General features: G+C 45.7%; 3 protein-coding genes and 1 long non-coding RNA gene across 9 annotated transcripts; 3 read left to right on the top strand and 1 right to left on the bottom strand.

The window, feature by feature from the left end:
* Positions 1-1712: 1712 nt before the first annotated feature.
* Positions 1713-74654, top strand: SEMA4A (semaphorin 4A). 2 transcript variants are annotated; one of them, XM_054992266.1, is made up of 16 exons: positions 1713-2073; positions 11596-11762; positions 40687-40855; positions 46351-46511; positions 50428-50490; positions 53283-53381; positions 55007-55118; positions 56628-56744; positions 56989-57125; positions 58566-58735; positions 60376-60526; positions 64679-64868; positions 66124-66239; positions 66464-66624; positions 69534-69652; positions 70434-74654. In XM_054992266.1, the coding sequence occupies exons 3-16, from the start codon at positions 40759-40761 to the stop codon at positions 71120-71122; spliced, it is 2382 nt and encodes a 793-aa protein (XP_054848241.1). In that variant the 5' UTR covers positions 1713-2073; positions 11596-11762; positions 40687-40758; the 3' UTR covers positions 71123-74654. The 2 variants fall into 2 exon arrangements, with proteins under 2 accessions (XP_054848241.1, XP_054848248.1); XM_054992273.1 differs by lacking the exons at positions 1713-2073; positions 11596-11762 and adding an exon at positions 25499-25758.
* LOC129338223 (uncharacterized) lies at positions 74652-78895 on the bottom strand. Its single transcript, XR_008597932.1, has 3 exons — positions 78664-78895; positions 76160-76865; positions 74652-75108 (listed from the first exon to the last, which is right to left on the bottom strand). It is a non-coding gene; the product is annotated as an uncharacterized LOC129338223 (long non-coding RNA).
* A 263-nt stretch (positions 78896-79158) lies between these two features.
* On the top strand, positions 79159-94320 carry SLC25A44 (solute carrier family 25 member 44). 3 transcript variants are annotated; one of them, XM_054992291.1, is made up of 5 exons: positions 79159-79306; positions 85360-85476; positions 88678-89311; positions 91773-91900; positions 93308-94320. In XM_054992291.1, exons 3-5 carry the CDS (start codon positions 88690-88692, stop codon positions 93497-93499), a joined length of 942 nt encoding a protein of 313 aa, XP_054848266.1. In that variant the 5' UTR covers positions 79159-79306; positions 85360-85476; positions 88678-88689; the 3' UTR covers positions 93500-94320. The 3 variants fall into 3 exon arrangements, with proteins under 3 accessions (XP_054848266.1, XP_054848274.1, XP_054848281.1); XM_054992299.1 differs by having other exon boundaries at positions 79159-79279; XM_054992306.1 differs by lacking the exon at positions 79159-79306 and adding an exon at positions 83601-83688.
* A 6339-nt stretch (positions 94321-100659) lies between these two features.
* PMF1 (polyamine modulated factor 1) lies at positions 100660-115840 on the top strand. Of its 3 annotated transcripts, XM_054988005.1 has the most exons (6): positions 100660-100818; positions 105765-105870; positions 108716-108816; positions 111379-111574; positions 113557-113649; positions 114745-114822. In XM_054988005.1, the coding sequence occupies exons 1-5, from the start codon at positions 100733-100735 to the stop codon at positions 113629-113631; spliced, it is 564 nt and encodes a 187-aa protein (XP_054843980.1). In that variant the 5' UTR covers positions 100660-100732; the 3' UTR covers positions 113632-113649; positions 114745-114822. The 3 variants fall into 3 exon arrangements, with proteins under 3 accessions (XP_054843980.1, XP_054842484.1, XP_054843287.1); XM_054986509.1 differs by lacking the exon at positions 113557-113649 and having other exon boundaries at positions 114745-115840; XM_054987312.1 differs by having other exon boundaries at positions 113557-114831.
* Positions 115841-118193: the final 2353 nt, after the last annotated feature.

The following is a 118193-nucleotide window of genomic DNA, read 5'->3' on the forward strand; positions in this document are numbered from 1 at the left end:
TCCTTCTCATTTGTATCTGATAAAGGGAGCAGATATAGGCAAGCTTCTGCCCTGACAAACTCTGGTCATCAAGGCTCTACTAACTGGACTCCAATTTTGTTCAACTAGTAGTACAGACTAACCTGGCTACACCTGAAACTAAATCACAGAGTTGTTGTGAAGATAAAATGGAGGAGGCAAGATCTACGTATGGTGCTTGGAGGAAGTGCAGGATAAAACTGCGTTCAATAAATACATTGGACTCCCCCACCCCACCCACGCACGGTGCAAAAGTGCACAGGCGGACCTTTCTCCAGTCTCCGAAGGCAGGGGAGGGCGTTGGGGTGAGTTTTCCTCCGGCTGTTCCATTGGGCTTCTCTCCTTCAGTTGCCAAACCAGAACGATAGTAACACGAGGAGGGGCGGGGGATAACAACCGTACAACCGATTGTGCAAAAGCAGACGAACGCTGCACCTTAGCATAACGCAAGCTGCCTGTTGCAAACTGGATGTGTTGACTAGCACAGGAGGGTGCCGCGGATGTTGTAGCAGATCTGCCGTTCGCACGCACAAATCCTCGGAGCCAGGCTCAGCTGCAGCATCTCGCCTTTGCCTCGCCAACGTCACGTGTGAATCAAGCGGCACTTCATCCGTCCAGGGGCGCAGCGCCCGTTGAGTGTTGCAACCCGCTCCGGTTCTATCAAAGGCAGCTTTATGATCAGCTGATAGCCAGCCCGCTTTGAGCCTCGTGAAGTTATTGCAACCGGCCCTCCCCCTTCCCGAAACCCGCTCCTTTTGTGGCTTAACAACAGGATTTGAGTCCAGTGGCACCTGAGAGACCAACAAGATTTTCAGAGGGGAAGCTTCACGCTGGCTTCTTCAGATACGAAATTAGGGTCAAGAAGGAATTGTTCCTCCAGGCCAAATTGGCCAGATATCCTGGAGGTTTTTGCCTTCCTCTGGGAACTGAGCAGCGGTCACTGGAAAGAGCGAGGGGGTAGCTTTGAATTTCCTGCAGTGCACGGGGGTTTGACTAGATGACCCTTGTGGGTACCTTCCCTATGTTCTACGTTTCTATATCAGATCAAGATGGGTCTGTAGAAAAGAGCAAGGATCCAGTAGCACCTGTGAGAGTAACACAATTTGTGGTAGGGTATGAGCTTTTATGAGGTACAGCTCACTTTTTCCCGCATGAGAAGTGGTACTACAAATTTTGTTAAGTCTTATATCCAGAGGAGTTAGCCGTGTTAGTCTGTAGTAGCAAAATCGAAGAGTCCAGTAGCACCTTTAAGGCTAACCAACTTTACTGTAGCATAAGCTTTCGAGAATCACAGTTCTCTTGCATCTGACGAAGAGAACTGTGATTCTCGAAAGCTTATGCTACAGTAAAGTTGGTTAGTCTTAAAGGTGCTACTGGACTCTTTTCGGTTAGTCTTATAGGCGCTACTGGACTCTTGCTCTTTTCTACTATATCAGCGCAGCTATTTGAAGAAGAGAGCTTTGACTCTCGAAAGCTTGTACCCTTGACAAATCGTATTGGTCCCTTAAGGTGCCGCGGGACTCAAATCCTTCGGCACTACTGCAGGCCAACAGGGCTACGTACTCCTGACACTGTTCGCGCTTCGGATCAGCCCCACTGTGGCCCAAAGCGCGGCCGCCTCGTAGCGGGATCACGTGGAGCTGGAAGACTCCCCCACTCCCTCCCTCTCTCCCTCGGTGCGAGAAAGTCCGGGAGTGTTTTGCTGGGGAAGTTGCGAAAGGCCTCGGAGGAGTTTTCCTTTCTTTCTGTTTTTTTGCTTGCAAAGTGCCAGGCAGGGCGCGCTTGGCAGGCGACCGGGCAGCCCCTGGAGCGACGCTAATTCTCTCAGGGAGGCTAAGCAGGGTGAGGCGAAAGAGGGAGAAAGAAAGAAAGGCGAGTTTGCAAGAGCCCTTCAGTCCCGGAGCCCCTTTGCAAGGGCGAGGGCGAGAAGAGGCGCGCGCCCCGGGCGGCTGGCTGCGGAGCTGCTCGCAAAAGCAGCGGCGCTTTCCGAAGAGCTTTGCAGATCTGCTGAGACCGGGGCGGCGGGGGGCAGACAGACCGAAGACCGGCCTCCAAGTGAGTCGCTTGCTCGGGAATTTGTGTCGTTGCAGTTTCAGTTGCCCCCTTCCCGCCTCTCCACCACGGCCATCTGGTTTGAGTAAGCGGGGGGTCTGCAGATGCAATGGGGACCTATGTCGTGCCTGAAACGAGCTAGCTCTCCGGGGTGGGGTGGGGGGCTCAGACGACCAAGCCGGTGTTTGCACTCGAGCACACCGATCCGATGTGCGAGCCTGTTGCACGGCATGTTTTGCAAATCTGTTGAGCAGCCGTCTGGGGAGGAGCAGCGGGATTTGAGTCCAGTGGCCCCTTTGGAGACCCACGCGATTTTCAGGGCATGAGCTTCCGAGAGTCAAAGCTCCCTTCGTCAGATACAGCTAGAATGTAAGTCCATCTGCCCTTATATCTTGGAGAGTGATTTCAGATGTCAAACGACAATAGCAGGCTATTGTCATTCCCCGGCTATTGTCATTTACCTGTTTTTGTCATTCCGAGCCTGAAATCACTTTGCTCTCCAAGATATAAGGACAGATGGACTCACATTCTAGCTGTATCTGAAGAAGAGAGCTGTGACTCATGAAAGCTCACACCGTATCACAAATTTTGTTAGTCTTACAGGTGCTACTGGACTCTTGCTCTTTGCTGATGTGCAGCGGTGTGCTAGCCTGCTGCAAGGCATGGTTCTACTGCAGACCAACACGGCTGCCTACCTGAAACCGTCTAGGGAGGTGGAAGCTTGCAGTGGCTAACTGGGAGGGCTGATGTTACTAACCAGAGACTTGCCAGGGTTCAAACCCTAGAAGGCCAGTGTGTGTGTACCTCAACTTGGCTGCTTGGAGGTACCATTCAAATAAATTATTGTATCCTAGTTGTTTTCCAAATGGGGACAAGCACATAAGGTTTTCCTGTTGTGGCTGTCAGTACAGTGCAGTGGCAACGTTCCTTCCAGTTAGTAGGTTTTCCCCATAGTTTCTGCCCTTCATGAACACCACGAAGTCTTTGCAGTTTTTAAAAATTGGCAGTTGACTGTTGATATCTCGTTGACATACTGTACGAAGATTATGTATAAAGGAGTCTCTGAATCCTCAACTTTTTTAAAAAAAAGCAAGGCTCCAGCGGCTTTCGTTACAGAGATATGTCTTTCCCCTTTTATCTCCTCAACAAAAAGCACTAAAGACTTTCCGCAGCCTCCCCCTTAAAGAAGTTAAAGCTAAGAACTCCAGAACCCTTTTAATACTATTATCATGATACAAAGATATTCTGTTGCTAAGTCCCCATCTGTGGTGGGAGAGATTGCTGGGGGACCAGCGACTCTAACTATAGCACACCGCTGACGTTCACCGCAGGGTACAATTTACCTCAACTGACAGCCCCAGTTGAATACATCCTGCCACACATCCTTCCAACCTGTCTTTGCAAGACCTCAGATAACAAGACGCTGTTCTTGCATCTGCCTCATATCCTGTCATGCCAGAGAGCATTTGAAGTGCCTGGTCAAAACATTTATCCTCCTCCTCTTCCTCATTATTATTATTTATTATGTATGTCATTTATAGTCTGCCTTTCTCACTGAGACTCAAGGCGGATTACACAGTACGAGCTTAGTATAATGAGTATCGAGTACATTTCCATACAGTGTCAAGGACATTTCCATAAACAATGCCATAGGGTAAATAGATACAAGTTTTAAAAGACATAGCGTTAGCAAGAATCCAATACAAAGTCGAAGAAAAATACTGGAACAGAACATAATCATTTCTAGGATTGACATTAGACAACATAAAGCACAGGTAGTACATAGGAGTACATATTTAAAGCAACAGATAATATGTAAGGCAACATAGTGGTGAAGTCTATGGTCCCTAACTCATTACCGAAGCATCTGAGACCCCATCCCTACAATACAGCCTTCCCATTCAAGTAAAAAGCCTTCTTGAATAATTTAGTTTTGCATCGTTTGCGGAAAGCCAGGAGAGTGGGGGCTCTCCTGACCTCCACAACATAGATTCTGAAGTGTGTAGGCTGATTAGGAGTGTAGGGAGACTTCCTGAAATGACCCCAAAGAACCATTATTTGCCTTGTTGGGGAAAGCTATATGTCATATTTGGCTACCCATAAATTTCCCCAGTGGGGTTGTTTCAGGTTGAGAAAACAGCCCACTCGTCTACTGATCCCATGTGCCTGAAAATCTAAATTTCAACATGAAACTTAGATGACATATCTGTGTGACAAGATTTGGGGTGGACTCAGAAATGGGTGTAGATAGGCCTTGTGTGTGCCATCAAGTCACTTCTGCCTTATAGCAACCCTACTATCAATAACAGAATGTCCTATCATTGACAGCCTTGCTCGGATCTTCCAAGTTGAAGGCCGTGGCTTCCTTTATTGGATCAAGCTGTCTCATGTTGTGTCTTCTTCTTTTCTTACTGCCTTCCACTTTTCGAGTCTTGTCTTCTCATGTTGTGACCAAAGTACAATAGTGTTGGTTTAGTCATTTTAGCTTCTAGGGAGGATTCAGGCTTGGTTAGATCTAGAACCCACTGATTTGTCTTTTTATCTGTAAAACTCTACTCCAACACCACACAACTCTTGTACCTGACAAAGGGAATTCTGACATACACTAGAAATCTAGTTGGGCCTGCCCACATGGCAGGCCCAAATCCTACAGGTGTAGTTTTACACCAGTAGACAAATGTTAACAACAACTACATTTGATTTATATACAGCCCTTCAGGACAACTTAATGCTACACTCAGAGTGGTTTACACAGTGTTGTCTGAAGCTTGCTCTTCAGTTGTCTTCCTGTCAGCTTTCTTCATTGCCCATCTTTAATATCCCTAGCCCAGGCTAGCCCAATCTCATCAGGTCTTGGAAGCTAAACAGGGTCAACCCTGTGTAGCACTTGGAAGTCCAGGTTTAGGAAGTCCAGGTACTAGGAAGTCCAGGTTTGCTGTTCAGAGGCAGGCAATGACAAACCACCTCCGAATGTCTCTTGCCTGAAGAACCCTGTGGGTTTGCCATCAGATTGCCAGCTTTCCCCCTCTTTTAAAAAAAAACAGCCCACATGGCAGGCCCAAATCCTGCAGGTGTAGTTCTATACCAGTAGACAAATGTTAACAACAACAACATTTGATTTATATACAGCCCTTCAGGACAACTTAATGCTACACTCAGAGTGGTTTACACAGTGTTATTATCCTCACAAAAATCTCTCTGTGAGGTGGGTGGGGCTGAGAGAGCTATGACTGACCCAAGGTCACCCAGCTGGCTTCATGTGGAGGAGTGGGGAATCAAACCCGGCTCTCCAGATTAGAGTTCTGTTGCTCTTAACCTCTGCGCCAAACTAGCTCTCCAGTTTGTGGTGGGCCACACCTCATTGCTTGAATTTCTGCATGTTAGGAAGCTGTTAACGGCTCAGGAGACCTCTCGGGCAGGAGCACCAACAAAAGGGTCAGCTGTATGAATATGCTTTAGGCTGCATCAGACCGTCCAGTACAGTCTTGCCTCTTCTCACTGCGAGTGGCTCTCCCAATACGTCTTCTCAGTATCTACTTCCTGGGACCCTTTTCATTATAGATGCCAAGGACTGAACTGCACAGGTCCTGCACCCAAAATGGATGTTCTGCCCCTGAGCTGCCTCTCTTTCAACAGCATCATGGATTTGGGTAGCATATATATCTTAAGCCAGTGTATTTAAACGAGTAGGATATGAAGTTAACCAAATTGATTGCAGGTTTCTCACTTCACCCGCTCCTGGGCCTTTTCCTGTCAAACTCAAAGATTTGTTTGTTCTGCCATTATCTTCTCAAGATAGTATCTTGGGTTTCATTTCCGGCTCTGTGTAAGAAGCCGCTTCCTAAACGGGTTTGCAGCCTACAGCGGGAGATGCTCACACATTGTCAGGGAGGAACTTTTATTTATTTCTGAAGTGGTGAGGGAAAACTCGGCTAGCTTGCAACCTTTTTTTATTGAGAGTGGGCTGTGCTTTTAACTTGGCCTATGAGTGAGCCGTATTAAGAGCAATGGAGGGGATGTTTGGCTTGGATCTGACCACCAGTGGCACGGCTTTGCTGGTGATCACTGCCGCAGGATCCTGAGGTGTTGTCATCACTGCTGGATCTTGGTTTAGCATGCTCTTAACCGCTAGTAATCCTACAGGGCAATAGCTCGCTGGGAATTTTCCCAGTACATCAAAGAGCCAGTCCACCCCTGATTTTAATCTTCCAATTAGCCATCCAAAATGCTTATCGACCCTTTAAAGAAAACTGCCTTGTTGGATCAGAACAAGGGCTCATTTGCTCCTTAGAAGGCCAACCTGATGCCTTTGACAGTACAAGTTCCATTTGGCTATTGTGGCTATTAACTGGACCACCTCTGCCCTCTGTAATATTTTTCTAGATCGTGTCAAAAATCCATCATCATCGAATAAAAAACGTGGACAGTAGAAAAACAGAGCTTTTTTTTTGTAAACGTAAGAGTAAGAGAACATTTTGTAATTATATTTGTTTGTATAGTTTTTCTCTTTGTTTTGTTACCTCTCTATTATTCTTTCTTTTATAAAAATTCTAATTAAAAAATCCATCATCATCCTGTTTACAGAAGCAACTGCCAATGGAAACTCACAAACAAAACGTGAAAGTCAATTGCCCTCCCTGTTTTTCCTCCAGCATCAGGTACTCAGCGGTGTACAGCGGTTGAATATGGAGGTTCTTTTTGCCCGTCATGGCTGTTCACTGTTGATGAGTCTGTCATGAACTGGTCTAACTCCAAGCCTTCCCTGTCAAAGCCACATGGCGGCCTTCATCGTGTCTTGTGACAGTGAGTTCCGTAAGTTATATAGTGTGTATGAGTCTTGAGCCTGTGGCTAGTCAGGTATATTCAGTTAGAGTTGCCAAGATTTTAGGAACTGTGTCTTTAATCAGAGACTTGGTGAATAGACATTCACAAATGATAATGCTAGGAAGAGCCACAGGAGCATGCTAGATCATTTTTTCCAGTCAGTTGACTTCCCCTTTACTCATCTACAACCCCTAAATATCAGGTGAGTGGGAGTGGGCTGCAGCTGCACTTGGCTAAGAGAAGTGCCCCGTGCACAATTCAGAAGTGTTCTCTTTGTTACTACTCCATATGCAGCTGTTTCACAATGTTGAAAAAAGTTTAATGTTGTTGTGACGCTCCTCTTCTTGTGGGCTGTCCGGAGAGGCGGCAGACACATATTCGAAATAAATATTAGTGCAGACTTGTGAAACATTCATTGACTCTCCAGAGTTGTCTTTCTAACAAAGGTATAATGAACCAAGAGCTGTAACAGTATTTTAGGGTGTACTGAGACAACTAAATGGGTCCCTTCAAAATGCATTTTTGCAATAAGCATGGAAATTCCTGATGGGACAAATATCTGAGATGTTGTTTAGGAACATACGATAAAGACTGTCAGATTGGCCTAAAGGGTTGTTTAGTCCACCATCCTTCTTCCCAAACTGGTTAACCAGATACCTCCAGGAAGCCCTCAAGTGGGTCATGACGACAATAGTCTCCTCTTCTAGTTGTCCCTAAGACACTGATATTTCAAGGTATACTGCTTCTGAAAATCGAGGTTCTTTTGGACAGTCATCATAATTAATAGCTGTTGATAGGTCTCCTGTATAATAAAGAGTGAAGTTTTCTTAGCATGATGTGCTCACCCGTATATTGCTGGTTTCCTCTCTAAAGTAACCAGCACGAGGTCTTCCTTGTGCTACGTTCCTGGTCTCCTGCCAAGATACTTTCTCTCTTTTCCATTCCGCTGCTGTCCCTTTGGTCCACCTTGGCGCTCCTTTCTTCCATTTTCAACTCCCTGCCAAGAAATCTGCAAGTCAAGGAAGGAACAATGGCATGTGGAGTACTGGCACCATCCACAAAGGGTGTTTGCCAAAACAAGGGTGGCCGGATCTCAGGGAGTGACCTAGAGTTTCGGGATGTTTGTGGCTTTTTCAGGGGGGAAGGTGAGGGGTAGTGTCTAGAGGGGCAGGCTATCTATTTTATTCGTTTCTTTGCTTATTTCAAGAGCTTTCACTTCACCCCCAAGGAACCAGGTTCAGCCAAGCCGATCTTCCAGTTGCTATCCTCCGCATCTACAAGCACCATTAGGCTCCACACTTGTTTCCCTAGGCCCCACCACCTGACCAACAAGACACCACCCCGTACCGCCCTTGAACCACCTCCTGGGAATTATGTGAGCCTTAAAGGATGTGGCGACTCTAGCCAAAACGGCCAGTTCTGTTGTTTTTCTTGTTCTGTAATTTTTCTTGGAGGAGGAAGAAGCAACTCTGCCATGCTCCGAGGCATCTTCCCCTCTTTATTTAGCTTATTCCAGCGTTTCACCTGCAGTGTGCGATTTCCCCACTCCCCCTTTCTGTGACAGTCCAAAATGAGGGCTGCTACAGGAGGGGAGAGGCAGGAAAAACCACACTCCGTTGTAACATCAACTTCCTCTATGTTAATCTAGTCTGTCTGACTGTCATCAATTCCCTTCCCAGTTTTCCTCCAAGGCTCTTTATCATCACGGGGCACATTCAGAGAATGTTGGATCTGTCGCACCCCTGCCCCGAGCAGTGCAAACCCACTAGGAGACGGTTGCTGTGTGACCTCATGACCAAGCAAGACTTCCGCTTCTCCATAATCCCAGTGGTCAGTCATATGATTAACTAATCAGCTGGACAAAGAAAGAACCTTGTGAACTGGGTGCCTCTGGAAGGGGATCGGAGCAGGAGTTTGCCAGTGCAGTTCTACATGGAGTTACACCCTTCTAATCCTGTTGAAATCCATTGTCTTAGAGGGTGCAGTCGCTTAGGATCTTACTGTGACTAGTAATCTTCCTGAGGAAGGGGACTTTAACCCTCCCCTTAAATATATGCTGGCCAGAGCACCTTCGGGGAAGGAAGGTGATATTGTCCGATTTTGGAAATTAAGCAGGGTTGGCTCTTGGATGGGGGGGGACCACCAAGGAAATCTGCAGAGGAAGGCAATGGCAAACCACCTCTGCTTCTCGCTTGCTTTGAAAGCCCCTTGCTGGGGTGACGGTATGTACATACGTAGGGCTCCTTGGAGAAAGAGCAAGTTAAAAATGTGGTAATAGTTCCATGACTAAGAAGCCCCATGGTGTGTCCGTCTGCATCTGTATTTCGATTATTGCAGAATCAAGAAAAGGCCACAGATGGGAGATAGCTTCCTCCCTCCCCCATTATGTGGTAAATAGAAGGAAAACCGCCACGTCCTTGTTTCTAGTAAGTGGGTCTTGCAGGGCTTTGCATTGGTACAGAAACCTACATAACCTGTTTGCCCAGCCTGAATGACAGAAATGACACTGTAAAAACCTACAAGAGCTGTTTGATCAGAAATGACAATGAGATGAGCATACATACAGGTGTTTGAGGATGAGGGTAGCAGTTGCAGACAACATTCAGGGAGGCACTCACTCTGGGGCTTTTGGAACAAGGCAAACTGTGATTTGCTTTCATGTGTAAATAGGGTTTGGTGGTGTGAGGGGGGTACCTCATGGGAATCTGTGTTTAGGAGCTCGTTGTAGCTCTTGGCAATGCCACATGGGTAATAGTGTCCCTTTTGGTCTTCTACCCAGTCTAATAATAAAGCACTATTCAATTAAATAATTGAATACTTCATGACAATAATAATAACATAATAATAATCTATTTCTATACCACCCTTCAGGACAACTTAACGTCCACTCAGAGCGGTCTACAAAGTGTGTTGTTATTATCTTCACAACAATCACCCTGTGAGGTGGATGAGGCTGAGAGAGCTCTGAGAAGCTGTGGCTGACCCAAGGTCACCCAGCTGGCTTCAAGTGGAGGAGTGGGGAATCAAACCTGGTTCTCCAGATTAGAATCCTGCTGCTCTTTACCACTACACCAAACTGGCTAGTATCCAGCATACTTCCAAAGAAAACCGACCCTCCGAGCTGTATTTCTCACTGAGGTGTTCTGCTTGTGATGAGTTACTCCACATCTGACAAGAGGTGGGGGTTCACAGAGTGGAATTTCTCTATTTAAAAAAAAAAAAAACCTTTCCATGCATAGAAAACTAGTGTGTCAGGGAAAAGGCTGCTCCTTTGACATCTAGATTTCCCTGTGTAGGGGGATGTATTTTTTTTTAACTCAAAGGAACATTCAGTTGTGAAAGTTAACTTGACCACCTCTGTGAGGTCAAAGCCTTTAAACCATTTGCGGTGGGAAGACTTGGTGTATTATTTGCATGCCCTTTCAGTTGTGTTTGAAGGAGGCAGGGTGGGTGTGCGGGCACATGGCTTTCCCACCTGTGGATGCCTCCTGCTGATCCTCACCCGCTTACCAGTTCCCTAGCACCTCAGATATGGATAGGAAGGGGTTTACATTACCTGATCTCTTCGCCCTGGCTCCTTCTCTCTGAGTCTGGAGGAAGGTCTCAGGCTGCTTTTAACCATTTTATCTTTTTTGAAAGATAGAATGGAGCATGTGGGAACTAAATCGTGCTCTTTCCTTTCCTTACCTGTAATACTCTGCTCTTTGGTTTTTTTCCCAACCTCTAGTCTAATACCGTGGCTGCAGTTGAATGTCATGATAAACTCCAGTTTGTAAATGAGGTTGTACTCTGGCAGGTTGTGACATTGGATTGGTCCGACAAACCAGGATTTGTTGGCTAACGACAAACATGGGTTTTAAACTAGAATTTATATCTGGTTTGTTAACCAGGGCCGATTCCAGACGACTAACCTTAAATCGCTCCATGCCGCCCTCTTCCGGATCGCGACGGGGAAAATGCGAAATATCGCGTTTCCTCGCGCGAGTTTTGCGCGACGACGCGCAAAACTCGCGCGAGGAAACGCGATATTTCGCATTTTCCCCGTCGCGATCCGGAAGAGGGCGGCATGGAGCGATTTAAGGTTAGTCGTCTGGAATCGGCCCAGTTTGTACAAATTGTGGTTTGCTGTGATGTCTGTGAGTGTCTGTGCATATGTCACATGGATTCTGTGTTATTGATATGTGCGAGTGTGTGACGAATCGCAGTTTTTTCTATAATTGGATTTTGCTGCTGCTGTATTTTACCAGTTTGTAAGATGCCATGAGAGTGAGAGAGGGAAGGCGAAAATAAAAACAATGTAGTAAGATGCACAATGCGGACACATGATTAAAATCATTATCTTGTATAAGGAGCCCTGAGGGTTTTTTCCGTGGTGGTGGTAGGGAGATTTCCCACCTCCTTTCCCTTTGTGAAGAATTTCAGTTTGGTTTCATGCTCTGAGCTGGCTTTACTGTCCTTCGATTTCTGACTGGGGGAAACGCTGTTTGCGCCACACTTATCATCCTGTCTGAGGAACTGTGATCAAAGGAAACGGCTGGAGACTGATTATTTGCATTGTTCCAGGCGTGTCGGAGGACGGGTCTGCTTTTATGAGATGCTCTTATTCACTGTGCTGGCAAACATCTGGCGGCCGGTGGATTTTGTTTGGAGGGCGGCAAGTGCGCAGAACTAACGTTTCCGTCTATATGTGTCTTTCCCCAGCGGTGGTGCGATGAGTCCTTTGTGGGGGAAGAAAACCCTTCCTCGCCGTTGTCTCTCTGCCCGACCCCCACATCTGGAATTGGGAATTGCTGGCAGGTCGTTTCTGCATGGCTGATGCTGGAGCTGTGAGCCGATCGCAGGGGCCAGAGCCTGGACCGCTGCTGGAGGTAAGCCGTCACTATGGCAACGCCAGGATGTTCCCTAGAAGAACCAGAGGGCTGTTGTGACACTGGGGTGTGCTTGACAGAGGGGGTTTCCTCCTTTCAGTTGTGAAGCGCAGGTCGGCTTTGTAGCACCCATCAGCTGGTAACCTCCGTTGAGCCGGACCTGAGCTGGGAGGGGTCTTGTGTCACCCCTCTGATACGATCATGCCGAGACAGCCAAGATCTAGGTCATGCTGAGCCACCAGGTAATTTTTTAAAAAAAAGATTTTGGGGGGAGGGGGAAATAATTAAAGGTGTGTGTGTGTGTGTGTATGCATCTGGCTTGATAGACGCTTTCTGTTTAAAGCATGAAAAGCAGTCAGAGAAGTGTTTCATTAAAAAAAACAAAAAAAACAACCACCACGGGTTTCGTGGCTGGGGAAACCCTTCAGAAATTTAAATCTAAAGGAGAGATGTGGTACCCAGTGGTTTTCTGCCTCACTGAATATTTGCAAACGAACCAGCTCCCTGCCAGTTAATTTATAAAGATTTGATGAGTAATTTAAATACACGTGCGTCTTGTGTTTGGCGGGGGGGGGGAGTTTCCTCACACGGTATGTTGAGTTGGAATCTGTATGCGAAACAAGGCGTTGGGAGATTTTCCCCTAAAACGTATGATATTTGGCGTGGTTTCTTGAGGGAACTGGCTGTGGGTTTCATGCTGAGGTGGCTGGAACGGGTGGGGTGGATGGAAGAGGAGGAGGAGAGTAGCAGACATAATTTAATAAAAGCTGGGCTCTGCCGTAGCTATTTGGATTTGGGAAATTAAATTGTACCGGGGTCCCCAGAGCACCACTGCCTTCGTTGGAGGGCTTCGATTCTGTAGACCTCTCGAGCCAAGTTGATCACGTCATGCCGAGTGGGTAGGTGGGGGTCGGGAGGATGGAGGATGAATGATTTTATGTGGACCTGAAGTGCTGTCACACCACACCCAGTTGCCAAAATGAAGCACATCTGGGGGTGCTCTTGTGAGCCAAGAGCTGCATCAGTGGTTAAAAATGAAGTCACCGTTTTTCGGTCGTGGGTTTTCTGTCTATTATCTGCAAGCCTTATAGGGGCAGATCTTGGGGGGGGGGAGGGACTAGCTCAAGGGGGACAGAATACAAATAACACTTTACAGGGATGGAGGGAAACCAGTGGGGCTTGGTTCTTGGGTTTGAGGGGAAGGGTTCTTGGACAAGAAATCTTGGGCAAGTACCGTTAACCAATATGGGGTGCAGTGCAGACGCCAACCCCCTCCCAGAATCCTCTGGGGGAGACTCATACTTTGCACAAAAAACACATCTGATTGCACCCCTTTCCCAGTCCCACCCAGTGTGCATCTGGCCCTCTGATCTTATGGTCCTCCAGAACCCTCTGTACCTTGAGAGATTTTAGGATGATTCAGGCAGCAGCTAATGAACCAGCCTTTGGGTGACAGTAGTGGCAGCTTTCAAAAGTGGTAGCTGTTGATACCTGGGAGAGTCCCCTTCCAGTCCTTTTTGGAGCTGCCATTTCTGCTCACCATCCTGTTGTGTGTGGCTTCCCCAGACACAGAGAAAAGGGAAGTCACAGCAAAAGGAACATTCTCTCCTGGCAGAAGCAAAAACACTGTCGGGGGAGTGGTCAGCAGATGTGGATTGGCAGTGCTAGAGTTGAGAAGGAGGGGAAAGGTGCCTGTAAGCAGCCATGAGCATTGCTGGCTACTACAGTTACCCTGAGGCTTCTGATCATGTGGAGGCTGACCAGGCAGAACTGAAAAGAGGGTTCTTAAGCCTTTGCCTAGAGGCTGGTTTGTTTCATCCCACCTCCTGCTCCCCAAAACGCTTGCCCATTCATTAAGGTTGTCTTTGGAACTCCTTCTCTGGGGACTCCATTGATTAGGCAGGGGGTGACCAGGGACCGAGCCTTTTGTGTGGCTGTGCCCTGCTTATGGAATGCCTTCCCTGGAGATGTTTGTCTGGTGCTCTCCCCCCCTCCCCCGGGCTGAGTTTTATGTGCCAGGTTAAAACTGCTTTTACTTGTATTTTCAATGAATGAGATGCTCGCTCTCGTTCTGGCTGTTTGGTGGAGATGCTGTTTTATTGGCTTTTCATTCCTGTGTTTTAATTGATAATTAACATTTTATTGCTGAAAACCACTTTGGAATTATTATACTGAAAGACAGGCTATCAGTTCTCTGAATAAATACACTCCTGTCTATGCAGGCTGAGAGCTCCCCTTCTCCTGTATAGGGAGATGCTACTATACAGTCTTTTTTTGCGGGGGGGGGGGGGGTACCAGTGAAGCTCTCTCTTCTGCAGGAAAGCTTTCCTTCCACCCTTGATGTGTGACTGGCCTAGTTAGTACCAATGCTTAACATATAATGAGTGTGAAGTGCTTTAAAATGCAACGTTGTTAGCCTTCCAACAGCCCTGTAAGGTAGGACAGTATTATTATACCAGAATTGTAGATGGAAGACTGGGGTATAGCAGCCTGGCTAAGGCGAGCTCTTGACAGTGGTTAGGTTCACAGCTATTTTCAAGCATCTCTGACCTGAAGGAATTGTGATTGAAGCTTTTCCTTGCACGCCTTTAAATATCTGCATGTCAGATTGCTGTCGGAGGTAGTGGAGCCCAGCCAGTTTTGATGGGGTGTGAGGATTGGGAGATGTCCCAAACAGAGGTGAGATTTGAATTGGCGACGCCCCGATTCAGGCTTTTATCTGCTGCCATACAGCAGCTGCCCTGCTGTACAACTTTGAATCCAAACTTGTTGGAACAGCCCCTCTGCTCGCTATAGAAAGCAAACTTCAAAATGTTCCCCAAACAGGAGCTTTGAACCGATAATCTCAGTCAGCCCAGAGAAAGATCAGGCCTTTAGTTTTCCTTTCCCGTGGCAGCAGTCCAGCCTTGAACAATGCCAACCAATTCAAAACTCTGCGCGGCCTTGTTTCTTGGCCAACGGTACACGGTGGCCTGTGAAGTCCAGCCTGGCCTAACCTAGTTTTGCCGGGTTGCTACAAGAAGCTTTCTGTCTTGGCTCTGGAGTGTACTCCGCCACCCCCACCCCCTTTACTCTGTGCTTCCTTCTCCAGACAATATGCTCAGCCATTCACATCCTTGACCAGGCCTCCTTCGAGCAGAGCAGGGAGCCGATATGGGGTTGGATTGGTGCCAAAACTTGATGCATTTGGCCTTTGTCCCAACTAGGAACACAGCACCAAAATAAAATAAAATCCAGTACTTTTTTGGCTTGTAAAGATCTGGAACCCCCTTTGAAAAGCTGTGTTTGAAAGCAGTTGTGAAGGGCTCTGGATTCAGATCAGAGCAGTGGAGTTGGGGAGGGGGGTGGGATTTAACCTTTCTCTCCTGGAGTATTTTCTTGATCGAAATCTCACCACAAGATTTTGTGAAATTTACAATATGATACAGATATGTGTTGTTTTCCTAGCGGGGGTATTAGCAGCTTGGGTGGGAATTTAGATCAAGAACAAAGCATAGGGGTGAAAGGAAAACACACACAGTCCTCTGATCACAATTGGAGGACCCCCCCCCCCCCCGCCGTTGTTCAGTTGTTTGAAACATGTCTCTCCTACCTCACCCCTGTTCTGGCCTTGAATCAGCATACTCTCTTACTGCCAAAAGTTGAACAGAGTTTCTGAAGTTAACTACCTCCAGGAGAGTTAGGCTACAGAGAGGAGAATGGGCTTTTTAGACACACGTCATGTGCCTGGATCCATAGGGAGTAGTACTGCATAAGATGACTTGAGATAAAGTGAAGATTTGCGGAGTCTGTTTTGTTTTTTTCCCTTCTGGCTGTCTCCTTGTTTACTTTCTTTTCCAATCCATTATATTCCTGTGGCTTATTAACCAAGGGTAAACCTACGGATCGCCCCACAAAGGGCATTAAGCAACTTCTGAGTGTCTGTGAAGGGAAGGAAGCTAAGAAAACATCGGTGGCAACAGAGGCCTGTAACAAAATAATAATAGGTTAGGTCGAAACCCACAAAATTCACATTGCGCCCCAAACTGAGATACAGACATTAATTTTTGGTGGATGGGAGGAGTTACCACTGAGTAAGCTCAAGCAAAGTCGTTCTTATGTAACAGAATTTGGCACGTGCTTCAAACTAGTCTTTATTCACCAGGGACACTCTCGACTTCCTGGCCACCTGTCCATAGGGTTGACAAGTATCTCCTAAGACAGATTCTGGGGTCCGTCTATACAATATGCTGTTCCCAGGTCTGTTTCCCTGTGTAGCCTAGGTCGTCTCCCACTAGGGTTCCCATTCCCCTGCCCAGGGCGGGGGAATCCCCCGATCCCACCCTTTCACCGCGTGCCCACTTACTTAGCTGGCGGATGGCGCAGCGTGCCCCCAGGTGGTGTGTGTGCTCTCACGCCGCAAGAGCTGGCTGTGGCAGTGGCGAAAGCGGGTGGCAGGAGTGGGCGGCAGCGAGAGCAGATCGCTCTCACTACCACTGCAGATCGCTCTCACTGCCACTGTGGCCCCTGTGTGCCAAACGAGAGCGGGCCGCCACGGTGAGGACAAGGAGCCCCCTTTGACCCAGGGGTGCTCTTTGACCCCTGCATGATGACATCACTCCTGGAAGTGACGCTATCATGTGAGCCGGGAGAGCGCATGTGTTCGAAGAAATAAACCAGAGTAAGTGCCAGCTCCCAATCCCCCGCTGGCAGAGTCCAGGGACCTGGACATCTCCCATCGAGGGACTCCAGGTCCCTGGTAACCCTACCTCCTACACACGTGCACTGTGACTTCCTTGTCGTTTAAGTTCTCAGGCACATGGGGACTTATTTGGATCAGTGTATGGGGAGAAAGGGCTGATGCCATTTTCCCAATCTGAAACAGTCCTGGGCAACACATGTGTGCTGATGGGCCCTGAGGCCGTTTCAGGTTGGAAAAACAGCACAGGGGAGAGGGAGGGAGTTAGGCCCTGAGCCCCTGATAGGCAGAGAGTAGACCTAAGGGCCAAGATAGTCGTGCAGGTTTTTAAAAAGTTGGGTCTGCCCGACTCATTTTTCTGCAGCCATACAGCAGTTAAAAACTAAGTGGCTGTTAAAAAATTAAAAAGGGCCCAAATGGCTCCAGAAGGCCTCCACAGGGGAAGGAGGGGCTCCCCCCTCCCCCATCAAGCCATTTCCCGTGTCACAGTAGCACAGGAGGAGTTTCTTTCCTTGTTTTTACTCCTCCACATGCACAACATACTCCACGTGGAGCAGAAAAAAACGGGGGGGGGGTAACCTCCCTCCCTTGCTATTTTGACAGAGGGAAATGGCTTGAGCGGGGAGGGAGGACCCCTCCCCCCATAGAGGCTTTCTGAGGCCATTTGGGGGTCTCCTTTATTTTTAACAGTTACTTTCCAAAGCTGTTGTGTAGCTGTAGGGAACTCAAGTTGGGTCTGGGGAAGCCAGAGATCTAACTCTTTAAAAACCTGCACGTCTAGCCCGGCCCTAAGAAAAGTTGCCTAACAGATCAGGAGCCAAGCATGGTGGGATGGGTGGAGCCTAACAGTGGCTGAGGGGATAAAGGAAAAGCCTGACTGTGCCTCAGGGCTTGGGAGAAGGAGGAGTCTTACAGACATGGGGAAGTGCTAATACAAAAGCTCTCCAGCCACTCTGAAAACAGCCTGCCCCTTCCATATAGGCCTCTCTCCCTGGGATTTTACTCCTTCCAGGGGGAGATTAAAAAAAAAAAACCTTCAGACTTCAGGTCCGGCCCTGAGGTATGCTAGCCATTCCTTATGCCTGATAAATTGCTCTCCCTTTTTTGTTCTGAGGATGCTTTTTAAATTGGCTGCTCATGTGAGTTGAGATTTGCCAGCTTTAACACCCAACCCTCAGAGATCCCTTGTAGCTAAATCTCCGAGTGGGTGTGTGAATGGATGCACCTCATCTCGGGTGCACGTCCAAATCAATTCCCTCCAATTCCAAGAAAAAGCCCGTCTGAATCAGGCCACGGGTCCCATTAGTCCAACATCATCCTGTTTCCAGCAGTGGCTAGCTAGATGCTTCCAGGAAGCCCACAGGCAAGTCATGAAGGTGACAGCGCTGCTCCTTTGCTTGCGCCTACTGTGTGGTATTCAGAGATCAACTGCCTCTGAACATGGAGGCACTACAATGAATAGACCTGTGCTTTGTGCGTCTGTCTCATTCCCTAGCAAGGCCTATCTGGTCCAGCATGTGACTTCTAAGAGGGGCCAGCCAGAGGGGAACCTTGAAGGGAGGACATGGAGGAAACGGGAAGATTTTGACGCTATTCTCTCCTGTGCCACTAGCTCTCTTTTCTCTGGGTTGCCAGATCACAAGGTTTGGAGCCAGCGTTCCTCACAGAAATGGGGCAAAATCTTAGGATGAAAAACCAGAAGCAAGGTGTGGAGATATTTCCTGTAGGGCTGGTATGCAGCCATCTTCCCTATTCTAACGTTTTAACCACCCCCTTTTTTCCTGGCCTATTCTTCTAGTCTCCATTCTTTCTGCCTCTTTCTATGGAAATGTGATAGAAAGGCAGGTACTAATAAAAGCATAATGTATTTCAAAGACTGAAAGCAATAATCCTTGAGGTCTCACCCAAAAAACCCACCGAATTGCAGTAGGCTCCACCCCTGCTCAGATAGATTCCAGCCTTGAGGGCCCCCCCCCCCGCCATAATGAGCTCCCATATGGACACACATGGGTGGAGGTGAACCCACAGGTACCTGATACAAACCCAACAGTGTCAAAAACTACACAGTGCAATTTGTAACATGTAGTGTTTGGGATTCCACAACTTGACTTGAACAGAAGGAGTCAGACATGGGGTGCCAGAGGAAGTTCATTTCCCAAGTGTGTGTCACCATCTTTTGGAGTGGAACCGTTACGTGGGAGGAGACGCCCATCTGTACATATTCAGCCCCCATGGGGCAGATAATGGGCGTCCCCTCCTGGGCTGATTCAGTTCAGAAAAATGCCATGGGGGAAAGACAAAGTCCCTTCTCCCCCCCACACCATGACCCAAATTAGGACCTTGCCATGTGGGAAATGTTTCTTCATACCTCACACCTGAAGTCTGACTGTTGGGATGAGTCAGATCAGGGGGACCTAGATAGTAAACTTCACAAATTGTAAAATGTAGTTTGGCCCACGGTTCCAGTCCGGTCAGGACCCACAGCTAAAGAAAAGCTAGAAGAAAATAAGAGACCTGATCCCAGATTTCCAGCATCTTGCCTAATTTGGCATCGAATCTCATAACCCACATCTCGATGCTTCTTGCACCTGGAGGAGGGTGCTTTGTCATATCTGAGAACGGAGCCTAGACTTGGTGTTGATCATACAATTGTGCTGAGCTGGCAGGTGTGTAACAAGGAGGAGCCAGTGATGCTCCTGCGAATGCCTGGTTTGCATATCTCTTTGGTTTCCTGTCCCACTGCTTCAGTCAAAATCTGCACCTGTTGATGATTCCAGCTGTTGCTTAAACTCCTTTGGATCCGAGAAGAGATTCATTGCCCTTCAACGTGCTGCCAGATGTTTCTTCTGGTAACCTGCTGGACAAGAGGCAGCTGCCAAAGTCCAACCCTCAGGGTGCTACAGAGGCTGTGTTTGCATTTGGGTTGGTCTCCAAAAAGGGCAGGAAAAAGTGTAACCGGGCTGCCAACCGTGAGCTGATCTTGCCAACTGGACTGGAGCGTCAGCCTTCTCTTTTGCTCTAGTAGTTTGAATTACTCGCTGTTACTTGCTCAGCTTTTGAGGAAGCGAAACTTCGTTTGGTAGAACTGCTAGGGGTCTTGCCAACTGAACCTGTGCTTCAGACTTCTCTTTCACACTTTGATGGTTTGGAAGGATTAACACCTGTTACTCGCTCAGCCTTTGAGGATGAGAAACTGTTCAATTGGTAGAACTGCTTGAGATCAGGCCGGAGTCATCTTGCCTTCCCTTGGGTTATCTCTAAGGACCAAGCCAGATGTGGTAACCCTACTGTGTTATTAAATGGAGCATGGGGAAGGGGGGAAACCTTAAAAGCAAAATATGCACACGAGGAAGGAGACCTTAATCCTCCGGTTTTTGCAGCTTCAGTCTTTGCAGCCAAGAACTGTACTCTCAGCCAGGGTCTTCTTATTGGAAGAAAAATCCCTTAAGAGTGTGCATCGAGGGGAGGCATGCCACGAGTTTGTGGAGAGAGAGGGGTTCAGTTTCCTTCATGTCCCTGCCCTTTTTAAAATCAGATCCCTGCTTATGCAAGTTTTCAGGGATGAAAACACAGACATCTTTGTGTTGTCTTAACAACCCTGTTCATTCTCAGCCCAAGGATCACTGCTCGTCCCTGCCTGCTGTATGGCAAGATGTATTGGAAAAAGCAGTTTTGGAGGTGAAAGAGAATCTGCCCTGGCATTTTGCACAGATTTTTAATCATTTTGTAAAAATTTACTTCATTTATACCCACCTTGTTCCCCAGTGAGAACCCAAAGCGGCTTACATCATTCTCCTCTCCACTGTTTTTTTTCCTCACAACAATCCTATGAGGTAGGTTAGGCTAAGAGTATGTGACTGGCCCTGGGTCACCCAGTAAGTTCCTGTGGCAGAGTGGGGAATCGAACCTGGGCCTCCCAGATCCTAGTCCATCACTCTAGCCACTGTACCTCACACGTGTGCACGAGAGTCAACATGCACCCACCCCCTTCAGAAATTTTTACCAGTGACCCATGGAAGGCACTGAACCTTGAAGAATTCCGGGGCACATATCTGCTCACTGATAGAGGCTGCATCCGTCCAGTGGGGATTCTGAGTTTCCCAGTCGTTGCTGCTGTAAACGCAGAGATTTACACTTGCAACAAAGCATCCACGTGGGAGTTTTGTGTGCATTTTCCTCGGTCAATCACATTTCCCCTGCATTTTCATGCTACTGGAGAGCTTTTGGGTTTTTTTAAAACGATAGGTAATTTCTGTTGCGCAATAGCAAAATCTATTCCTCCAAGATATTCTGCAACGAAACATTGTTTTCTAATGAACTCTGGGTATTCAGAGGAAAGAAAAAAGTAGATAAGAACAGAAGAAGAGCCCTGATGGAGCCCTCTCTCTCATAGTGGCCAACCACATATTCTGGAGGGCCAACAACATGACACAGAAACTTCCCCTGAAGGCTGACACTGGTATTCAGTGATTTATGCTGCAATCCTAAACAGAGTTACTCTGTCTAAACCCATTGAAATCAGATTCGTGTCTGAAGAAGGGAGCTCTGACTCTCGAAAGCTTACACTCTGAAAATCTTGCTGGGCTCTAAGGTGCCGCTGGACTCAAATCCTGCTGTTTTCTCTATCCAGTCTCTCCACCCAATGCATAATTTTATATTGTACTGACTCACACCGTGTAATCCGCCTTGAGTCTCAGTGAGAAAGGTGGACTATAAATCACATAAATAATTAAAAAAAATAAACATCTGTCATCCCCCCTCCTCCTCAGTGATCTCTTTTCTAAACTGAAAATTCCCATACTCTACAGCCTTTCTTCATAGGAAAGATTCTCTAACCCGTTAATCATCTTGTATTCAGTGATATTCTTAACATACTCCCCAAAGGCAAATATCGGGGCAGCATTTTGACAGGTGTAGGGACCAGAAAACAGGGAGAGAGGATTTCGAATTTCTCAACCCGTGCTGTTCTGAGCCTGAAAAAATCCCCACTTTGATTTCGCTTCTCCCTTTCGTGAATCAAACCCAAGATTATTTTCTATTGCCCAGCACTTAATTTTCCCTATATAACATGCACATTTTCAACATGACTTGTGCGTCAATAAATCAGCATTTCACATCATTCACTTGAATAACGTACATTGTACATATAAATGCCGTATAAATTTGGTATAAAACCCACACATTGTTCATACACAATGCAGACAAAAATCTACAAAATCAAGATGTGGAAAACTGAAAGCACTAACAAACACACATGAAGCAGGGAATAGTCTCACATTCCTAAAAATTAGGTTTGCTTGGTCAATAGAGGAGTCGAACTGTATGGATTTGGACCGTCTCTTCTTTTGCTACTTGTATCACCATAAAGCCTTTTTGTTCCCCAGAGAAGGGCTGTGCTGCTTTTAAAATCTGCATTTTCTCCAGAATATTTTGGTCTGTCTCTTTGTTGAGTATCTTCTTGTGGAATTTTGGGGAATATTTAATGTCAGTCACTGTGGCCTAATTTCAGTGATGGGAAGTTGATCCGATTTCCGGTAATCTTCGAGGGCGGGGGGGGGGATGTAGTCTTCTCACACTTTTTTTTTTACAGCAGCAAAGGAGGAGGTGCAGCCTGAGGCCTCCTTCTAAGGAGCTGGAACACCTAATGCTCCTTCCTTCCTTGTTCCCCAGGTGTCTTGAGACACTACAAGAATAAGTTGCGTATGCACAGTTAGGCCATCCTTCATGCAGGAGTTCAGGAATCCCTATCATGCATGCACTTTGAGGCTTCCTGGTGAACAAGAGGGCCTTAGCTGTACTGCCTCTTGGAAGGAGCAAGCAGAGGCGAGATGTTGGCAGAGCCTTGCTCCCCTCCACCGTGCTCCACCATCTCCCCCTACCTCATTATAGGATCAAACCTGTTCCTTTAATGTCCCCAATCCTTTTCATCCTAGGGCCTGGTGATCAGTTATATTTTAAATATGGCGACTGCCATTGGTTGACAGTCTTCATGATGTCACAGACAAGCTAAGCAACAGAGGAGACAGGGGTTTTAGTGACACAGGAGGCATGGGGTTTAGTGACGGAGAAGCCAGGGCTGGGATTGCTGCGGAGTGGGCAGAGCAGGCAGTGGACAAAGAAACAGGAGCCTGTGGAAAACAGTAGGTGGAGGATGGAGGGAAAGGGCAAAGGGAGGAAGTACTGAAGGAAGGATGGGCAGAGAAAGCAGCATGGCCCAGGAAAGGGAGCTGGGTGGGAAGGCCAGAGGAGGGAGCAGATAGCGGGCTGAGGGGAGGAAGGATCATAGGAGAGGAAGAGCAATGCACTTTACAATGCCGCTTCTGTTTTTGCCCTTGAAATAGCACTTGGAACAACTGTTTGTAGCCCTAATAAACATGTTCCATGAAACACGCCAGAAACATGGGTTCCCACTACTCTCACCACAGGGGCCGATTCTGTACGGCTTACCTGAAGCCGGGACATTGCGGAACATGCTGGAAAAAATGTGGAAGATCGTGTTTTCTCGCACGAGTTTTGTGCGACATTGTGCAAAACTCGCGCGAGAAAATGCGATCTTCCGTGTTTTTCCTGGCATGTTCTGCAACGTTCCGGCTTCAGGTAAGCCGTGCGGAATCGGCCAGGGTCTTCTCTCGAAAAGGTTTTCCAGAGAGATAAATGGGAGATGAGAGAGGCCAGAATAGCTGCTAGTGTTATGTTGTGGCTGAGAGTATGGGTCAGATCACCTAAAATTTGACTCCCTGGGCGTCTTTAGGCATGCCATTCCAAGGGGTGGATCCAGCGGTCTGTGGACTGGGTCTCTTTCCCTCAGCGTTCCTTCCTGACCCGGATAGAAATTACTTCCTGGTTGCGTGGACTGGCAGGCTGCAACAGGAAGGGGGTAAAATCATTCGTTTTTCCCTCTTCTGTCAATAAAACAGACAGAAAAGGTGATTTGTCCCTTTCCACTCCTCCCTGCAGCTGTGGAAATAAACTTTTCCAAGGTCATAAAGGACTGTGGGTAGGTGGGTGAGAGGGGGAAATGAAAAAGATACACAACTGTCAACATGTTTCCCTGACATGTTGCTGAATCTAGTCCCAAGTCTAATCTCCCCCACCATCTGCAAACTGGAAAATAATATTGGGCCTTCCTTGAAACACAGTTGTCAGATTTGCCTCCTAAGAGGACCAAATTGGACAGGTAGGTTCATAGAGGAGGAGGTGGTCCTTAAGATATGCTGGCCTCAAGCCATATAGGGTTTGAGGCCAGCATACCTTGAATTGAGCCTAGAAGCAACTTAGGAGCCAGTGTAGATGGGACAAGACTGGAGTGATACGGGTTTTTACATTTCAGGTGGGAGAGAAGGCTCCCACTTAATTGTAGCTCCCAAGAAACCTGTGACACCTAAGAGGTTTACACATTTATAGGGGTGTGAGCTTCTAGTAGACAAGAATCAGATGCTCTAGGACCTCTGATGAGTGGGGGGGGGGTTTGCCTTTAGTAGTGAATACTTATTATATACCAGCTAGCCTAGGGGTCCCCAATCTCACTGAGTGTATGGGCACTTCTGGAATTTTGAGAATGGAGTGCATGCTACCTCAAAATGGCTGCCATGGGAGAACAACCATAAAATGGCTGCTGTGCGACACTGGGACATTGCAAAACAGTGAGAGGTTGCATACCCCGCATCCTCCTACAGTGGAGCTGGCTTTCTGTAGATCTGGATTCTTCTGAAGCACCTCCTGCTTTAGTGAGGTGAAGGAAAGCCAGGACTGTCTCTTTGCCCTGGAGAAGAAGCATATGGGCTCCAGGAGACCTGTTTGGACAGCCCCACATTGGGGGTAACTGGCTTAGCTTTTCAGATCCCACAGGACTCTTGACTGGATTTTGCTACAACATGCAGATTTCATAGGGCTGCTGTTCTGGATTTTCACTCCTGGCAGATGCCTTTTCCCTCTGTTTGAGTTTGATCTTGGTCCCACTCTGTCAACATTCATCTGTGAGATGAATTGGGATTTTAAGGTAATTAATGGGGCAGAAGGAGCTATGACTTTGTCTATCCTTTTATTTACATACTAGGAAACAGCTTTACCTGTTGAATTCCTAGATGAAACTATCTGTGGTGAAAAGCCCAGGAACTGGGCCAGAAAAAATAAGCTGGCCAGCTGCCTGCCAGGATAAGTTTGAATTTATCTTCCTCTGTTGTTGGAGCCTGACAATCACTGTTGGATTTTGCTTTGTGGGAATCGACCAATTCTTTACTTTTGTATCATTTTGTGCCTATTTCCCCTGCCCCCTGCGTCTGCTTCTGGTAAAACTCACTCATTTTCCAGGATACTTTGCATGCCAGTCAAGTCAGTGTATCTGTTAATGTTTCGAAATGATGAACGTGGTGCTAATAAATAGCATATAAGTAGTGTATAAAAACTGTACAGTGTGTGGTATTATGTGAGCGGATGTACAAAGCCAACAGTAAGTGAGAAGCAGAAGGCCAAAATGACTGATTTAAAAAAAAAAAAAGGAACAGACATAAGAAGCTGTGAAATTGAGAACGCTTGCTGGTATCCACCACTTGGCCGTACAGGAAAGTTTTCTTCTGCTCCCTGAACAGTACTTAAATTTTGGACTTTGATGGACCTTGAGGGAGCTGCGAGACCTCCAGCTGCAAGGCCTATATCTCCCCCGAGCTGACAAAGTGAAGAAGTTCAGATTTACTGCTGCCTTCCCCGCCCCCCAGCAATGCAGTCATTTTAACCCACTCCTCCTAAAGCTTCTGGGAGCCACTGATGTGTGCAGCACCGAACGGGGTACTTCTGAAACAAAAGCCACCACCTCCAGCGGGCAGGTCCTGCCTTGCTGGGAGAAAAGTCTTCCGATGTGTTGGGACTCGCTGCTCCGTCTTTTTGCCAGGGAGGGAGAGGATGGGTGGACTTTCTGGTTTCATGACTCACAGCGAGTGACAACCCGCTCTGGCTGCTCCCTTCCCCTTGCTGTTGGGGAAGAACCATCTGGGCAGCTTCCAGTTTTAACTGGGCCTGGAGTTTTTTTGACACGGAAGCTGTCCACAGAGAAATAAAACAATTGTGAGTTCTGGAGCTGAGCTTGGAGTGGAAGAACTTCCTGACAAGATGCGGCTGAGAGAACTTCTGTGTGTCTTGCCTCCTTCCTCCAGAGGCATCTGGGAATTTGACTGGCATAGCTATAACTGAGACTTCCAACCAGCCACTGACTGCCTCCCTTGCCGCAAGATCCAGGGACGAAGAAATTCATAGTGTAGGCTCATCGGTGCCAAAATGACAATCCCTGTGAATTCAGGCTGGTCTTCACATCCCTCTGGAAAGGTGAGACCTTTAGGATTGATATCTGTGCTGCTAAACTGTTGGAGGGGAGGTGTCAGTTTTGGGGATTGAAGTAGCAAAGGAGAGCCCAGGTGCACCTGATCTTGGAAGCTAAGCAGGGTCATCCTTGGTTAGTAATTGGATGGGAGACCTCCAAGAAAGACCACGGTTGGTATGCAGAAGCAGGCAGTGTCAAACCACTTCTGTTGGCCTCTTGCCTTGAAACCCCGCCGGAGAGGTCGCCATAAGTCTGCTGCAACTTGAAGGCGCTTTCCACCACCACAGCAGAGAGGCAGTTTCCCTCCCTTCCAGCCCTTTGTTGTTTGGAAGTTGGCTCTCTGCCATGCTGTCCTTCGCCTGCAGGGTTGGGTTCTGCAAATCTGCTCTCACTAACTGTGACACTTTTTTCTGGTGCAAGTAGACTTCCCTGGAAAAAGCTTCTTGCACCCGTGGATGGCACTATCATAAATGGGATAAATGTGTGCAACCTAGATTCTGAGTTAACGAATTTTCGGCCAGAATTGCAGCACACTTAGTTAGCATCCAGTTCCTTTAGTTCATTTGTGTGTCCCCCCCCCCACTACTGATGCACATGTGCATATTGCACAAATTCTGCCAAAAAGGCACGTGCGCTCCTAACAGTGCTAAAGCACCGCATAAGAACCTTGATACAAAGGGACTTACATCACTGTTGCTTTTCGGCATGTATCATCAGTGCGCACGTGCACCTCAGTAAGGCAAAGGGGGAGAAGCTGTGAAGGAACCAAAGACCCACAGTATATTGCATATGCACAGCTCTTTGTGCCCTGACGATGGCCCAGGCTAGCTCAATCTCATCAGATCTCAGAAACGAAGCAGGGTTGGCCCTGGTTAGTACTTGGATGGGAAACCACCAAAGAAGAAGTCAAGGGTTGCTACACAGAGGCAGACAATGGCAAACCACCTTTGTTCCCTTGCCTTGAAAACCCTATGAGCGGTTACCATAAGTTGGCTCCAACTTGACAGCACTTTCTACCACCACAGCTCCCTGTATGAATTGGGCTGGAAGATGGAACATATCCAATGCATCAGCTCTACTTCGGAAATATGACGGAGTGATTTGGAACTGCAAAATCAAGTGGGAAATTGGGATATAGAAAATTTCAGGAGCATTTCTAGTTGTTATCAGGCAAGGAAAGGTAAAGAAGTGTATAGGAACCCCTTTGCTGTGTGCGCTCAAGGAAATGTGGGTGTTCTGATAGAGTAAGCACTCTTTGCAACTCCTTTTGTTCTGTCTCTCACCTTCTTGTGTGCTCCATGCAAAGTGGTAATGGTGGTTCCACGCCCTTTGCCATTCTTGGTTGCCACACTAATTGCCTCATTGTCTTTTGGAGCCAGCTTTGCCCCCTTGCCCATGGAGATCAAACCAGTTGGGCCAGGTGGGTGGAAACTGAAAATGGGCTTCCATCAACTCATTTACTGAGGAACAACAGCCAGTTGCAGTCATTCAAGTCCTACTGATATCCAGTCTTGACTACTGTAATGCTATCTATATGGGCCTGCCTTTGAAGACTACTTGGGAATCATGTTTGATGCAGAATGAAATTCTTAACTGTTGGATGGAGCATTCTGAACCAATTCTCTGTCATCTTCATTGGCTGCCATTTTGCTCCCAGGCTCAATTCAAAGTGCTAGGGGGGCACTCTGATATACTTGTCTTGCCACCACCTCCCTCAGTCCTACAGCCAGTCCTACTGCTGATCAAGAGGGCCACTGACATTTCAGCCCCGCACATTACGGGAAGAAAGGATCTCCAGGTGTCCATGGTGCATATTGCCCAAAAGCATCTTAAGGCTCAGGGCATACGTCTGAAACAAAAGTAAGATATGGTAATTAGAGTGTAGGCCTCGGATCCGGAAGACCCAGGTTTGAATCCCCGCTCTGCCATGGAAGCTTGCTTGCGCCAGTCATACCCTCTCAGTCTAACATATCTCACAGGGTTGTGGTGAAGATAAAACGGAGAAAAGAATGATGTAAGCCACCATGAGCCCCCGTTGGGGAGAAAGGTAGGGCATAAATGAAATAAATAAATACTTCCAGGCCTGTGTGACTTTATTCACCGTGGAATCGTGCCATGTGTGCTCACTGGAACTTGTCAGCAGAACCACGGGTTGTGTGCATGCTGTGGCCGATGTATGTGGTGGGGAACAGGCAGTGAAAACACGCCGTGGACGTCTCGTCAGGGAGCCGCAGCCGTCACGAGGGTTCCTGGGATTATCTCTGAGTGTCAGGGATGTGACTTTCCCAATTGCATTTTACATATTTATTACAGCGCCTGGTGTGAAGCAGCGTCTCAAATCTGCTGTGATGCCCACGCTAAAATAGTGTGCGCACAAGGAAGGGACCTTCTCGTTCTGTGGATTTACCCATTTTTGAGCTGATTGTTTCTTGTGAGCAATTAGAATGGGTTTGAGAGCTTTGAGAAGAAGTAATACATAAACACACAGGCTTGGATCCTGACTATTGTTACGATGGGCGCAAAAACCTCCATTGACAGAGCATGATTTTCCAGCCTCCCCCTCTTGTGAGAGCCTGAAATGCTCCCCCATCCTGTTCGGGGGCGGCGGGGAGGGGCGGCATTTTGGGTTTCTGCAGAAGTGGAGAGGTGAAGTGGAAACATTGCGGTCTGCAAGTGGAGAACATCAGAACTATTTGCCTTCCTCTATCTTTCTATCGTTTTTTGTCATTAGATGGACTAGACCACAAATGCCTGTTCGAGGTGACGTGTACAAGACCACAAGCTTGTTACCAGTTATCAAGCCACTGATTGCTGGGCCCAGGGCTTAATGTCACAGTTGCTTTTTGTGTAAAGTCACTCCCCCATGCTCTTGCGAAATGATTGTCTGTACGGTACGCCGTCTAAGGATGCAATTCTCAGCATGTTTAGTTGGAAGCGATTTCTGTTGCAAGAGCTGGGACTTGTGTCCCAGCAAAACCTTTTAAAGGTCAGCCTGTAAATCTTTATCTTCTTTTCTTTGTGACAAATTTTAGAAATACTACAAAAACTACTACAAAAACTTCAGTCAGTGTTAATGAACGTAAGGTCGTTAACTGTTCCAGATTAGTGTAGAATACAACTGTGATCTCATGCATATGGGAATCTCTTCCCCTCTTTTTCCTCTTTTACACTCTCTTCTTCATCACTGCCATTTAAAAGGGCCAGGTGCAAAAGCACTCTTTATCTGTCCCCCCCTCCCCACTACACCACATGCCACTTCTCGGCAGAGCCACATTTTCTGGCCATCTGTTCAGTAATTTTGTTATTATTGGACAGACGGTCAGAAAGCGTGCAAATTCTCTCTCCCATGCGTTCCTGTCCCCAGACACCTCTTCAGAGTTAGATATTCCAGGATTGCCAAATCCATTGCAGAGCACCAGTTCCTCAAAGCATGGGCACATCAATTTCCCATACTGGTGCTGTGATGTTGTAAAATAAAGGCATTCCCCTTTGGATAAGGCGTATCTGGCATTACAGGGGGGCACTGATTGTAGATTCTTTGCTGTTGTTTACATGGCATTTCCTCTTGTATTTTCTGTCTTTTAAATAATGCTTTCTTTTGCTTGCTTCTTTTGCCTGCTGAGGTTTTATAGCTGCTGCTAATGAACTTTGAACACACAACTTTGGAATCACAAGACAGGCTTGGTCTGAATTTGGCAGTGAGAGCAGGAGCTAGGAAAGCCAAGTGACCTTCCAGTGTTCTCCTTCGGCCGGCCCTCCAAAGTTAACTCTTAATGTAGCTCTGAGCCCACGCTCGGTGCCCTGTGTAACATAACAGGGTGCTGTGTGTAAAAGGTCAGAGAATCCCATATATGTTATTGATGGGTTCTGAACTGGCAGGAAAGAGATTTTTGGGTCATGTCACATAACTCAGTGAAAACTTGGACTTGGTAGATAGCAGTGTTGAGAAAGGACTGGAAATAAAACGGGCAGCTTCTTAATAGCCTACTGTACTTGGGATAGCATGCGCAGTTCTGCTCACCCCCACCTCATAGATCAAGAAAAGGTACAGAAGAAGGCAACCCAAACGATTAAGGTGTTTGAGGATGGTATGTACAAGCAAACCCTAAAAAGCCTGAGCTTCATGTAACTATCTGCAATCCTATGCAGAATTGCTCCAGTAAGGATATTGAGATCAGTGGTCTTAGACAGGTGTAACTGTTTCTGGGATTGCATTGTGGGCAGGGCATAGAGAAAGCAGATTTTTCTCCCTTCCTGGGATTCGGGTTTATGGGCACTGGATCGGAGAAAGGCAAAAAGAAAAACCTCTTTGGACAATACATAATTAACCTGATGGAATTCACTGCCTTGGGATATAACAATGGCTGCAAGTGTAGCTAGCATTAAAATAATTCTAGACAAATTTACAGAGGAGGGTAGACCTACTGGCAGCTATTAGCCCTGCTGGCTAAACGGAACCTCCACGTTAAGAGGAAGTATACCTTTGAATAAGAATTAACAGAAGACAGAAAACAGGGGAAGCCCATTACTGTTATGCCTGGCTTGGGCACTTCTTGGGACAGTCGGGCAGGGCGCAGTGGCAAACAGGATGGTAGACTTATACGGACCTTTGGTCTGAACTAGCAGGGCGCTTGGTTCTTAGAAGAGCAGATGGCACAAAGTTCCTAAACAGAAGATACTTGAACATTGGTGATGGTCAGGGCTTTTTTTCTGGGAAAAGAGGTGGTGGAACTCAGTGGGTTGCCCTCGGAGAAAATGATCACATGGCTGGTGGCCCCGCCCCCTGATCTCCAGACAGTGCGGAGGGCTATCTAAACTCCCCTCTTTCTGGAGATCAGGGGGCAGAGCCAACAGCCATGTGACCATTTTCAAGAGGTTCCGGAACTCCGTTCCACCGCGTTCCAGCTGAAAAAAAGCCCTGGTGATGGTGCACGGAAGTAGAAAGTCTTGAGGTTCGCCTGGTGCCTACCAGTGCTGTCTTTTAGGCATCAGGATAACACATTATTTTTTTTTACCTAGGCTTTTAACTAAGGTGATTTATTTTTTCAGCTGTTTTTATAGTCTGCTTCTGGACTGAGGTCAGTTTTAACAGAGTTTTGTTAGGGTGTTCAGTGGTTGTTTTTAATGGATTGTTTTTATATTTATTTTTTAAAATATTTCTACAAGGCCTTTCCTCTTGACTCAAGGCGGCTTGATATATTGTCAATTTGTGATGTTTTAATGACTTTTTAAAAGACCTTTTAAAAAACTTGTAAGCCGCCTCAAGTATGCCTCTGGAGAGGCGGTACGCAAATTTCCTAAATAAAGGGCCTGGTGTAATGTGTACAGTTCTGGAGGCCTCGTTTCAAAAAGGATGTGAACAAACTGGAATGGGTGCAGAGGAGAGCAACCTGGATGTTCAGGGGCCTGAAGACCAAGCCCTACAAGGAAAGATGGAGGGACCTGGGAATGTTCAGTTTGCGGAAGAGGATGTTGAGGGGAGACATGATTGCTCTCTTAAGAATTTAAAAGGCTATCGCTTGGTGGCGGGGGGGGGGGGAGCTGTTTCTATTGGTGGCAGAGGATAGGGCTTGAAACAATGGGTTTAAACCAGGGTTTTTTTTCTGGGAAAAGAGGTGGTGGAACTCAGTGGTGGAACTCAGGACTGCTCAGTGATGCCACTTTGGGTCAGCTGGAACAAGGGGGAGGGGAGTTTCTTAAAGTTTAAATCGCCCACTGTGAAAATGGTCACATGTCCGGTGGCCCTGCCTCCCCCCCACCCCGATCTCCAGACAGAGGGGAGTTTAGATTGCCCTCCACACCACTCAGGTGCGGAGGGAAATCTAAACTCCCCTCTGTCTGGAGATCAGGGGGCGGGGCCACTGGCCATGTGACCATTTTCAAGAGGTAACAGAACTCCGTTCCACCACGTTCCAGCTGAAAAAAAGCCCTGCTTAACAGTACAGATCAGCAATTTGGCCTCCCCAAAGGCAGGACTGCCTGTGAACAAATAACAATAACATTTGATGTATATACCACCCTTCAGGACCATTTTCAAGAGATGCCGGAACTCCGTTCCACCAAGTTCCGGCTGAAAAAAAGCCCTGGTTTAAACTATAGGAGGGAACATAGGGCTGGATGTAAGGAAAAACTTATTCATGTTAAGAGTAATTCAGCTTCCTGGGGATACGGTGGGTTCCCTTTCATAGGCAGTCTTCAAGGAGCATCTGGACAAATACTTGTTGGAGATGCTTTAGGCTGTTCCTGCTTTAGGCAGGGGATTGGACTACATGGACTGTAAAGGCCCTTGCAACTCTATGATTCTATGCAAAAGAGGCCAGGCAGCCTGTTCCAGCGGCCAGCAAAATAAGAGGCATGGAAATAACTGCTGCTGGTTTAAAATTTGTGAAGCTTTTCATTCGCTCTCCCAATTGCCCTGTGAGGTAGGCCACTGTTTATCTCTTTAAAAAAACAGATGTAGTGTTCAAAGTGAAAGAGAATAAGTTGGCTAGGCCTATAGAGAGAGTCCTTGACAGCCTTACAATACTATTAGAAATACTATTTTAAAGAAGACACGTCTCCGTGCCAGAGCGCTTGGGGAGAAAAGCTGAAAAATTAGCAAGGGAGTCAAAGCAGAACTGGCAGTGGTGTCATCACACTGGGGCGATGTTCTAGGATTCACCAAAACACTTATGTTTTGGGGGTTATCCTAATTACATGATGGTTGGCCACCAGTCTGGATTTTAAATATAGCTGCTCGTGGCTCCGGCCAGGCTGTAACCCGGCACAGATTTTATAATTCAGAGCAAACGGGGCGGGGGCGGGGGCGGGGGGTGTTTGGAATCCTAGGGGGTTCCAGCGCATGTCCATGTTTGCAAGGAATTTCAACAAAAGAGGACCTCCGCGGGAGAGAATCTCTCGCAGAGAAAGAGCAGAATTGTCACAGACGGAGCTCATGGGGGAGAGGGAAGGGTATGGCAGGAGGCAGGCAGGGAGCCAGTGATTTCTTTGGGAAGAACTGCTGGAGAGCCGGAGGAGAGAGAGCTTGATTAGATAAAAGCGAACAGAAGGAAACTGAATTCACACGCCAATTTTCTTTGCGGAGTAGATGATAGGATTTTATCTTCCCAGAACTGACTGTGATACGATGCAACCATCGTGGCCTATGGAGGCTAAACTCAGCCCATAGTCGACAAGCTCTGTTCACGGGTGCTTCAGAAGTCCGTAGAGCCTGTTTGCCAGCATTGGAGTATCTGAAGCAGGGAGGAGCTGGCTTTAGCCTTGCGTGGACTGCTGTCTTTTCCCGCCTTGAATCTCTGTGGTCCGCCCCTGGGCGTGGGGCTTATAAAGCAACATTTAAATGCATAAAACTCAGGATCTCTCAACAGTTAAGGCGTAGCTAATCTGGGTTAAATGATCCAGAAATGCAACTGTTGCGTAAGAACGTAAGGAGTGGCTTTTGCTAGATGAGAGCTGGGCTGGCATTATTTGAAATAATTCTCAGCTGCTCGGAGGTCTGTCTTAAATTGACCGCTGGTTCACTAGTGTCCTGTGATCTGCTTTCTCCATAAAGTACTTTCAGTTCTGGGTGGGGGAGTTGAGGGGACACTCAGAGACTTCTAGTCTGCCCCATCCAGAAAGATCAGCTCAATAACAGCAAGGGTGGAAATGCAGCCACGTTGCCGGGGGTGAGGGCTGCAACTAAAAATCCCAGGGGGATAATGGGGCCACTTAACTCTTTCTCCCTGTGCTGTTTTCCCACCAAAAAATGCTGCCACCACCTCAGCAACTTTTAAAGAAAAGGCGAGAAAAGATTAACACCATCCATTGTGCCTAGTGTGGGCAAAAGCGGTTCTGGTGTGGTGACTTTCAACAAGAAACACGTATAAGGGGAATAAAATAAATAACCCCTTTCCCCCAAATGCTGGTCTCCCCCTTAAAAATATGTCCCCAGCGGCTGCAATGTGTTACAAAGTCATTGGAAAAAAAGAATTGGGGAGTTATGCATGTAACATGTAAAGTTGTCCTAAAAGAAAAATGCATTATAACTCATATCAGCTAAACAACGGCAATATATATCATATACTGACCCACCCACCTACCCGTCCTGTTGGAATTTTCAGTTGCCTTTGCAAGGAATCCTCAGTAGCCCCTTTGACTTGGGAGACATGGAAGGATTCTCTTGTGTCATCCACTCTCTTGAGATGAAGGATTCTTTGTTGGCTGGGGAGATCTGGCCCAGCCTCATCGCCTTCTGGAGCCGGTTCTGTCCAGATTACGAAATCCAGGATGATCTTTAAAAGGGGGACACTTTTTTACTTGCTTCATTTATACCCAACCTCTCTCCCAAGTGGGGAGCTGAAGCAGCTTATATCATTCTCCTCTCCACAACAACCCTGCGAGGTAGGTTAGACCAAGAGAGTGTGGCTGGCCCAAGGTCACCCAGCAGATTGCCATGGCAGAGTGGGGATTCGAACTTGGGCTTCCCAGACCCTAGTGTGATACTAACTCCTATAACTACATTGGCTCTGGAGTTGCATAGCTGAGAGACGGCCCACTGGAAGTCATTTTGGATTTTCCAAAGAACCACGGATTTCGGAAGAGCCAGTCACTGTTCACGTGCGTCATCGGGTAGCCACGGCATGTATACCCCCGCCATCTTGTTCGGGTTACACTTTTCAGCATGTCTACTCTGGGGTTTCCTGAGATACATTGGAAGACGATTCCTGTACAGACTCGAGGCAGACGATCTGTCTTGTTTTATTGAAAGCATCCAGGATTGTTTACTGGCCTTCACTTCTGTGTTGGTATCTGCTCTGCAGCTTGGCAACGGTGGCGCCTGGCAGGTGTTGTTCATTGCTCAGTTTCGGTTGGCTGCACACCACTTCTTCCTGTGCGAAGCCTGGCGCTGACCGCTGGGGGTGTGTGCGTGTGTGGCCTCGCTTGTTAGCCTGCCAGGGTCTTGTCCGTTATTGAAATTAACCAGACAAATCACTCCCTCGCCTAGAAGAGCATGGCGGGCCTCTTGTTGCCGATTCTCAGATGGCGGAGCCCCGTGTTTTCTGGGGAGGAGCCGTGTGAGAGTGGATTCTTTGCATGCTTGACGTCCCCAGTTTCAGTAGCCTGCAGTCACAAGAAGCTTGTTGGTCAAAAGTGGTTCATGCTGGACCAGAAGGACAAATTCTTCGACCAGATAGCTTCAAAAAAAATTAAGAGACTGTGGTAGAGCATTTCAAGAAGCGTACTTTTTAAAGGCTTTCCAGGTTCAGTCCCCGGCAGTGGTGTTGGGTGGAAAATTTTCCAACACTGAATTTTTCCATGGAAAATTTTCTGCCTGCTTATGTAAATATAGTCTTTATCTATAGTTGCCAGGACTGTTGTGCTACAAATCTATCATGTTAGATGAGCAAAAGGTGGGATATGAAGCATAAAGACAAAACCCCAGTACTTGTACGTGGGCCAGGCTTGTACGTGGTACATTTCTTTTACTTTTGCTAACGTTACTTAAATTTTGCTAACTTTATTTAAATACTTAAATTATGTATTCAAATTTGAACTCAAAACTTCCCCACATCATCGGTCCCTGGCCTCTTCATTTAAAGGATCTTAGGACCTCGATACACGTTTATTTCATTCATACCCAGCCTTTCTTCCCAATGGGGACCCAAAACAGCTTACATCATTCTCCTTTTCTCCATTTTATCCTCAAAACAACTCTGCGAGGTAGGTTAGGCTGAGAGGATGTGACTGGCTCAAGGTCATCCGGCAAGCTTCCGTGGCAGTCAGGATTCAAACTTGGGTCTCCCAGATTCTAGTGTGGCACTCTAACCACTGCACTATACTGTCACCTACAACATCCCCATTTTGTGGGTGGACAATGTGAGGAAGTCATATCAGATGTGCTGTGGAAATTTTAGGCCAGCGCTTTACCTCTTGCAATCACAACATGCAGGATGAAAGAGCTCCCCCCCGTACTGTTTTTGCATTCTCAATCTGCCTTGTGGAGCCACTGTTGGGTTTTTCGCTAAGATTATGTGTCGTTGCGTTAAGTAACATGATTTCGCAGTGGGGTCAATAGCAGCTCTTCGGGTGACTTGAGGAGGCAAAAACAGTGTGTGAAGAGAGGCTGAAGCTGTTTCTCCCCACGCAGCATGTTTGTGAGCGGAAAAGGGCCGGAGGGCACCAAATCCCCATAGCAGGTCCTTGCATCCTCCACCAACAAACCCAAGGATTTTGCAATATGTAACGAGGCCTCCTGCTGCTGGGAAAGGCCTTTCGCATGCTGGGACCCTGCAAAATCTCTCAGCAGACAATACAAGAGAGCCCCGCTGGCCGGCCTCAGCATGTTCTAGAGATGAAGATTGGACCTGAACGGGCTCCATCTGTCACTTTGTACATTCGTAGGTGTTTGCCTCTCGCCTTCCCGCTTGGAGACTGGGTACTCGGGTCTGCGTCTTTCTGCTAACTCACCGGCAGGATTTCTGCTGTTGTCACCCTGTACAGCTGCCGGCTTCCCTGCAGCCTACTTCCAATTCATTGGAGTGCCTGTGCTCCGCAAACAGACAGCAGCTGATCTTTGCTGCCTCACTCCAGCGATGCCAGGAAATGGGATGACTCGCCTTTGGCTGGTCCTTATCACCCCCTCGCTTGCCTGTCAGCCGCTTGTCACCTGGCGGCTTCCGAGGCTGATCGCACCCGGAGGAGGGGGACGCGTGTCAAAGGCCCAGCTGAAAAGGTATCACCAGCTGGGGAGAAATGCTAATTTGCCTGGCTGCGTTCTCAGTATTTGCCTTTGTGATTTTCCTTTTTCTTGCGGAATTATTCAGAACTCTGGGATGTTATACGTGAGTTTAAAATACGTGTAGAATGGGTCAGAGAGAACCAGTCGAAACAGTGCTGCTTTTGAGATACCCTGATTTTTTTAAAAAAAGCATATACCTTCCTTATTAGTTTGTTGTAGCTGCAATGAGCTTTTGTGTGTTCTTCACTGCATTGTGTGTTCGATCATATGTCGCAAGTTAACTAGTATTGATCATCCTTTCTCCCCAGAGGATCTTGGAGCCCGTAACGCTGTGACAGTCGGAGGCCCCGAACACATCCCCTTAACAAACCTCTTTATCAAACTACAGGTCCCAGGTTTCTGGGGGAAGGAGGAGCTGTGACCCTTAAACTAGTCTAGAAGGGTTATAACTTGTAGTGCAGCTGTCCTTCAGTTTCTTTCTTCGCTCCATACATTCTCTGATGAGCGTTTCACTTGATTCCAGCCCACAATAAGGGGCGAACTGTACATTATGCAAGAGATCCATAACTGGATCGCCCAACTATCTTTTTAAAGTTAAAAAGTAACTAGAGCAGGAAAGAGGGTTGGATTGGAGCCCCGCAGGGAGAGGTTTAGCCCGTTCCCTCTCCTCTGTGCTACCTCATAGAGTGGTAGATGATAAAAATATATAATCTGAATGGCTTTCTACCCTCTCATCTGCAGTCCTGTTCCGGATTGGGCACCGTAGCAGCTTTTTCCTATGAGCCAGTTTGGTTTAGTAATTAGAATGTTCTAATCCCTTTTCCGCCATGGAAGCTCATGCGGAGACCTTGGGCCAATCACACGTTCTCAGCCTAGTCTACCTCCCAGGGTTGTTATGAGGATAAAATGGAGAAAGGGAGAATGTTGCAAGCCTCTTCGGTTCCCCGTCGGGAAGAGAAGCGGGGTGTAAATAAATGAATGTTAAAAATTACATTGGGAGGTGCAGTCACAGATCTCCTACATGAATGTGTCTTTCAGTCCTAATTGTAGAAATGCCGAGTTGACTTGAGACTATTCTGACGGCAACTTGAACAGACTGGTAAAAGCCTCAGACAATTTGAGATAACATTGGGACTTTTGGCAGGGATGTGTGGTAAGCAGCCGCAAGGGGGAGGGGGAAAATATTTCTATTGTGAGCTGCAGCGCTACTGCTGATCTGCATATCTCACTTGTCTGTCATTAACCTAATTGGAGTGTGATTTTAATGAACGTGGCGGGTGCCAAAGGGGAGCTGCCAGGCAGGTTGGTCTTAACTGTACGGTATAGGGATGAGTTGAGACGCATAAAAAATTGCTCTGGATCTTGGTGATATATATACACTACATTATTTTTTTAAAAACCCTCTGGAATTGCTGCTGGATCTTCCAGGTGGGGAACTAAATCAGATAAAGGAATTGTTTGTGTCACACTTTGGACACCCGAAGGCACACATTTTGGCTGAGGCCAGACTCCCTGTGGAGCATTCTGAAGGAAATTACCAAAGATTAACACCCGTTCGGTCCAAGGCATGAATCTAAGGATCAAACTAGATGATGCACGGGGGACACGTGAACGGTTTCTTACTTATTATTTTTTAAAACTAGAAAACAACCAAGGGAGGCCGCCAGTTGGAGCGGATGAATTTTGTGTGATTTCTTTTGTGTTTGTGTTAACCCTTTCCTCTCCTCCTCTTTGCCTGCCGTTGAGTCTATACTGGCAGAACACAAATCGCATCTCTTTACTCTCCATACTTGGTGTGACTTCAGTTGTGATAGCAAGATCAGAACATTGCAGTTCTGGGTTCATGGTTACATAATCCTCTATCGGGGTTAAAAACCTTATTCTTAGAGGGCCCTGTCTGATATTCTGGTGGGATGTAGTAGCTTAAAGGGAGGAGCTGTCCTTTGACAGGTCCCTGGCTCAGGTGTGGCCTGCGCCACAGACTCAGGTAGCCTTAGGCAAGCCCCTCTTATTTATTTATTTAGTATATTTCTATTCCACTTTTCTCCTCAACGGGGACCCGAAGCAGCTAAAATCCCAGAAGGAATGGAGGGAGAAGTTTCCGATTGCCAAATGGGGTCTTCTCTTTCCTCAGTAGCTGATCTTTCCCCTTGTTCTAAGCCATGACCTTCAGCGATCTGAAGACTTTGGAAGACTCACCTTTGGGCAAACCCAGGCCTTAAACACGTGGGTGCAGAGAGGGAAGTAAAGCTCAGTAAAATGCCTCTCACTGGCAGGAGCTTCCCCAGTTCCTCTTTCAGTCTTGATATGACCTTCTCACCCTCCCCGATCTGCCACACGGGTAGTAATACTGGGCTACCTTACCGAGCCATTGTAACTAAGAAAAAGTTATGTGGAAATGTGTAATGCTGTGAACATTGGAAGATGTCAAGTGTTGTGATTAGATAGAATGGTAACAAATAGAATCGTAACAAACGGACTGGTCTGCTAGCCTTGTTCCTTTTTACTTCACCAGTAAAATCCAGGCCTTGCTCTGAAATCCATTTTCTTGTGCTGCTTCCCAAACGCTTTGGACATCAACCAGTTCCCTTTCTCTCTCTCCCCTTCGTTGACTCCTGATTAGATAATATGATCTGTTTGCCCTGTTCCCAAAGTGGACACCGATCAATTTCGATGTTCCTCTGATACGTGGAGGTTACACGTGACGGCGCTCACCCAAATAGTTTCATACTGTTTACGTATCACAAGTTGCTCTTCAGGCTTTGTGGGAAAGCACCTTTTCTCCTGGTTGAGGGAGACCTTCCCAGCTCTGCTAGCAGAGATTCTTCCAAGGGGAGTGGGTGGGATTGAATCTCCTGGGGTCTGCGGGCAGAGTAGGGGTCCGACGCTGGTTATAGCTTCTCTCCTTCGGAATGTATGAATTTAAAAGCAGCTCTGCTGGATCAGACTGGTGGTCCATCTAAACCAACACCCTGTTGAACCTGGTGGACAACTAGATGCCCCTAGAAGCAGAACACAGAGACTATAATTTCTCCCCCCACCTTGTTGCTCCTAGCAGGGTATTCAGAGGGTTACTGCCTTGGAATATGGAGGCTCAGTTTGGCCATCTTGGCCAGCAGCCACCAACGGACCACAAATTTGTCTAGCCCTCTTCTAAAACCAACTAGGCTAATGACTGTTGCTGCTGCATCCTGTAGCAGTGAATTCCACAAGTAAATTACACTTTAAGTCAATGGAATTACTTCCATTAGTTTGTCCTGACTGTATTGCCATCAGCTTCATTGGGTGCTCACAAATATTTTGGGAAATGAATTAATCTCGATCCATTCCCTCCTCCCTGCCCCCTCATACTTTTATAAACTTCTGTTGTATCCATCTGACAGGCTGCAGTGGTTCTCCTGGGTCAGAGGTAGAGACATTTCTTTCCGGTCACCTGCTGTATAAAATCCTTTCGGTAAAGTTGTCAGGGTTTGAACTTGGGACCTTCTGTATGCAAAGCAGGAGCTCTGCCACTGTGCCATGGGCCCTCCCTCTTCAAGTTACAACTTGAGTTGTAGCCTTGGTCGACTAAGGACTGTGCTGTCTTCCCAGACTGGCAGTAGCTCTCCAGGGTCTCTGGCAGAGGTCTTCCTCATCCCATACTATCTGGTCCCTTTAAGTGGAGATGCTGGGGGTTGAACCTGAGACCTTCTACATGCCAGGCAGATGCTCCACCGCTGAGCCATGTCCTCACCTCTGTTCTACCTTGTAAGAGATGTCTTCTTCTGACAGAACCCAGCTGGGTCTCACTTTCTCTACCATTCTGATTGGACTTCATCTAACTTGGCCAAACAACCACCAGAAAATGGACTTGAGTTGGTCTTCGCCTTGCATCTGCAGTGGACCTCTCCCCAGTCCTGGCATTTGCAAAAAACCCACCCCTTCCTGAACAGATGTCTCTTGTGCTCCCACATCTCGGGGGAGCCCCAACTCCCAAACTGAGAGTTTCACTTTCAACTCTTTTCTTCCTTCCTGTTTTGTTAGAAGAACCACAGCAGTTAGTGCCATTAGCCCTGAAATCCCAGAAATGGCAAGTTAATGTCTTATTTGTCCAGTGCCTCTTCCAATTTGCTGTCCCCACTTCCGTCCCAGACAGTGACGTGTTGCAAGGCATGCATTGTCTTAACAAATGACTTCCCATTTTGTGCCCCGCCCATCCCCCCTTTTTTTACAGCTGCCAAGTTAGCACCCACAGGCCCCTTGGTCTTCCTCCGAGTTCCCAGCTGCCGTCCACCAACTACCAACTATGAAGCCCAGCCGGCCTTTCTGCTTTTTGGGGTGCCTTCTCGTATTCACAGCTGCCCTGGCTGCAGATCTGGTGCCAAGGGTGACCATCTGGACTGGTAAGTAACCCAAAGATGGATGGAAACTGGTGAATGGGGCGAGAGGCAAGATACAAAAGGGGTACCCTTGGTTGTCCTGTTCAGAGCAGAAATAGGTACTGGGTGCAGCACTCTGGCATCCTAAGAACCACAAGTTTATGTTCCCCAGGGCTGTGCAGATAGGTTTGAAATTGTCCTGCGTTACAGCATGCAACCAGAAGTGTGGCCGTTGTCCAGGGGGACTTAGGTTCCCACACAGCCTTGGACACTGCTGCTTACACACTTGCTGACAGATCCCACGATCCATCAGTAGAAGCTGCTGCCCTTTGCGGGTTCTTCCCACATCCCCTTCTCCCTGCCATTCCCTTCTGACTGCAGGGAAGTGGATTTCTGGGGCTGTGGAACCTTGCAGGCTAATAGCCGTACAGGTCAGGAGGCTGCTTAGAAGAGGGAGAAGGGATTGAAACTGTCCACCTCCTTTTTTTTCCTGCAAGCAGAGCTCCGCCTGATGGAAGAAGCCGGAAGGGTAATTCCCCCCCCCCTTTCTCCCCAAATTGCATGGCTTAGTTTGCACGGGTCCTGCAACCCTGGTAAAACCTGAGAGGGAGACGCAGGAAAAAACCCAGCTCCTCGCACTCACAGATAGCAGAATCCAATCCGATATATGATCAGTAAAACTGTGTTTTTTCAGGTTGGCAATATGAGAGCTCAGTCTGGGCAGTATCCTCGCTTTGCCCCTTATGCCTGGAATCCTAAGACCCTTCCAGAAGGCTGCCTCTCCTTCTCCAAATCCCTTCTTGAGCAAAACTCATCATTTGGCATGAAGCCTGCAACTCAACTGGGTTGACCCGTGTGCCGTACCCTCCAATCGCCCCCACCCCCAGTTGCCTCCAAAGTTGATATTGTGAACTTCTCGGGGGCAGGTGGCCTCGTTGACTTGTTTTGTATTGTGTAAAGTGCCCATCGCACATTGGCATTGGAGTCAACAGATGATAATACTTGCCCAATTTTGCCCATTTCTATTGTGGCTCCATTGTGATGTGCCAGATTCTTCAGGGCTCAATCAGGTTCTGCCTGTCGAGGCTCTCTCCTTTGGGGGTGAGAGCAAAGAGCTGGTATTTTTTTAAAAAAATCAAAACTTGGAAAGCCCCCCCCTCCCCCTGCCGGCACTGATTGCAAGAAATCAGCCCTGCGGTTAGCAAAGAGAATATTTTGCATTTATGTAACTTTAAAGTACACTTCACACGCATTAGTTCAATAATCTTTGTAAAGTGGATTTGCATTTATTATCCCTCTATTTCAGGCGGGGGCGGGGGGGGAGGATGGGAACTTTAGTGACTTCACACCAAAGACAAGACTCAAACCGGGGGCTTTCTGATTTGTAACTCAGTGTGTTAACCATTGAGCTGCTTAGTGGTTACTTACTTAATCATCTGGACTGGATGGTTTACAACAACCCTGTCAGGTAGGTCAATATAAATGCCCCCGTATTGTTGATGAGGGAGGAGAGGGCTGAGAAATAGTGGCTTGCCTGAGATCCTCTAGTGAGTTCATGGTCAAGAGCAGGGCTTTTTTTCTGGGAAAAGAGGTGGTGGAACTCAGTGGGTTGCCCTTGGAGAAAATGGTCACATGGCCGGTGGCCCCGCCCCCTGATCTCCAGACAGAGGGGAGTTTAGGCGGAGCCACCAGCCATGTGACCATTTTCAAGAGGTTCCGGAACTCCGTTCCACCACGTTCCGGCTGAAAAAAAGCCCTGGTCAAGAGGAACTTAATCCTATAGTTCACTGTGCTTGTATGCAGAGGCTTTCTTTCTCTCTGCCAACCCTCTTTTTTGGTTCTGCTACAGAGATCTCAAGTCTAGTGTTGCGTCCGTTGAATGGCACCATGCAAAGCCAGCTCATGGGCAAGGGGGGGGGCTGCCATTTTGTGTCAACCCAAAATAGAATCGGCATAGTAAAAGCTGCATCTTCCGCCGGTAATTATTCCAGCATCTGCTGACATGCAGAAAACAAACACCAGCTGCCACCTCTCCAAGCAGTTCAGCTGCCTATTGAGTCTTTCTCCCTAGTCCTCTGTGCAATCATTTCTACTTTAGAAATGCAAGAATCGTTGCTCAGCCGGCCCAAAAGGTCCATCTGGTCTTCTGTTCTGCCTTCAGAAATCCCACAAAGGGGGGGGGGCGTTGGGGCATGAATTCAACAATCCTCCCCTGCTGTTTTGTCTCCGACATCTGGTATTCAGAGATACGCTGCCTCTGAACCTGGAGGTTCCATTCGGCGATCTCAGCTCACAGCCTTTGATAAGAATGCCCCTGACCACAAAGGCGTTTCTGCACGAGTTAAAGTTCTGAGTAAAAGGAAGTCTGGAGCAGCAACTCATGCACAGATCCGCCCTGAGCCTGCTTGCGGGGAGGGCGGAATATAAATACGATAAAATAAAAAAAATAAACAGACATTTTCCGTGGAGGGCGGGTAGCATCGCTTGCATTGGGATCCAGTATGGCCTAATGTTAGGCATGCGGCAGAAATGAACCGTCTCCCTGGTGAAGGCTGATTGGAAGAAACCAGAGCACTGGATCATGCAGCAAACTCCTCTGGGATAAGTGCCTTGGAATATCAGAAGTATTAATTTATACATCATTCACATGCCCGGAAACTCAGTTTGGGAATCACTGGTTTACTATAACAAAGTCATGCAGTCTTTAGTGGAGAAACTAGAGGGAAACTGCCCGGGGATGTTCAGCAGATTTTTTTCTGACTTGATCTGGAGTTTTTCTCTCCGCTGTGTTCTCCTCCTCCTTAACTCTGGTTAAATTAGGGGAATTTCTGCGATTATTTCTGGAACTAGAACATGTCCAGTTTGCCACCGCTTTTAGTTCTTTTAGCTCCTTTGCATCTTTCCCCGCTACCTCTATGTTTCTGTTGCACAGATGTGCATTGATAAAACCCTGCAAAAAAAAGGCAGCTGAATATGATCATGTATAAATTGCACCAGAATACTTCCTGTGAGGACTTTTACAGGGTACTTGCGCTCCTGAGCGTTGCTAAAATGTCAGACAAAAAGAACAATAACATCAAGGTTTCTTTTTTGCAGTGTTTTATGAATGCACATGTGCATATTTATAGTGGAGAGAGGAAGTGCGTACAAACTGAAGTGATGAAGCACACATGCACCTCACTTTAGAGAAGTGGGTATTATTTCTGGGGCACTCGAGGATACCTGATGCCTCGGTCCTACTTTGGAATCAAGGCCAGGTAATTTGGAACTCCAAAATGCCGGGAGAAAAACAGATGACAAGAAATTTGGAAACACCCCGTTCTCTGGATCTGTGCCCTAACAACTAAACAAAGCTCGTGCTCCTGAATCCCACGAAGACATGTTATTATTCAGAGGTGGAAAGGCAAAGACAGCATTTAGGCTGACTTATCAAATGGTTTCCTTGATCGCAGGAGGCAGCGTGTTAATTATAGGAGATGGATTTCATCCAGGATATGTTTCTTTAAAAGTGGCTGTCAAGTTTAAAAGCATGCATTTTAATCAAGCTCTATTTCCTTCCCCCGGCCGGGCTATTAAGCCATTGAAGAATTCTTGGCCATGATCTAATTTTCTGTCCATCCTCCTCGCATTTGTTTCTTGCTTGGAGGATCAGAAGAGGCTCAGTTCCATTCTTTGGTTCTCCCTACAGCCCCGTTTCCTCATCAACAGCCCCAGCCTTGTAAGTCCCTTTCACTTTTAAGTCCCTTTGACTTGAATGGGATCAGAAGGGTGTGACTCTGCTTTAGGAAAGCACTGTAAGAAACATCAGGATGGGCTATGGGTTGGGTGTGTGTGTGTAAGTGAACATCATAAGAGTCCTGCTGGATCGGGCCAAAGGTCCATTGGTCCAGCATTCCAGCCGCCGCCAGTCAAAGATCTCCAAAAATGCTACTAGTAATACTGATTTATATAGTATTTATATGTATCAGTGCAAGAGCCAGCCAGGTCCTTGTTTTATTGGCAAACCTGTCTTTTATTTTAAAAACTTACAGGCTGCCTTTCCCAGTGCACTTTCTGATCGCTGCCAAAGACTCTGGCACAAAGTTTAAAACACAGCATAAGAAGCGTGTTAAAATCCATTCCACCACTCATAGCACAAAACGATAACTTCAGCCTAAGTCATAAATCTCCAGTCAGCCCAAAGCAGCTGGCAGTGGCACAGCTCAGCTGCCGGAAGACTGAACTGTGGTCTGGGAGGTTACTGGTTCGGATCTCATCTGAGGAGCACAACTCACCAGGTGACTTTAGGCATGCCACTCTTTCCAATCTTCAGGCCTCCTGTCTGGAATATGGGGGTAATAATATCGGCTGTTGTAAGCATCATGACAGTGGCACGGTTCAAATGTAATGCAAAACCATGGCTTGTTTTCACTGTGAGTTAGTTTTGGAAATCAGCAGGACTTTTTTTGAGCTGGAATACGGTGGAACGGAGTTCCGGAACCTCTTGAAAATGGTCACATGGCTGGTGGCCCCACCCCCTGATCTCCAGACATAGGAAAGTCTAGATTGCTCCCACAATCAACTCCCCTCTGGAGATCAGGGGGCAGGGCCATCCATGTGACCATTTTCTCCGATGGCAACCCACTGAGTTCAACCACCTCTTTTCCCAGGAAAAAAGCCCTGGAAATCAGGATTTGACTTGCAGGAGATCATTCAAACTTCGGACAAAGGATGGTATTGTTGCTGTCACTCTGGCTGGTCCATCTCGGTATTTGAGTCAGGGAACTAGCCGGAGTTAGTCTGGGTGCCTGAATTTGTGTGGTAGCCTAAATTTGTACATTGCACAAAACCATAGCCAGGACTGCAAGGTAATAAATCAATTTCAAGACATGCTTTCCATTACTGGTTGCATGGCCCCAAAGGCCCAAACTACAGGAGATGTTTTGCCATGTCCTCTTTTCCTAACCGAAAATGTCTCCACGGGCCAAATTCTCCTCCTTGAGTGGCTGCATGGGCAGGGTTCAGTACGCAGATAGCCCCTCACCCCTGGGACAAATAATGCCTCCCAGGGACATTTCAGGTCAGAAAAACAGGGTGGGAAGGGTGTCGTCCTTTCCTTCACCCACACCAATGATAGTCCAAATCAGAGCTTGCAGTACGTCAGAAATAAGTTGCCCGCATCTGCTGTCTGGCTTTAGGGGAACACATGAGTTGGGGTGGAAGAAACGTGACCTGATGTCAGAACGGTTTGTGCAGTTCAGGCTGAGCTACCCATAGTTAGTGGAGTGGCCTGTGTTGGGGCAGTCACAAACTAAAGCCAAGGCTTCACATTCTGCCTGAACCAATCCAGTGTGTGTGTGTTGGGGGGGCCTATACCAATCCTAAAATGGTTTTACTCACCTCTGATATGTGAACAGCAAACTAGCCTTCCCCATCTCTTCTGGATGACGACTGCAGATGGCAGGCAGTGCCATGCAGAAGTTTGTCGTCTTGATCTCAGTTGGCCCCTGGGGTCTGTTTGCTGTCTCTTTCCCACTCAGGAGACCCGAATCGGATCATCCCTTCTTTCACCCAAGACGGAGTTCTGAACTATGACATCTTCCTCCTGAGCCCAGATGGGGAGACTCTCTATGTGGGAGCCAGAGATGCTATTCTGTCCCTTGACATCAGAAACACTTCTCCCATCCAGCTGAAAGGTTTGGTGAGTGGAACTCGATGGAGTCTGGAATAGTTGGGCACATCAGAGAGGGGAGGGGGTGAGCCAGTGGAGGGTCTGGAATTGCATGACTTTTAAGCCCTTCATGACCTGGAGGAGAACCACATAGTTCAAGGACTGGTCCTCTCTGCATCTTCCACTGCACGCGTCTGTTCTTCCCACAAAGGTCTGTTTTCACTTCCTCTGTTATCTAAGGCACATTTTGCCAAGGTCTAGATTTGGGCTTTTTCAGTGGCTGCCCCAATACTCTAGAACGGCCTTGCCAAAGAGGTTGGGTGGCTCTTGCACTCTTGGGTTTCTAGCAAAGATGCAAAACAGAGCCTGTTCAGAGAGCCGCGGGAGCACCCCCTGCATGGGCAAGAGGGGAATACCCTGCTGGTTAGGACATAAATATAAAAGCAAATGCAGCACAAAACCATATAAAACCACATTAACAAAAAAAGCCCCCCCAACACACACACCAAAAGCAGAAGCTACTCATAAAAATTACACTTCTGGGAACATGGAAGAACTGAATAAAACAAGCGCACACAGACACACACAGAAATTTTGGCACTGAAGTCTCAGCACCTAAAAGTTGACAAAAGACTGCTCCAAGTGAACATCCGGTGGCATTGAGTTTCACCAGCCACCTGGCACAACCACAGAAGAGAAGTTGCATCTGGCCGATGCCTGCCTGACTTCTTCAGAAGGCGGGGTACTGGAGAACAGCCTCTCTCATCTGATGGGCAGGTTCTTATGGGTGGTGACAGTTCTTCTAGTACCAAAGCCTTAGAATTCAGAGCTCGGCGCCTGCACTTTGAGCTGTGCTCAGAAACCACATAGAAGCCAGGGAAGATCTCTGAGCGCACCATGTAATGTGTTCAAGCAATATATCCAGAATGTCACTGAAGCATGGGTAACTGTGCCTAAGAAATGAGGCATACAATTCAAAAGAGAAAGAAAGAACTATGTAAGAAGAGTTCTGTCGGATAAGGTCAAAGGACCAGCCCATTGAGCATCCTGTTTCTCGCCGTGACCCCTGCAAAGGCCTACAAGCAGGGCAGGGGTGGGGGGCAAAGCCTCCCTTCTTTTGATATCTCCCCACAACTGGCATTGAGAGGTAGACAGCCTCTGAATGTGGAGGTTTTCTTTTTAGCCTCCATGACAAATATCCATCGACTGACCCATTCTCCATGATTTTGTCTAATTCCCTTTCATTAAGACCACAGAAATAAACACAGATGGTAGAAATAAATTACCCCCCCCCCAAAAAAAACTGCCATTTGCTCCACAAGGTGAAAGATACAGGCACAGAGACAGGATATAAATTGGAGAGGGAAAGTGATTGAGATCAGGAGAACAGCAAGAAGAAGTAGTTAAACGCAAGAACTCCCCAGCCCCTTGTCACTTGTTAATTGGCCTCCTCCCATTGCAACATTTGAGAAAGAGAAAAATTGTCAGAGATCCAATCTCATATCTTCCCTCATCACCTGCAGTTTGGCCCTGAGATAGGTAATCTGTCGTGCTTCCACACCAGGGCACAGAAACACAGCAATGAGAGTGGTGGTAGCGGATGGGAAGCGCATCCACACACACACACACCAAACCGTTGTCTTGATCCATCCTCCTCCCTTGAGATGCTTAGAGCCAAACTACAAGTGACAAATGACATTTGAATGGCAAGTGAACAGACTCACGTGTATTCCTCCCTGTTCACTTGCGTGCCACTTGCACTCCACTTGATCACTGTGATCAAGTGGAGTGCAAGTGGAGCGCAAGTGAACAGGGAGGAATACACGTGAGTCTGTTCACTTGCCGTTCAAGTGTCATTCGTCACTTGTAGCTTGGCTCTTAGTCATGGTAGGTAAAAAGACAGGCCAAAATAGAGGATTGGTCTTTCCTTACTAGGGTTAATTGTAGCTGTTGTGGACAGGCAGTTTCCGCTGGGCAAGCAAACCAGGCGAGGAAGGGAAATTAAACCCCTCTTCCCCCTTTCCAATACCCTCCCCACTCCCAGCAGCTTTTTAGAGTCAATACATGCAAAGATCTGATCACAGACACAATGTGATCTTTGGGCCACAGTTTACAAAGATTTGAGATTGGTCTTCCAGAGATTTTCTCTTGCTTGCTGAGCAAAGGAATCCTGTTCCTTCAAAAGATATTGCAACTACAAAGTCTTGCTAGCTTACAGCTATGACCCATGTATAGGAATTGAGGGGTAGGGACAGGTTTGCCAGTGTGCAACATCATTTCTGGTGGGAAGGCAGATGTCATTGCGTTGAAGTGACACCCCAATGTAATGACATCACTTCTGGTTTTGTCCCGGAAGTGATGTTGCAGGACAGCCCGTGCACCCCTTTTCTCACAGCTTGTGAAGCAGGGGGAAATTGCTAAGAGGTCTCCTTTAATAGTGTGAGCCACTAACCGATCCTATTAAAAAGGAAGATTTTAGAACTTTGGGGTAGGTTCCAGGAAATGTGCTATGGAACATCGTGATTTCAGTTTGTCAGGGTTTTTTGTCTTTTTCTCGAGCTGTTCTCCTCATGTGATAGAGACCTTTGCCCATTATCTTGCTGGCCCAGAAATCTAGGCAACAACTCTGCTGTGCTTTGCCATCTCTCCGAGAAGAGGACAGATTTCATCTTCATCTGACAGTGCCTTTTGCTGAAGCTTTTCCCAGTTGCCCCCAGCAGACAGCCTGGCGTAGAATAGGGCCTAGGCCTGGCAAAGAGGAACAAGCTTTGCTCACATCCCCTTCCTAAATATAAACTCCCCAGATGAAGCCTGCTTAGGCCCGAGCAGTTTCACCCTTACAGACCTCTTCTCCTTTTTAGCTCTCGAAAGAACCCTGCAGGATTAGACTAGTGATATAATCCAGAATCAGTAGACAGCCAGTTACTGTGGAGGGAAACTAACTGATAATGGACAGGAAGTTGCTGACCTTGCAGGACTGCCCCTGAGGTGACTGCCTCTTCAGTACCGAGCTTGTCCTGCGAATGGACATCAGGTGGCATACACAGAATATGGTCAAAACCTGGACAACCAGACCGGGTATCACAGGGCCTGCTTGTCCCAGATGTCCAGCAGTTGTGATCATCTTCAGGACGTTGTTCTATGTGCCTCTGTTTACAGAGCTGAGGCAAGTGGGTCTTCTTTGTGGAGGTGCCTCGTCTGCGAAATTCTCGCTCGATGCGCATTTGTATTGCTCCTGATGATGCGACTTTTAGATTCCGAGTCAAGATGTTTATGTTTTTGTTTTTGTGGTTATTTTTGTGGCTTTCTCTCATTACCTGACATATATTTAATATGGGTGCTTTATATATTTGTTTTGCTGTATTTTTATTTATTGACTTTATTTATACCCCGCCTCTCTCCCTGATGAGGACCCAAAGCATTTTAAACCATTCTCCTCTCCTCAGTTTTATCCCCACAACCACCCTGTGAGGTAGGTTAGGCTGAGTGTGTGTGACTGGTCCAAGGTCATGCCCAAGCTTTCATGGCAGAGTGGAGGTTTGAATCCGGGTCCCCTAGAACTTTACCCAAACCACTGCACCAAAGTGTCTCTTTGTGGTAATGCCGTTTATTGCATTGTGTCTTACTTTGGAGCAAGAGCTGCCTCAAGAGCCCATTTGTTTTTTTATTGTGAGCTGTGAATAAATAAATAACGGTAGTCCTGACCTAGAAGAGGCAGTGCAGTATAATGGTTAGATTATCAGAAAAGGACCAGGGAAATCTCTTCCATCCTCTCCCACCCATCAGAAATATCAGTTGGGTGTTAAAAGCCAGCCATGCTCTCCGCCCGCATACCTTGGAGGGTTATTTGATGTAAAGTGGTAAGGGAAACATGCCCTTAGCTTATTGGCGGAAGAATTGGGTTACAAGTGTAATAACTGCTTATTTTCTCTATTTTCTGTAATAGCTACCATGGAAGGCCACGCCAGAGAAAAAGGAAGAATGTGATTTTAAGCAGAAAAGCCTTGAGGTATGTTGGAGGGGGTGAATGCAAAAAAAAAAGAGGCAGTACATGAGGTAAATTTACATGAGGTAAATAAGTTGAAATATGCCTCACGTTGTAATCAGGGCTTTTTTTCAGCAGGAACGCAGTGGAACGGAGTTCTGGCACCTCTTGAAAATGGTCACATGGCCGGTGGGCCCCGCCCACACCATGCAGTGGCGCAGGGAGCGGGGCCACCGGCCATGTGACTATTTTTGCCAAGGGCGATTTAAACTTTAAAAAACTCGCCCCTTGTTCCAGCTGACCCAAAGTGACATCATTGTGCGGTCCTGAGTTCTACCACCTCTTTTCCCAGAAAAAAAGCCCTGGTTGTAATACTGAGATTTTTTGCTCTGACCTCAAAACTTGACCTGCTGGACACCTGTCCTTTATATTGGACTGTTGCTCACAGAGGAAGGGCCCGGTTCACCACAATCGCTCCCCACAGAAATGCCCTTTCTTTAACCAGAGCATTCCCCAAACCAGAGTTACACAAAGGTAGGTCTCCCCCTTCCGAATGAGTAAAGCAATAGCACCATGACACACACCTGAGGATCTGGTGTCTGCACTGATTCAGGAGGGGCCACTTTTCTTCACAAGGAGATGGTGCGGTGAGTGAAACGGTATTTGTTGGCTTTCTGTTTGTCACACAGCTCTCAAATGCACCAAAAAAGAATAATGCAGCCGAACAAAGAAACTACTGTTGTTAGAAACATCCTGGGACCCTGTGAGGTGGGTGGGGCTGAGAGAGTTCTGAGAGACCCAAGGTCACCCAGCTGGCTTCAAGCGGAGGAGTGGGGAATCAAGCCTGGCTCTCCAGATTAGAGTCCTGCCGCTCTTAACCACTACACCAAACTGGGAAACCTACAGCCACTATGTAGGCAATCTTCAGCAACCTCCCCCAGTGAGGCCTTTGAAGCCCCTCCTCAAGTGGGTGTGTTTGAGGCCAGGAAAACGGGGGAAGGAATTAAACCCCTTTCCCACCCCTCACATCATAGCCCTGATCTAAAACGGGGCCTCCCACAACTTTACAAAGAAAAAATGTACCAGATATCTGATCTAGCAACTCTAAATGCCATTCCTGGTCCCTCCACTTTTAAAAGTTAGGCAGGGCCTTTTTTTTCTTTTGGTGCCTCTCCTGTTTATGGCAAACTCACCCCAGAGACAACTGTTGGGTACTTATTCTATTTTTCAGACATCAGATCAGCCTCCCCCCACTTAATATTTGACAAATGTGATGATTCTTTTGATTTTATTTGCCAGCGCCAGTTCCTATTTATAGGGGCATAGGGAGGTTTGTATTAGATGATGGTTTCAGATTTGCTGGCTGTGTTACTTTGAGCGATTTCGTAATTGGAATATAAAGCCACCTTGAAAACCTTAGGGTGGAAAGGGGAGGAAGTTTAAAAAAAAAAGAATTGTGGGAGGAAGGAGGGGAATAAAGAATTGAGTAACTTCCCCCTTCCCAAAAATCATGAGACTTCTGGGATTTTTTTAAAAAAAAACCTTCCTTGCTCTTATGACATTGACTGCTGATGTCTGCATGATACGAGGGACACAATATGGGTAGCGAGAGATGTGTTCTTTGTGATGTCCGTTTTGGCCCTCACTGTTCATGTTCGCACATTGACAAGCTTGAGAGGCCAGATGCCTTTGTTCACTACTGTGGGGAAAGTTGTGGCCAGTCTCCTGAGGTATTTTTAATAGGGTGGTCAAATGTCCTGTCCCTTTAACAGAGGCTTATTGTGTGGAAATGAATACTTGAAGCTTTCGTGGCACGGAGACATCATGTGGTAAATAACATTCCATAAAGCTTCCACTAAAGGGAAAGGGTGTTTCCTCCCACCCCCTCTAGGCCATTGGTGACTCTAATTTTTACTGTTAAAAAAAGGGGTTGGGGTGGAGAGATTTGGATTGGGGCCACATAACTGGGGGAAGTGATGTTTAAACCCTCCCACCTGATGCTGTTTTCCCAATAGAAATCATCTCTTTTTGAATTGTGTATTAGCCCTTGAAGGACAAAAAGACAGGTCTGGTACAGAAAACTGTCTTACTGCCACAGCCAATAGCAATTTGCAGTGGGGAGATCTCGACCTGGTAAATAGCACAGGAGGAGTGATTCCACACACGTTGGATAATGCACTTCCAATCCTCTTTATAGATCATTTGGAACGGATTTTTTTGTGTGCGGAACAAAAAATCCACCTCAAACGTTTGATAAAGTGCATTGAAAGTGCATTATCCAACGTGTGCAGAATCAGTCGAGGAAACACTCTTTCCCCCTAAGTTGTGGCAAAATCCTTTCTGTTCCGGAGAATACTTAAATTGTGAAGATTATGGAGCCCCTATAATCTGTTGCTAATTTAGCAGAATTTTAACTTTCAGAGACTCTGAGGAGGGAACAGAACCATGAAGAATTCCACCCCCCTTTAATGCCGCATTCCTCAAAGTGACAAAGGGACAAACTGTGATTTCCTTGGGATGTGAGCCAGGAAATTAGGGCTGTCCCTGATGAATGGGCACAGTTGGAAAGCTCAAAGTCACTTTTCATGTGAAGACGCCATAAGGATATCTATTTCAGATTATGTAACAGGCTTCCATTAATCCTTGACAAATTTCACAGACCTTTATAAACTTGCATAGTGAAGGATTTAAGGTGAACAAAAAAACCCCCTTATTTTGTTTGTTATTGTGGCTTTTAAAGAGCACTGCACTGGAAATCTTCTGGAATGTAAATTGGGGGAGAAACTGAAATCTGGTTTTATCCTCCTCTTCCGCAGACAGATTGTTTCAACTTTATTCGTGTCCTGGTACAGTTGAACGACTCGCACCTCTACACCTGTGGGACATATGCTTTTAGCCCTACCTGTGCTTACATTGTAAGTATCTGGGGGAGAGAGATGGGAGAAGTTTTGAAGGGTCAGATATCTAAGGAGGCAATGTTGAGTTAATTTAACTGTTATATTTGATTTAAAAGCATCCCCACTTGGTTGTCTCATAGGAGATAATGCATCTTCTGAGATGGTGCCTCCTGCAGTTTGTGTGGGCAGTTCATAAGAAGAGGCATTCTTCTTCATCACTCCAGAGAGAGTGACTCTTCTGGGATGCTTCAGTTTGCGTGGGCATTGCCTAAGAAGAGGCATTTTCCTTTCTCACACAAGAGATAATGCCTCTTCTGAGATGGTGCCTGCTGCAGTTTCTGTGGGTAGTTCTTAAGAAGAGGCATCCTTCTTTCTCACTCTTCTGGGGACACTACAATTTGCATGGGCATTGCCTAAAAAGAGGCATTTTCCTTTCTCACCCAGGATGGAATGCCTCTTCTGGGGTTGTGCCTGCTGTGGTTTGCGCGGGCATTGTCTAAAAGACAGCATTTGCCTTTCTTACCCAAGAGGGAATGCCTCTTCTGAGATGGTGCAATTCTAAAGGCAGTGGTTCAGATCTCATCATTGCTGCAGTGTCTCTTAGCTCCCCACCTGCAGCAAGGGGATGATCATATGAGCCATAAAGCTCACTGGGTGAACTTGTGCCAGTCACTATCTCTCAGCTTAACCTACTCTGCAGGGATGTTATGATCTATAAAAAATGTTTGTGTTTATTTTTATTTTATTCGACTTATACCCCGCCCTCCCTGCAAATGGAGTTAGGATTTTGCGGGGAGGACCATATGCATTGCTCTGATTGAGTTCCTTGGAGGAAGGATAGGATAAAAAATTGAATGAATGAATAAATTAAAGCACTTCATAATAATGATACTTGGCTTTATATACTGCTGTAAGAATGTTCATGGTGCTTTTCCTGTATTGCACCAACTCTGCAAAGTAGATCAGTGTTACCATCCTTGTATTGCATAGCTTCAACTAAGGCTACCTGTGGTGCCATCCTAAGTAGAGTTAGGCCTTTTTAAGTCCAGTGAAAGTCAGTGGGCTTAGAAGGGTGTCACTATGCTTAGGATTGTATTGCTGGTGACACAGAGGTGAAATTCGAATCTGGGACTTCCCCAGTTCATAGTTCCTGGCCTTTGTGAAGACCTGTACACTTTAATCTCAGTTTAAACTAATGTGCCCCCAAAAGGATCCTCAGATTTAGTCTCCGCTCAAAATCTTTTCTTCCTTGTGAAGATGTGACTACAGTTCTGAACAAATAAGCAGATGCGGTCACTGACCGGCCAAGAGATGCTTCTCTGCTTCTTGATGATCAGCATCCAGAAAGAATGCTGAATTGTTCCAAGGATCTGGGTTACCGGCCAGATAGGTGAAGTTAGGAGAAAGTGGCTAGCTCAAGGTCACTCCGCAAGCTTCCACATCTGAGTAAGGGATTCGAACCTGGATGTCCCAGATCCAAGTCTGATACGCTGCTGTAATAAGCCACTTTAGTTTCCCACTACGGAGAAAAGCGGGATATAAATCTCTAAATAAATTTGTAAAAGTGCTTGGGCTTTGCAGGTCAGCTGCCCATTTACTCTGCTCCTCCTCTTTCTTTGTGCTTTCTTTCCCTGCCTTTTAAGGAACTGGAAGATTTCAGCCTGGTTACTGGTGAAAACAAACAGCCCCTCTTCCAGAAAGGGAAGGGTCTCTGCCCCTACGATCCTAACTATGACAATACAGCCATTGTTGTTGGTGAGTCGTCTTCCCCCTCTAGCTGAATGTGGAAAAGGGGGAGCAGTTTTCATATTTCCTTGGGTGTGAGTGCAGCACAGTTGCAAAAGCCTTAGAGTGATGCGGAATGTGACAATAGGGATGTACCTATAAGACCCCATTTCTCACGGCAGGGGTCACTGAGCCCCACAGGGTGGATTGGAGAGTTAAAGCAGCCCAGCAGTAGGTCAGGTCAAGCGGCTCACTGGCAGCACTGGCAGCACTGTGGCAGTTACTTAAACGCTTGGGAAATTTCTCCAGAGAAGTGGCTTGAGGTGGCTTACAACATTGGACACCATCAAAACCATTAAAAATGAGCAAAATCCAGTGGGAATATTTTGAAAAACAGCGTAAAAACATTTTATCTCATCAAAGCAGCTCCTGGGCTAGAAGCACAAATATTTTAAAAGTCTTTAAAAATTAACTCCTGGGCAAAAAGAAATGTTTTGGCCAGGCACGTAAATGAGATCAGGATAAGTTCCGGATGAGCTTCAGGGGGGGACTTAGCAGCCTTGCTGGGCTTGCTCCTGTCTTCCCGTGCCCCCCACCCAAGCAGAGCAGCCCAACAGGAATTTCCAGGTGAGTTAAAGGGCTGGCCGTGTGGTCAAAGATCCAGCCCTGCCTGTTGTATGCAGGAATTCTGCAATAGACTGTTTTCTACTAATTGAAAAGCCAGAAGGCTGCTACTGCTGGCAAAAGAGACAACCGCAAGAACATAATTGCCCTGCAGAAGTTGGTTAAATGTCCTGAGCTCCCTGGAGGGAAAGGCAGGATAAAAATGTACCAAAGAAATAAATGAGACGATGTTCACTTCTGTAGCTACAAGATATAAAACAGCAGGATGGTGCACTACGTGGTGCTCACAGAGAGAGAGAGAGAGAGAGAGAGAGAGAGAGAGAGAGAGTGCGTGCGTGCGTGCGTGCGTGCGTGCGTGTGTAACACTTGGGACTATAGAACTTCTATAAAGCTTAACGTCTAGATCGCCTGGGGATGGAGCGGAAGCCCAAACGGAAGACAGCTTTAACAGCTCACACTAAAAATGTTAACACGGTTTCCTCTAGACGCACTGATAGAGACCGGTGCCAAATGTAGGGATTGTCCCTGGGAATTAGGAACAGTTTGAGTGTATTAATTAAATGCCTTTGGAGGAACCCTCCTGTGTTTCTGAGTGAATCGCAGTTCTGGGTATGGCGGCCTAATTGCAAGGAGGCAAGGCCAGAGCAGTGGTTCAGGCAGAGTTGCATCAGGCAGCCTCTTTTGGGGGGCGAGCACTATATTGGGACTGGTTGACTGATCCAGGAAACAGCCACTGCCCCTGATAATTTCAAGTGGGTAGCCATGCTGGTATGTAGAAGAGCAAGATTTGGGTCCAGTCGCACCTTAAAGACCAACTAGATTTCCAGGGTATGAGCTTTTGATAGTCAACTCTTACCCCTGATAAGGACAATCAGAGCATACAGAATAATCTTCTGTTCTCCTGCTACTCTGCAGACGGTGAACTTTACACAGGTACTATGAACAACTTCCAAGGCAACGAGCCCATCATCACTCGCACCCTGGGCGACAGAGTAGTTCTGAAGTCTGATTTCTTCTTTACCTGGCTGAACGGTAAGAGCACATTCCAAACTGGGGCATTATGGGGAAAGGGAAAGCTCTTCTGTTGCCCCTAATAAGCACCCAGCAATGTTCTACCAGCTGGTTTGGTCACCTAGGCAACTGATATCTCGGTACCCAGATAAGATAAATTTCCAAGGCAACCAGCATTCCCCCGAGGATTTACGCTGAGTGGGTCATGACCCATGGGGCAAAGGGCATCCCTCACATTTTCTGCTGTTACACTGTTCTCTTCTAGCTGATGCCGATTTCGTGGCCTCTTTCAATATCCCAAGCCCCCCAGATGACGACAAGGTCTATTTCTTCTTTTCGGAAACGGGCGAGTATGACTTCTTTGACAAAATGAAGGTTTCCAGAGTGGCTCGTGTATGTAAGGTGAGATATGCCAGAAGGACGTAACCCTTACTGTATTTTATTTGGTACGTTTTGCCAAGTCCTAACTGTGTAGCCATCTGAGGGAAGGTCGTTTGTGCTGCCTGTTCTGTTTTGGTTTGGGTGTGCTTCTTAATCATTTGGGTAGGGATGGTCCATGGTCCATCAGTTTGGGGCCACCAGCATCTGGAAGGTGGAGGCAACGGTGGTGGAGTAACATCTGAAATGCTCCCATCCACTATAATTTTTAGCAACTTCCCTGCTTTCCATCACACACTGACAGATGCTGGAGTATCTAATGAATCTTTGTGGCTGCATCCCTGCTTAGGAGCTGTTTAGTTTAAGGGGGGGAAAGCGACTGAAAAGGAGGTATGATAGAGGTTCTTAAAATTATGAAAAGAGCAGAAATGGAAAGAGATGGCCTTTCCCCTCCTTCCTCCTCACCGTCACAATTGGGGTCAACCCAATGAAGTAGATTCTGCATAATTGACTTGGGGAACCACTGCCACAAGGTGGGTGTTTGGAGAAACTTTTATTCTCTCTGTTTATCAATTTGAGGGCCCCTTTCTCTCCTTGTCTAAAAGGTTTATTTAGCAACAATCCTGATGCAGTCAATTAAATAACTGAACGCATCCAGGAAAGTATCAGCACTTGTATTTTATACCTTTCAATCAACATAGAAAAAAATTGTATACAGTTTATAAAATCTCATACAGTTCTGTAAAGAAATAACCAGTTCTTACAAACAATCAAATCACGGTACATGATGTTCTCAGCGGTGTAGATTGACAGGTCATAGCCAGGAATTAAAAGGAACACAGTAAGAATAACATTCTTGGATGGCACCATTAAATTCAAAACATAACTGGGAAAAGATACTCAAGGCCGGAGCTGAATATCTTCGGATGTAAACAATTTTTTACCATCAGCGTATAGTGAAAGCGAACTCGCTGTGCCCTTTTGTATGGCCTCGATGTTATAATGTTATAAAAACTATTGCAGGAACAGAAATGCAAAACAGGGTGGAAGAAGGATTTTCTCACAGCCTTTGGGCAACCCAGATCAATGAGTTTTAAATTGGAAGTAAGGGGGCTACCATAAAATTCCCTAACAGTGGGGTAGTGGCTGCTAGCCAAAATAGCTTCTTAAAAGAATCAAACATATTCATGGAAGACAGATGAAGACATGGTGATTAGCCATAGCTAAATGGAGCCTCCCTGTCTGGAGGCAGTTTATCTGTGAATTCCCGAGCAATAGGAAAGGCCTGCACTCCATGCCATCTTGAGTTTTGAGATGCGGCTTTTTCTAGCCTTCCCTTTTAACAGGAGATGCCCAAGACTGGTCTTGGGTCGCTGTGCATGCGAAGCAGGCGCTCTGCCACTGAGCTATCCCTGCAACAGCAGGGCAATTTGTAAACCATCCTGGCTTTATTGTCCTCTCCAGAATGACGTCGGAGGAGATAAAGTGCTTCAGAAGAAATGGACCACCTTTCTGAAAGCTCAGCTCAGCTGCTCCCACAAGGGCGAGTTTCCATACAACGTCATCCAGCACATTGTTGCTGTCCAACAGCAGGGAGGTGTCACCGTTTTCTATGGCATCTTCGCTTCTCAGTGGTAAGCCAGGGCTTGGTTTGTGTATGCTGGGCTACCAAGAGCCACCGTGGGGCCCCAGACAAAGATTCGCTTTGGATCCCTTCTTCATGCCTCCCAGAACTGACCCAAACATCCTTTGAAAACAGATGCTCTGAACAGGATAATTCGTTATGTCAATGTTCATTGCACTTTTTTTTCCGTGTTCCATTCCTCACCCTTTTTTTGTCCGCGTCCCTGCTTTCTGGGGCTAGATGGGAGGTGATGCAAAAATAAGGGCCTTTTTGGTCATGGCACCAAAATTATGCAATTATTTGTTCCCTTTTGCCAGCAGCTAAAGCTTTTTTGGTGTTCCCTCAACAATCTCTCCTTCCTTACCAGTGTTTAATTTGCTGTCCTCTGTTTTATATGTGTATCTTTATATCTTTTTAATGGGGTTTATTATGTATTTTATTATGCTATTTTAATTGTTAGTTTCCTTGATGGCCCTGATTCATCAGAAAGGTGGGATATAAATGTTGGAAATAAACAAATAATAATAGAAATTTTAGTTGTTGTAGATTTTCCGGGCTGCATGGCCGTGGTCTTAGCATTGTAGTTCCTAACGTTTCTCCAGCAGCTGTGACTGGCATCTTCAGAGGTGTAGCACCGAAAGACAGAGATCTCTCAGTGTCAATGTGTGGAGAAGACGTTAGCAGGTAATTTATATCTACTCAGGAAGATGGGTTTGGGCTGAGTCATCCTGTAAGAGTTTCCCAGGGTGTGGAATGCTAATGGCGGGAGGCTTCACTGTATCCTGAGGAGGTTCTTTTGCATATGGATTGGTGGTTGATATGCTAATCTTATCTGCAGGGCTATTGTAAGGTGTAGAGTATTGTAAGATGTAGAGTAACACCAGACCAACAAGATACTCTACATCTTACAATAGCCCTGCAGATAAGATTAGCATATCAACCACCAATCCATATGCAAAAGAGCCTCCTCAGGATACAGTGAAGCTTCCTCCCCACTAGCATTCCACACCTGGGAAACTTACAGGATGACTCAGCCCAAACCCACCTTCCTGAGTAGATATAAATTACTTGCTAACATCTTCACACATTGACACTGAGAGATCTCTGTCTTTCGGTACTACACCTCTGAAGACAGCAGTCACAGCTGCTGGAGAAATGTCAGGAACTACAATGCCAAGACCATGGCCATACTGCCCGGAAAATCTACAACAACTAATGTTCTCCGGCCGTGAAAGGCTTCGACAACAATAGAAATATTTCTATCCTACCCTTCTTCCAGAGAGCTCAGGGCAATGCATGTGCCCCCCCCCTTCCCACGCAATCTTCTCAAAAGCCCTGTGAGGTAGGTCAGAAGCTGGGCCAAGGTCACTTTCTTTTGCCTCCCCCTTAATGAATAACCACAGAATTTATTGCTCCACTCCAGAGAGATCTTGCCCAGCTCTCAGGGCAACCAGCCACCTTGGTAGGTAGTTCCTGGCAAACCTGTGTGCTGGGGAGGGGGCTTCCCTGAGGCTGAGCTCCCAAAATCTGTTTTGCTGGTGTGGGGTTGAGTCCCAGAAGTTGTGAAATCATAACAACAAACAGTATCTTTGGGCATGTGCAGAGTTCCTTTTGGATCAAAGCGATGCACGACTGGCTTGTACCTTGCAGGCGGAAGGGAAACCTGCGGAGCTCAGCAATCTGCGTCTTCAACTTTGACACTATCAAACAAGCCTTTGAAGGGAAATTCAAGGAGTTCAACAAGGATTGTTCCCAATGGATGACCTATAACGGGCCAAATATTGATCCCCGCCCTGGCAGTGTGAGTATTGTTTCCAGCCCAACGGTCAGGGCAGCGCCAGAGAATCGCTGCATGAGTTTTTCCCCAGAAAAAGAGTGCAAAAGTTGTGTGTGCACATGCCTAGTGACCTCAGGTGTACGAAAGTGCACTCACAAGGACGAGTAACCTGCTGTAAAAAATTAGTTGAGATTCTCAGGAAGTTGGATTCAGCAGGCATGTGACCTTCTTCCCTTTTCTCAAGGAGGAGCAAGGCGTTATGAAAGACCCCTCTGTCTTGTGAGATTTCACTGGGCTTGAGCCAGGGCTTACTATGGCTCAGCCTTGGCACCTGTTATATGCATTTCTTTATTTTATGAAAATATTTATATCCCACCTTTCCTTGTAGCTCAAGGCTGCTTACAAGTCATAATTAAAAGCCTCACAATTAAAAAAACAATCGCCAAATAACCCCCCCCCCCCAAAGAAACCTGCAATACCCCATTAAAAGCCCTGGCAGGTACAATGGCCTTGCAGCGCCTCCTAAAAATATCTAATGATGGCGCCTCCCTTTCCTCCTTAGGGAGCCCATTCCACAAGGTGAGAGCTGCGGTGGAGAAAGCATGGGCTCTGGCTGATGCCAACCAGGCCATCTTTATTGGGGGAACAGCCAGTAGGCGGTAGCTTGAAGACTGAAGTTTGTGCCCTATAGATTTGTGGGTCTTAGGCTGCGAAGGTTACAACCAGCATCTTGAATTGGACTTGGAAACAAACTGGCAGCTGTTATAGCTGTTTTAAGATGGACATGACTATGTTCCCACTGACAGTAATTGCGCTGTCAGACTCCAAACCAGCTGAGAGCTTAGTTATGGATCAGGGAGCAATGGCACCATACGCGTACTTTCAGACATCACCTTCACAACCCATAAGGACTAGAATCTTGACTAAGACATGCTTATAATTGTGTGGTTTTATAATTACTGATTAAAATCAGGGCAGATATGTAGGATTTGATTTAAACCGTTACGTTAAGCAGTCAATCAACTCCAGCCAGGTTGAATTTTCTTTTAAAAAAATTAGGCAGATTCAGGTGGCAGAACAGCTTTGCAAATGGATGCTGCTCTCCTATTCTCCTTATGTCGTGTATGGATGTAATTATATTCCAAAGTATGGGTTTCAAATCTCCTTAAGTCAGGGCTTTTTTTCAGCTGGAAGGTGGTGGAATGGAGTTCCGGAACCTCTTGAAAATGGTCACATGGCTGGTGGCCCCGCCCCCTGATCTCCAGACAGAGGGGAGCTTAGACTGCCCTCCGCGCCATGGCCCTGCTTTAAGTAATTGATGAGGCTCAGTCGGTTGAATGCATATACATTTTCAAAACATAACAGGACATCATCTTGCTTAATAGCTGTCAAAGCATTAGAAAGCAGATGTGGATCTTGTGGTGAAGAATTAAAAGTTTGAGAGATGGCTGAAAGGCACAAATTTAAGAGTTAATATCTACCAAAGAAATTGATATAGGGCCAAAGTGCATGTAAGTGCATTGGGAGAATCAGTCTCCCAGTGTGAGCTTTAACATGGGTTTAGACCCAGCGGCGGAGAGGCCTAGGCGGTGATGCCCATCACCTACTGCTGGGACTCCCAGCAGTACATTAGTGCCTCCCTCATTGCGCTTCCCGTGGCAGTCACGTGGATGGCTTAGCTGGAGGTGGCTTGTTCTTGTTCCACTGGATTCAGAGCCACGGAAGCTTGCTGGGCGACCTACACCCTCTCAGCCTAGCCTACCTCACATAAAGAGTAGAAGAGAACAATGTGAGCTCTTTTTGTCTGAAAGAAAGGTGGATTATAAATGAAGTAAGCAAATAAATAAATACTTTTATCATGTACTCCGGAATGGTTGCTGGAGCCAGGGGCATTGGGTGTATCTCCTCTTCTGGAGCACTGTCCCCCCACACAAGCATTGTATTTTAACACTTTTCTGACGTTCCCATTCAAAGAATGAGAGCTTTTCAAAATTTTCAGTTTGAAACAAAGATCAGTGTTGGCAGATGCCTTCCCCGCACCCCAAAAGTGGTCATGCTTCAAACACCACCTGTTTGACTCATTCAGTTCTGCCTGGCCAATAGTCCCCTGGTGGATTTTTTAAGATAACCGTTACCCTTACTTAAATAATTCCTCTTTAGCTACTACATTTGTGAGGCTTAAAAAAATTAAGGGGCAATTCAAGAAAGTTACTATTTTTTTTAATGTGGTAAAAGTTCCCAAAGTTAAAAAGTATAAATGGGCCAAGATTGAAGAGATATGGTCTTGTCTAGAGATGGGCACGAACCGTAAAAATGATGGGTTTTTGCATTTTGTGGTTTGTCGCGTTTCACGAACCACGAACTGGCATGAAATTGCCCAGTTCATGAACTGGTTCGTTTGGTTCATGAATACATCACTTTCAGGGCGGCAGAAGGTCTGAAGAAAGCCCCTCCCCCTTTGCCTAGGAAACTGAATGATTGGCGTCAGGCTGTCTGTAGTGACGAACCAAAAAATGAACCAAACGAACCAGGCTAAAAATTGTAGCGGTTCGTCGCAGGTTGTCAGAAATGCCCTCTGATGAACCACTGGTTCGTGAACCGAAAAAACAGCCCAGTTCATGACGAACTTTGGTTCATATTTTGGTTCGTGCCCATCTCTAGTCTTTACCCATCAGTACTGGCTCCCATTTTCTTTCCAAGCCCAGTTCAGCCCGGTATTGCTTGGGACCAGCATAACTGAAGGGCTGCCTACTTCCATACAAACCTACTGAACTGCTGTATCTTCCAAGAACCTGCTTTGGGTGCTCCCACTTTCTGAGATTATGTGATTGGCAACCCAGGAGAGGGCCCTCTGAGCTGTGGCACTTAAACTCTGGAACTCTCTTTCCCCTTCTTTTGCTGTCTTTTACCAGCAGGTGAAGATTGTTTTGTTCTGTCTGGCATTCCCTCAATGATCCTCCTTCTAGCCCTATGTTTTAATTACCATTCTACTTGCTTTTAATGTGTATTTTGGTTTTAATTGTGTTTAGTGTATGGTGGTTTTTTATTTTATTGTTTTTTATGATTTTTAAAAATTATATTGTCGAATTTAATTTAAATTTAAAAACTAAAAATAATTTTTAATTTTAATTATTTTAATTAATTTTTTAAAAAATTTAAAAATTATTTTTAAATTTTTTTATTTTTAAAAATTATTTTTAAAAATTATTTTTACACATTTTGTTTTAACTGTTAGCCACCTTGGTGGCCCTGCTTGGGCAGAAAGGCAGCGTACAAATTTTGGTACTAAATAAAAACAGTTGTTTTCATTCAGTTCATGTGTTTCTGACACTAACAGCTCACAGATACTAAAATACACATAGATACTTGGGCTTGAGGAGAGGAAAGTTCTGTTGTTGGTGAGGAAAACTGTTCAGTTTTTTGATACCTCAGCTCAATCTTTGTCAGACGCATCTGATGAAGAGAGCTGTGGTTCTCGAAAGCTTATGCTACAGTAAAGTTGGTTAGCCTTAAAGGTGCTACTGGACTCTTGACTGTTTTGCTACTACAGACTAACACGGCTAACTCCTCTGGATCTCTGCTCAATCTGTGGCAGTCCCACCTAGCAAGGATGGCTGGCTACAACGATTCCGTACTGTCAACAGAATATTCCAGCAACTTGCAGATGTAATCTTTTTCCTGTCGTAAAATTTGGATTACCTTTGCACAGGAGTTGGCCAGCTCCTTGAAGTGCGGAGTCAACACAACACTCTTGTGTTAATGCTCCTGGTCACATCTAGGGCTCCAACACCAGCTCCTTGAAGTGCAGAGTCAACACAACACCCTTGTGTTAATGCTCCTGGTCACATCTAGGGCTCCAACACCAGCTCCTTGAAGTGCAGAGTCAACACAACACCCTTGTGTTAATGCTCCTGGTCACATCTAGGGCTCCAACACCAGCTCCTTGAAGTGCAGAGTCAACACAACACCCTTGTGTTAATGCTCCTGGTCACATCTAGGGCTCCAACACCAGCTCCTTGAAGTGCAGAGTCAACACAACACCCTTGTGTTAATGCTCCTGGTCACATCTAGGGCTCCAACACCAGCTCCTTGAAGTGCAGAGTCAACACAACACCCTTGTGTTAATGCTGCTGGTCACATCTAGGGCGTCCAACGCTGTGTGTCTCCTTCCTGCAGTGTTCGGTTGGGCCTTCCGCAGACAGAGCCCTGACCTTCATTAAAGAACACTTCCTAATGGACAAGAAGATCTTACCGGACAACAATCAACCTCTGTTGGTGAAGCAGAATGTCCAGTACACTCGGATTACAGTACACCAGACCTCAAATATTGTCGGGGATCCGTACACTGTGATGTTCTTGGGGACAGGTATGGCTTTTACTGGCATGGTAGAATTCAATCAAATATTTCAATATTTGTCTCAGTGGGTAGGGATCTGCAGATCTGTCCTCTCATAGGCGGTGCCTTCCACAAGCACAAGGAGCCTTCCCCTGAGATGATGTTCTTTGAGGGAAGGCTCTTTGTGCCTGTAGAAGCACTGTTGTTAGGATGGATCCAGACTTCCTCCTAGCTAAATAGCAAGAATGAGGGCTGTTACATTTAATTAGGTAATGGGTCAGATTCATCAGTTTCAGACCCTGTCACCTAGCAAGACATAACTTGATGAGATACAGGGAAGACCCATGACTGGATGTTCCCAGCATGTCTAAAAGCAGATAGCAGCTGCACACGGCTCCGATTCCAGCTAGGGGCTCTGGCACTGGAAAAGGAGCCTTCCACCACAACACAATTTTGACAGTGGAAATGGACTACCATGCATGCAAGTAACGTATGTCTGCTGAGTTAGACCTTTGGTCTGTCAAGGTCATTCACACCTGCTCTCCCTAGCAGCAGCTGTCCAGGGTTGTAGGTTGCAGTCTCTCACATCACCAGCTGCCTGGAATCCTTCTAGCTGGAGATGCTGAGGACTGAACCTGTGGCCTTCTGCATGCAAAGATTTTTCCATACCTGTACTCATAAGATTGCAGCTTTTTGTAGTTTCAATCAGTGGAAGTGTATGTAGGTAAGAAGGGTTAAAACTCCTCACTTTGGATTCAGCCTCCAGTCTGAATTGCTGTCCATCTTGGAAAAAAGAACGCCAGTAAAACTCCGGGATCCCCCAGCCTGGTCTAATTACACCTTCAGAGCCTGTTTATAGGTTTTACATTCCTGACGTCTAAAGTCAGTTGTGCCTATGCCGAGCTCTGCTTGCTGCAGATTTTGAAAGCTCCACCAAAGCCAGGTAGAAAAACCTGGAGAGGATGGTAGGCAAACCTGGTGGGGAAGCAAGAGCGCCTTGCCCACCTTCCACCTTCCACCTGGCTGCTTATCTCTGCTGGTTTTCCTTACGAACAGAGATCCAGGAGCTGTTTCTAGGCCTGCCCTGCTCCTCCCCACCATCACCTTGAATTCCTTTTCCCTTCCAGCCAGGATCTGATGCCATGAGCCTGATGGGGGGGAAAGCGTAGGGTTTGGAGTGGCTGTGTAGGGCCTAAAGCATGGGAAGGGGAGAAGATGGGGATTGGGCAGAGCTGGGTTTAAACCTTTTTAAAGTACCTCCCTATCTCCGATTTGCTTTCCCCAGATAATGGTTTCCTTCACAAAGTAGTGGTTACTGCCAGGGGAACTCACATCATCGAAGAGATCCAGTTGTTTGAGGAGCCAGAACCTGTTCGGAACTTGCTGCTCTCCCCTGAAAAGGCACGTTACTTCTTGTCTGTCTATCAGTCATCTTAGAAAGGATCTCCAAAGCCTGTGGGCGCTTCTGTATTTTGAGAACAGGGAGGTGGGTGCCGCAACAAAATGGCTGCTGAGGTGGGGCAGAAAAAGGAAGTCCTTTTGCCCAAGCTGAACCAGCTGCATATCGTCTTCATTGGGGGTTCCCAAATAAAAATAATTTTTTTTTTTGCCTTGTGTATTCTTAGGGCACCCTTTATGTGGGATATTCTAAAGGTGTTCTGCAAGTACCACTGGCCAACTGCAGCATGTACAGAAGCTGTGCAGAGTGTGTGCTGGCACGGGATCCCTACTGTGCCTGGAACAGACATCGCCACGAGTGCGCACAATTCCAAGATATGGAGGACCTGTGAGTATTTGCAGGATTGATCCAACTCTGGGGTCCCATCTACACATGCAGCTGAATGAGTAGGTAGACTCAGGCTGTGGTAGAACAGACTGTAGTGCTTCAGATCACTTTTTTATTTAAAATATTTATATGCCACCTTCCCACCCAAATAGGGTCCCCTAAGGGAGCAAACACTAGACATCAAAACATTTAAACATTAAAATAACATTTAAAATGTATCTTACTATAGAAAAGGTGAGCCGTGTTTCTGACGACACAACTCTTAAACTGGTGCAGGGGCAGTCGTGGCAAGCCTCTATGACCTTAGAAGGGTTCACAGCAGGTAGACTCCACTCTCCCCAGCTCTAATAGGGCCGGGGCCGGCGGAAAGCATACCCACCTGGCCTGTGCTCTCTCAAAGCCTGGATCGGAGGGACAGAAGGGGAGGGGGGTACAGCTGGCCTGCGCTCCCCCAAAGCCTGGATTGGGGGGTGGGAGGGGAGGGGAGGCGTGTGGCTGGCCTGCACTCCCCCCCAAGCCAGGATTGGGGGGTGGGAGGGGGGCACACGGCTGGCCTGCACTCCTCCCCTAAGCCTGGATCGGGGAGGGGGGCGGGAGGAGAGGGGAGGTGTGCAGCTGGCCTGTGCTCCTTACAGCCTAGATTGGGGGGGGTGGAGGGGAGGGGGGCACGTGGCTGGTCTGCTCCTAAAGCCTGGATTGAGGGGGGGTGCACGGTTGCCTTGCGCTCCCTCGAAAATCTGGACTGGGGTAATGGTGGGGGGCTTGAGGTGGTAGGCAATCCCACTTGCCAGTGCTCCCCCCCCCCTGCCTCAAATGCACCAGCCTGATTTTTGCCCGTTTGAGGCCAAATTGGGCCAGTGCAGAGTGCAGGAATGCTGCCAGGGTGGCGCAGAGGGCCCTGGAGTGCTCCTACTCTCTGCACCGTCTGGTTTCCGCCCACTTGAGGCCAAATTGGGGCAGTGTGGGGCATGGGAACACAGCCAGGATGGCACAATGGGCCCTGGAGTGCTCCTGCGCTCTGCACCGGCCTGATTTCTACCCGTTTGAGGCCGAAATTGGCCCGCTGCAGAGCACAGGAACACTCTTTGGGCAGTGCATGCCCTTACAAGGCCCCTACTAGAGCCCGTTGTATTGTTAAATGCAATGTGCTTTGTTGCTAGTATATAAATATAATAAGAACATACAGACATACAAGAACACATCCAGGGAGGAGACCCACTTGCTTGGGGGTACACTAAACAAAACAAAAAAAGTCTTTACCTCCTGGCAGAAGACAACGACAGAGGGAGACAGGCAGATTTCCGTGGAGAGGGATTTCCAAAGTTTTGGCACCACGACCAAGGACCTTAGGTTTTCCCCCTTCTAGCCTCAGATGGTTGGGGCAACCGAAACAAAGCCTCTGGAAATGATGGAATGGGCGGGTAGGTTCTTATGGGAGAAAGCAGCCCTTAAGGTCGTTCTTTATAGAGCCCAGCCCATTTTTAAAAAGTTTTCTGCAAGTAAAAAACTAGCACAGGCAGGAGTGATTGGACTAGAACCTTCTTCCCTGCTAAACTAGATTTTTTTTTTAATTTGCAGGGACTTTTATTTGGAAAGCATATAAAGTATATTCTCCCACCTGGGAACTGAAATGATACACACCATTTACTGCTTCATGTGTAAGCCAGGGAAATCACACCAGACAGAAATACAACAATCCTGTTGGTTTCCATTCTTGAGGATTGTAACAACCACTAGGGAATTCCCAGGGGAATAATTTTAAAGGGATCAGCAAGATTTTAATCCCGTAGCATCTTATAGACCAACAAAGTTTTCAGGGTATAAGCTTTTTAGAGTCAAGTTCTTTTTGTCAGATACAAGTATGGATGAAGATCCCTGAGCCCTTATATCCCCAGCAGAAAGTGAGTTTCAAAGAAGGGAGTCAGGATGCGAAGGTATAATGCAAAATGTAATCTTGATTGAAGCAGGGGAGGAAATGCAGAAAATTAGCCTCAGTAGTGAGATAAGAATCCTGTATTCCCAATTCAGCTCAGGGAGGGCAGAGTCCATTTTTCTGAATTTGTGAATTGACCTCAAGTTCAGCAGTCTTGCATTGTAATCTGCCCTTGAACGGATGAGACAACTTCATGGAGGATGGGTCTATTAGTAGGTGGTAGCCACAGATTCCAGAGTGGTAGCCATGTGAGTCTGTTGGCAGCAGAAACGGCCACGGGCAGCACCTAACAGATACAGTGTGGCGCCAGCTTGCGTGGACTAGTGCTTACCTCTATTTGGCAGAGATACACAAGGACAGAGAAAAACAGTTTTTTAAACAGCACAGTTAACAGTAGGTCTGCTGAACCCAAAAGTATCAAGGAGGGGCTGCAGCTTAGTGGGTAGAACACACATTCTGTATACAGAAGGCCTCTGGTTCGATCTCTGTCTTGAGTAAGACCCTTCTTTAACAAAGAGGTGCTTCTGCTAGGGCTAAGTGAACAAACGGTCCAGCTCAGGATAGGGCAGTATCCATATATGAGATCAGAACAGCATCAATGTGAGCAACATGGCGACAAACACTATCTTTCTGGCTGTGCAATGCTAATAGTAGGGCGAAAGAAAGCCCATTAGTCATGATAGCGTAAATGGAACAGCCATGTTCAAAGGCAGTGTATCGCTTCCAGGATGTATGAAGCTGCCTTAAACTGAACCAGATCCTCGGTACATCAAGGTCAGCCTTGTCTACTCACGCTGGCAGCAGCTCTCTAGGGTTTAGGGATCCTCTGCCACTGAGCCCCTGCTCCCTGGACTTCACTTCCGGGCCACATTTTGTAAGCTTTCCTGGAGGTATCTGGCCAGCTGCTGTTGGAAACAAAATGTGACATATCTGCTGCGATCCCTCAAGTCAGTTGTTACATCCTCTCCACTTTCAGGAGTAACTGGCTGCAGGATATCAAGGATGGGAATCCCGGTCTCGGATGCCAAAACAAGAGCAAACTCATGCGAACTTTGCTAAGGTCTATGAATGACGTTGACGACGGAGTTGTAAAAAGTTGAGTGCAGACCTTTCAGTATTTCATGGATTGTCAAAAAGGTGGTTGGGTGGAATCAGCCACTTGAAGTGGTGGGGTTGGATCCATTCTGTTAATAACAGCGCTTTCCTTTGGTGTAAGGAACTTTAAACTGGGACAAAACTGGCAATTTAAAAAATGGAACAATGAAGGATTCTGTTGGTTGTTGTGGATTTTCCGGGCTGTCTAGCCGTGGTCTTGGCATTGTAGTTCCTGATGTTTCGCCAGCAGCTGTGGCTGGCATCTTCAGAGGTGTAGCACCAAAAGACAGAGATCACTCTGTGACTGAAGATGCCAGTCACAGGTGCTGGCGAAACATCAGGAACTACAATGCCAAGACCACGGCTAGACAGCCCGGAAAATCCACAACAACCAACAGAATCCTTCATTGTTGCCAAATGTATGTGTGCAGAAATCCATGCCTTCCTACCCGTACTTCCCCTCAAACTTGTGTATGATAGTTCAGAAAAGACAGGACTTGAAGTATGTTTGAGCAAACTTTCAGAACTAAAAGAAATCTGCAAGGTGGATGACCCACATAAGTGTTGTGTGGAAGCCCCCAAAACGGACCTCCACAGTTTTAATGGAAATGCGGAGCGAGAGCTCTGTGTGGAAGCAGTTTCCTTGTTTTCCCACTCCTCCTTCAGAAAGTAGACCAGGTTGTTAGCAATGCCGTAATCCAGGGAGAGATCCAACTGAGACTTTGGCATGTTGCTCCCTCCACTCCTTGGAATTACAGCTGTGTGTTGTGTCTAATTTCAGCTTTGACCTCTTCGTTGAACTCCATGGTACGGCTGACCTGCCCTCATGCTTCCGCCCTGGCGAACTATACGTGGAACTATCCGACAGATGAGAAGGCGGAAGGGCTGGTCATAAAAGATGACAAGGCCCTGGTTGTCATTGTGCAGAAGGCCTCATTGGGCACATACGAGTGTGTGTCCAGCGAGAACGGGTACCAGCAGGTGGTGGCCAGCTACCGTGTGCTCACCCCAAAGCACCCCGACATCCTGGGGAGCAGCAACAAAGATGGCATTGCCGAGGAGGGTTTGCCGCACCAGGCCATGCCAGCTGGCAAGCGGCGTTCTTACTGGGTCCAGTTTGTGACTGTGACTGTGCTCCTTTCAATGACCTTGGCTATAGCGGTGGCTTTCGCTTTCTTTACTTATCACGACCGGCTGAAGGCCAAGAACAAAGTTCAGGGGTCCAACACCCCCGAAAGCAGCAAAGCAGCCGGGCAACCGAAAGGACCCCTGAATAGCAGCCCGAGCCCTCCACAAGGCAACGAGTACCAGATGCAGGGCCCTCAACCAGACACAGCCACCGGTCCCAAACCCTGCTGTGTGCAGCTGGAGGGAGCTTTTCAAGTGATCGATGTCGACAACAACCGCTTGAACTCCACCTCGGTGAACGAGGACGACTCCAAAAGGGCTGTGGCCGTGGGAGGAGTCTAGCTTGACCTAGCTTGCCCCCTGCTGGCTGTTGCTGGGAGAGACCCTTCAAGATACATCTCGAGCTCACAGGCAATCTGAAAAGAATTCTTGGCCTAGCCAATTCTATGGCAGCATTTGAAAATACCATCAGAAAACAAGGAGTTACTTCTGAATTCAGTCTTTCTGGTCTTGTCTGTGTGATGCCTCGTGCACCTGGAAACTGGCGCCAAGCAGCTGGCAGAATCCGTAACATTCACGGGTCTTTGGGGTCCCCCCTGCATCCACACTTTCTCCATAGATACGGTACCGGACCCGACATCTTCACCGCGACGTCTCCATGCAGTCGCTTGTAGCCGAATTCATAAACCTCCATGTGAAATGTTTACAGAGATCAGGGACAAACGGATCCTTCCCTGCCTTTGATCTCCTAGGCCCTGTCTGGTTTGGAGGGGTTTGGGGAGCAAGGTCGAGGCTGTGGGCTGCTTTGCTGGCTCAGCTCGATGGTCTGGATGTTTTGTGACAAAACATCTGAACCAAGGCCTGGGATTTGCGGAGTGTTCCCTCCCCCCACCAAAGGAAAGGGAGCTTACAAAGTGATAGATTTAAAGGGGGAGGCGGTCAATTTTGGAGTGAGATATAAGCACAGCCTTCCTGTATAAGAGAACAGCACAGCCGTGGCATTTGCTGCATGGGCAGGGATCAGAGGCCGTCTTACCTTGAGGCAGATTTGGGGCACTATCAAGGGGGTCGAGTGGGAGACAAACTTTCTGACTCTAGGAGTGCCAGCCCCACTCCAAGGGTGCTCCATGTATTACAGTGTCCTTTATGGTTCCTGGTCTGGGAGCTCCATGTATGATGGTGCCTGGCTGATGGAGCTGGCCCAAATATGGACCAATAAGGTCTTGGGCCTTTTGTGGGATATGAGGTATTGTGAAAGGGCGGGGTTCCAGACAGCAGCACCTGTGCCTGCTGGCCCCGTTGCAAAGGAAAATGTGGACGGAAAGTCGAGACGTGTCAGCAAGAGAATGCTTACGCCTCTTCATGAATCTGACTACCCCCTTTAAGAACACCCTAAAGGTCTGCTTGACCTAAAGACTGGTTTACAGTGTGTGTTTCGTGCAAAAAAAAAAATGAAAAAAGTTAAAACTTCTGTAATCCAAATTCAGCACCAAGGAAAAAAAATCCAAATTCTTCTACAGTAGCATATTTTTCTCTTATTTTTGCACAATGTATTCTGACATTTTTACTATTTTTGCATAAATTATTGTGGTTTTGCTACTTGGAGGGGAAAGGGGCTAAGCAGGACTCAGAACGTTCTCTGTACTCCAAACCACTGGAAATCTTGTTCAGATGCCTTCCTTTGGGCTTCTGAGATTTTACATCTCTTCATTCTCATTAAGGACTAGAAAGCTGAGTTGTTTTGAAGGAAAGTTGAGATGGACAAGAAGAGCAGTTTGATACTCGGTGCCATTTCCCCACAGCACTGTTAGAGAATCTTAGCACATACAACACCCTAGTTGAGACCTGGTGTGGTAGAGTGACTAGTGTCAGAGTAGGAAGACCTGGGTTAGTTACTTTTAAAGAAAACGTATATGCTGTCTCTCCGGAGACCTACTTGTGGTGATGTTCAGTATTATATTTTTCATGTAGATGGGGAACTCGGGTGGGATTTGGACCAAGGCTGCAGAGTTTATGGCAGAAACTGGATTTGACCCCATGTCTGGAAATTAGAACGCTCTGTTTGTTCATCCTGGCCACCTTAACATGGGACCAAGGGAGTGTATGGGAAGGAATTTGTACAGCCAAGTGAAGGACATTCTGAGTTTTTGATAACAGCTGAGGCAGCAGCCTTATCTTTTTACCCGGCATGCTCTTCTCATAGTCTGTTCCAACCATACACTGAACAGCTTGAAGGAAAAGTTGTTCCACCAAGGTGGAGGCTGCCCCTTTTCATCTTCCTTCAGAGGAAAGCTGAATGTTTAGAAATTTTCTTTCCCCACCTCTTCCCATATTTACTGCTGTATTTCTCCAAATAATTATATACTTGTATAGCACTGCTGACCCCTAGTGAGCAAAACAGCAAACTACAACTTCTAATTACTTCCTTAGAGCTGCAGTCTCTCTCTCTTGGCACTTTCCCAGTTGGGGACCTTGACTGTTGGAAACACACAAGTTGGACCTGCTCTGTCGGATGGAGCTGGTTACACCAAGACTGTATTTATTGTTCAAATTGCATTTTTTTTTACTGGTTCCAAGGACATGTTAATCTGAATCAGACACTCTGAAAGCCCAGAAAGTCCACGAGCATAAAAATGCTCTGGACTCAGTAAACTGGATGTAATGTACTAGAAAATCCTGAGCCCGTTTCATGAGCCACTGCACAGGGGGCAGGGGGGACTGCAGTTTTGCATTTGCGTGTCTGTTTGATTGACACAGCTTCAGGGACTGGCATCATGGGGCGGCTGTCGAGGGTCCGAGACCCACCACACCAAGCAGTGGGGTCCGCAGGAAAGCATCTTCCCATGGGGTCCTGGAAAGAGCTGCAGCAGCCAGTTCTGGTTTCTTGACTAGCGTTCTGCTGCAATCACATTTATATGTTAGCTTTGTAGGTGTATACTCAAAACAACTTTGCACCCAGAACTTTGTGTGAAAACAGACTGATGGTTGAAGGGGGGGGGGACCCCCACTGCTGAGTCTTAAGGAAACAGCAGCTATCAGTATCTCTTGCAGCTTGTGTGGGTTTGTGTGCATGCATGTTTGTTTGTATGAGAGAAATGTTCTTAACTGTGATTTAAAATGGCCACTTATTCCAAGAAGGGGGGGGGGCAGCCCAACCACCCCAGCCGGTTATCATTTGCGACCAAGATTCTATAATTGGAATTCAATGGGTTGCAAGAACGGAATACAAATCCTAGGAAATTGTTTAATTTGTATCAAACAAGTAATGAGCGATAACTTTACTTGGTCTGTGGCTTTGTTTGGGAGGGAGGAGGGACAAGAATAACCTTGTTCCAGTGGGAAGTCGTCTGTACTTTACTCTTCATCTAAATGTTTTTCCATGCCCTTGTTGGGGGAAAGACACTTCCCTGTGACCCAGGAGGTGCTGTCTACCAACTGAAACAGGTACAGATGTTTGGACAATCCAATTTAAGTTTTAATATTTGGCCATTTTCCTTGAGTTGATTAAAGGTTTTAGCGCCCCCCCCCCCCCCCCAGCAAAGTAAATTTCATCGAGGACATCATGAGCCTGTAATCTGTAGTCTGGGAGACAAGTTTAAGCAAGTTGCAGATCATGAGAGAGGGTTTATTTCCCATGGATTGCCCCCCCCCCCCGACTTATCTGTCCCATCTCTTGAACTAGAAACAACCACCTTCAGCTCTCTGGGAAGGGGAATGTCTTCAGCTTTGTTTTCCCTTTATTGGAAATAAATAATACACCAATTTGGTGTTTTGACCTTTTAGTTTCTCGTTGTGTTTATAATTTTTTAAAAAGATGTAAATCTTTGTTGCATTTATACATGCTATTTTTATTAAAAATGTGATATTACTACAATATTTTGATAGTTGCATTTAATAATAATAATATTTGATTTATATATCACCCTTCAGGACGACTTAACACCCATTCAGAGCAGTTTACAAAGTATGTCATTATTATACCCACAACAACAAACACCCTGTGAGGTGGGTGGAGCTGAGCTGCTAAAAGCTGTGATTGACCCAAGGTCACCCAGCTGACTTCCAAGTGGAGGAGTGGGGAATCAAATCCAGTTCTCCAGATTAGAGTCCCACGCTCTTAACCACTACACCAAACTGGCTCTCTGAATTTAAGCAGACGACTGCTGGGCCAGGTTTTCAACTTTTCCTTCTTCTGTTCTTTAAAGGGTAGGAAACGGAGGCAGTTCCCATGTTCCATCTTTTCCACATGGAGGTCTTATACCCAGAGTCAGCCATCTTCTCAGTCCAGAGCTATAACCTGAATTGGGCCAGCGGGTAAATCACCGCACCTGGAGTAACGAGTAAAGAATTTTTTAAAAATTAATTGGTGACCACAACTTCCATTTAATGGGCATAGAACGGGCAATTAAAATAGTGGTTGCACATGTTGCTCCCCCCCCCCCCCCAGGTTAGTGTTCCACTCATCCCTTTCTGCCTTCCAAATTCCCCCAAGCTCAAGAGTAGATTTTTTTCAAGATTACTGCCACATCAGGTTGCCAGGTTGTATGCATAACAAACTACACGTGGGACATGGCTTGGTTATAACAAAGATAATATCACATCATCTACAAATGTGCACAGTGCAACGGCAATTACTTGAAGAAATGAACTATTCACCCCGCCCCATGATACAAAGCTATCCACCAACTATGTGTTAAATATAGAATGCATCTGAGCTGTTGTGACCACAGACAGACAATGCACAGAAGTTTCAAGACATCAAGTAGGTGGGCTAGCTGACACAGGCTGACATCTGGAGAAAAGCTGCCTCCAAAAGAAAGAATGCAGCACAGCCTGAGGTGTGACCACCCAACAACGATCATTACTGTTTTTCTCAGGACTTTTTAAAACACAGTGGGCCACTATGAGCATGGCAGGAGTCAGTGATGATGCTGAAGCACCACTTGGGCTTGGTATGTGTATCCTAGAACACTCGGTTGTCACAACTCCTTTGAACATATCCACACCTCTGCTTAGAAGCTGTTTAGTAGGCACTCCCTCACAGCAAGAGATCTGAGAAGGGCTTGGGATTCTCAGCAACCTCACCAAGCTACAATTCTATGGGGGCAGGGGAGGCGGTAACACTTAAGATGGTATCAGACTTTAGTGACAGGATCTCCTGAGACTCCATACAAGAAACTTAAGAGGGTAGCAAGCTGCAAACACCATCAAGGGCTCAGTTTTACTTCCAGATGAACTGAAGCATATATCTTTACAATACTTTTGCAGCCAAAAGTTAACTTAGTTGTTTGTCTTCCCCAGCCAATTTATTTATGAGATGGATTTCTGACCATGTGAACCCGTATCCTCCTTTACGCTTAGGGCCAATAATTTCTTTACCTTTTGGAAACGCAACATCCTTAGCTGAAATTGTTTTTAGTCTTTATGATTTCGTGTTCCATTTCCACACAACTTTCAATATTCTTCCAAACATGTTTTGTGGTACAGTATGTCTGCACCAAGTGCCCAAGTAATCTGATTCCAGATCGGGCACATGAGAGTAGCTGTCATCTTGAAAATAAATAGCTGCAGTTACAAAATTCTTTGCTCTTTCTGATCCACTTACTCGAAACATATAATGTACACCATGATGACTTTGTTGTCCACAGCCTATACATTTTACATGTATTGGTGGCATAGCCGAAGATGGAGGTGCTTGTGGTGGAACTGTTGACCTTGTTTTACATGATATTCCAGCAGAGGCAGTATTATTGCAGGCCAAATCTTCATGATTGCTTGCTTCTTTACCTCGTTTCCAGCTATTTTAATCGGATTTTTCTCAAAGTGCATGATTTGTAGCACAGGTTAGTCACATGATAAAGTCATCATCATCTACCAAATAATTAAGTCTTTTTAAAACCACATCATCTCTAATGCCAGCAGCTTCCCATATTCGTTTTCTATCATTTATACTTGTGGAGTTTGCAGTCCGGCAAATAATGTAATTTTCCAAATCGTAGGACACTTTAATTTCTTCCCGATGAACAAATGCAAGGCGAGTTCCAAGTCCTTGTTCACCATCCATTTTTTCCAAGTGGTCCTCTACCTGAAAAAGAAAATTATGTAATAAAATACATTTAATATCAGGTAATTAGAATTTCACATTTCTGTTTATGACCATTTTAATTTAATAACATGAAACCTGTCTACTGTCAAATTTAACATGTGTATGAATTTAAGAAGCATATAATTGAATACCTTGACCCCAAAAACATACATTTAGCCACCAGAATGATGTTTGTGTTCCAGGAGCCACTATAGGTGCGGTTAAAACTTGGTGGTAGCCGTTTTAAAAAATGGCATCTAGAAAATCTGTTCCAGGCCTTGGTGATGTCTACCCTAGCTTTTCTAGTTTTCTTACATAGTTGGTAGTTTTGTTGGTTAGACAAATTGGAACAGAATTTTTATGGGAATTCAATATAAGGCCAGGAGGGACTATCTGATGAAATAAACGTTGACTTATTCGTAAATAAATTTTGTGAGTCTTTAAGGTGTCACTGGACTCTAGTTACGTTATCTTTTCAGAATTACTCCTAAGTTTCCAACACATGCCATATGAAGCCGCCTTCTACTCAATCAGACCATTGGCTCATCAAGGTAAGTATGGTCTCCTCTGACTGGCAGTGAGGCACAGATCTTTCACATCAGCTACACCTTATCCCTTTAAACTGCAGATGCAGGGAACTGAACCTGGGACCTTCTGCATGCCAAGCAGATGCTCTACTGCTGGGCCACAGCTCCTTCTCAAAGGCGGGTCTTTCCCAGTAGACATATTCTCTCATATTGTAGCTTATTTCAGGAGACGTGCTTTACAGAAATTTTACAAAATTACAGACAGGTAATCAGTTGGTGATCTCATCACAGGTGTAACACTCCTATTGCACTCACACCCACCCACCAACCTGCAGGAGGCCAAGAAAAGCCAAACAAGCAAGCGTAACCATGACATTTCTGTCCAACAATACACTCTCTTTACTAATTTCAACTTTTATTTTTCCTACCTCTTAGCAAACATATAAATAAAATTAGTAGAGGGTGCAGCAGTTTAAAATTCCCTCTTAAATGCTGGGTATTATGGCAGTTTTGCTTGTAGAAAACTAAAGCATTCACTCAAACTCTATGAACATGCAAGTTAGTACAATCTTATATATTACATTATAAGCAATACATCGATATCTGAAGAAGAGAGCTTGGGCTCTCAAAAGCTCACACCCTGAAAATCCTGTTGGTCTCTAAGGTGCCGCTGGACCCAACATGGCCACCTTCCAGAAACTATATTCATAGCAACATAAGCTTAACGAGGCAATTTATTTCTGAAGATCATTTAATTATGAGAAGGGTGATGGAGATACTGAAAAATCCACTGTCAGCTAGGGCAACTCTTGAGTGAGCAAAACTGGACTCAAATCCTACTATAAGTGATACAGTTTATGTTACCAAGGCAACAAAATAAGTGTAGGTTAGACAGGAAAAAAGTATTGCAAACATTTCCCTAAGACATACACACACCATGTCCTCCCTCCCCAAAGCGACAACATTTCTGGCAATCCTCCATCATTAGGCTGGGTTAGGAAATGCTGAAATCTCGCCGACCATAAAATCCTCACAGTCCTTTGTCAGAACTCTGTGGCTAAATTTTGGTAGCCTTTAAAGTACCACAAATCGTCTGTTTTAGTCAACAGTTATTCGTACACACACACCCATTAAGCCAAGGCACACCACAGAGTGGAGCCTCTCTACCCAGAGGCTACAGACAACTCAATACCAAACAAAAGGAGAATGGTGGACATGGGGGGAGCTTCCTAGAAATGAAGGAGCCCCAAATGGGGGGGGGGACCACTTACACGCCTTCCAAACGCCTTGAGAAAGCTGGCAGGGCCTCTCCACTTAAGGTCAAGGTCAGAAAACGAGGCAATTCACATACAGCCAGAGCTTAACGGACGAACAAAACCGCCAGCGAGAGGGAAAACAACGCTTGATAGATGGGACGTTAGAGCGCGGCCGCTCTAGGCGTTTGCCTCCTCTCCATTACTACGCGTAGGGAAAGGCGCACGCTAGACTAGAACAAGGGCTGCATTGGCTTCTTCCTTCCTCCTCGCGCTTCCAACGCACGCCTTTCTATGCGCGCGCAGCTTTGTTTATTCCTTCCTACCCGCCAGCCTCCATCTTAGTTCCTGTCCCGGAAGCGCGCGCAGTCGAGCGAATGGAAGCGGGTGAGGGCTCTGGCTGCCAGTATGTAAGATGGAGGCGGAGGTGCTGAGTCGCGGGCGGCGATTGGTTGAGGAAGATGGCCAGGAGGCTCCGCCCCCTTCACCGAGGGCTTCGCTCGGACCGTGTGAGAGGAAGCGAGAGAGAGGGAAGGAGAGCCGGGCCTGGCCTGGCTGCGGGGCGCCCTGGGGCAGAGGCCCCGGCTTAGGGCCTAGAAGGAGAGCGGAGCCTCAGGGGCTCGGAGAGGAGAAGGTAAAGGCGCCCAACCGCCTCTTGAAGGTCAGCGAGGGGGGAGGGGCAGGTTACTGGGCAGGGGGGATGTATTTGAAATGGGGCAGGGGCTCAGGCAGAGGAATGAATAGTGCGGGGGGGAGGGGCCTCTTCTGGGAAATGGCAGGTTATTGGGGGAGGTGCACTTGTAATAGGGGAAGGGCCCACTTTAAAGGGAGTGGTCAACACCCCCCCCTCCAAGAGTGGGGATGTATTGTCATTTGTCAGGGCAAGTAAAATGTAGGTTAGGGGCAAGTTCAAACTACCCTAATGTATGTGGGGGTCAGGTTACTGGGGGAAGGGTAAATTGAAATATGGAACTTGTGGGAAGCTTTCAGGTAGGTAGCTATGTTTGTCTGCAGTAGAACAGCAGGATTTGGGTCCAGTGTCACCTTACAGACCACCAAGATCGTCAGAGTATACACTTTCCATAGTCAAAGCTCCCTTCTTTGGATACTCAGAGTTTGTCTAGGGCAAGGTTGCATTTGTAGAAGGTTTGGGGGCTGCCTGGAGCAAAGCGGGGTGAGATAGTTAATGGAGGGTATGTAAACCCCAATGATTACAGTGCCTTGTCATGTTGAGCCTGTATTGGGAGAGGGTGGATTTGCTAAAAATTTTAGAGGCAAAAGAGGAGTGTTAGAGGGGTGCACAGTGTGGGGAACTTATGGAAATTGGTAAGTTCGTTGTCTTCCCAAGCAGGAGAGGTGAGATTTGGTGAGTGTATTAAAGGAAGGGGATGGGATATACAGGGTGGTAGGAGACAGATGCTGGGGAACTTCTCTAGGGCCAGATAGTGGGACGAAAGATATTTTCTGGGAACAAAGTGGCGGTTTCAGGATTGGGGTGGGTATTGAGTAGTTTGAAGTAATGTTTTTGAGAATAGATTCCTAAGGATGGTTTGTCAGAAGTGCCATTGGGGGTGGTAGGCTCGATTTGGGAGGTAAAATACCTATTGTTATGTTAGACACTAGTAACTGGATTCACAAATATTTATGCCATTGTCAGACATGAACTTTCCACAGCTCTTTCTTTGAACTCTGTGGTTTAAACTTGTTACTCATTTGTACATCATGCAACCATGTGCTTGGCCTCTAGTTTACTGCATGGTTACATATCCCAGTGTTTGTCCTCTTAGGACCTTTAGTGTTGTCTGAGACCAGCATTCTGGCCTACTGGTTAATAGAAATGCAAAAGGTGAAGAGGGCAGGTCTATCTGCCTAACTCGTCACCCACTGCCCGTGTATGGAAGCCCGCCACATGCACAGTCTGTGACTGCAAAAATATATTGTGTGCAATTCACTTGGTAGGCCACTTAAAAATGTTGGTGGGCTGCATTGCCTTGTGAAGGGATCACAGGTTGCACAGGCCTGGACAAGTGCATCTGGGGTGAGGAAGGAGTTGTAATGCCGTCAGTCTGCTTGGATGTGATTCTAGTTTTGCTTGTATGGTGACTTTAGGTAAATTACTGACTCCTTGGGCTAGTTTTCCCCTTAAGATGGTCCATGTGATCAAAAAGCAGGGCCCTTTTTCAGTTGGAATACAGTGGAACGGAGTTCTGGCAACTCTTGAAAATGGTCACATGGCTGGTGGCCCCACCCCCTGATCTCCACACAGGGGGGAGTTTAGACTGCCCTCCGCACCGCTGGAGCAGCACAGAGGGCAATCTAAACTCCCCTCTGTCTGGAAATCAGGGGGCGAGGCCACCAGCCATGTGACCATTTTCGCCAAAGGTGATTTAAACTTTAAAAAACTCCCCCCTTGTTCTAGCTGACCCAAAGTGACGTCATTGTGCGGTCCTGGGAGTGTGCGCGCACTTTGCGCATGTGGTACCAGGATCACTACCTCCCGCCAAGAGTTGCCCCCTGTGCTGGCAACCCACTGAGTTCCACCACCTCTTTTCCCAGAAATAAAGCCCTGTCAAAAAGTCAAGCAGCTATGGAGTCTGGTTACTTCGTCTCCTGAGCTTAAGTTGTATATGGGAGCTTCTCGGTTCCTCCTGTTTGCTTCTTTCTGTCAAAGAAGCAGGTTAGATTTTGTTTATCCAAGTGCATATTTCTGCTTGTGGAATCCTGTCTTAAGGACATTTTGCAAAGTGTTCCACTGGTAGTCCTTCTGGAGTTTGTGCTTTGATAGTAATCAAACATCCTGGATTCTCTGATCCTACATTTAAGCTTATAGCAGAGTTCTGCTGGCTTTGTTTTTCTTTTAATTTTGTGTGTATGTGAATTATATTTTTCCACCTTTCAGGTTATGACCTTGCTGTTGGGTGGGATTCAGTTTTTCCCCATTGCAAACTAGGAGAGTAAAATGTGTGACTGAATAATAGACAGCCTGGGCCTGCACCTACTTGTAGCATTGGATTTATGTTGGAAGTTGGGCAAAAATTTCTGCGACTTGGCTATCCTGTCCCCCTGTAAGCAGTCTGGAGATGAGTTCAGAATTAAAATTAGAAATGCATGTTTGTATTCCAGCTTGTTTGACCTCCTTCTGTCCCTCTGGAGATCTGTGTAGAGTGTGGTAGACCCTTGCTGTGCCCTACTCTGGATGTGACCCAACTCCTCATTCTTGGACCTTTCCCCTCATCCAGAGCACAAAAGCTCCAGCTTTATTGGCCAAAGAAGCACGTTCTGCCAGAACTACAAGTCCTTGTAAACATGGGCTCAGTTAAGGCACTAAAAGGGGACAAAACGTGTCTGTCTTTTTGCATTTCTTGGTCTGTTCTTTTAATATATAGTGTGCAACAGAGTAAATAAAATATCCCAAACCAGTGCAAACAGAAGTACAAAACACATGAAACAGAACTGAAAAATGATAAACTCTGATGAGCAAAGAGTAGAGAAAATGAATAGAGGGAAACTTATTCCTTAGAATACTAGAACTTGAGATCGCCAAATGAAACTGGTGAAGAGTAGGTTCAGAACAGACTAAATACTACTTCATATACACCCCTGTAAGGTAGGTTAGGCTGAAGAGTGTGTGACTAGCCCAAAATGGTTAGAGTTCTTTTCGTTTGGCTTGCTTAAGTGTTTGACCTTTAGGTGACTAATGGCAAAGGTGCACATAATGTCAGGTCAGTAAAACTGGCTGTGCAACAAGTAGCTTTTATGGAGTTATTTGCAAGCCCACTAAAAATCAGTTTTGTATTACTTTAAAAACTAACCAATCTGTAGTGTACGCCTTCACTGCTTCAAGTACGTGAAGTGGTCTCTCCGTTGACAGAAATATATAGATAGATAGAACAGAAGAGGAGGCCAAAAAGCCCAGCAGCCGAAGAGTTGAAAACATTGCAGGCGGAGAACAAATGGAAGCAAGGCCTAGTAAGTCAATGGAGTAAACAGTGCAATCAAATACAAGATAAATAGCTTGCAGTGAACTAGCAGCTCCCAGTCTCTGTGGAGTCCAAGTCTGATAGCATCATCTCTGCAAATGAACTCCCAACTTTGGGGCTTTACATTGGAGTTCCTTTTTGAAACTTCTTTGCTCATTTAAGGCACCTTAGAAGTCTTTCCAAGGAGATCGAAATGCTTCCCCTTGTTTCCATTTGTAGTGTACACCTGATTTGCATTCATCATTACTCTTGTGTACTGTCAGTCTGGTGTGGCCTTTGTTAATGACGGTGGGGTTTGTTGCAGTGGCTACATCCAGTCTTGCTAGCACATGATAGCATGTCTTTATGTATTTATGTTATTGTCCACCTTTCTCACTGAGACTCAAGATGGATTATGTAATGTAAGTCAGTGCAATCAACAGGATGAAGAGACCTCTAATAAACAGTGTAATGGGTCTTGGATTGCAGAAATCTGAAACCAAGGCATGTATTTAACATGACATTGTAAACAGTGCAAGAAAAGGTATTACGTAAGTAGAAATATAATGCAGTGAGAGCAAGATAAAACATACAGCAAGAGATAATGCATATTAGTAGTATAGTTCAAAGTCCCATTCTCTTGATTGAAATGCCTTCCTGGGTCATTCTGTTATAATGCAGCCCTCTTTCCTTTATAAAAATGTCCTCCTGAACAGTTTGGCTTGCATAGTTTGTGGAAAGCCAAAAGTGTTGGAGCCTTCCTGACTCCCTCAGGCAGGCCGTTCCGTATATCATGTTAGAGAACGTTCAACATAACAACAAAGAAGATTTATTTATGTATAGTTGGTTTTGAAAGAGCAGAACAGCAGTCCAGATCTCCAGACAGTCACAGGAGAAATCTGGCTGAGGCACTTTACTTAAGCTAGTTATGGTTTCAGGTTGTGATTTAAATTCCTTTTAATGCTTACAGTTACAAGTGGGCTTTCACGGCCTAACCTCAGGTTGGATCTTCTCACACACAGAATTCCACCTTCCCTTTTCCAAGAGTCAGACTAAGTGGTGCGAGGTCTGCTCATCACCAGAGGTAGGCCTCATGACTGGTGCTCTGTCCTCCCCCAGAAGTAGCGCTAAACCCCTCTGCCACACTCCCAGACGGAGCTACCCTTGTTCTGCTGCTGCGTTTCCTGCCAACATTCCATTCCTTCCCCCCCCCCGAAAGGTGCTGGGGCAGCACTCCCATAGACTCATGGAAGAGACAACAGAGTGGCTGTTTTACCTTTCAAGGGCAGGACAGCCTCTTGTCCATCACAATCATTTTAGAGGAAGTGCATGTGGGTGAGTCCTGTGTAGTTGGGCTGTTGGTGTTGGGTCCTGCTGTGATGGGCTCACTCAAATAGATAGGGGAACAGAATAGAACAGACACTCTAGTATGTTGCAGAAGATAGTTCTCATATGCGTACAACAGCAGCATCCAGTGGCCAGGCCATAGCAGTGAAGTGGGGAAAGCATCTTGGGGGCCAGTCATTTTTTTAAAGACACCATCTGGAACATTTAGTCTTGCTCTGGGGCTGGACGTGTGAGCAGTTTTTGGTCTCAACAATTTTTTTGCCCCCTGCCTGAAGCATCTTAGAGAGCTGCTTTCAGTCAGAACAGATCATAAAAATACCGAAGTACCACAGGACAGACTGATGGCCTGATTTGTACATTGTCATGAAATAGTGCGTGCTTTGCATTGCAGAAAGCCCTCAGGTTCATTCTTGGGTAATAGGGCTGAAAAGACTCTTCTCTGCCCAAGTCCTCGGAAAATATCTGCCAGTCAGAATAAACAGCAGTGAGCCGGGAGGAAGAATGGGCTGACTTACTGTAAACCAGCTTCCTATGGCCCATGTACTTCCTTGAGTAGAAGTGTGGCGCCAGTGGAGAGCTGAGGGTGGTGATGATGTGGGATGCAGGGAGGATCAAGCAGGCTGGTGTGAAGGACCGTCTTCCCCCATGCAAATCTGCCCAGTCACTAAGATAATCTGAGGAGACTCCTGCTTTGTTGTGAGGTGGCTCATGACCAAAGATGGGGGTTTCTCTGTGGTGGTGCCGTGCATACCAAACTCTCTCTCTCCATATGTTCCTCTGCCAGATGCCTTGTGTATTGGGCTTTAGATAGCAAGTGAAGACCTCCAGAGCTTTCCGATTTGTTTTCATGGAGCTGTTGGGTGGGGGAAAGATTGTATACTGTTGCTTTTTAAATTAATCTAATAAATTAGTAATGTCATTGCTTTTTATATTAATATTAACTTCTCTGTACTAGCCAACTTGGAAGTTCTGTGAACTGAAAAGCTTCTAGGATACAAATATTTTGAATAAATGTCACTGTGTGTAGATTTCAGAAAAATTATGTCACTGAAAACAAAGGGTTGGATCCGGATTAAATTTTCCAGTGGCAGAATTTCTTCCCTCCCCTCCCCTACGTGCTGATCTCTTGTGCAATGCTGCTCTTGGGGGATAGGGAACCCTGAGGAAGGCCTTGAGGGGGGCTTGCAGGACAAAGGAGAATTGGTGGAAATTGGCAGTTTGGATCCAGTGCAAAGTTTTTAGTGCTCAGGATTGTGAAACAAGACCTTGAATTACATGTAGAGGCTTTGGGGGAGGGGGAGTGGAACATTTAGTCGCTAGAGAATCTGCGGTGGGGTGAGATGCCGGCTGCCATCTTCTGCCTTCCAAATGCTCCCCATCTAATATAAACTATTCTCTTGTTTTGCAGAAAGTTTGGGATATTGAAAAAAGAGGATTGAAGACTTTGCAGTAGGTGCTGAGGATGAACGTTGCAACGATCACTTGGCTGCTCGCAAATTCTTTCATGCTACATAATCAGTGAAAGGTACCCTCAATCTTTGCAGAATTCTGTCTTCACCCAGGGTTTTTGGCTGCTGGTTACTGGCTCATTTCCAGCATCACAAAACCACAGTTTGCGCAGACCACTGTTTAGAGTGCAGGCTTCCGTTTGAACTTCAAAACATACCTCAGGCAGCGGTACATGGCCTAGAACTGCCTGTCTGCTCTTTTTCACCATTTGCTTGGTACTCTAGACTTCTGGAAACATGGCAAGGGCGTGTCTGCCTTTTGCGTATTGATCATCATTCTACGTTGTAGTTATGCTGCTTCAATCCTGTTTTGGTGCAGTGTCTGAACTGAGGCAGTGTAGTCCTTTCCTGGAAATTCAGAAACGTGGGATTTATATCAAGAGAATACCGTTATTGGTATTGTATTGACATTTAGATTATAGAAAGACGCAAGAGAAGAAAGGGTTGGATTCAGATTAAATTGGCAGTTGCCACTGATTCCTCCCCTTCCTGCTGCAGACCCCCCAGTCTTGAAACTTCAGACATTCCTGTTGCAGACCCCACCCCCCACCCCTTGTCATCCTCAGAGTCCTGTATCTTTTAGGAGCTGCATTCCATGGAGATGAATGGGAAAGGGGAGGCAGGAAAGTTCCATTCTGCCACTGGAAAAATTTAGTCTGCCTCCAACCCATTATTCCTTAGCAATGATTTACTTTCTTTTAAGCATAGAACTGATACAACACTTACATAGGATAAGAAACCTAAGGTAAACAAAAAGCAGTATAGTAATTCAAAGGAATTCAGAGATTGATTTTAATAGGAGCATGTCTTATTGCAGGATCCTATACCAACTGGTTATTGTTGGTCCAGGGAGGAGCCAGCAGTGGGGGATATATTTTTGTTGGTCAGCTTTTGCTTTGGCCTTACGTAGACACCATATTCTCCAGAGCTGTGTAGAGGTCAGTGTTAATATGTAGATAGAGGGTAAAGAAATACTTTCAATATGGTGTTGATAGTACATCTTTTGAACTTAAGATATAAGGTAATGCTGTATTCAGCCAAGTGGAGGATGGCCCAGATGCATAACTGTGGCATAACTGTAACTTGTATGCAAATTTACAGTGCCCCCCCTCTTTTTCTTGATGATCTATGTGAAAAAGTCTTCCTTTCAGGTATGTAGGGTATTATCCTACACAGTTGGAACCAAATCAGTAAATCCTTTTAACTCTGCACTTAGATTTCCTGTCTCCTGGTATTTGATCTGAATTCCTATCACTAACTAATCATAGTCTGGCTAACTTTAAAATTAAACTTGACTAGAGTAAACATTAAATTATTTACAGTGCTATCCTAAGAACATTTTCCTGGGAGAAAGACCCATTGAATAGACCTGAAAAAGATAGTGAGTAGACCTGCATTAGGATGGCAATATTAGTTCCTGATTTCTCTTGACCCGTCTGAACGTCATCTTTCCCCTGCGATTGTTTTTCCTTTGTGAGGGGATGGACTTTTGACGTCTCAAACAAGTATGGGGGAACAAAGCCTGGATTTTGATCCACTCTGTGAATAGTAATTGTGGAAAGGCCCGGATGTTGCAGGATACGCAGTAACCCTGTACTTGCTGCTTCAGTTATGTCTTCAACTTCCTTTGTCATGTTGAAATATCAGGAAGGGTTCTGCAACAGCTCTTGAACTGGAAACAAGAGATGAGACGGTGTAGCCAGGGAACAGTTTCTCCGGATTCAGCGTCTTTTGCACGGCGATCCTGTCTCCTGGGTCAGAGATGATTGACAGAAAGCCATCGTTTGCTGCAATGTGAAACAATATTGGGGGGGGTGTCCTTGGTTTCCTGCACTCCCTCTTCTCCTGGCACGTGGTCCGCTACTCTGGTGTCTTTCTTGACTTGCAACATCATGGTCTGCCCTTACATCCAAAAACTTCTTTGTGGAATCCTAGTTTCCAGGTTCCACGCTAACTGTAGTTTGCTGATTCTGGTATAACTGTCAACTACTATTTGTCATAATTGACCACATACAAGCATAGTGCAGGTTTTCTTTGCAATCATTGTGAAAATAGCTTCCAGTCAGTAGCCCTGTTGATCTGCAGTAGAAGAGCAAGATTCGGTTCCACTAGCACCTTAAAGACCAATGAGATTTCCAGGTTATGAGCTTTCGAGAGCCAAATCTCGCTTCTTCAGATACATTTAAAGGTAAAAAGAACTGAAAGCAGTATTTGTAAGCAGCTGGAATCTGCTTCAGATAGTGTATTCAGCATGTGTCACCTATCCAGGCAGAGTTGTGTATACTGGAGCTGATAAACAAAAATTGTGTGCTGCCATCTGTGCAAATGAGATAAATACAGCAAATTTGTGCAGGTGGCTCTCATTTTGCATAGAAGGAGGGAGTAAACTCAAAGCAAGGTGGTGACGCACTGCCCCTCATACCATCACTTCTTCAGCTTCTGTGATTCAGAAGGCATTGTCCCAGATCCTTTAAAAGCTTTCTTAGACGTGCGGTCTAGAAATTAGTGTTGCAGTTTTGGATCAATTAATCGCTTACATGAATCTCTTAAAAATGCATTGATTGTTTTAAAAGGTCCCCCAGAGTCACCTATCCCAATATATTCTTGGGCAGCAACTTCACTTGAGTAGACCAAGGTCTACTGAGAGTCCCATCTTGCAGACAGATTAAATCAACCTGCTCCAGGGTTTCCTCAGTGGTGACTCCTGTGCAGTGGAAGAACCATCTTGTGCAAGTCAAGGAGGCCTTCATATTATTACCATTTCAACAGCTGTATGAGACCAAATTTGTTATGATGGGCCTTCTAGTGAATAACGGTTTTTCTAATCACCTGAAATCGCTGGTAGTGAGTACCATCTGAGAAGTGGCATTATGCCGTCATGTGCAGGAGAAGATGCCTATTCTGTGATTGTGCTTTTCAGATTGTGTGAGTGAGTGAGTGAGTGAGTGAGTGAGTGAGTGAGTGAGTGAGTGAGTGAGTGAGTGAGTGAGTGAGTGAGTGAAAACTAAAAAAACTAGCCCAAAGGCTGCTGTCCCATGGAGACATGGAGGAGGGAAAGCAGACAAGCATAACTAGATTACGGTTTGGAAACTCAAGTGATACTTTGCATCTGTGGAGTTATGACTAGGCTAAAAGGATTCAGTTTTGCAGGTAGGTATGGCCAGGTGGACCTGACTCTGAAATGAGCAGGAACTCACTCCCTTCTGCCTCATTTCCAGGAGGCCTCAGCAATGGAGGACAAGCGGAACATCCAGATAATCGAGTGGGAGCACCTGGACAAGAAAAAGTTCTATGTCTTTGGCGTCTGCATGACTATGATGATCCGGGTCAGCGTGTACCCCTTCACGCTCATCCGGACACGACTGCAGGTCCAGAAGGGGAAGAGCCATTACAATGGGACGTTTGACGCCTTTGTCAAGATCCTGCGGGCGGAAGGAGCAGCTGGGCTGTATCGGGGCTTCTTGGTCAACACCTTCACCCTTATCTCGGGACAGTGCTATGTGACGACGTACGAGCTGACCCGCAAATACGTTTCCATGTATAACAACAACAACACCGTCAAGTCAGTGGTGGCCGGTGGCTCAGCTTCCCTTGTGGCCCAGAGCATCACGGTGCCCATAGATGTGGTCTCTCAGCACCTGATGATGCAGCGGAAAGGTGAGACCATGGGCCGGTTCAAGGTGAAGGCCTATGAAGGCAAGCACTTTCCGGTCTTCGGCCAGACTCGGGACATCATTTCGCAGATCTTCAAGGCCGATGGGCTGAAGGGGTTCTACAGGGGCTACGTGGCCTCCCTTCTCACTTACATTCCCAACAGTGCCGCCTGGTGGCCGTTCTACCATTTTTATGCAGGTAGGTGAAACCAGAATCCCTCAAACGAAGGACACAATCTATTTAATTACTTTTATAAGGACCAACCCAATGACACATCAACAGTATTCAAGCTTTTGAGTTCTCCCAAATGCTGTGTCAGGCCAGGTGTTACAAAATGTAAAAAGGAAAAAAGCAGATTTTTTTCCTTACAAAGACCTCCTCATGTTATTGTCTGGAGGGTTTGCTGGCAGGCCAGTAAGAATTGGGTTTGAAGTCACTGCTGGCTGGGGCCATAAAAGGAAGAAGTAACAGAATGTTTAAACTCCATAGCAACAGTTCCCCTCAAGAGTTTCTAATCTCCTCCCCCTTCCCTTATCCAGTGAGACTCCAGTTTCTTTTGGAAGAAAGGTGAACCCCAAACCAGCCTCCCCCTCTTCATGAAGACAGTGGCCTGTTTGTTGTCCTCTGTGCCTTGGTGACCTCCAGGTTAGGCTGTAGTCATGTGTTTTTCGTGGGGCTGCCCATCCAGAGATCTCATTTGTTGCAGGATGCTGCTGCCTGACTTACTCGCTAGACATCCGAAACCAAAACAACTGCATAGGCTGCCAGGGTGTTTCTGAGTTAAGTTCAAGGTGTGGGTTTTTTTATCCCATATAGCTCTAAACAGCCTAGGTCAGGGATGGCTAAGGGAATGCCTCCTCCACTATCAACCTTCCTAAATTTAAGATTTTCCAATGGAGCCCTGCTGCAGGTTCCATCTGCGGAATCCAGACTGGCCTTTTCAAAGAGAAGTGCTATTTGACTTGATGCCCTCTCTTGCAGCAGTGGTTTTTTTTTTTCATGATCTCATAGTGTACCAGAAGCAGGTCAAGACACTGCAGTTCCCTTTGTTATAGGCCTGTTTCCTGCGGCTTTCGTTCATGTATTGAAAACTGAGTGGGCATTTTTTTGTGTGATTTTTGTAAATGCTACATTTGGAGTAGCAGCTCAGAAGCCCTTTAGGAATCTTGTCAACAAGGCTCTTTTTTATTTCCTCGTGTTCTTCTGGTTCTTTCATTGTTGGATCATCATTATTTCATTCTCTGCTCACAGCTTGTTGTGGCTCGAGCCTCCTTTTCTGAGATGCATATCGGTTGTATATTTTTATCCTACCCTTTCTCCAAGGAACTGGCATCCCCCCCTTCTCCTCCTCTTTATCCTCAGTACAACCCTGTGAGGTGGATTCAGCTGGAAGATGGTGACTGGCCCAGGGTCACTCAACAAGCTGCGAGGGGATTTGAACTCAGTTCTCTCCAGCCCTGGTTTGACTACTGCACCACATTGGCTGGTATTCATGCATGCACACACTGAGTAGCTGTGCTAACCACGGAGAGCTCAGATCTCAGTACCTTAGTCTCAGGGCTCCTTGCTATCTCTGCTATGGCCAGAGCTAACTCAAGAGGTTTTGCTGCGCTGGGCAGCCCCTGACTCCCCCGCTGCCTGTCATGACCTAGATGTGCATGGGGCTGTGATTACTGCTAGAATCTGCCACCTGGCCCAGCTGCTTTCCTCCCTCCCTCCCTCCCTCTGGCAAGGGTGGTGGTGAAAGGCAGGCTGGGTGAGCATATCCTGGCCTTCAGTGCTGTTGCTGGTGCATCTGGGTGATGGTGCCTGGGGCTGCTACTTGCTGCAGCTGATCCAGCCCCAACTGGGACCTACCCTGAGCCTCTTTTGGTGCCTCTGCCTTGGTACCCTAGGCAATCAGCGAGGCCTACCTAAGGGACTAGATGGCTCTGGCTATAACAGACAGACTAGCTCTCTTTTGGGAGATGAGGAAAGGTGTATCTGCAACAAAGTACAGGTAGTTGTGTTGATAAATCAGGAAAATTCCGTGCAAGGGTTGTTAAAACTTTCTTCATTAGGACCACCATCCCCAAATCACAGTGTGATCTAGCACGGCGCTACTTTGACAACACAAGTGACAGTGTTAAATTGTCCTTTGTCCCGTTAATGAGGCAGACTGAGTAAAATACCACCCTCTGGTGGCTGACTGTATTCTTCCAGGATGCTTCCCAATATAGTAAAAACCATGCAGGATCAACTATGCTGTTGAGTTCCCCAGAATGCTTATTCAGGCAGCCTGTTAAACAGGAAAAGATGACAAGAGGGGAAACTGAAAAATATTGTGCTGGACATAGAGGAGGCCCTGGTCAATTTTTTTTTCAAATCTCAAGATGCAGAAGAGACTATTTGCAGATTTACAAAGGGGAAAAGATCTGGAGTTGCAGCAAGGCATGGAGGGACAATGGCTGATAACTACTGATAGATCTCTCTTCTCTACAATGCTAATACCTCCTTACCAAATCAGACCCAAGCCTATCTAAGTTGTTAGTTGGAAGCTTCTAGAAGCCCCCAAGCAGGGCATGAAGATAGTCCTTCCGTGGCCTTTGTCCCCCAGCGTCTGCTCCTACTGGGGGCTTCTTGCTGGCATCTGTAACTTGGCACTCTCTCCTGTTCCCAGAACAGCTTTCGAGCCTCACGCCCACAGACTGCCCGCACCTGCTCCTCCAAGCCATATCTGGGCCAATGGCAGCTGCCACGGCTTCCACCCTCACCAACCCTATGGACGTCATCCGGGCTCGTGTGCAGGTAAGAATCAGTGCGGCTTGATGGCTCCGCTGCTTGAGTCTTTATCTTGGGCTGAAGGTCCATGGTGGATTTTATCTTTGTGGGTTTGTACATAATTAACTTAATTCATACCTTTTTCAGAGACATGGGACGTAGCTAAACAGGCTCACCTGTTTAACCTCAGATCACCACACTGGTTTCCTACCACCTTCTGTGCTTGATTCTTCTGGTCCTATTTTTTTGAGCAGAGGTGGTCTCTCTTCCACAGTAAAGAATCTGCTTTGTATGCTGGTGGTCTCTGGTTAAAGGGATCTCAGCAGGCCTTGGAATGACATATACCGAAAGCGGCTTCATATATTACTGAGAAAGGGGCCACAGTTTAGCAGCAGAGCATATGTGCTTGCTGAAGAAAGTCCTCTGTTCCGTTCCTGGGGGCCTTAAATGTTTAGGAGTGGCAGGGCTGTGGAAGACCAGGAGAGCCAGTGTTGAAGCCGACTGCTAATTGTATCTATTAGCACTGTGACTCAATGACAGCTTTACATACAGTCTATTCCTTTATGCTGGTATATTTCTCTGCATAATTTTCATTCCTGTGGTAGTACCATCAATCTAGAAAATCTCTCATTCCTTTAAATAGCTCTGTCCCTCCTCTCTCCCTGCGGCTTTTGTCTAGATTTAATCTGAACTGTGAAGAATCATCTTTTTGTAGTACTTTTTAATGGGATGGGAGGATGAAGGCAGTCTGTCATGCATATTTGGCCCACTTGTGGGGCAGGGAGTCCAGAAATTGGCTCAATCTCCCTCTGCTGTATTTGACACACACCAGCTCCGCCCCTAAGCTCAAGAGAGAGAACAGGACTGCCACTACAACTAAGCTGTGAGGTGTTCCAGTGCAGTATGTCTCCACGCTCATTAAAACGCCTTCCTGCTATGCTGTGGTTCGGGGGCGCTCCAAGCATCTCAGAAGCACAGCAGACCATGGAAGAGCTGCAGCTGTTCTGCTGAGCTTGGAGCTCTGAGGTGCTCCAAGTTCTTGTGATGTCAGACTCAAGAATCTGCCCCTCTTCCCACAGAGGCGTGGCCAGTGTCTTCTGACTTAAAATTACATTGACTACCAAGGCCAGTTGAGTACTTTATAGGAGGACATGATCTTGAATGAGTGCTAAACGCAATTACTTTTTGCTGTCCATCGTCTTGGAAGAAAGGCAGCCTTAAAACAAGGTAAAATAAACATCTATGCATATCTATATAGAACTGATTCTGACCTTGGAACATGGTATATTTGGTTATCATGATGCAGAATTAACATGCAACGTCTTGTGTACTGGATATCCACAGCTCTTCTGACCCTGTGCTTCTAGGACTTTTGGCTTTCCATGTTTCTTCTAACCAAACCTCTCTGACTGTGTGGTTTTCTTCCCTCCCAAGGTGGAAGGCAAAAGCTCCATTATTCTCACTTTCAAGCAGCTGATAGCTGAGGAAGGCCCCTGGGGCTTGATGAAAGGCCTCTCAGCCCGTATCATCTCGGCCACCCCTTCCACCATTGTCATTGTGGTTGGGTACGAGACACTGAAGAAACTGAGCCTCCGTCCAGAGCTGGTGGACTCCAGGCATTGGTAGCAGAACTGGAGACCTCCCCACACCCTGGAATCTCTTGGACCATGGTCACGGTTGGCAGTTCACCAAAAATAAGAGAGTACAGTGGCTGGAGAACTCTTCCGTACATCATCATGGAACTGTGGAGTATTCAATGCAAGTGTTTGTATCAAGTAAACTTTCCTTAGCCCTGTATTGGTCCGCTGCATCCCTTTGGGCTGATCCCAGCATTCTGCAATGGAAGAACCTACCGTAAAACTCTCGGACATCTCACTCATATGTGAGCGAAACACAGCCCACCTCCTGGTCTTACTTTCTGTTCCTAAATTAAAAGACTTTAACGGTTGAAGCAAAGTACCAGTGTCTTCTCGGAATGGATGTTGATCCTTTTGCCAAATTTCCACACTGGGAAAGTTAACTTGCTAGAGTCCATGGCTAGGAAGGCTACCAGTTGCAGCAGTGTTTGCTGTAGATAGAAAAATATTTAATTGATAAAAGACCCATCCCCCTACCTCCCCCAAATCTTCTAATATTTGAAGTTTTCAAGACTGGGGGGGAAAGCACCAAGTGTTATTTTTTTAAGACACTGCTTTGATATCCGGACAAGATTTGTACATATTTTTCTCCTTTTGTATATTCTTGGAAACTATCTTGCCAATCTTCCATTATTGAAGCAGTTGCGCTTTTTTTTTTTTGATGTGTCAAGATGATTTTAAAGAAAGGCCCCTTTTTAGTCCATAGCAGTTATGATGCAAAATTGTATTTCTGTGTGTGTATCTTCTGAGAGGAGGGTGTATAGTGCACCAGTTATTCAGTGGCCTTTGCAGTGGGAGTATAAAGGGGGGGGGAAAGATCCACATTCTAAAATGATTTGCCTTCTATACCGCCCGCCCCCCCCCACCCCCCCAAGCACAAAGAATTCCGGTGATTCTCTCCCCTTGGTGGGCATCATCCGAAAGACAGGGTGTAGTTTTGCTGAAATGGATTGTAAAATATTTGTCTTTATGTTCCTTATATAAGGTATGTCTGCCTTGATTATTGAATGGGTGCTTTGTTTAACATATAGAAGTGCGTTGTGGGTGGAGAAAATATTCCCACCCCGGTTGGAGGTGGACAGGGCTTATCTCTGGCATATCTCTGACTCTGTCTTGGAAAGGATTAGTCTGAGTTACCATTTCCATTTCCTATCAGCCCGTGAAATCGAGTTGTTTGATCGAGTCCTTTCCAGTGTTCGTTCTACCCTGTCCTTCCTCATCTGAATACTGTCACTCTCCAGTCCCGCTTTTGGTGCTGGTTGTGCTCCTCTTTGTCCACAGTGGATTGTTTTACTCTTCCCCTAACCTAAGTTGCAAGGTGTGCAGGGGGAGGGACAAATGGAGGTCATTTTTGCATGATGGGAACGAATTGATTCACTTGATCGTGTGGTATGGACAGGTGTCATTGACAGTAACACCAGACTGGTGGTGGTCTCTGCACTTTGGTGGTTCTAGCTGCTGTAAGGATTAACAAATTCACTTGTGTCAGTTTACGTGAGTGCCATAATTGAGAGCTAAGTGAAGAACTCCAGCTCTGCCTAGGAGTTCTTGGACACTGTTGTCTAAGTGGTCCCTGTGCAGATATATACAGCATTTAAAACCCAATTCCTTTACAGTGGGCATGGGTGAATCTAGCTGTATGCCCCCCTCCTCTTGAGGAGGTCTCCCCTTTAGCACCCTGTATACAGCCCCTCTTAATTGATTGAACACGTATAGTGGGAGACCAGGCACAAGCGTGCTGGCCCATGAGCACGGTGCTTGCATGCAGAGGCAGTGTCAACAATACACTCTCTCTTCATTATTGGGAGCACTGCTTTCCAAACGTTGCCAGTCATATGGGGAGAGCATACATGCAGATACTGCCTCTGCACATTCACAAGCCAGCAATCACATAGTGATGGGGCCAGCACGCTTGTGCCCCCTCTGTCTATGGCAGGGTGGTGCATACAGGGCTTTTGCCTTCCCCTCTCGCTTATTTCATTGTTAACTGAATCAGAAAGTGCTTTGAGGTTGGGGGGGGGAGTGCATTGTCCCAGCAGAGAGCTGGGGATAGAACTAGACAAACGCCTCTTTGCCCCTACTAATTCCAGCCTGTGAACTCATCTGTGTGTTGATCCCCTTTCGCACCATCAAAAGCAAGCCAAAGTTGCATCACTCAGTTATGTATCCGGTGCAGCTGGCCTTATTCTTTCTCCAGCTGGTCAGCCTGTGTCTAGGTTGCACTCCGGATTGCGGTTGGAGGGCTTGTAAGATCAGGCTCTTCTGTATCCACAAAACTTCCCTATACAGAGAACGCTGCTTGAATTTGATTTTTGACGAATGTTTTGTCTTTGGCTTGTTTCTTTTCTTTGCTAAAAGGAGCAATTGCAGTCTTTGCTTCTGCCTGGGTTAAACCACTTTCCCTCCCTATTGTTCAATTCCATAAATCCACTAATGTCTTGTTTTTATTTTGCATAGGGCTGGAATTTTTTGTCGGAGGCTTTTTTTTAAAAGAAAACCTGGATTGTAATTTGCGTTAATAGCCTTTTCTCAATAATGTGACAGACTTTTAACAGTGCAGTCCTAAACTGAGTTAACACCCTTCTAAATCCATTGAAGGCAGTAGGAGTAGAAGGGTGTAAGTCTGCTTAAGACAGCGCTGTAAAACCACATTCGGGTTTGGATCTTCTCCCTGGAAAGCAATGGAGGGGCTCGTTACTGCAGTCAGTTCATTGGACATACCGATTCTTGTGAAAACCCTCGTAGCCTTACCAATGGATAAATTTTATGTAGGGTAGCTGATCCTTCAGGCTTGTTAAGTGATGAGTAATTCATAACAGTGGTGTCTTTCCTTCCTGATGAGGTCCTTCTATGTCATCTTCAACCCCATGGACAAAAAAAAAATCGCTCTTGATGATTAAACTAGGGGGCTGAAATTTCATTCCATTCTTTGTCTAACCCTACTTGACAAGTGTGCAGCAATATGCTCTGAATTAATTTTTTTGCTTCCCTGCGCTGGTACACAAAGAATCTGCACGGAGCTCCGTCAAACTTATCTCAAGCAACGGTTGTGACTTGATTTACCTTAAAAGTGTTCTGAGAACGAGGGTGAGGGAAGGGTGAGTAAGGCCACCCTTCCAGATCCATGCGAACTGAGAATTTCTGCCCATCCAGGTCTATCCGAACAGGAATGAATTCCAAACCGTCTATACTTGGTGCCTGCTGTTTCAATACGGAGTTTGAATGTATTTGTGTACATTAAAAAAAGTTTCGATTTTGCACTGTAAGGTGTCTTTGAAGTGTAATTAAAGTTTTTATTATTTATTTAATTGACCCTTTTCCTGATGGATCTTCTTTTGCACAATGGGGGTTGGAGACAGAGGGCCCCTGCTGAGCTCTGTGCCCTGCAGATTTAACTGATACCCTGAGGCTGCAATCTTATGCACACTTTCTTAAGAGTAAGCCCATGGAGCACGGTGGGACTGACTTCTGAGTAGATGTACTGAGGGTCATGATGTCAAATCAGTGGTGCTTCGAATTGTGTTCCTTGGAGGCTACTCAGGGAGAAGATCCGAAAGAAGAGAGAAGATTCCTGAAAGGCAGCTAGACTACCCACTGGCCATTTTCCTCTGTCATCAGCATTTTGAGGGTCTCTACTTGCCTTGTCAAAAAATAATTTACTTCATTTATAACCCACCTTTCTCCCCATTGGGGCCCAAAAGCAGCTTACATTGTTCTTATCCATTCTATCCCCAGAGCAACCCTGCGAGGTAGGTGAGATTCATGTGTCACTGGTCCGAGATCACCCAGCAAGTTTCCTTGGCAGAACAGAGGTTTGAACCTGGGTCTCTTAGATCCTAGTCCAACACGCTAACCACTATACCACACTTGGCTCTCATCCTACTCTTCCTTCTAGGAGCACCCTTCTTCAATTTTATTTATTTAATAACTTGTATATCCCCAACAATGCAGACTGACAGTGGCTACTATCTTCACAACAGCCCTGTGAGATAAAACTTTTCTTTCACCTTTCTTTCCTGGTTTTCTCCCATTCATGAAATTTGAGGCTGATTAAGACCCAGATAGAGTCATTGGCCCAAGGTCACCCAATGCGCTTCATGGAACCAGCACTGAGGTCAAATGGGTCTAACCACCACCATTAGTAATGCACATCGTAGAACACGTTGCAGACTCCTCTTCAGTGGCCCAGCTATTGTGACAAATCACACACATTGTTTTGTAATGCTTAGCAGCCCTCCCACCCTCTGGGTTATAAGAATTCCTGTTTTCCACTCTTCGAATCTGGCAAAGGGAGTTTTGATTGTCAAAAGTTCATACCCTGGAAATCTAGCTGGGCTTTAAAGTGCTGCTGAACCTGAATCTATCCCTATTGGGTGTGTCCATATTTCAGTTAGTGACTGAAGCTGCAAGTGGCTTGCTTTAGGTCAACTAATAAGTCTGAACTGGGCATCTCCCAGATTGCTACTTGTACTCTAAGCAGTTAAAGCTACACCAAACAAATAGACTAGTTTTATTTTTAAATGTGAGTTATTTTCTGAATTTTGCATTCAGCATCAACCCTTCTGTGTTTAAGCTGGAAATGTATCCCAAGATGGTTATTTGCAGGACTGGTCTAATAAACCTCATGAGAGCCTTGTATGAAGAATATGTGTCCAAAATGTGCTTCCAATCCTCTCCAATGCTCAGGACTTACTGCTCAGTGTTGAAGCACTTGCTTTAACTGGAAATACTGGGGATTGAACCTGGGACTTTGTGCATGTAAAAGATATCTCACGTAAAAGGTGCTGGGAAAGATCCTTCTCTAAGATGGTGGAGAGCCTCTGCCAGTTTGAGTGGACAATACTGAGCTGGATGAACCAACAGTCTAATTTGGTAAAAGGCAATAGTCAAAAAGGCTAACAAGACGAGGATGACATGGGAAAAATCCACAGCCCTCAACTCCATCTACTGACATTTGTGGAGGCCATCGAAGAGTATGTATTCCAGCTGTGTAATATACAGGCGATGGATCAAAGGTTATGGAAATCTGTCTGAAATTTCCTAATAGAGAATTGATTGAGCCTCTAGTCTATCCAGCTCCATCTGTGCAACGACAGATGTTCTTCTGTAGGCCAGCTGTGTATAAAAGAAGGGCTATGGATGTATCTCAGAAATCTGTAATTACTGAATATGTATTTCAGTACCTTGAAAATCTCAATTTTTTAAAAAACACTAAAGCACTAACCCTCATGATTAAGATATTTACTTACTTACTTTACTTTATTTATACCCCGCCTTTCTCCCCAGTGTGGACCCAAAGTGGCTTACATAATTTTCCTCTCCCATTTTATCCCCTCAACAACTCATAGTTTAGGTTGAGTGTGTATGACTGGTGAAAGATCACCCAGCAATTTTCCACAGCAGATTGGGGATTCAAACCTGGTTCTCCCACATCCTAGTCTGACCCTCCTAACGCTCCACCACCATGCTGGCTCTCCAGCATGCTTGAAAATGTGGGGAGAATGCTATCTGAAACCTTAGCAGAGTGGGTGCTGGCAAAAATTGGCATACGACAGCTTTGAAGGTTGATGATGCCTTTGACTGAGGCAGGCTCTTGATCCATCCCTAGAGCATAGAGGACATCCTTTATCAGATCCAGAGGAGTCAGCTGTGTTAGTCTGTAGTTGCAAAATAGTAAACAGTCCAGTAGCACCTTTAAGACTAACCAACTTTATGGTAGCATAAGCTTTCGAGAAGCACAGTTCTCTTCGTCAGATGCAAGTTGATTCATCTTAAAGGAGCTACTGGACTTGTTACTTTTTAATCCTTTAACAGGAGATTGGTGCTGATCCTGAGACCTTCCATAGGGAAGGCAGGAGTTCGGTCACTGAGCTGTGGTCCCTTTCCACTAACATTTGCAGTTCCCATAGGTTGATAGACTGTAGCTTATAACTGCCTGCTGTGAATGGCAGTGGATCTCCAGGAACTCCTGCAGGAAAAGGTCCTTCCAGCTTTGTTGACTGCAAACTGAGATCTTTTAAGAGAAAGGGTTATGGCTCAGTGGCAGGGCATCTGCTTTGCATTTAGAAGGTCTCCGTTTCCATCCCTGACCTTTCCAGCTAAAAAGCATAGGTAGTAGATGATGTGGAAGATCTCAGAACAGACACTACTGACCTTGATAGACCAAGGCTGTGGCTTAGAAAAAGGCACCATAAAGTGGAAATATCAGAGATTGAGTATGGGGTCTTCTATATGCAGATGAAAGGTTTCTTGGCCATGCTACTTGTGGGAACTTCTGCTGTAAGAGAACATTTGAAAAGGATCTCACTCTTTTTGTTCTATCCAGTACAAATAAAATTACACAATTATGGCCCATGTTATTTATTACATTTGTATCCCATTGTTGTTCTGTGGTGTGAGTGAAAGCAGGATACATAAAGTTTGCATGAGATCTTCTGCTGATCAATGCAAAATAAAATTCAGAAATGAATGTTAAACGTTCGTTATATCTTTACATAATCTGTAAAGCTGTCAAGGCATAGAGGAAGGGCATACAGTGAATCACGCACATTTGCAGAGATATAGAACAGTTGGGGAGGCTCTGATATAAAGGACAGGTTAAACTTTGTTTTCCAAGAATTCTTAGTGACTGATTGTTTAAGTTCCTGCTTTGACTGCTGATCTGTTGACCATTACATTTTTCTGGTGATTTTTTACAAATTTAATTCATCGCTTTCGTTGTTTAATTTTTGAATTAGGGAATTTAAATTTTTGCCTCCGTGCTGCTTTAGAAATGGAAAACGGGACAAAAAGGTTTAAAATATATTTGCACATGTGGCGAAACAGACTGATCCCCAGAACGGTCTGCTACAAATAAATCTGGAACCGCAAGGCGACCATGGGAACTTCTGCCGCCAAATGCAAGCTTAGAAATAGATCGGACACTTTTCATTGGACGACAAGCTAGAGAGTCGCGTCCAATGAGGTGAAAGCAAAGTTCTACGCTTGCTCTCATCTCGGACCTCTTTGGCCAATGACGTGTTGGGGGCGGGGAGGAGGCAGTTGGTTAACGAAAACTCAACCAATCAGAAGGGAACAGGAGCTTTCGATAGTACAACGCGAGCGGGCGGAAGTTCTACGAATTTGAACACAACTTTGGCGGTTCAAAATGGCGGCGGAGGGTTGTGAGGAGGTGAAGCCCGTAGAAGGGAAAGAGGATGGCGCCGGCGCCGCGCTTCCTTCGATGACAACTCGGGAGGAACCCGGCAGAGAGCAACTTTTCGACCTCATTGTTAATACTTTCTTACAAAAAATGGAGGAAGCCGGCAAGTAAGAGCGGCGGCGGCGGCTTCGCGTGAATTTGTGCGCCCCACGGAGCTCTGGGGAGGAAGCCTCGCGAGAGTTGAGGGGGAAATGGCGCGAGAGACTCGCTAAATTCAACTTTGGTTTGGGTGGAAGCGGGTTCCTAAGAATATTGCTGCAGCAGTAAGGTCTAAAACCCTTTTTTAAGGCACTTGTGATTCTCAGGACGTTTTTAGGATTCTTCTGTGGAATCCCAACATAAGTACCGTCTGTTCATAGTCTTTTGAGTTAAGATGAGTGACCCTTATAATAATAATTACTGCACTTATATACTGCTCTTCTAGACTAGTTCGTGCCCCACTCAGAGCAGAGAACAAAGTCAGTATTATCAATATTGTTATGAGCTCATGGCAGTAGTGGGATTCAAACCAGCCGAGTGCTGATTTGCATCCCAACCACTATGTTATAGCATCTTGCATCCCAACCACTATGTTATAGCATCCTACTGGCTCATTCTTGTGGCTGGATTGTTTATTCCAAGGGTAGAATTTGTATATGTAGTATTTTTTTAGGACAGCAGAATACACAAGAAAGTGCAATTTGCTGATTTCAAACCTGATTTTATTTTGAAGCCCTGACAGTCATCCTTTCCCATCCCACCCCCTTTCTGTTATCACGGGATTCATTTGTAATGCTGGAAGTGGATCTTTTATTTTTGTACATTTTTAGTATCAGCTATTTTATGTTAAATATACTGTCCAGCAGAATAAAGATGCCTGCCTAGTTACAGTTAAGCATTACAAAAACCACACCCAATGACACTCAATGGCATGGCAAAACACTGAACTCTGAAAAAGCTGTAATTCCTGACATTATGCTATATTGTGATAGTTTGCATAACAATAAAAATGTAAAAGAAGAAGTTGCATGAGAATCACCTTATACAGAGTTCCACTCGCTCCTACAAAGCTTCAGTCAAAGATGTGTTTTGAAGAAAACGTCAGTGATGTACCAGGCATGTCATCTATAAAACAGCTGCATTATAGTCATAGTGGTAGGTGGGGGGGGGCAATGTATATGTACAGGAAGTTTGGGGGCGGGGTAATCATGGTTGTTCATGGAGTTTCCTGACTCCTTTGTTGATTTCTATTATTTGTTTATTTTGTTGAAGAAATTTTAATGCTAGCTTTCCTGGGTCTTGCACAAGGCGGCTTAAGAGACTAATTCTAGGTATTGGGTCAGAACTTTTTGTAATAAAACAGGAGCCCAATGGAGTCTGATAAAATTTACACAAGCATAAGCCGAGCACTGGTTCATTGAAGCTTAAAATGAGGAGTCCTGTTTCATTCTGCTACAGACTACAGCAGCTAAGAGACTGGACTTGCTCTTTCATGAAGCCGTTGGGTTGTCAGTGAAAGGACCAAGTGTAGATATTTCAAATAAGTGATACCTGGAAGGATGACTAGACTTTTTTCCCCGTGTGTGCTGCCCTGTAAAAACACAGGGTTATCTTAAATTAGTATGTGAGGTAATTAAAAAAGAAGACATATATATATAAATAGAAAGAGCAGCTTGTGAGTTAAAACCAATAAGAAAAATAGAGGAGCCAGCAGAGGTAAAACAAGGCATGGTGAGTAACTCTTTACAAAAGATTTGAGGAAAACAAGTAGCTCTTGTGTCCTGTTGTTTTTACTATCATAGTTGCTTTTATTCTCAAGTTCATTTTTGTACTGTTTTGATTTGAGGGCAATTTCAGGGTTTATAAGCAGGCCTCTTACAGGATGTATACTACCTTGTGAATTGTCTTGGTGGAAAGGCAGCATGTTTTTTAAAAAGCTCGCTACAATTTTTTAAAACTTTTTGTATTTTTCTGCAAACCTGGGTCATTAATCTCTCCAAGTCTGTTGAAAAATCTCTCTTCTCTCTACATGGCCCAATCAACAGATATAAGTATTCAGGTGAGTTCATGCTGAGAATTAGATATATTGATAATAAACTTGAGGATGATACTGCCATTTGGCTTTTTGAAAACTGGGCTGCTAATCAGGCCTCATTTGGCTATAAACAAAACAAATTAAATAGGTAGGCAAGATTTATTTATTTAACTATTTATAGCCTGCCATTCTCACTGAGGCTCGAGCTGGATTATGCACTGTAAATCAATTCAATCAATAACTAGGACATCTGGTAAACAACACAATAGGTTGTGGATTGCAGACATTTTGAAAACAAGCAGAAGTCTAATACAAAGGTGATCCAAGAGGTGATTAAAATAAATGAGTTTGTTCTTAGGAGCCTGTGCTTGATTCAGCTGCACCTTGCAACTGAGCCATGTACAAATAGCTTCCTGTCTAGCAGAGGCGCAGAGTTCTGGACAACAGGGATTGGAAATAGCACATGAGCCAGTTATGTGGCTATGAGTTCAAAGCTGCAATTCACACTTACTCAAGAGTAAACCTTGCTTTACACAGTGGAACTTACTTGTGCATAAACATCTGTTGGGCTGTGTTCAGTTTTGGGTGCCACAGTTTAAGAAGGATATTGACAAGCTGAAATGTGACCAAAGGAGGGCAGCAAAGATGGTGATGGGTCTGGACTGCAAGTCCTATGAGGAACAGTTGAAAGAACTGGGTATGTTTAGCTGGAGAGGAGGCAACTGAGAGGAGATATGATAGCCCTCTTTGAAGGGCTGTCACATAGATGATGGAGCAGAGTTATTTTCGACAATATAGAGAGTTATTTTCTGTTGCTCCAGCAGGTTGGAACAGAAACAGTGGGTTAAAATTAAAGCAAAAGAGGTTTTGGCTAAACATTTGGAAGAACTTCCTGACAGAGCGGTTCCTCAGTGGAACAGGCTTCCTTGGGAGGTGGTGGGTTCTCCTTCCTTGGAGGTATTTAAGAAGAGGCTAGATGGCCACCTGACTGCACTGCTGATTCTGTGACTCAGTATAAATAAATGCAGATCAGGAGAGAGAGGGCATGAAAGGATTAGCTGGTGTTAGGCTCTCATGGGCCTTTCTTTTATACCCAGGGTAATGCCGATTGCCACTTTGGGGTCAGGAAGGAATTTTCGTCCAGGCCAGATTGGTCAGGTATCCTGGAGGTTTTTTGTCTTCCTCTGGTCATAGAGCAGGGGTCACTGGGTGGGTGAAGGGGGAGGTAGCTGTGAATTTCCTGCATTGCGCAGGGGGGTTGGACTAAATTACCCTTGAGGATGCATCTGAGAAGCTCACAAACAGCCAATGGTCCTTTCCCTGCTATCATTCCCCGCCCCCAGCACTTGGTACACACAGATAAGTTATTGCTGTAAACAGTGGGGGACTGTAGACTTCACTACTATTGCTATTATCTTCCTGGGTAGTCCCTATTTTGTTTAATATATCAGTCGTGGAATTTGCCTGTGCTCTGTTCCAACATCGTTAAATCTTTCAAACTTCCTCTCTTTTTTTAAATCTTGCAAAATTACATGTATATTTAAATATCTTTGTTATTGATTGGACTGATTCACACTGTGTAATCCACCTTGAATCTTAGTGAGAAAGGCTGACTATAAATAACGTAAATAAATAAATAATGGCTGAAAGACATTGGTAGACTTGTTTTCCATGAGGTCTGTGTTGTAGGGAGGGGGTCTCAGATGCTTCATTAATGAGTTAGGGACATAGACTTCACCATTATGTTGCCATACATATTATCTGTTGCTTTAAATATGTACTCCTATGTACTACCTGTGCTTTAAGTTTTCTAATGTCAATCATAGAAGTGATTATGTTCTGTTTCAGTATTTTCTTCTACTTTGTATTGGATTCTTGCTAATGCTATGTCTTCTTAAACTTGTATCTATTTACCCTATGGCATTGTTTATGTAAATGTACTTGATACGGATTGTACTAATCTCATATAGGGGTGTGCGCTTCGGGAATCCGATTCGGGTAAAATATCTGAATTGGACCCAATCCAGAAAGCTTTGGGATTTCCGAATCAAGGCCAGCATACTGGCCCCAATTCAGAAATTCCAAAGCAAAGCTTCCTGAAACATTCGTAATGCTTCGGGAAGCTTCGGGTCAAGTAGTTTAAATGCCCGTTTCCCTGCCACTGTGAGCAGCAGGGAAAGGGGCATTTAAACCTCTGAATCAGCTGCTTGTCAGGGGCTTCCCCAACGAGCGACTGAGTGCCGGCGCTGCTGTCGAGGCCAGAGAACTCCTCAACCCCGTCAGCAGCGGGCGAAGGAGGCGGTAGAGATGCAGGCATAAGCCCGCATGTCCCCACCGGGCGCTTCGTTCTCCCATCGGTGTCGGGGCCGAGTAAACCCGAAGCAGGAAATCCGAATATTTTCAGCGTGCACACCCCTAATCTCATACTATGTAATCTGCTTTGTGAGAAAGGCAGACTATAAATGACATACATACATACATACATACATACATACATACATACATACATACATACATACATACATACATACATACATACATACATACATACATACATACATACATACATACATACATACATCATAAAATATGTCCAGTCCCTTTTTAAGCAATTTAAACTAGCAACCCTCTCTGAGTCCTATGAAACTGAATTTCATAAGTTAATTGTATGCTGTGTGCGCTACAGAATTGCATTCTATCTTGGCTTTTGTCCCTAAAACAATATGCCAGTTTATGTCCTTGTTTGTTCCATGTAGAAATGTTTATGGCTCAAAGTATGTATGCTGGTGTGGCACACAAGCTCCTCTTTACCAGTGTGTCCTTCTTCTGATTGGGGGAATCATATTTATCAGGTTGGGCTTTGATAAGGGGAAATGTGATGGTCTCTCATGGATAATGTCAGAATCCTATAATAAAAAGCATAGGGATTGTGGGGGCTTCTGGAAGGGATAGCAAATGGGGCTGGCATTGTGGAGGTCTTTCTCCAGATTGGAACTTGGTGTGTAAAAAATAACCTGTGCTTTCTTTTTCTGCCAATAGCTATCAAACATTTGCAGGCTGCTATAACCGCCTCTACAAAGTGCAACCAGAGCTCACAAGGTGTATTTATGATCAGTATATTTATCATCTGCAAACTTCCTTTCGGGTAAGAGCTGAAGATAGAAACAAGAACCTTTTAAAAACTTTTCAGTTCAGCTTGTATCTTATTTTTTTAAAAATGGGCTAGGCTTTGCAAAAAAAATAGCAACAGGTTTATTTGAGTAACGCTTGGATCACCCTTCCAATAATTTTGTCTAGTGAAAAGCATGCACAAAGTTGGGGGTCTTACAAGACCTGTAAATTCTGGTATATGGGTTTTGCAGTAATTTCTCTTATGTGTTAATTTTGAGGAAGAACTCTTAAGACAATGGTATGTTGCTGTTTAAAAGTTACATCGGGTGAAGGAGGCACAAAGCCTCAATTTAGGCATCACACCAAGCTGTGGTTAGCACTAACCATTGCTTGTCGTCTAAACCATTGGTTTTACTTCCGAACATACTCCAGGCAAATCTTGATTTCAAAGTGTTTGTCTGGTTTCATTTTTCTGTTGGCTCAGCACTCTCATTTCTGTGGCTTGTAGGCCTGTCTGGAAGCAGAGTGACAGTTGTAATTACAGTTTTCGCAACTCACATATCATGCCAATTCATAACTGACACAAACTATGGTGTGCAAATCCACTTACCATCATTTCTGATCTGGCTCTGTCAGATGATCTCAGTTCAGAGAATGATGCCAAACCTTAGTTAACTTTGCCTTAGACACAGATTGGTGTAATGTCTGAATTGAGCCATAGCTCTTTCATGTTGGATGCATCTAAAGGAGGAGAGCAATATGCTTTTTACATCTAAAGATGCTTTGTCCAGTAGCTTAATAAATTTTGGGGAAAGACTGAGGTAGCAATGAAACTACAGCAGAAATAGAATTCTCGCTGGACCTGCTTGGATTTCTGCTGACTTGAGTAAACCTTCAACCATTTTGTTCCTGCAGCAAGTACAGGATATACTTTGGAGAATACTGTTTTCTGCTTACTGTAGTGATATTCTTCTGTTGTAGTCCAGTAACACCTATGAATATAATATTTGAGAAATTCTACTGCTTAAAAAAGAGAGCTGAATTAGGGGCTATGTAAACGTACTGATCCCCTTTGTATTGCTATATTTCATAAGCATTATCTCCATTCTTGTTTCCCAAGTGAACATAACATAAGAAGAGCCCTGCTGGATTAGACTAGTGGTCCATCCAGTCCAGCGTCCTGTCATACACAGTGGCTAGCCAGTTACTGTGGAGGGCCAGCAACAGGGCATGGAGGACGAGGCCTTCTTCTGAAGTTGCCTCCTGGCACTGGTATTCAGAGGTTTACTGCCTGTAAGGGAGAGGGAACAAAGCCTCAGGCCCTACCGAGTTGTACCTGGAGGTGGGTGGCCTAGGCACTATTTTTAGACTGAAGCCACAAACCAATGAAACATTACACAGATGTAAAATATATTTATTAGGAAGGTGAATAGAATACTTATCTTAGAGAGTGTGCAGAAAGAGAAGGTAAAATAACAAAGAGCTAAATAACCTAGTTTCTAAAAATACCTGACAAAGACGCCAGTCTGAATTTTCAGTACCAGTTTCCTGGTTTCAAGACATAGTTGTAAATCCCAGTGGCCAAGGGTAGGGATCTAGGCTGGATCCTAAACTCAAGAAAAAGACATCACTGAACTAACCATTTTTACCTCATACCCCCCTGCAAAATGGGGTGATCTGGTTGACAAATCACAGCCTGGCAATTATGTACGACGACGATACTCCACTGCTGCATCATGCCCAAAGATCATTGCTCCAGCTTCTCGTAAGAACGAAACTGAGCTCGGATAAGCTTAATTGAATGGAATGCTCTCCGCCTTGGGTCTCTTGTCCTTCCACCATAATGATTTCAAGCCTGCACCTGCAGCAGATAACCAGCCTGGACATAACTCTGGAAAAGAACTCACTTAGCGTTATCAAGCATTCCCATGATACTTTTTAACTCATGTCAAGTAGGATTAAACTTTGAATACAGTTGTAGGCCAAGGCAGGGCTGTTTCTTCACACACACAGTATTCCAAATGAGGCCACGTCACTGATGTACGCAGGGGCACTATAATACTGGCATAAATTCTGCCTTTTTCATTGCTGCAGCACACTGGGTTGACCCTTTCATTGAACTATCCACTATGACCCAAAGGTCTCTTTCCCTCTGGGCCTCAGGAGGTCCGGCCCCATTAGCATATACTTGAAGTTGGGATTTTTGTTCCATTTTGCACCCCCTCACACTTCCCTACATTGAACTTGATTTGCAACATTGTTGCCTATTCACCCCATTTGTGGAGACCCTCCTGGAACTTTTTGCAGTCAGCCCTGGTTTTCACCATCCTGAACAGTTTGTATCATCTACAAACTTGGCCCCATACCGATCCTTGTGGAACCTCACTGCTAACCTCGCTCCATTGACATTTATTCCTACTCTTTGCTTCCTGTCGTTTAACCAATATTTAATCATAAGACAACCCGTCCACTTATCCCTTGACTGCTAAGCTTACCCAGGAGTCTTTGGCGAGGAACCTTGTCAAACAATTCTTGAAACTCCAAGTAAATAATGTCTACTGTCACTCTTATCTTGTTCACTGTCTCAAAGAACTCCAAAACACTGGTGAGGCAGGACTTCCCTTTGCAGAAGCCATGCTGACCTACCCTCAGCAGGCTTTGTTCCTCTGTGTGCCTGTAACAACCTACCTTATGGGGTGGTCGGTGTTGTAATCAGAGAAGTAAGGGGCATAAAGAATCTTTGCATGCTGTATGAGCAGAAGACAACAATGACAACTTCAGGAGAAGACAACTCACACACACCCATGCCAAGCTAGAAAGAAGAGCTTACATATGTTGCAGCAACGACAACAGAGTATATGTTTCTATTCCTGATTCAGGAGGAGATCAGTGACTTGAAGAAAGAAGGAAATCTGGAAGCACTTTTTAGAAATCTGGATACGCTTGTGGAAGAAGCAAAGCAGAAAGAAACGCCTGCGTGGTAAGGAGTGACTCATTTGGCATAAGAATTGCCCTGCCAGATTAAGCCAGAAGTCAGCCAACTCAGGGTTTGGGGTGGAGGTACTTAACCAGTTAGATGCTTTTAGGAAACTCTCAAGTATGAAGGGAGCAGTGGCTTCCCCTTTGTACTGTCAGTCTATCATCTGATATACTGCCTCAGAACATGGAGGTTTCATTTAGCTCATTGCTAACAGCTGTTGAGACCTCAGTATCTTTGTTTCATCGTTTTAAATTTTTTAAAAAACTGGTGATGTTTCCAATGCATCTCATTGCGATGACTTCCATAAGTTAACTGTATCTTCTGAAGTAGTTTCCTTTTATCTTTCCAGAATTTGCATTCTTTTTTTTTTAATTTTTATTGGTGAGTACATAGTTATTACATACATTCCCCATCATACCTAATTTATTTCAACCCCCACCCTTTCCCTCCCCCCTCCTTATAGACTTCCAACAGCTTTCCAACCCTTAGCCTATCTTATTACTTAACTTATTTTCCATTAAATTCTTCTAAATCATATATGTATTATATCTCTTACTCTAAGCATATTCAAATTCTCTTATATATACTCTATCAAATCCACTAATATATCCATTCTCTACATCACTATTTAAACTGTATATTTTTGATAAAGTTTCTTAATAGTAATACTAGCTTAGGTTAATTAATAGCTAAATTTTCCCATTAGTGGTAAAGTTACTTCTCTCTTCTATTTAAGAAATCACAAATTAATAGTTCTCAAACTGCCACAGTCCTCCTTTCACATCCCATTGTTTTTCTAGATATTGTTTCAATTTCCCCCAGTCTGCAATATATTCTCCTGGATCAAGGTCTTTGAGTTTTCTTGTCATTTTATCCATCTCAGCCATGTACAGCAATTTGTAAATCCAATCTTCTGTAGTTGGTATTTCTTGTACTTTCCATTTCTGCACATATAAAAGTCTTGCTGCTGTAGTCATGTAAAATAACAATGTTCTGTATTGCTTTGGAACATCTTCCATTCCCAAGTTCAGTAGCAGCAATTCTGGGTTCTTATTTATTTGGGTTTGCAAAACCTCATTAATTACTTTAATTATATCTCCCCAGTATTGCTTAGCTACCTCACAAGTCCACCACATATGGTATAATGATCCTTCATGCTTTTTACATTTCCAGCATCTGTCTGACATATTAGTATTTCCTCGCGCGATTTTCTTTGGTGTTAGATACCACCTATACATCATTTTATATACATTCTCTTTAATATTTGTACAAGTTGAAATCTTCAGTGTATTTTTCCACAAATGCTCCCAAGCTTCCATTGTTATTTCTTTATGAAAATTTATTGCCCATTTCACCATCTGGACTTTAACTGTTCCATCTTCCGTGTGCCATTTTAGAAGTATTTTATAAATTTTCGAGAGGGCAGGGGGGAAGCTTCACCATTAGCAGAAGAGATGTCTTTTTTACCTTCTTGTAAAATCACTTCTTCTAATTCCAACTTTTCCAATCTTATTCCTCCTTTTGAACAGTCCGAGTTGTAAAGATCTCTGATTTGCCTATATTGAAACCATCCATAATGAGGAGATAACTCTTCTTGCGTTTTTATTTTTAACCTTTTATGTTCCATTATTGTTATCTCTTTATAGGTTAAACATTGTTGTTCATTGTGTGTGTGTGTGTTTTCAATGTTCCCCGTATGTAGTTTTATTTTATTAACTGATTAAAATGGGTTTGATCCCACAGGTCCCTTCTGCTAATGGTGGAGCTTCCCCCCTGCCCTCCGATGCTGCCATTAGCAAAACAGATCCATATGGGATTCAACCCTATATTTTTGTCTTACCCATTATGGATCCACAAAGGGGCTTACCAGAAGTTAAATCAATACATCTTTTAAAAAAACCCAAAAAGCATTATTACACCATGTGAAGAAAACCAGCCACCGTAAAATAAAAGCTGTTACTTTGATAACACTTTATTGTGTGTTGCTTTTTCTCAACTAAGAAGCCCTCCCTTTGTTAGCTCTTCCACACAGCCAAAGGTGTTAATTCTCTGGTCTTCGTAAAACAATGCTCTGGCAGCTCCTTAAAGACAAATAGATTTATTGTGGTATAAACTTTCATGAACTCACGCTCAGTTTATCAGCTGGCATTGTGCAGGGATGGGTCCGTGGAAGTCTGTGCCACAATAAAGCTGCTCATCTTTAAAGCACCACAAGACCATTTGCTGCGTTTGTAGCAACAGGCAGGAATTGTTTTAATTTATTTTCTGTCCCTTCTCCAATGCAGCCTTGAGGATCAGAACCATATTCTAAACGTGGGCACATCGTGCATTAATGTAAAGCTACATACAACAGGGTTTTACTTGCTGATGAGTTATGTGGATGCTTTGGACTCCAGTAGACTTAACTGGTGATCTTGATATTGTACAATCTGTCTGCTAGGTCGCTTCCTCGTGCTTGTAATGTATTTATTTACTTCGTTTATACCCCACCTTTCTCCCCGTTAGAGACCCAAAGCAGCTTACATCGTTCTCCCCTCTTCCGTTTTATCCTTTCTTATTCAGGCGCCCCAGTGGGATCCCAGAGCAAGATGTCCGTAGTGCCGTTGTGCCATATCTTCTAAAGCAGCGCAAGATACTCCAAAAGACCCTGAAAGAGAAGGAGGAGGGGAATGCCAAGCTGGCTGAAGTGGTGCTGGCTGGCCGAAAGAAAATAGCAGATCTGCAGGAGAAAATCCGGAAACGCAAAGAAGATTGGCAGGTGAGTGCAGCCTTGTGAATAAGGTAATAAGAGTGAGTAGGAGGATGCACGTGATGCTGCCTTAGTCTGAGTCAGCGGCCTCTCTTGACTGGCAGCAGCTCAGGTGCAGGGGGAGGTCTTTCCCAACGCCTGTTCCTAGAGAATCCTGTAACTAGAGATGTCTGAGATCGATCTTCTTCATGCAAACCCAGTGCTTTGTCACTGAGGCATGGCACCTCGTGAAAGAAGGAAAACGGTGGTCACTTTGGTCTTTAAGGTGATACTGGACTCAGTCTTGCTGTTCTGCAAATTAACATGGGTACCCGTCTGAAACTACTTGCTTAAAGATGAAAATTTCTAATTCCTTTTTAAAAACCTGCCTACCTTTATGTATGAATAAAACAATACTTCCTTGTTCTCAGACAATGCACACACTTGTAATTTTGAAGACATTCCCTCCCATCTATGAAAAAATAGGGCATGCCTCTTCTAAGATGGTGCCCACCACTCACAGCTTTTATAACTTTATGTATTAAGAGTAAAGATGAGAAAATGCTTGTCTGAGTTCACAGCTGATAGAATGTTTTGAATCCATTCATAACAATTAATCAGTTAAATATCATGGCTCTAATTACATATCATGGCTCTAGTTAAAAGCAGCTCGAATCTCTAAGCTGGAGTCTTCTCTGTTCCTTCCAGGGAATTGCCCAAGAAAGCCGAGAGATGGCGAATGCACTTGATTCGCGCTACTGAGAAAGTGGGACCTGGATGGCTTCTGGTGAACAGAGTTGTTCTACAGTTTTGCCTTCTAATAATGGGCTTCCTAAGGAACTCCATTCAGGCAGCTGGCTGCAGCCACTGTAAATGCACCAGTATATGATTCTCACAGTGCTGGCTGGAACCCTGTGCTACTCCTGGTTGGTTTCTTCAAAAGTCCTTTATGTTTGGCAAGTTGGATCCTGGGAGCTAGCATGTATGCTTTGTTTCATTTCTTTGGGTTGGTGTGAATACTGTCCCCCTCCAGCAATGTTCTAGCTCGCTGACCATGCAGTATTGGACTCTCAATCAAGAAGTTAGTGGCGTTTTCCACTGTTCAGAATCCTTCTTTGTTTCCTTTTCCAAATTTCAGCTTTGGAATCTATTGCTCATTCTTTTTCCTTTTGGAAAATTGGCTCTTTGAGGTCTGGATATGTGTGCTACGGATTCCTTTACCCATCAAGAGAACGATTGTGACAGAAGATGAAAGAGCTTGTGCCTGCATAACCTGGATGGAGTGAAAGTCCACTAATTCATTGTAGCTGCTGCTTCCCACTGTGCTGGTTAATGTGGGAACTGCAGATACTAAATATGAAATGTGTGCTGACTAGGCCCCCTCTATCATTCTTTCCGGGGGGGGGGCACATTGGCATTTAACACAACCACATTGTAGGCCTTTCCAGCTGTGCCATTTGGATAACTAATATTTCAAGCCCTCTGCACTCTTAAATGGGAGTAAGCCCACCCAGGGACTTCAGAGTAAGTCCCATCCTGTAATGCTTTGCTTCGGGAGGGGGGGCACTGCGAGATAAGAGAACTGAAATTCCTATGTGATGGCCGTGCTGCGTAAGAGGCTTTCATTCATATATTAAATTTTCTTTAAGATAAGACTTAATATTTAAGAAGTGCTCATTGGAAATCAGAAGAATGTAGACTTTTACCATTTTTTAAGCGCATGTTTCTAGAAGAAACTCTGCTCTGGACTGGTACCTAAAGAGCAATATTTACCCACATTCCAAAACCTGAGTTAGTCTAATGTCAAAGTAAAATGTTATTCTTCTACCCCCACCCCCACCAGCACACTGCCTCACAAAGTGTTAAAATTTAAATAGGGTTCAGTTTCAAAGGCTTCACTTGGCTTTAGTATTTCCGTTTTTATGTAAGAAGAATGACCCGGCTATCTCAGAAGGCTGACACCACGAATCCCTTGTCATTCGAGATTATCCCATGTGTCCTTAATCTTCCAGTCCTTAGTCTTCCAGTTGTATGAGATGATTATGGTGAAGAGAGACAAGATGCACCTTGTGGTTGAAGAAGCCTGAAGGCCAAGCTAGACCCTGGTAAGAAGTTGGGGAAGGGGCTTAACCCTTCCCCTGTGCAGCTTTCCCAACCTCAAATGCCTACTCCATAGTTGCTTGGCCCATTAGGGGAAAGATATGGGTGGCCTGTTTGTTCCTGTTATGGGTCAAGGGGCCTTGTGGGGGCCTGTCCAATAAAAGTGTCCCCTCCCAGGGGCCCCTTCTAGCCCCACAAATACGCCCCTTCTTGCCTCTTTAAGCCCTGGAGCAGGCAAGGGCCTTACTGGCTGCCACGACTCTGTTCTGGGAGTTCAACTAGGGGAGGGCCAAGAGTACCCCCCCTCCTCCACCCTTCCAGGAAGCACTCCGCTATTGGGGAGGGTGTTGCCACGTGACGGGTTGAAGTAGAGATGTGAGAATCACGCGGAGTAAAACAAACCTGTTTGTTTAACAAGATGGGCAATTAACAGACAAGTGGGGAAGGGTAGAGAACACTTGTGAGCAACAGATTTGGGGGTACTTCACAACAAGCAGGGCAAAATTAAGAAGCAGGCAACAAAACCATAAAGCCTCCTAACGTGGTTGTCTGACTCATCCCTACCGCACCTGGCCCTTCCTGGATCCGACCCATCTTCCCTGGGTGAGGGATTCTCTCCTGCTGGTAGCTGCTTCTCTGCCATACAGCTCCTGGGAGAAGAACGCCTTCCCTCTTCAGCGATTAGGGCTCCCTGGTCCCCTGGTGGTGGCAAGGGGACTGAGTGAGTGTGAAAAAAGTATTAGCACTGTAACCCTGAAATACAGCACTCATTTCTCTTTCAAGGTAAAAAAATGTGTCCCTCCTCACATCTTACGTGGCGCTTGTACCTAAACCTTGTACCTAAATATCTTCATCCTGAAGCACGTGTGCTGTAGTGGTTATGGTTAGTGTTGGACTAGGATATGGGAGACCCGGGTTCGAATCCCCAGCCTGCCATGGAAGCTCCCTGGGTGATCTTGGGCCAGTCACATTCTGTCAGCACAACCTACCTCACAGGGTTGTTGTGAGGATGAACTGTAGAAGAGGAGAATGATGTAAACCCCGTTGGGGAGAAAGCGTAAGGTATGAATAAATAAACAAACCTTATTTTTGTCTTTTAGGACTTAGTGGAGGGTCAGCAGCACAACACACAGCAGGAACCAGGTCCCGTCCACAGTACCTCCCAGTGGAAAGGTCTGCAGTCGCAGGACTGGGTTCTCCATCAGCTCAGATAGATGAAAGGATGGCTTACGGCACCATCGTTTGGAATGAAACAAATGCACGTGTTAGAACAGACCCCGCAGTCCCTTGCAGCTGGCTCAGCTCCCACAGCAGACATTCAGGGACACCTTGGCAGCAAATCAGCATTGGAAGGCTTCCTCATAAACTGAAAGCTTGATGTCCCCCACCTTGGGAGCTTTATGCTGAAGCTGAAAGCAGAGGCTATTGCTGTCCTGAACTTCCACCATCTGTTTTCAATTAGAACTAATGTGGTGGCTGGGTCCAAGGTTGACCAAGTTCCCCTTGTTTTTCTCCTCTTCTGTAAGCAGGCATTCCTAGATTACATGATAAATATAGAGCGGGACAGCAAATAGCCCAGTTGGCTGAGTTCCGCCACGTTCCTTGTGGGACAGCAGCGGGTAGAATTAGTTGTTTGCTGGAGTTCTTGGCTGCCTGAAGTCAGCCTCCGTTTTTCAAATGCAGGCTGGAGTTCCAGCAGGGAAGCTGTTGGGACGCAAGCAGCACGTAAGATGTGAGGAGTGATAAAAATAAGCTGTTGGGTTTTTTTTCTTCAAACCCGCCAAGAACTCAGAGACCGCTCATGGCAAACAAACACTGGGTGATCGGTTTTAAAGGGCTGCCAGCACCGTCTCTTGCTGCGTTATAAGCAAGGCTAAGAAAGTCAGCCTTCTTTTCCCCCTCCGTTACTGCCATAGTAGGTCAGCAGAAGGAAGGACAGGGAAAGCTAAGCCCCCTCCCCTAATTGTCCATGACTGCTCCTGTCATTGATAGACTGGGAGGCGGGGATGACTCCAGATCTGCAAATTTCTGCCAAGAATACCTGGTGATTCTTAGGCTGCCTAGCATTTTGTGCAGTATTTATTTTACTGGACTTTTAAAAAGAAACACTTGTATTTTGTGGGCCTGTAAGCTGTCTTCTGCAGATTTCCGCCCCCCCCTGCAGAAGCAGTATAAAAATGCCATAAATAAAATAAGGTGGTGTAAATGTCTGGAACTGCTTTTTGTTTGTTGGGCTCCCTCCTGCACTTCTGCAGAATCGGGGCCTGCACACTGACCCCATTTTCAGCTTCACATTTTTTTTATTTCATTTTATTTCATTTTAGACTTTTATTCCGCCCTCCCCGCATCTGGGCTCAGGGCGGATTACATCAGATAAAAACATTTCATACAATTTACATATCATAAAAGTGATAAGACAGTTTAAACATTTCAGACAAAAACATCCTAATAAATACAGTAGCTAATATGCCAGACAGCAGCAGTCAATATTCACAAATTAAAAGCCAGATGGCGGAGAACTCTGATGGGGAGAGCTCAGATCTCTTTCCAGGCCGGCAGAGGCCTAGCCCAACCTCAACCATATGCCTGGTGGAACAGCTCTGTCTTACAGGCCCAGTGGAAAAATAGTAAATCCTGCCAGGATTTATTGGCTTCCCAGACCAATTTACAGCAATTAATATATGGATACAAATATCAGTTGGAATATAATAAAGGGAGGGTGTTCTCAATGGGGTCTCAGTCCAGGCACAATGGAAAGGAAGCTTGGTTACTGCCCCCTTCTTAAACTAAGCAATAGTAGTTGGCAGCTAGGAAGAAGGGGTACTCAACTGCAGCTAGACATGAAAGGGTCTCTGGATGCTGCCTCTTTGGGTTTCATATTATTCCCTCCCTCCCCCCAAAAGCTAACAGCTTTCTTCGCTCCCAAGGAACTTGTAGTTTGGGGGCAATTGAGGTCAAAAACAGAAAAGCAAACCCAGTGCCTTGGGTCACTCTTGCAGATAAATCCATGTTACTAGCTTGCCCCATGATCGAGCCTATGCTAGTCATTTGTGATATATTGATGTGGAAAAGGGGGTGGGTGGAGTTTCAGGCATTTCACAAAAAGCTCATTCTATCACATGTTGAAGTGTTATCTCCATTTAATGAAGTAAGAGCACTGGAAGAGGAACTTTCCCCGCATTTCTCTTCCACCAGCAGCCTTTTTGATCTATGTAAGGTTGATGCTACATGCCAATGGACCTGTGTGAACAAAAAGCCATGTAAGATGGGAAGGTACAGTGAGGAGGGGGGTCCGACAAAATTTGCTCCTTCTGGTATTTCTGTGGGTACAAGAGACTCCATTGGCACAAGAGACCCTTCTCACTGCACCCACCTATGTTATGCGGGGATTTGTTTAGGAAGGTTTCCCAACATTGATTTTTCATGGTCAGAAGCGGGAACCAGGAATAAAGGAAATCATCAAGTGCCTTCCATGAGTGCTTTGTAGAATCCAACCAGTGTGTGGGATTTTTTAACATCTAAATGCTCTTCCCTTCCTATGTCGCTACGTAATTTTAAAAAACCCTTCTGTATGTAAAACAGCACTTCAGTTATAGTCTACCCCACTTTCTGCTTTTAAGTTGTCTTTTTAGAATTCTTTTTTGACTCTCCAGGTCCATATTCTGTTGTTCTACAACTACATGCCTTTTTAACGTGTTTTAGATCAGCGTAAATCTTTTTGTTTAAAAGTTAACCCTTTTTCTCATGCTCGTAGTTTATAACACCCGACTCCTGCATCAAAGACATGTCAGCGATGGAGTCCCTGGGGTCAAGCTTCGACCTTCATGGCTTGTGCCCACCCGTAAGGCTGCCTCAAGTGGAAAAGATCCAGAGGAGTTAGCCGTGTTAGTCTGTAGTAGCAAAATCAAAAAGAGTCCAGTAGCACCTTTAAAACTAACCAATTTTATTGTAGCATAAGCTTTCGAGAATCAAGTTCTCTTCGTCAGATGCATAGTACAGAAACTGGTCAAATATAGAAGAGGAGGGGAGGAGAGAGAAGATGCAGTTAGGGGGGGAAAGGGAGGGTGCAACCAAAACATTCCTTTGCTAGTAAATGTAAACATCTCCTTTTGGTGTCCTTTCGGGGTCAGTTGGCTTGGGTGAGGCTTCAAGGGAGTTTGCCCTGTTAGTTTGCAGCAGTAAAACAGCTAGACCATCCAATTCCACTGCAGCACAAGCCTTCGATAACCACAGCTCTCCCCGCCAGATGCATCTGACAAAGAGAACTGTGGTCCCCGAAAGCCCGCGCCAGGCACCAGGTGGAAAAGAACTTCTTCCTCATGTCTTGAAAACTTATAATCTACCTTGGAGACAGTCTGACCCTCCTGGAGTCATTCAGATTTTCCTGTACCGTAAAGAAGAGATTACTTTCTGGCCATTTGACTCTTACGCAGTCTCTGTCCCTTCAGGTATAACATTCTAGCAAGGTGTGAGATGGTAAACGCTTGTCTTAGGGAAGCACCAAAGTACCCTGTGGTTGGGGCCGGCTGGCTTATCCCCTGGTCCTTCC

This window comes from Eublepharis macularius, chromosome 1, assembly GCF_028583425.1.
Source record: "Eublepharis macularius isolate TG4126 chromosome 1, MPM_Emac_v1.0, whole genome shotgun sequence".
NCBI lineage: Eukaryota > Metazoa > Chordata > Lepidosauria > Squamata > Eublepharidae > Eublepharis > Eublepharis macularius.

What these genes read in the sequence shown, in the direction of transcription:
- SEMA4A (XM_054992266.1), top strand. Translation starts at nt 40,759, where the DNA reads ATGAAGCCCAGCCGGCCTTTCTGCTTTTTGGGGTGCCTTCTCGTATTC. An exon ending in TTGATCCCCGCCCTGGCAGT is followed by an intron (nt 60,527 to 64,678) that starts GTGAGTATTGTT and finishes TCCTTCCTGCAG; the next exon opens with TGTTCGGTTGGGCCTTCCGC. An exon ending in TGACGACGGAGTTGTAAAAA is followed by an intron (nt 69,653 to 70,433) that starts GTTGAGTGCAGA and finishes GTCTAATTTCAG; the next exon opens with CTTTGACCTCTTCGTTGAAC.
- SLC25A44 (XM_054992291.1), top strand. Translation starts at nt 88,690, where the DNA reads ATGGAGGACAAGCGGAACATCCAGATAATCGAGTGGGAGCACCTGGAC. An exon ending in GTTCTACCATTTTTATGCAG is followed by an intron (nt 89,312 to 91,772) that starts GTAGGTGAAACC and finishes TCCTGTTCCCAG; the next exon opens with AACAGCTTTCGAGCCTCACG. An exon ending in TCATCCGGGCTCGTGTGCAG is followed by an intron (nt 91,901 to 93,307) that starts GTAAGAATCAGT and finishes TTCCCTCCCAAG; the next exon opens with GTGGAAGGCAAAAGCTCCAT.
- PMF1 (XM_054986509.1), top strand. Translation starts at nt 100,733, where the DNA reads ATGACAACTCGGGAGGAACCCGGCAGAGAGCAACTTTTCGACCTCATT. An exon ending in AAAATGGAGGAAGCCGGCAA is followed by an intron (nt 100,819 to 105,764) that starts GTAAGAGCGGCG and finishes TTCTGCCAATAG; the next exon opens with CTATCAAACATTTGCAGGCT. An exon ending in CAGAAAGAAACGCCTGCGTG is followed by an intron (nt 108,817 to 111,378) that starts GTAAGGAGTGAC and finishes TTTCTTATTCAG; the next exon opens with GCGCCCCAGTGGGATCCCAG.